Source organism: Cheilinus undulatus, linkage group 2 (genome assembly GCF_018320785.1).
Source record: "Cheilinus undulatus linkage group 2, ASM1832078v1, whole genome shotgun sequence".
In the NCBI taxonomy this organism is placed as follows: domain Eukaryota; kingdom Metazoa; phylum Chordata; class Actinopteri; order Labriformes; family Labridae; genus Cheilinus; species Cheilinus undulatus.
In genome coordinates, this window is record NC_054866.1 from 9,789,745 (window position 1) to 9,933,923 (window position 144,179).

At 39.1% G+C, this 144,179-nt stretch overlaps 1 protein-coding gene and 1 pseudogene across 2 annotated transcripts; one reads left to right on the forward strand and one right to left on the reverse strand.

The window, feature by feature from the left end:
* Positions 1-18,963: 18,963 nt before the first annotated feature.
* slc6a4a (solute carrier family 6 member 4a) lies at positions 18,964-76,217 on the forward strand. Of its 2 annotated transcripts, XM_041811173.1 has the most exons (15): positions 18,964-19,076; positions 19,371-19,448; positions 33,018-33,840; positions 49,229-49,363; positions 53,220-53,442; positions 54,503-54,641; positions 58,459-58,593; positions 58,719-58,822; positions 58,943-59,070; positions 60,242-60,354; positions 65,736-65,867; positions 66,663-66,762; positions 70,650-70,750; positions 70,932-71,099; positions 73,021-76,217. In XM_041811173.1, the coding sequence occupies exons 3-15, from the start codon at positions 33,390-33,392 to the stop codon at positions 73,093-73,095; spliced, it is 2,004 nt and encodes a 667-aa protein (XP_041667107.1). In that variant the 5' UTR covers positions 18,964-19,076; positions 19,371-19,448; positions 33,018-33,389; the 3' UTR covers positions 73,096-76,217. The 2 variants fall into 2 exon arrangements, with proteins under 2 accessions (XP_041667107.1, XP_041667114.1); XM_041811180.1 differs by lacking the exons at positions 18,964-19,076; positions 19,371-19,448 and adding an exon at positions 19,180-19,318.
* A 16,632-nt stretch (positions 76,218-92,849) lies between these two features.
* LOC121522185 lies at positions 92,850-109,241 on the reverse strand (annotated as a pseudogene).
* Between the last annotated feature and the right edge of the window lie 34,938 nt (positions 109,242-144,179).

Consider the following 144,179-nt stretch of genomic DNA (forward strand, 5'->3'; position numbering starts at 1 on the left):
GATTTGCAGGTTTATATAACATTAATTTCCCTGAGAGACGTAAATCTCTGTGTTAGTGTCCACAGACCTGTTCTTGATAAAGAATAAAGTTGCATTCTGCTGTAACCTGGTCTAAAGGATGTGTTATTCTGCTCTTCTCAAGATTCCTGCCAGGTTTATTTCAGTGTCAGTCACTGCCAATCTGTCCAAATGGTTGGAAAACGTGCAAAGCATCCAGGCAAAATGTAACACTGCATGGACTCCCTGTAGAAAAACATCTTTATATCAACATTACGTTTAATCCTGTGACTCAAGCAACAGGTCATCAGGAGGTCAGTGGGTCACAGAGCTACTACAGCACCATCGAGGAAGAAATCTAAACTTCTGAATCTTTTGCAGCAATAAATCATGGAATCATGTAGAAATGAATGACAATGAAACCCCTGAAAGTCCAAACGAGCTGCTGTTTACATGCCATTCCTGTGTGAATTTGTAGTTCTCCCATGCTCTTGAGACTTGTGCTGCTAGCTGCACCGCTGGAGCGCAGAGCAGGTGGAGTATGTGGAAACTGGAAGCAACCCCTTTTTTAGACTGGCTGCATGTTTTGCTACGTGCAGCTGCCGGGCGTATCCACTCTGGCACGTACCATCACGGCTTTCATACCAAGTGTGTGAATTAGTTTTGGCCACATTTCCCTGCTGTCCAAGTCCAGTCTCGCTTCAAAAGTTAATCTCAATAAACCTTCCCACAAGTGACCTGAATCTTTTTATTGATAAGTGCAACCCATCTGGGTGCTTTGCCCAAAGGATACCAGCCCCTCCCCTTTCCGGGTTTCCACAAAAATGAACGTCAGAAAATGGGAAATGGTTCATCAGTGACTCAAAGCTTAAAAGATAAAACGTGTATTGAAAGCCTAAATCCAGTGGCCAGTGAGATAAAATTATAATGTAGGGCAGTTAAGAAAAAAATACTTGCACTGTAACAACAGGAAATAACAAAATTATAGATGTGCATGAGTGTGTGTTCAGACTCTCTTCATCAAACTGGACATACAGTCCCGTCTTGTAACTGGAGATGTCATAAACCAGTAGTTCCCAAAGTGGGCTGTGAGCTCCAAACAGGAAGTCACAAGTGTAGAATATCTGGTTCTTTCAAAATACAACACAATGCATGGACTCCTGATTGTAAATCATCACTACATCAACATTGTGTTTCATCTTGCAGTGAGAGCAAAGGGTCACCAAGATGTCAGTGGGTCACAGAGCTACAACAGCGCTAGGGACGAGGAAAAGTTAACTTTTGAGGACATTTAGCCAAAGAATTTTACATAAAACCCCAGATCCTTTAAGCTAACATTAACCTTTTAACTTCCTAATCTACTCACACAATGGCAGGAGCAATAACATCATGGTCTTATACCAGAAAGGATGATAAATTAACCCCAAAAGGTAAAATTGTCTGCTATTCCTGTGTGAACTCGTAGTTCTCCTGTGAGCTCTGCCTGCTGATCAGGGCTGCGCACCACAGCACAGCACTCTAGGCACGCTTGCAGTGGGCAAGGTCACTCACCTTCGGTCGGAGTAAACCTGCGACGCTTCGGTGCGCAGCACAGTCATTGTACACTGCCTGGCCAAAAAAAAAGGGTCGCCACCAAAAAAAAGCCACACACTCTAATATTTCATTGGACCGCCTTTAGCTTTGATTACAGCACGCATTTGCTGTGGCATTGTTTCGATAAGCTTCTGCAATGTCACAAGATTTATTTCCATCCAGTGTTGCATTAATTTTAACGTTGATGATGGGAGAGTCTGACCACTGTGCAAAGCCTTCTCCAGCACATCCCAAAGATCCTCAATGGGGTTAAGGTCTGGACTCTGTGGTGGCCAATCCATGTGTGAAAATGATGTCTCATGTTCCCTGAACCACTCTTTCACAATTTGAGTCAGATGAATCCTGGCATTGTCATCTTGGAATATGCCCGTGCCATTAGGGAAGAAAAAATCCATTGTTTAAGAAATGAGAAGTTACTCATTGCATCAGCTGGGGTTAAATAACTTGTTCCAGCTGAAAGATAATCGCCCATGAAGTAATTATCCAATAGGAGGCTCGTACCTATTTGCTTAGTTAAATCCAGGTGGCGACTTTTTTTTTTGGGCCAGGCAGTGTATGTGGAAATTGTGGGTTAGTATGATAAGATAGAAGAGATAAGATAGCACTTTATCAATAACACAACAAAGGAAAGAGGTGGTAAAATAAAACACAATAGATTTGACAACATAAATAAAAGCTGAATAAAGAATTAAATAAATGGGACAGTACTGTAAGTATATACAATTTAACATTATGTACACACAATAACAAAGTGACATGTTGGTGTTAAGGTGACATGGTACACTTGTTGACAGCAAATTATATGAAGAAAAGTGGTTTGACATGAACATGAGGTGTTATATGCGCAGTATGGAGAGGCAAGATTATAGACAATACAAAGATGTACAGATAACAGCGTAGTTATTGTAGTATGAATATTAATATCAAAGTTAAGCTGCAGAATATATAATTATATAGCATTATTGCTATGAACACTACGTATACTGTGAATATAGAATAAGAGTACTAGTTTAAATGACAGTAATATGCAGCACTCATGCTGGCAGTATGAAAGCTCTGTCTTGTTAATGTGCAAACCAAATAAAAGCTGTGTCATGGCCAAGACACATCTCATTTACCTAGTTTAAAACAGGCTTAGGACGCGGCAGGCATTGTTTTTTACTTCTTTGGCAAAATGCCATCATATATAAGATTTTATTTTTTTAAATCAGTCTCATAATCAGTAAGCAACATGATCTAGTAACTGGATGGTGCTTTAAGTTCCACAAACACTTTAACTGGAAACCTGCTTTAAGCCTCTCTGCTGTGTTCAACCATAGACTGTAGAAAGAATTGGACAAACCCTGTGTGACCTCAGCCGTCTGCTTGGAATAGGCAGACTCAAACAGCTTTTGAAGCAAATCCACGGCGGCTTCCATATTGAAATCGATGTCTCAGCCAAACTTTTGATCAACCTAACAACCCCCCCAATTCTATCCAGCAGCTATCTGTCAGTCAAATGAGACGCACCAATCAGTGCACAGTGAGGTTTTTCCAAAATTTAATCAAAATGTGAGAGCACATAAGGACATTAGCTAATGAGACATGTTTGGTTCTTGAACAAATCTTTAAACCAGTTTATTTCTAGTGGTTTCTAGTAACAGGTGTTCAGACGGGACTTCCGGTGTTCCTGCAGCCAGCCTCAGGTGGACTCTAGCTGTATTGCATTTTTTTGCACTTCCGCATTGGCTTCATTGTTCAGGATCGGAGATGACTGCTTGGTTACAACTGTGGTGTCAAACTCAAGGCCCAGGGGCCAAAACCGGCCTGCACAAGTTTTTATTATAACTGGCTCACCAGTATGAGGTAAGATGAGCCACAATTCATAATTTTGAGTTTTTATCTCATATTTTGACATTTTAGGTTTATAATTTTGATTTTAAGTTATATTTTGGTCTTGTTTCACACACTATGTTGAATTTTATCTCACATATTGACTTTTCCATCTCCTAACTTTGACTTTAGTCCCATCTTCCAGCCTTTTAGACTCACAATTTAAAATTCTATCTCATAATTTGACCCTTAAAACATGATTGCAACTCTATTTCATATATTTGTCTTTTGAAAACATTACTTTGATATTTGATTTTGTGTTTTGATCTTTTGAACTGCCAGGTTTGACATTTTATCTGAGTTTGAGCCTTTAATCTTTTCATTTGACTTTATTTAAACCCATAGTTATTTGTCATCAGTGCTAAGTTTTCCCTGTTGAAAATACGATTTATGGGTCTCATCTTATACCTAAATTCAGAATCCCAGCCCTGCTGTGATTTAGTTTGGCATTCCTGATTTAAAACTATAACAGACTATTCTGCCTTTGGATGAGACTGTTTTTATTGTGCTGTTGACATTCTTTTTAATATTCTGTTTAAAACATTTTTGTGTTTTACTCTCAGCATCACTGAAAATGAGGGCATGCCCTCAATGATTCCTCGAGATTAAATAAAGATTTAGTGAATGAATAAATGGAGGCTCTCTGATTGTTCCACTGACCCACAATTTAAAGGTCAGTTAGCCCACTTTAAAAGGCATACAAGAGAGTTCATAATACCCTGGAACTTATTGTTGCCAACCTTTCCTTATTTCCATCTCCCTCCTTTTTGTCAGTCTTGTGTTGTTCCTGTGTTGCTCCTGCTCGTTTGAGGGGATTTGTGTGTGTTGCAATGAGGATTAACCTCGTACTTGAGCTGAGACTGATTGGAATGACGCTCGGCGTACGCACAGGCTGGCTTTTAACAAAAAGGTGGGACTACACTCTGAGAAAGGATCGGTGATCAAATGCAGTGTCAGTATGACAGACTGCCCTCTTTCTTATCTCTCCTAAAAACATGAGTACGTAATGAAGGCTTAGACTGATTTGGACCTGCGTACCTGGCACTGTGCCTCTCGGTCCAATAGGTTACAGGTGGCTGTAAATGGGTTAGTTAGTCCAGGACACAGACAGGCTTATACACTAATAATCTGTCCTCTGTGGACTCAAACTCTGAACGATAAATACATTTCACCATGCATGTTTCCGCACCTTTATGACCGGTTTCATGTTATTTTCTGCACGACAGCAGCAGCTATTCTCTTCCCGTTGGACAGAAACATGTAAACATATTGATAACTTGATCTATGCATCCACATTGCTCTCTTATTCCTTACTAGCCCTCTTATAAATATGCATCAGTGAGTCCTGGATTAGGGGCAAGGATCCTTTGCTAAAGCTCAGCATGTGTGTGCATTTGTTTGGGTGAGTGCATGTGTGTGAGTGGCCGCCTGCATGCTTGAGTATGTGTGTTTGTGTCTTAAGCCCGGCAAAGCGAGAATACGGCCTGCTGTAAGCCCAGGCATGTGTGATTTGTGTGATTGGGTTTAGACTGTGTTGACGGGCAGCCTCTTGGACGCTGGATGACCGAGCACTCTGCAAACAATAGAAACCCAGACAATACAAACATTCAAACTACAGATATCAAGGTAAGATCACACTACTTATATTTCTATAATTTATTTCTATCTGGCTTTATAATTAAAATCCCAGCTTATTGCTGTGGAGCATTATCTTGAAATTATATGTGGATTGCATGGTTGTAAGCATGGCTCCAGTGACATAAGACAAGGTTTGCTAGAGAAGTTTTCCCTCCATGCAGGCTGAGTATATATATCTGTGGCCTTTTCAACATTTTCCCCATGTGTGTTGTTTCTTAAACCTACTTACATACATCTGTAAATATGCAGATGGCTTAGAGTTTAATGCTAGGCTCTTTTACAGGGGGGTAGGAAGCTGATAGAAACTACCTGTAGCCAAAGGGGAGAGGCTAGTTTTGTCTGTTTTTGCCATCCAGTAGTTGATGTGTTTAGAGAATTACAGTGGCAAAAGCATGACTGATATCTAAAGTGAAGGAATGAGTGAAGATACTTATACTTTCAGAAATATTCATACAAAAAGACATGTGAACAGTTGATTGAGCTGAGCTGATTTATTTAGCCATTTGAATGTTTAAATGCATGTTCATAACCTGTTTTTGACTAGTCATGCCTTCTAAATTTCACTGAAATGTATAAATAGATTTCAGACTGCCAAGATGATATGACAGTCCATCATATCGACAGATAAGTTATGCTTTATCTAATATCAAAGTGATTTGTGTTACAGGCTGATATTGATATCAGTCATTGTAGCCTGTTAGCTAGTTAGCACCTTGTTTGCTAGCACACTGCCATACAGTTTCTCCAAAATCCATGGCAAAAGTTCAAATTTTTCAATGTACTTGTGGAACATTCCAGACAATAATATTACAGATAATTTGCACAAAAAAAAAAAAAAAAAAAAAAAAAAAACATCTGGTGTGCAAGGACCTTTATTCTTCATAAGCTGAAGAACAACACTGAAGCCGCTGTTCACCTAAAACTATAAAATCCAACCACTGGAGTTTATCTGAAGAAGAGAGATACCCCCTCCTGAAACAGTGGAAAGCTTGGTATTCAGCACGGGGCATGTGAAAGCTTTCCTGAAGGGGCTTAGCAAAGGGTCGGTTGGTCAAGTTTATGCCTCCTCCCAACCTTGCAAAGCAGACTGATTCACCCGTTTCCATGTTTCTCACTGGCAAATCCATCTTGCAAAGCTCCTATCTGAACCATTTGGGCCCGGTTAGAAAGTGACAGGACCAAAGATAAGAGGCAGTACTTTCGGGCACAGCAGAGTCATCACGTAAGCAAGCATCAACAAGAGGCCAGTGTAGTTATGGTGGAAGACATTAGCGAGGATGCACTGAAAATTCTTATAATTTTAGCAAGGATGCTGCTAAAGCGCAAGTTTTATCAGAACTTGACATTTATTCATTAAAAGAACAAAGAACAGCAGTGAGTTGTTTTTTCAGAAACGACTAAAGTCATGTACTGACATGTCTACAGTGGCCATGGTTCGAGTTATGCAGTTCTGTATGGGGTTTACTCCTCAGTAGCGGCTACGTCATGTGTTTTGTTGCTCTGATTGCCCGTAAAGATGTGACAGACAGGACGTTCATCCAGTCACCCTCTGAGTGTTTTTTCAAAGGCTCTGCCCTTTCCTAAATGCTGTCTATGGGAGGTTTCCCAGATGGATATGTGAAACAAACCCATCTGGCGTGTCAGCTTACCTGTTTCCTATTTGTTAGTGAATTAAAAATTTGAGAGCAGAAAAAAAATGTTTTGAGCATACAGAGAATGTTTCTTGTGTAGAGAGGGAATTCCTAGAGCAGCAGTTTCAGATGCAAGTAGGAGAGGGAATGATTTGAGCACGAGCACTGGAAATGTGAGCAAGCAACGTAAGATTTGAGAACAAGCAGACATTTGAGCCCAAAGAGGCAGTTTGAGCACAAAGGCAAATTGAAATAATAATAATAACAATAATAATAGTCATAATAATAATAATAATAGTTACAATAATATTAATAATAATAATAGCTTAGATTTATTAGGTACCTTCTATGGGACCCAAGCTCTCCTTACTGAAGAACAGAAGACAAGACACAACACAAAAGACAAACTCTAAGTTGAGTGTATGTAGAAGTTTAAGGAGAGACTGTGGGGTGTGGTGAACAGGTGGTGCTTAAGGAGTGTTTTTTTTAACATGTCCATGGATGGAGTGTTGTAGATATTTTAGGTAGGGTGTCCCACGGCAAGGGCATGAAGGGAACTGTAACTGTAAGGGCTTTTCTATTTGATTCTGAATTTAACTGGGTGCCATTGGGGGTAGATGAGGGTAGGGGTGATGTGCTGCCAGGGCTTAGTGCAGGTGAGAACCTTTGCATCAGCATTTTGGACATACAGGAGCCTGTCCAGGACTTTGTTAGGTGCCCAAGACAAGACCATGAGCTCTGTTTTATTTTTGAGGGAAAGTTTCTTTTTTTTTTTTTTTAAATTTGAGCAGAAGTCATGCTTTCAAAGCATTACAGTGGGCTTTTGAGTTATGCAACAATTGCTCCAGAGACGTGCATCTTACTTTATGCTTCGCTTGATCTCTCATTAAAGCTGTAGAAAGCGATTTATTTTTAGTGTCGTATGCTCAAAAAAACAACACAACCAGTCAGGGTCTTGTTATTGAAGCAATCTAACAGAATAACACACTCCTGCAACGACTCCTCACTCTGCACTCTCACTTGAGGAAAACCAGCAAGGGACGATGCTCCAGCCAATGAGGAGGCTAGCATTCGCTGCCAATCACGGCTCAGGTCAGAGAAAGCGTTGCTACTGGCCACTGTAGTAGTTGCACTTGCGCCTCTCAGCTCAGTGAGAAGTTGATACAATGGCCGAGTTACCAGCGATGTTTGGTCCTATGTAGAATTTGTTCATGCTGAGATGAAGTGTTTTCTTACCTGTAATCCGGCCATTGATTTCAATGGAGAAGAATCCCTCCACGAGAGCTTCGCCACCATCAGTATTTGATTCAGCGGACATGCACATTCGCGAGGAGGTACATGGGACAGAGCTACGGAGCTCAAACAGGGAGAAGAACAGGAAGGGAGGGGTAGTAGAGTTGATTCTACAGGGTTCTCATAGAATGTTACATACTCAAGCTTTAACCATAGACTGAAGAAAGAACTGGACAAACCCTGTGTGACGTCAGACGTCTGCTTACAATAGGCAGACAAACAGCTCTTGAAGCCAATCTGCGGTGGTGTTCATATTGAAATCGCGGCCTCAACCGAACTTTGGATCAACCTAACGGCCCGCCCACTAGGCATGACTTCCTGTCAGCTAGCTAGCTAGCATTCTGGTTGACAGAAACGTAGCTTCTGCCTATCGAGCTATCTGTCAATCAGTGTGCAGTGAGGTTTTTCCTAAGTATAATCTAAACCATTGTGGTAAAAAAAATTAACCCCCGTACAGTGAGAGCACATGAAGACATTAGCTAATCAGACACATTTGGTACTTTGAACCAGGCTGTAAACCAGTTTATTTCTAATGTAAAAACTAACTGTTTAACAGGTGTCCAGATGGGACTTCCGGTGTTCCTGCAGCCAGCCTCAAGTGGACACTCGCTGTATTGCAACTTTTTGCACTTCTGTGTTGGCTTCATTTTTCAGGACTGGAGGTTGCCACTTGGAATAAACACACCTCACACCACAGAAGAATCTGGAAAGATAATCTTAGGGCGCATTCACACCAGAGCTATTTGGTCTGCTTTAAACGAACTCTGGTCCGTTTTCCCGGGATAGTCCGGTTCATCTGGAGTGGTGTGTAAGCTCACATGAACTCTGGTGCGGACCAAATAAGCAGACTCTGGTCGACCTGAAAACAGGGGGTCTCGGTCCGCTTCCAAACGAACCCTGGTGTGGTGTGTTGGAGGTGTGAAAGCAAAGTGGACCAACTTGTGAACCAAAGACAGGAAGTGGCATAAAGCGTAATGATATAAGGATTTATATGTGAATTAATACACTTAAATACTCGTCGGTACCTCGCTTGGCATCTGTGTAGCCATGACAACACGTCATAGTCCGTGCTTATTTATTCGTCTCGTGTAAAGAATGACATGTTGGATGGCTCACCGTCTCGCTGACTGCTCCTCATGCCCCAGTGCAAGAGCAGAAACCCCAAGACAGCATAAATTCTGAGTTTTTTCATTGTTTATGTGGAAAAAAGACCAGTGGAAGGAGCTGGATTTCCCCGCTTCGTCTTCTTCTACGCCAGCTTTTCTTCTTGGTCGCCGTTTGTGACAACAGCGCCCCTATCGGGCAGATGTTGTAGGTGTTCAGACGGTTTGGTCTGTTTAACAAAGAGCAGTATGAAAACAAACCAAAGGAAAGTGCGACATTGTTGCAATTTCTGTTCCAAAACGGACTGAGTCCCCCGGACTGTCAGGTGTGAAAACGACCTTAGAACCATTTGATAATCTGGCCATTGCTGACTCCAAATGAAAGGGTGAAATGTGATCCAAAATTGGCACGATTATCTTGTAGTGTATATCCCATCTAATTTGCATTTCCTTAACAGTCAACAACTATTTTTATCTCATGGTTGATATTCCACATATTGAGGAAAATAGCTGTTTAAAAGTGGTCCTCCAGGTTTGCAACACAAGATACTTGCAAAGATTCTAGGACTCTAGGATTCATTTTAGGATTGCTCACAAACAAACCAGTCAGAGAAGATCCATTTATACAGGTCCTTGGAAAGTTGATTCTGAAAAATGTGAATCTGAAAGTGTGGTACCAGCTATTATGTAGATGAATGTCTGAAGGAATGCAACAAAACTGTAGCTTTCAAACAATAACAATATTTTATTGCAGTTATCCCCAGAATTTTTGAAGTTAATTGCAATTAATCCCATCCTCCCATCCTTTCTACAGTATTTTAAAGTTTTACTATTTTGCATTGAAAACTGTGTTGATGTCATTTTGGATTTCTGTACTGTCATCAACAAAGGGTAACTGACTTCCTGTTTGGATAACATTCATTGGATAACATTGGATTGTCCAACTTAATAAAAAACATAGTTGTTTCTTATGCAGTATCTAGAAGACCATGACAATGAAAGGAAGAGGACTGTGCTGGAGAGAATCCCTTACTTGGCAGAAACATTCATTTCTCGGTTGCGGTAAAGTGCATGACCGGGTCAACAGGCCTGTTTTCACTACACTAGGAGAAAAAGTGCCATAATTCAATAATACCCACATTAACATTTTCCACATTTCCAAATGTCTTGTGCAACTGCTGCACAGCAGAAGGACTTAAATCTCTCCTTCAGGACAGATACTATGCATGTCTTGACTGTATGCCTTTAAAAAATGTGTTTTTCACGTCTACTTATCAAACTCTCCCTCCATCAGAGAAAGCCAGAGGTATTTTCTCTTGAGAGTAGTTTGCTGTGAAATCAAAGCAAGTTTAACGGACTTGATGGTAGTTTGTTCAGGTGTGGCCACATGGCAGAGGATTTAGTCTGTAATGCTTTGAACAGGTTTCCCTTCTCAAGACTATAAGCATTACCGTAATCAATTAACCAGAGCTTGGCATTATGACAGGACAGCATTAAAATCTCAATCTAGAACTGATGTTGCATTAATAAGGAGGCATAGAAAGCAGTAATTTGTATATTAACATGTTAATAATGTACTTTAGATGTGTAAAAATTGTTTCATCTAGGTTTAGAACCACTTTTACTTTTTGTGCCTAGAAATAGTATTGATGAGAGTAACCAATCCTGGTACCTTGCTAAATCATTCCATAACCCACTCCTTCCTGGGTGAAAATGAATGGTGGTAAATGGGAAAAACAGATTATATAATAGCCTAAAATGAGAAAGTCGTACAGTTTATCAGCTAATAGGAGTCCAGATCCAGTGACCAGTGGGGTTAACATAAATATGAGGACTTTCCTGAACAAAGGTTGGCATTATATCATCATAAAACTAGAACTACCACTATGACAGTACAGTTGTGGGTCAAAAAGAAGGCCCTGGTGGTATTTCAACCTGAGGCCCAGTGAGCTTGACCTTTGACCTCCAAAATGTAGTTAGTTCATCCTAGCTCCAGAGTGGACATTTGTGCAAAGTCTGAAAAATTCCTTCAAAGCTTTGTGATATTGAGTTCACAAACAAGGGATGGGCATGAGGCCTAAGACGTTGACCCTTGACCTCCAAGATGGTAAATGGACTTGAGCTTGTTTTGAGCTTTTCTAGTCGTCTGTCTACTCAAAGTGCTTCGACACTGTAGGTCACACCCACCCATTCACCCCAAATTCACACACAGATGATGAAGGTTCTATGTAGAGGCCATCAGTATTCACTAATCTCAGTCATAAACATCCACACACCACTGACGCAGCAATGAGAGCAAGTTTGGGTTAAATATTTTACCAAAGAACACATCAACGTGATTATAGGAGCTGAGCCCCAAAATATAAATGCCTTCAGCTTTGGCTAATGCTGGTGCAGACATAATAAAGTTAAAGGTACAGTGCATTCAGAATGTATTGAGACCCCTTAGCATAGCTGTTTGCTATGTTATTAGCATTACAACAAATGCCAGTGTAGCTTAGTTAGCTCTAGCAAACAGATAAAACTGACATAGCTACGTAGATAACAAAAGTACATAGCTGCTTTTTGCGCTTAGCTTTTGCTTTAACTATGTTAGCTACATAGCTACGTTATCCTCGTAGCTTATGGAGCTACGTAAGCTAGGCTTGCTGTGTTACAATGTTTTCATGGAGGACAAGCTTTTATCCAACAAGCAGACTTTTTACTGTTTTGTAATCAGGTTTTGCAGGTCAGGTTTTTAACTTTTGGTATCCTTACTTACATTAACCTTTACCCTGACCCTAAGCAGAAGTTTAATCAGATTTTATTTTGAAAATTTTAGTATGTATTTCTGTTCTGACACAGACGGCATCTCAGGTGAACAGTCTGTGAGAGTGGCTGTCAGAGATGTATGCTCTGCACTCAGACACCTCTCCAAATATATGGTACTGATTATTGAAGACTTGATTGGTTCAATTTCTCCCCTAGAAAGCCTTTTGTGTTTAGCACTGTTTTTCAGTGCAACATTATGGCTATGTGGTCCTCTGCCTTGGCATACTGTCATTTCCTGATCAGCAGTTTTTGCTCCATGGGCTTCAAGAGAAACAACAACAAACTAAATTTTGAAAATAGTCATTTCAATTAAAGAAAAAAAAAGCATTAAAAGTAATCATTTGCAACATTAAAAAGACAATCCCCATATTTTGTTTAAATCTGTGGTTTATGTTTAAACTTAAGTAAGGCAAGCTTTATATAGTCTTGACTAATTTATGTGTAAAAGCAGTACAGGCTTCTCAAATGTAATTTGTGTTTTATTTGAAAATGAACATGTGATAAACAACAAATGTAAGCTGCCCAGAATATGAGTTTTATAAAGGAAATACCAATCTTCTATTATTAATCAATCTCCACCACAAGTTGTTAAACATTCACCAAAATCCAGGAAATTATGTTGTTCCTATGCTCAAAATTTACTGGGGGAGGGCCCCCAGACCCTCCCCTTATTATGCATTAGTCACTGTGATAAAGTAAAATTTATACTGTTGAGAAACACAAGTCCAAGTCTTTAAACCTTAGAGTTTCCAAATTGCCTGCTTTAAAAAGTAAAAAGCCCACCTCTATTTTGACAGGCCCTCACAAAAGTGTTACATTGCATTTAAATAATTAGAATCAACTCAGCACACCTGATTTAAATGTTTTGACTAATGTCAGTTTACAGATAGAAAAGACACTTTAAATGTGCCAGAAATGATCAAAATTGGATGTTTATGACTGAAAAACTAATTTGTCCTATATTATTTGACCTTTTATGAACAGAAAATTCAAATCTCACATACCTTTTATTTTTTCTGCATGAAAGTGGTATTTATTTTTCTCAATTCAGATTTTAAATGGTCTCAGAAAGTCTTAAATTTGATATTGAACAATATTTATCAATATTGTGGAGAGAGATCACGGCAAGACTGGGAAGAAAATTTTGCCCCAACATTTTTGGCTCAAATGAGACACTCACAACAGGTAAAATATGATGCAACTGTAGACACCATTAATTGTTCCCCTAATATCTCATAACCTGACCATCATCTTGGAAAAATCCCATAGAAAGCGTTTGGGGAGCAGGACTTCTCATAAAGTTCTCAGAAGGTGATCTGCAAGACTAAAACAATTGTGGCTTTTCGTCTAAATTAACATGACATTTTCATCGACAAAACTAGACTAAAACGAAAAAGAAATATTTTATCAGATCTTGACTTAAATTAAAATGTTTTAGTCAAAATACTTAGGATGAAACTAAATCCAAATTCTTTGTCTAAATTAACACTGCATAAAATTAACAAAACGGAACCTCAACATTTTTCATAATACTAAAATAATAAAAGAGTGCTGCAAACTTATGATTATTATTTTATTTTACTTTTTTTTTTTGACATAATTACATTATGAATGTATTTACTGGTAGTGTCCACGACTATGGCTATAATAGTGCTTTAGTATTATTCAACGCTACTGTGTACTGTTGTAATTTGTATTGTTGTAATTTGTAGTTATTTTATTTGAATTTAGTTTATTATTATTATTATTATTATTATTATTATTATAACTATCATTTGTTCTATGTATTATTGCTTGTTTTATTGAAAACCAAAATAAATATACTATTGAAAAAAAAAAAGGTGATTTGATGAACGTTCCCTATCAGAGCAACATGACAAAATGACGTACGCATGAGCCTCTCTTGAGCTGATAGGCTACCGCTGCCATAGATTGTTAATGGCGCCACCTCTCTGTGAATAGAATTGATGCCAAGGATCTGTCGACGTGCACAAATGCCATCTCTACTGAGACAAGCTTTCAGTGTGACTCTTTTCTCTTGTTTTAAAAAGAAATGTGGTCCAGCTCCGATTAAACTGCCACTTTCCTACAGCTACATCTGAGCTAACAGCTACAGCGGCAGCAGCCATTGGATACGCCAGCAAATCCAACCCATAATAATGGCAAACCCATGCTGAAGCAGGCCGTGAGAAAAGCAAAGACATCTTTTCCATCATGAAGAACTTTTCTTGTTGTTTTTGCTCTTTATTTCATGCAGATAAGTGATCGAGTTCTGGTAAAAGTGACGCTATACTAGAGCTATATCTGAGCTAATCATCGCGCTAGAGGCAGCCATTGCAAACGTCTTTGAGTACAACTAAACCCTGGACTTTAACCTACAGTGGAGCACTTTCACGGTGAGGTAGGACTTATATAATCACCTCTTTATTCTTTGGATCACAGGAGAGCTACAGATTTGATGTGTTTTATTTTCTTAATGGGATCCACATTATTATTGTTTATTAGCCTATATTATAATACTCTAAAGAGCTTACTCACCCACTGTTTTGCTCTTCATGCTCACAATGTACTCCTGCTTCCCTGTCACACACCTGCCTCTCCCGCTCTCTGCATTTCTTCTTCTCTTCATTCACATTTCTGAATGTGAAGTGTGTCTGCTGTAGGGACTGCAGACTGGACAGTCCAATGTTTACAGTTTATTGAAATGATGATTATTTACATATCCCAGTGATCGTTTTCATGCCTTAGTTTCACTTTCTGTGCTGCAGCAGAGTGGGGAAAGGAGGGACATAAACACCTTTATGAGACATGATTGGGCCATAAAACTGCCATTATAAAGAAAACTGCCAATAGGCCACTGCCCCTGCTCTATGGGAGAATAATAAAAACATAGATCTATTATACCGGCCCCAAAGTGTGCCAGCCCTCTGGGATAATGCTCTGTATGCCAGATTACTAGTCCAGGCCTGAGAGTGATGCAGACTGCACGCAGGTGAGCCGCACACTGCAATCGTCATCAGAAAGTTTCTATACATTGAATTTGATCCTGATATTTTACAGAACAGTGACTTTTTTTTTTTCCTACCAAAGTTGAACAGATTTACCTGGCATGGAGGAGACTGATATCACAGATTACTCAGTCCTGCAGACCTCCTAGCATCGTCTAGTCAAATGAAGGTAGACAAGTGGCTTGAGGAGTCTTCACAGAGCTAAGACACTAGCTGAGCCCCTTTAACCAATGAAAAAAAAATCTTCAAGTTGTTCAAAACATACTTTTAACTGTAACACTATCAACTGGACCAACCTTGTGGGGTAACTGACTGAGTAATGATGTACTGTTCACCAACCTGTTCTATGAAACAGCTGTTTGAGTGCCAGTTTCCTTTCCTCTATCCTTTGTCTTTATTTGATACATATTTAAAAAGCCAAACTGTGTGGGAGCAAAACAACCCACTCTACTGAGCTGAACCAAATGATCTAGTCCTCTTAGAAGAGACAGAGACGTGTGACACGACTTGTCCAGGCTTTTCAAATTCACGCCGTTTCACCTGAGTTTAAAAAAAAAAAAAAAAAAAAAAAAAAAGGAAAGTATTTTTGCCTGAATATTTCACTGCTTTCGGGACCCAAAAGTAGCTTTAGAAACAAGAATATTTTATTTTCCCACTCATAAACAACACAAAACATGGCCTTTATGGTAGCATTTCTCCATGCAGAAATCACTACTTGCCCCCCATCAGGAGTTCTCCACTGCTGCGTGAAGTCTCCTGCAAAGAACCTACAAGGTGCATTTGAGCCAATTACCTTGCAGTTATTATTAGCCCACTAAACTGGCATAATAATTTTTCCAGTCTATTCCAGTCAGTTGTCCCACATTTGAACACATGAAATGACTGAACCATCACATTGTGTTATTAAGTTACCCTCACTGTAGGATTCTTGTTGCATTGCTCCTTGGAAGGTTATTGTACTGCTCTGTTGAGTAAAAGTGTGTTGCTGACTGAAAAAGGTTGACTTTGAGCTCCTTTTATTCAGTTCCTCTTTCACTTGTTGGAGTTCCCAGTACACTAGAGAGCAAAGTAGACTGACTGACCACTAAACCAGCTGATATCCTGGCCAGGATGTCCATGTGGGCTCCATATGGGATCCATGCAAATGAGTCCTAAGTGGCTCTACCTGTGATTGCAACCAAAATGAGACTCATATAGGCCCAATCTCAGGTAGGAGCTCACACGGGCAATTACAGTTGGGGCCACCATGGAACCTGCAGACAAACCCACAAGTGACCCCTATTTGTAGTCCACATAACCCATATGGAGCCCATATGGACATGCTGGCTGGGTACCAATGAGAAACTTGATCAGTATTAGGATTGGGCAGTAATACCGTATCCAAGGGTATTTAAAAATAGCAACGGCATTGTTTTAATTAAGGTCATGAAGACCGTGCTGTGTAATGAGCACATGTTTATAGTGAATGCATAAAGAATATGAGTCTGTTTCCACTAGAAGCATCACTGCCTGTGTGAGAAGATGCCTAAGAAGTGATTTTTAAGATGTTAGACTAATCAGGAGTGGATAGTTATTATGGTTGCCAAAATAATCTGTAACATCATATAAGCTTCCTGCAAAGTGATGTCGCTGCTGAAAGGTGCCACATTTTTTAGGAGCATGTGTTTGTGGGATGAGAAGCAGAGCTGAGTATGTGGGTTGCACCCATGATAAATTTCCCAAATCTTCACAAGTGTTAAGTGGGTCGATGTCAGGCCATTCCATCCTCTTCACTCCCAAATTTTGGAAGCAGTCTCTGATAAACCCTGCTCTGTTGTCATCTTGGAGGACAGGGTTTGGTCCCTGACTATGGAGCTATGGGATTGCCAGTGTTTGCAGAATATTATCTCAATAGTTCTTTGCATTTAGATTGCATCCAATAATGACAAGGCTTGTTTTTCTGGTGAGGAAGATGCCGCTCCACACGTCACACTGCCTTTGCCAAAAGTTGTTACTCTATTGGTACAGCCATGAGCATAGCAATCTCTGCGTCCTCTCCACACTTTGAACCTACGATCCAACTGCCATAGGCAGAATCTGGAGAAGCATAACCTCAACATGGTCAGATTCCAGTGCCTGTGTTGCCAACACCAGTGCAAACAGGCCTGACAGTGAAGGGCAGTCATGGCAGGCCTCGTGGCAGTCCTACTCTTCTTTGGATTGTCTCGGCAGAGAGATGTCGGTCATATCATCCTGCAAATCTGTAAAAGACAGCCTACAGATCCAAAGACAGGGTGAGGAAACCATCTTCTTGGGGTGTCACCCTCTTTTATATGGAACTTGACCTTGACCAGTGGATACTGTATACTCACGTGCAATGGCTTGGCACCATGTTGGGTCTTCTCTAAAGTCAAACTTTTGCACATGCACCACTGGTTGAGCAGCGGATTTCAAAGTTTGAGGTTGGCCTCCCCAGGGGGGCACCACAGGACTTCAGGGGCAGAACCATGAACCACTAAAAGGTGATTTGCTTCTCTAACTTCTACTGTGCACAGGGAACACTGGACAGATTTATACTTCATTAAAAGTTAAGGTTAGGATTTTCCTGCATTAGTCCTGATGATGTTCAGTACTCAGTGTTTAATTAGTAAAGATATCCAAGCTGATGACAGCATACGGCTGTGTAAAGCCTGGAGTCATACTGAGACAAAAGTACTAAGTCTATACTGACCAAACCAGGAGAATGTTTGACAAGAAATTTTGGTCCCTGAAGGTGACCGTAAGCACTGTAAACAGCCTGTGCAGGAGCAGGTTTGTGGCACAGGCAATGATCAGGAATACCAGGCAAGGCTTATTATGCAATCCTGCATCAACTGAATAGATGAAAACTAACAGTTTCCACTAAATTAGAGCATAAAAATCAGGTAGTATTGTCAATAAGTTCATTACTAAAACCAAATAACTTGGAAAATATAGTTTTTTGAATCTTATTTTTTATGGGGTGGGGATCCACAGAATATATTATTTTCTCTTGGAAGAGGCTCACTTTCCCACAATTTGAAAACCCCTGTTCTAGAGCGTTCTGTAACTTTTTATAAGCTTCCCTTAAAGTGAACTTGCAGTTTAACAGAGTTCAACATGTTGCACAATGTGAAGAAAATAATTAAGGCCGATCTTTATCAGTTTGAAAGCACACAGTTTATTACTTTACATTCCCAGGGCCTGTCAAATAATAGTTGTGGATTATTATTTTCATATTTTCCATTACTAAGGGGGCAAGAGAAAGCATGCGAGCTTTTGTGCACAGAGAGGCAAAGAAAAAGGGAAAAAAGGAGACGAAAGGATCATCTGATTCTCTCCTGATATAACACAGTTTACTTTTCCGTTAAAAACAATGCTTTAACGATAAATGTCTTCTCCTGTAATCACTGCTGTTTTCTATTTAGACTGGAAGCATTTTGTTAAAAGACTGAAGAAAAAAGATGAGATCTTACAGTACTGAAAAAAAGGATACTGCTTAATCCTGATTAGTATCATATCTGTGATTGGCCAATCTCACTCATAGGTGATCGGTGATCAGCGGCAAGAAACCAGATCAGCACATCCATAGTGACAACAAATTATCAAGTAAGGTTGTGGTGTTCGTTTTAGAAATAGTGGGGTAGAAAGCTTTTATGTGCATATCTGAATTAGGACTATGAATGATGGTCAGCAGGAGAGATTGCACATTAAAATCATCAGAAAAACTAAGAGACAGATAAAATAGAGTGGGAGTTTTGATGATAAATGAGAAAAGAGGGAGTGTGACCCAAGCCAGTGTTTCCTGAGCGTCCATGTGCATGTATTTGTGCAGAGAAGACAGACAGTAGCACCCTGACACAGAGCCTCAGAGCTGCCGAAGGGTAGGACTTCCCCTATCTGCAGGGTCTATGTGCTTTGATGAGAGTTGGTCCATGACCATGCTGTGTCCGGGCCATGCTATGCTTCATCATTACTCTGTGTTCTCATTGTACGTCTCTAACCAAGCTTTGGAGTGTACTTGTTTGTGCTTGCATTATGTTTCTTGGTGATTTTCTGTCTGAGTGCGTGCATTCATGCGCCCATCTCTGCATATGCCTGCACGGCTGCGAGTCTCCCACCTCGGCATGTGTGTAAGTGTGTGCGGTTGTAAGAAGAGCACAGCAAGGGAGGGAAAGAGAGTGAGGGAGAGAGATATGAGGGAGGTTCGAGAGCTCAATGGGCAAACACAGGGTCCTGACGTGCTAGAGCAGGCTGTTTCTGCAGCAAGTTTTTGCAGTGCCACAGGATTTTTGAAGTTTACTGTAGAAGTTGATGCTGCTGCTTTTTTATATCTGCTACAAGTTTTACTTGGTCTCTTTTACAATCTCTGAAGGTAATGTATGCAATGAGAGTTCATAAATTATTGTTGTCTTTTCTACTTTTAGCTTTTGCGTATTCTACTTTATTGAATGACATCCAGTCTGAGCCAAATCGCCTCAATATGAGATGGAGTATCTTTATCGGTAAGGCTTACAACCGCTATTTCACATGCATGTCATCTTTTATTTTATCTTTGCTGAAGTCTTTATGTTCTCAAATTTCCTGTTTCTTCACTGAACCTGTATGCAGAGTGCTTTATGGAAAAAATAATGTTTAATATCACATGGTAGAATGACTTAACAGTTATCAGACTTCACTTGAACTATGCATGTTGCTTCTTACATGTATTCATGCAGCTTTTAAGCTTTGATGCACACATTAAGATCCTTTTTTAATTCAACAGATCATACCAGATTATTTCTGTCCTAACCTTTCACCATGCAGAAGTCTTTTTTCAAGACTATATCACACTTTTCAGTTAAATGTTTCTTTTAATATTAAAGTAAAAAACCCATTTTGCAGTTTCTGTAGCTGCCTTTAACAGCTGACAGTCAGACAATCTTAAACTTTAAGTTTCTAAACTCTCCATAATCTTTCTTTCATAACTAGGAGGAACATGTTGTACATTTAAATTGCATGAAAATGCAGCTGTAAGTGAAATTTAAAAAAATATTTCTTGCATTTGTATATTGAAATTAGATTTTTAATGTATGTTTTTGCTAAACAGCCAGTATTGTATATCCTCCCACAGTCCTGTTACATAACGGGACCATGGCTGCATAGAAATACGACGTTAACTACAGAATGTTGGTTCTTAATTAAGCATTTTATATAAAATCCCCTTTTTCAAGTGTTAATTTCTCCTTAAACACACACTAATAACTTTCCAATTTTCCTCTCCATTGCCGTCTCAGTTCCACTCAGTTCCACTGTCATAGCATTTCTATTAAATTATGCGTAAGCATCAAGTATGTGCAGCGATTTGAATGGCAATATCACCAAGGTTAAAGATTAATTTTTGGAACAGTATTTTTATTAACCATAAAATATTGACAATAGCAGCCTGATACAAAATGTGTTTATGAAGTGGACAAAATTTGTGCTGGAGAAAGAGGTAAGATAATCATTTCTGACGTCCAGAGGGGAAATTTAAGTGTTGTAGCGCCACAAAGACAAGAAAGCAAGTAAACTGAAATAGAATGGACAAAGATTAATCTCCAGAGACCCTTAGTGCATATAACATAAATTCTGCAGTCAGAATATTTTAGATAATGGCCCAAAATATCCATAAAAGTTTAAGTAATTTGCTCGCAAATTAAATGTAATTGTCTGGGAATTTGTTTTTACGTTTGGCAGTGTGCTTTGAAATATTTAACCTAAAAAATATATTTAAAGTTCTTAAGTTATTGTGTGGAATTTGAGGAATGTGTTTGTATTCTTTTAGGATTTTCAATGGCAATTTTGTAGGGAATTCCCTGAGAAATCTTCTGAATTTTCAGACTTTTTAAGGAATTTGTTTGGAATTCAGGGTAATGCGTTGTGAAATTTTATATAATTTTCCCTGAATTTTTTAGGGAATTTATTTGTAATTTTTTTATTATTATTATTATTATTATTTGATGCCTTAATTTTGGGAATTTTCCAGAACATTTTCAGGAATTATATGTTAATATTTAGGCTTTTTCTGAAGAACACACTGAAACATTTGAGGAATATTTGAGGACATAGTTGGGTATTCTTAAAGGAATTGTTTTTTATTTTTATAGAAACTTTGTTTTTTTTTTGTTTTTTTTTTGTAATTTATCAGAAATTTTAGAGATTCATTATTTCAAAGGGGATTTTACAGGATAGTCAGAACTTTTTGAGGAAATTTAGTTTGTACCTGGCCTTAAGAAGTTCTTGTGGTCCTTCATCAGAAAAAGGAGTAAAACGATACTGAATGACTGACTCTGCCTCTTGCTGACTGAAACACACTCAAAATGTAAGAACATAATTAAATAATCTGTATTTTTATGTGTTCTACAGTTAGATCCTGTTGTCCTCAGACATCATATGATGCTGACATATTTTGGTGAATACTACTTCCTGTTCAAAGACAAGGCCAAAGTTTTACATTTATCAGGTTTCACTGATTCCAAAAAAAAGTGGGAAAACTAACAAAAGCTCAGGTCTCAGCAGGTTAATACTTAGGGAATTATTTATATGATAAGTAAAGCAGTTGCTCAAGGATAGACTAAAGCGTAGGGAGACAATTTATGGCATTCTGTGCAGTAACTAGAAACTTAAAATGACAAATGCTGATATAAAGTGACACGGTTGGATTGGGAGCAGTAACTTAAGTAAACAGCAGGGTAAAAGTCCTTGCATGCTCAGTCCGTGTTGTTTGTTTGAATTTTTTCACCTTAAAAAGACTCTGAAACTTTCGTCTGATATTACTTTATATAAAAACGGGTTTAATTTTATGCGAACTTTCCCATCAGTTCCAGTGATTTAAATAAATGGGCGATTGCTGAATCAGATCTGCGGCTGCTGTTTCCTGCTCACTTGCTTACGGAGGCAGCCAGTACGAAGCAATTTGCCATATGCAATTAATTTTCGCAGTGAAGGCAAATAAAAACGTAATGGACTCAGCGTGCAAGGTTTGAGTGAGTGAAAAATCGGAAAAATGAGGACCCAGTGTGTGAAGACCTTAACAGTTGAACATGTTCACATAGTGTAGAATTGAGTAATACACTACGTGATAAGGAATGAGATGTAAAATTGTATAAGGCAGCATTTATCAACCTTTTCACTGCCGATGTGCCCTTTTGAAAAAATCCAAGTCACCCCATAAACAAATATTTCAAAGAAATAAATGTTTCACTTCGCTGTGACTGATGAGGGATTTACGTAGTGACAGAATGACTAAGATACAGTTCTGAAGCAATGGTTCTCAACTGGTCAAGCACCAGGACCCACCTCTGCCCCCTTATGAGAAATCAGGACCTAAAGTTTTTAAAATGTTGAATACATGCATACATTTTATTTTACTCTATTTTTCCAAAATACCAAAGAAAAAGTAACTCCTTATTTTCTCGGCAAAACCAGCTTTGTTTTGTCGGTGAAAGGGGATAAATAAGTTGAAATTTTGAGAAAAAATTTTAAAAAGAATTTACTAGTCATTAGAGAAAAACATTTAAAAATGTATGGCAGCACTGCATGTTCTCTTAGGGCTTCCATACAACATGGACTTTTTCTTTTTGACACTTTTTGGTTCCTGACAAACACTGACGACCCACTGGAAACAACTTTGCAACCCATTTTTGGGTCCTGACCCACCAGTTGAGAGTCACTTTAAAGAAGTCCAGTGAAATGTGTACTGGTGATGCAGACCTTAAAACCCTTCTCTAATGTGTTTCTAACTCCATCATCACCTGCTGAAATGAGATAAAAAATAAAACTTCACGACCCCTACACTCGTGATTTCAGGAGCGTATGAGACCATTTTTATTATTTATGCAGGGACAGCCAATGATCTGATCATTCATTCTTGGTTACATATAAAAATTTTGAAGGCAACCCTGGTTATGCCAGAAGGCACCGCTGTTGAAAAAGGCTTGCATGACACACTAGGACTGAACAACTTGGGAAAAATAACTGATTTGAGATGATACTGACTCACATTGCAAATTTGATTTGTTCATTGTTCATCATTGTTCTTATGTCACATTTTGATGGCAAAATAAATAAATAAATAAATAATTTTTTTTTTCCAAAGTATTCTTTAAAAATGACAGTTGAATGTTTGCATGATGAGTACAGCAAAACATCTCTTCTGCTGCTGCAAAAACCCTAAATTGGTATTTGACATATTTTTCTGTTTAAAGAACTATTGCATAATCCGTGATTTGAAAATTACAATGGGACACATTGAAGTTTAATTTAGATTTCAATGAATTGCCCAGACTTATAAGGGATACTTAAGTGGAAGTCAGAAATATAAAACAAAAACAATAAATTATCCTTTGATACAAAACAATATGATTTTTCTAGATCATATAGTCTAATTAAATTAGGGATGTCAGCATTAATGCATCAATCTTGATATGGTTAAGGTCCTTATTAAATGCATTAACTTTTTTCAAATGCCATTAAATTGTTATTAATTGCATGCTTGATTTTCCCCTCCAGCACACTTTGCTAAAGCCACTGCTGCATCTTTCTGCAGCCGCAGTGATGTCAAATATTGCAAAATAAACTCCTTAATGTTTCAATTCAGTTTTAAAAATTTCAAAGATAGCTTTGTGGACAAGTCAAAAGTCACCCGCATTTTGTGATATCTAACAATTACCTTTTTAATGTTCCATTATTTCCTTTTCAATCCATAACAAGTTCCTTTTCCCATGGTTAAGTTCATAATCTTCCATATACCTGAAGTTCCCTGGTTTCTTTATAAAAAAAAAGGCAGATCTGTATCCAAATAGGAAGTCAAGTACGGTTGAAAAAATCTACATTGAAGCAAAAAGTTTTAATTGTAAAATAGTGAAATTTTAAAATGCAATGCCACAAAAAGTAGGAGATTAATCATGATTAACTGAAATTCACTGCAACATAAAACTCATCAGCCATCTTCACATAATGCACTCACTTGGGCATTCATTCAGCATCACTGAGATTCAGTTAAGAAATAAAGGAGAGAAATATCCTGTATCCTTCTTAGACTATTCAAAGGTCTGTGAAATTATTCAAATGCAAGTGAATTTGTAGCCTTGTTTGATTGAATTAAGCTAGTTTTTCTGTTTATTTTCCATGTTCTTAGTGCATGCTGTACCCCCAAAGAGGCCAAACCGTTGAATGGATTCCTGTCAGTCTGTCCATATTTAACTCAACAAGTCTAATTTGGTCCTCGGTTTGTGTGTGTTTGTGTGTTTCCTGCCTTTCAAAGTGCTGCCATTGCCTGTATATGTCCTCTAAGTTCTCACTATTATACGGCTGTGATCAGATAAGCAAAACATGTTGTGCAACTAAGAAGTGGCATGAAATGAGAAACATGAGGAAAAGCTAAGTAAATTGGCATGTCCCAACACCATCCTGTCAATTCTCTCACAGTGTATTTCATAATGGCACCTCTTTGACAGGCTGAGGCTTTCAAGGCATGTAGACAGACAAAGAGGGTAATTTTATACTCACTGACCTCTTTATTAGGTACAGGTGTTCAGCTGCCCATAAATGACAGTATCTGAGCAACCAATCACATAGCAGCAACCAGTGCATTGAGGTATGTAGACACAGTTCAAAGTTCAAACTGAGCATCAGAATGAATAAAGAAAGGTGGTTAAAGTGAATCTGAACGGTTGTTGGTGCCAGACAGGATGACTTGAGTACGTGCTGGGATTTTCACACACAGCCAGAGAATAGTGAGAAAATATACAGCAAGCAGCAACTCTATGGGCCAAGGCAGATGAGAATGACCACACTGATATGAGCTGTTAGAAAGGCAACAGTAACTCAAGTAACGACTTGTTACAGCATGACATCTGTATCAGCAGGTATTAGCTTATTAAGTTAGGGCTTGGTATTGGCATGCATCTAAAGATGTATGTGGATATTTACAACCAGCTGTAGATATCATTCCTATGTACGGGTATGTTAGTGGAGTTTAGGGCAGTATTGACGGACCCATGTCAACTCCAGTCTTTTCTTAGCTCATCCTTAAGCTTGGCGTCTGCTTTAGGAATTGAAATTTTCAGTCTTGAGTTGCACTTTCAAAAATTTACCATTCTTTATCACAGTTAATCTCGAAATTTCTGTAGTTGATTGTGATTAATTTCATCCTTTTATCACATTTAGAAATTCCACAATTTTGCTTTCCAAACATTTTTTCTGTCATTTTGGATTTTTGTACTGTCTCTTTTTTTAAGGTTTATCTTTGGGTTTTTTATGCCTTTACTGACAGAGAAGGACAGCAGACAGAATCAAAAAACAGGGATGAGAAAGCTGGGTAGAGACATACGGGAAGTGCCACAGGATGATCGCGCCTCAAACCACTAGGCGACCTACTCCCCAGGATTTTTGTACTGTCTGAGGGCCTTTGCACACTGAGGCTGTTTTTTTCATTCAGTTTTTTTTTTTGCATGTTAAAAAAAGAAATTGATCTCATGTTCTATTCATGTTTGCACGTTTTCATCTGCCATTATTTTTTACCCAACAGTTTCGGTTTTATTTGGATCAGTCCGAGTCATTCAGGTTGCTCACCATTCCATATATCATTCGTTCATTTAATATTTGATTGATAATTTAATAAAAAATGATGAAAAAATTTGTTAATTTTCTTGTTTCCATTTCTGAAACAAAATCAAATAGACAAGGAATGATGCGTCTATTTGACTTTTGCTATTAATGTTGGGATCAGAGAATGTGATATGAAAAAACAGACGAAAGCAGTTAGTATAATTTCAGTACTAATTTGCATAACCGGTGCAGGTGTTGTGCTCAGAAAAGCATCCTGAGATTCACATTCCCACCGCTGAGGAGTTCACGCTTCCTGGAATGATGTCCGAAACACAGACATTGGCATCACGTTAAGTCACGTTCCCACACTTGTCCTTCTGTGCCGGAGCCAGGGAAGCATGCCACGTACAAGCACAGAAGAGTGTCCTCATGCTGGTCAAATGTACTGGACTTTTAGGCTAAAACATATGACTAAAATGTACCCAGGCACAGTACAGATTGCCTAGTGCGCCCTAACTTGGTGCTGGCGTGCTGTGATTCTCAGGATGCTTTTCTGAGCACAACACCTGCACCAGGTTACGCAAATCAATATTGCAATCAAATTCACTGCTTAGAGCTGTTTATTCATATTACATTCTTTGATCCCAAAATAAATAGCAAAAATAAAAAAGACGCATCATTTCCTGTTTATTTGATTTCGTTTCAGAAATGAAAACTAGAAAATGAACAGTATTTTCATGATTTGGTGTTCAAACCAGAAAAGTGAACAATGACACATTTTTCATTTGTTATTCAATTATCAATCAAATATTAAATGAACGAATGATACACGGATTCTCACCCCTCTGTTGCACTGAACTCTTACTTTAAACACAGGGGTTTGCCCTTGGATCATGTGGATATCAACCGTGGACATATAACATAAAAATGCATACTTGAACTAAGTTGCTCTCCATCTCTCTAACTTGGCACAGTTGTGACGTAGGAACTGATGCCGTATGAAACTCTGCCAGGATGGATGGATCCAGAGTGATTTAGAGGAGTGACAGCCACAGGCTCATCGTCACTGCTTATTTACATGGCCGTACAAAACAATTTTCCCCAATCTACGAATTTTTGCAGTTTATACAGATAAAACATCTCATACTCAGTGTGGAAAGTTTGAGTGTACGTCTTTTTTGGCTTAGGGATCTGAAAAATTGTATCCCAAAAATGACAGACTCAGTGTGCAAAGACTTTTAAAGTGAGGGCAATAAGACTTCTGTTTTACAGACCCACTTTCACAGGAAGACCAAAGGTTATAAAATGAAGTTGCCTTTGAAAAAGGAGCATGCTATGGATTGTAAAGGAAATAAGGGGATGGTAATCAAATAAATGTTTGATAACATAAGATGTAGATGACTTTTGGCCAGTGACCGAATTGTACATTGTCTTTGTGGGGAGCCCCATTTTCCAATGTGCACCACGGCATTCCAAGTCACATGAACCACATGTACGCTGCCAAACGTATCAATCCACGTACAGCAGAGCAATCCCAACAGCCAGAAAGACATACAAAGTTTAAGAAATTAAAGTAAGTTTTGGGATTAAAAATCTTATTTACAAGCGTCTTGGCCAAGACAGGCAGCAAAAATAACAGACAGGGGAGTGTTAATTTCACCCAAATAGATAAAAAAGAAGTAATAAATAGTAAGTTTAATTTTCATCAAGATTACTAAAACTAGACTAACTATAACTTTGTTTACGTCTGACATTCAAAATCCATGATATTTCTCCACTGTGGGTAGATCTGTCAAAATACAATGCAGTGCAGAGCTCATCGGCTCTTCAGCTGTAGAAAGCAGGGACCCCAGGTTTGGCAGGGTGACTAGAACACACTACTTTGGTTTGGTACCAGATTCAGGCAAGAGAGTAAATGCTTTGACATAAAGTAAAGACTAAAATGTGAGGACTTTGTATGGACTAAAACTGTAAAGCATGGAATGACTAAAATGTGACTAAACCAAAAGGCATTTAATCTAAAGATTAAGACTGAGACTGAAATTAAAATATCTTTTAAAATTAACACTGAGCCACAGATATAAATTAGAAAAGCACTCAGAAAGCGCAGACCTCCACCATTAGCCCTATCTCCCAATAGTACAGAATCCTTAAAAAATTCCTGGATCCAGATGGTGATCCAGATCAGTCCCAAAATCTAATCAGCTCTCAACGAACTAACAAACAAACTAACTAACAAACCCTGCCGTTCACACAACCTCCTTGGCGGAGGTAAAAACATAGCAGTTTCAGTCACAGGGATTTTAAAAGAGCAGAAAGTCATCACTCAAAGCATTTACAACCTGATGCATCTTCCTCTAATGCTTTTAATCTACCTTTGAAAGATAGACTAGCTCCTCAAGACATAAAGTCCCCTGTAGTAGACTCCGGCTGCAGGAGCAGCATACCTGGAGCTCCATTTCAAGATGGACTTTGGGCACAGATGGCAAAAGTAAATTTTGTGTCAGAGTCACAGAGAGAAGACTGTAGCTTCCAGAAATTTTCACATGAATAAAATCACACAAGTACGTTTGGTATAGTCTTATAAATAAGGATATGCCAATGATTTAGCCTATGAGTTCTGAATCATACAGAATCCAGTGATGAGTTAAAGACATTAGATTGGCAATGAACCTCAGTGGTGAACAGTATCCAAAGATTGAAGGCATTGAGAAGATTAATGCATGCACAGAACATCATCACAATCAATCAGAAACATAAAAGTGTCAGAATAAAGTATTTTCTTAGCAGGAAAAGAAAAACAAAGCATATTCCTGAAATAAAAACCCATCCGCAGCTTTAGCTTCTTTGCAAGTTGCTGAATATGGAGCTTAAAAGTCAGAGAATCATCAGTCAAGAATCCAAGATATTTACTTGAAAATACAGATTCAATCACATTACCCTGATTCATCAGGTCCTTTTTCTTTGAGTCACGAGTTTGGTTTGGTTTTCTAGTAAGCAACAGAGTGTGTGGGAGCAGAGCAGTAAATGACAGTGTCATTGGCATATAGATGAAAATTTGCACTGGGAACATTGAGCCTGATACTGTCGATATACAGAGTAAATAACAGAAGTCTCAAGGCTGAGCCCTGAGGCACTCCACTTTTAACTTAAAGATATTTAGAAGTAAGGCCTTCAGCCTGCACACACTGTGATCTGTTTCATAAATAATTTCCAACCAACAGACCAACTGTTCTAACAGACCAAAGCATCCAGTCAACTTTCAAATAAAACACAATGCTCTGACTTCTGGCAGTAAATCCTCACTACATCAAAATAAGGTCTCAACCTGTGGTACAGGTATCAGGTTATCAGGAGGTCAGTGACGAAGAAAAGTTAACCCCTGAGGTGGAAAACCACAGAATTTTAACACCTCATACAAATCGTTATCTTCCAACGGTAATCAGCCATGATAGAAGCAGAAAAACGAGGAACTATGTTGAAATGATCAACAAATCATCACACTTTCAACATCCCAACAATACAACACAAGGGTAATCAGGAGGTCAGAGTGTCACAGAGCTACGATGTGCGATTGATGAGGAAAAGTTAACTTCTCAGGTGGAAAGCCACAGAATTTTATATGAAACCACAGATTCTTTGTAGAAACCATACACTTTTTAACTTTATAATTTACTCATCAATGGTAGAAGCAAAAGAAAATGTAGACTCATGTCCAAATGAACGGCAAATCAACCCAGGAAGGAAAAATAATCCAGTCTTGATATACTATTCCTTTGTGAACTTGTAGTTCTCCCATCATCTTGTTAGCTCTCGTTTCAAGCTGCTCAGGGCTGCCCTGTATAGCCCAGTGCTCCAGACATGCTCCCAGTCTGAGAGGTCACCAGTGCAGTGCAGACTTTGCATGAGAGAAATGCAGCTGCAGCCTGGTCAACATCAGAGTTAACAGTCATTCTGTCACCTCTGCTGCAGGGAGTTAATGCTGTCTGTTATCATACTGACCAAGTCACTGATAAGCTCCGGTACCTACGTGATTCTGGGCCTTTTTTCAGTGCAGCGTTGCCACACATGCATGACCACAGCAGGAATAGATGCAGAATTCTGTCGATTTGTGGGAACAGAAAGTCAAAAATTGGAATTAATCACGGAATGAACAAGTAAACAACATTTAGATATTTATACTATTGGTTTTTATATTTCAGGAACTTAAAAGTTCCTGTAAAGTGATTTAAACAAAGTCTGTATTTAGGTTTGTTATATGACAGGTCACTGTGTTCTATACCACCAGGCCAAATTTTAGTCATGAAAAACATAGAGAGACAGAAGCTGGGGGTTGAACTTACTGTTTTCTGGCACAAATCTCTGTTATAATCCTTTAAAGACTCATAGGCCACCTTGGCTGATAGATTAGGGAAATTAACCTCACAATGAACAAAATTACAACATGTAGATGGATTTACTTTTAATGAAGGCAGTGACATCAGTTAATGACAGACTGTACTGCGCCATGATTTTATATCGTTGTAGTGTTATGGGGGCGGGGTCATTCCCCAAAGACACTGGTGATGTCATGGGCTCAGATCTTTGCCCTGCCCAAATTAAACCAAGTCAGGACAGAGGTGAACAACTTTCTCACAGTCTAAATCCAAAATTCAGTCACAAATAGATCTCAGTGTTTTCACATGTTTACAGCAACCTTATTCCAACATATCTAGGGTGTCAAGACACAAATTTAGAATTTCACTTTACCAGGACTTTAATGTACATAAAATAAAATAACCTTTGTTGACAACTTTATAGATCTCCTCCTAAATGTCTTATTTGAGGCTTTCAGAGGAGCTTCTGCCCCTTTGAGGGGAGCTGAACTTCCCTTAGCTCCCCTTTAATTCGAAGTATGCTTTTGACTTATCCACTGAGCTGCCTGTGAGTTTTTTAAATTAGACATTAGGGAGCAGTGGTGGACTGATTTTACATCACTGTGGTCATAGAAAGATACTGCAAAGGATTAACCTTGACCATTTGATTAATCGCATGATTAAAAAAAAATGTAACTAATTAAGAGCAATTGATGCGATAATCTTTACAGCCCTAGTCTGGAGTATATCAGTATCAATATCCCCATTGGCTTAGATGAATTTGGAGATAAAGGCAATTCAGATGTTAGCAAAAGTCAATATTGTGTGATATACTAATATGCAACACAAAACACGTGGAAGCAGATTAGTTCAGCAGCATAAAATCCCACCAGGTGTCTCTCCTGTCAGCTGAGAACAGGAAACTGAGGCTGTAATTCACACCAGCTCACTAAAACTGGACAACAGAAGATTGGAAAAATGTTCCCTGTACTGTAAGACCAAACAGTTGAATGGTGTTAAAAATGGTGTCAAAAACAGCTATTACAGCTCTATTTTTCTGAGTTGATTGAACTTAATTTTAGTTTTAAGTAACCAGTTCTCAATTATTCCCAAGGTAATAAGTGTTTTTTTTTAATTGTTTCCAAATTGTTTGACAATCATCTCTTAATCTGCAGAGTTTTCCCTGAATGACTTTGGACATTAGACACTTTTGCACCATGAGGAAAGTTACTGACTCAGTTAGGAAAGTCTTGCCTGTGGGGAACAACTAATAACACACAATAGATGGTAAACTGAATATAATGGCAGTGGACTTTGTGCTTCAGTCTACACTTTTCACTCATTCTCACTTGTAGTTGGCCCATCTTGAGTGGCATAAATGTTCAAGATTAAAAAATGAGATAGAAATAAGGGAAAATTGCAGTGGATGTTTAGTTTTACAAAAAACTGCAAAAATAATTTCAAGTGAAGGAGTTCCAACAGTGCGGTTAAAATTTAAAAAGTTAATGTAATCGAACATAAATGTGTGAGTCATTATTACTCAAAAAATAATTTCCACCGCATAAAAACTTTGACGTAATCAGTTTCACTGGAAGGGTCAGAATTTAGATTTTTTTTTCACATTTGTACATTTAACATGCATTTAACTGCTGGCCCATGACTTTTCCTACAAGTGTCTGCATTTTAATCCAGATGTTATTGTAACAAACTGCCCAAAAGGCAAAGAAAATAAGACTGCTTCTTCCTAGAACTACCATAGGCAGTTTTTTGAATGCACAGATGTTTCGGTACTTGAATTGATTCCTTTTTTATTACAGTAGCAGCTGCAGCTTTGTTGTTTGGCAGCATTCATTGTTTATCACAGAGTAATCTGCTTTTTGGACCATTTTAGATGTTTAGCAGTTTAATTAAACCAGGCTAAGAAGGTTTTAGGCTTAGTGGGGATAAATATGGCACTCTGTGGTGCTGATCAAGGGCCAGTTTGAATTTTTTTTTTTTTTTTTTTTTTTTTTTGCTGTGTTGCTTTAGCTTAGCTTGTAAAAATTTTTCCTGGGTGAAGCTTTGTGTTGTGAAACTTAATTTTTGTGAATTAGCATAAACATCCTATTCTAAAAAAAGATGTTGGAAATTACGCCCAAATTTTTTCGGTAATCAGGACAACAGTTGCACCCCAGAAATATATTTTCCATAAAAAAGTTTTTTATGATACTTGGATATTATCATATCACTATGAATGGTGATCAAAATTAAATCTTTCACCATCATATCAGATACAACCAGTGTTTAATTTCTTGTTCTGAGAGTGTAAGATGAGTTATCATTTAGTTTTAATTTAGAATCATTAGAGTTTGTTGTATTTTATGACCAATGATACTAAAATATGTCCACATTAGATCAGTCAGGAGAGACTTAATACTAGTTTATCCCTTGAGAAAATGTGCAAAGTCTTTTGCAAACTACTCTAGACACTTGTGGTTGTGTTGATGAGGGATGCAGGATCAGATGTGGCGTGGACTTCTGAGAAGCTGGACCAGGAACCAATGAAGCGGCTTGGAGGAGGAGACTGAGGTCTGCAGGATAAGATGAGCAGAAGACCTGTGAGGGTCTGAACTAGATGCTGATTAACTGATTGGAAGTGGCTGGGGTGGAGGAAGGTTGCAGCGTTCGTACTAAGATGACTGGTTGGCTGTGAAAGAGAAAATGACAGACAAAATATGGCAGGTGCATGATGATTTGTCAAATGAACCATAATCAGCGGATCACCACAGCAGGACGAGAGGGAGAATGAAAGAAGGGAGAGAAATGACAGAGTGGTGACTAATGAATAAGTAGAAATAGTCTTCCCGCTTGAACTTTCACTGAGCTCATTTTAGTTAGAATTAGTTGAAATGTTCATTTTTGTGTTATGTCACATCCCAACACAATAAATGTCATTCTGTCTGTATTGGGTGTCTATCATGGCAGATAACAGAGTTTGTAATCTAGTGGTCAAGATGACCTCTCACAGCCTTTCTTGTAGGTTTGGACTTCTGGCCTTTCTAGAGTTGAAGAGGTGTACCTAATGAAGTGGTCACTGAGTGTTCATCCAATCTTGACTCAAAAAGATTTGACAAAGTGAGTAACTGTTTTTCTTTCTGTGTGTTTCAGAGGTAAAGGAGTTTGTGGAGAAGAAACAAGATTCTTATAACTTCACTGCTGGCCTCATCCTGTTCAAACACATCTCTCCTCTCGGTTTTTCCAGACTCGTTTTCATTTTAGCCCACTTAAATTTTCACATACCCCTCCTTATTGTAGCCCCCTTCTCCCTTGGGGAGCACTTTCCTGTTCCCAGTCTCCTTTCTCCTATTCAAGAAGAGTAAACACATTTAGTCAAAATCATCTTGCGCCACTCCCTTACCATTTCATCGCTGTTCCACTAATGGCCGCCTTATCAGGCAGCTGTGCCACATTCCCTTCACTGTCACTGAGAACCGGCCTCAGTCCCTAACCGCCTTGCCAACACCAACATCAACACAAGAAATGGAGACAAAAGACACAGTCACGACAAGCATGCTGTCACAGGACAAGGGGGAGAATGGGGAAGAGAGGGCAAAGGAGAGAGAGGAGGTGGAGGGAGGGGAGGACGCGCAGCAGGAAAACGGAAAACTGACTCTTGCCGATGGTCTCGCAGATAGAGGACCCAAAGCCCCCACCTCTGGCTCCGGACAGCAGGTGTCCAATGGCTTCACCACATCTGCCCCACAAAGTCCCAGAGAGGGGCCGGCTTGCTCTGCAGGTACGACCGGAGGAGCCACTGGGTCCTTTGCACCGCTGGGAGGCCTCAGGACTCTGGTGGTCCAACAAACCAGCTTGGAGAGGCCCAGAGAAACTTGGAGCAAGAAGATGGACTTCTTGCTGTCTGTGATCGGCTACGCAGTGGATTTGGGAAATGTCTGGCGTTTTCCGTACATTTGCTACCAAAACGGAGGAGGTAAGACGGAAGTACTTTTGAGACCTTTGAGAAAGTGAAACAGAAATAAAGAATCCTATAGTACAGTGAATAATATTCAAATCAGTGCTTCTCAAGGACTGGTTTTGACCCAGACAATACACTTCCATAGAGTTTAGTTCATTTTCCTTTTACTATCTAAGTTGGACCCCACAGGCTTCTCTTACTGAGTCAGTAACTTCACTCATGGTGCAAAAGGTGGTCTAATGCCCAAGGGAATTCTAGGAAAACTCTGCAGATTAAGGGATGACTCAGTGGAATTTTCTGTGTTGCCCGGGAATTCCTGTAAACTGTCTTCATCAGGTTGTTCTGCTTACTGACAAAAATCTCCCTTTTCAAGCTGTGCCTCTGAGGACTCTAGCGACGTTAATCTGTCTGTATCTCATTATTCGATTCAGTTCCAATTCAGTTCTCATGTTTCGATTCAGAATCAGTTTTCAATTCAAGTTAAATGCTGATTACCCTGCATTCCTTACACAAAGGAGCTGTAGATTATTGTTTGACATTTAAAAGCTTAGTCAAACATGTTCATGATGATGTGTTTTCAGCCTACATTTGTTTTTGTTTTTTTTGTTTTTTTGTCCGCTGATTCCATGAATATAAGTACAATGTGGAAAACCTTAAACAAAGATGACATTAATGTGTGCTTCAACTGCAAAATAATATAGTTAAAATAAATGTATGGTCTGAATTAAGACAGTTTTTTATCAGAAAACCTGTCAGTGAGAAACAATAATTATTATCTAACCCTTTACAGTTGACAATGCTTTAAGAGAGCTGGTGTTACGGTTTAACCAGTGACCATGCTAACAGGTGACCTTCAGCTAAAAGTGTTGGTGATTGTTGCAGTTTTGTTTTTAAAACTGTTCATTTCTTGTTACATCTAAAATGCACTTAGAAGACTTGAATTCAATGAGTAGAAGTTTTTTCTTAGTGTGCAATATATGTTGTTACATGCCAGACATGTAAAGTCGCCAGCTAATACGGTCATTCGTTAAAGATCACATATTATGCAAAATACACTTTTTCAGACTTTTTTAGCAAAAATATGTGCCCCTGACCAGTCCGCTATCGCCCAAGAATCAGACCCCCCCCCCCCTTTAGGAAATGTGTGCTGAAACAAGCTGTTCTTACATTTTTGTGCATGATGTCATGTGGGGAGTTAGCCCCGCCTCCAGGTTCAGTTGGCCCTTCCTGTTTGGAAGAAAGTTCCACCCTTCTCACCTGATCCTGCTCTCAGTTGCCTACTGGTCGTGCGTTGTAAACGATTCAGTGGTACAGTATGAGATGACATTCTGCTACGACTGTACAGTCGGCTTGAAATTGCACAGTGTATACCTGGCTTTAGAATGACCAGATTACACAGAGGCATCTCAGGGAACTTGTTCTGTTTTTAACATTTCACTCAGTTAAAAAGTCGCCTTTAAAATGATACAATGCTATGGACAATGCTCTGCTTTACACTTCATAAAGTGATTCTGCAGTTGTCTCATTTTTACATTTAAAGCTTGCTAAACTTTCCATGAACAAAATGTGCACTACATAGCAGGCACAGCAACAGGAATAAAATTCTGGTCCATAAGCCAAATTACCTTTAAGGTTCATTTATGTTCTATGTTCGTATACAAATAGATATGTGTGTTCCAAACCTTACAACTGTCACTGCCCTTTTACACAGTGGTTTTGTTGGTGAACACTGACAATTCAATCCTCTAAATGTCTCAGTTTCAAAAGAACCTCCTCAACTCCTTGGTTGCTGCTCCATCTGTCCTCTGCCCAGCTGTTCAGTTGTATTTTTCTGTCTTTGTGTCAGGTGAGTTAACATTTGTAGTTTCTAACAACTCACACAAGATACGACAAAATTGCAACAGAAAGCTTGATTAAGTTACAGCATCTTCTTTGTTAGATTTTGCTGCTCCGGCTGAACTTAAGGCTAAATTGCTCCATGCCACCCTCATGATTGGTGGCGGTATTGCACTATTTGATCCGTATCTGCAACTTCAACTTTCAACTTTATTGTCCCCTAAGGGAAATTTGCTTTGCAGGCAGGTAAAAAACATAAAACATAGGAAACACAATCACACAAGTTTAGGTACAACACTAAAATGGGTTAGTACACCCATACCTTAAGGGAAAGCTGAGGACAGAGCTATTAATACATTGATCACTCAATAGAATGCATTATGACAATTCACTTTCAAAATTTAAATTCAGTTGTGTAATGGCTTGACTAATAAATGAATTCTTCATCCTGTTGGCTTTAAGGGAACTCTCTTGGGAGATGAAAGGGGCAGACTGACACGGACAGCAAGGTTTGTAACCTTGCAAAGCAGATGGATACACCCACTTCCGTGTTTCTTACTGGCGAATAGGGCTGAAACGATTCCTCGAATTATCCGGGTAATTTGATTCAAAAAATTCCAAAAAACAAATTATCTGCCTCGAGGCTTCGCTTAAATCAGTCATGTATCCATATACGGCCATGCTGTAGCCTGGACATCGCGCCGTGTGTTGCGCACATTGTAGGTCGCGCGGCGTGCTGTGTTTCGCATGGACGGCTATTTGTGTGGCACAATGCCCTTGTTTTCGCTGTTACTACAACGTAACATACATGATACGAGGCGTGAAAATAACGAGGGAAGCGAAAGAGATGTAGTGGTGTTTACAGGCACTCGTCCTGCGTTTTTACGCATCCACTGGCTGCAGCTTCATGGCAGAAACGGCACTACGCCTACACTTGTGAACCTACGCAGATCTCTGGGTTCATGCGCTGCCTGTATAACTCGTAGCACTCATTTTGTGTCTGCAGACTTCAGGGAATTTCATAAACTTCTCTGATTGATCTGACAGCTTTACAAAACACCATCAGGCTTCACGATTCAAGTCCTGTTTTGGTGCTTCTCCCCCCTCTCTCTCTCCCTCTCTCTCTCTTTTCCATGTGCATGCGTTATACATTGAAATATAAATTATCTAAAATTCAGCGCACTGACGTCTTGGTTGCATCATATTTTTAAAAATGTTAAGCATCCTGAATGATTTGATAAGACTTCTATTGATAATGAATTGACACCAATAAAATAGAAACACGCTATTGCCACAGACAGTGACTGAGACTAAATAGGTTAAAGTTCATCATCATACAGTCAGGATTCAACAGGTCACAGAAGCAGCTTTATCCCTTAAAATGTGTTCTCCATGTCAGTGGATGGTCTTTAAAGGTCATATTTTTATCTTATGGTGAATGAACTCACAAAAAAAAGTGCAAAACTGGAAAGTGAACACCCTTTTGAAAAATAGACCATATTCCTGTAACCTAAAGGTTCACCTCTCAGACATCAGACCGCTGTGTGAATGATGGAGCTTTATTCTTGCTATAATGTGAAATATTACATTCATGCATAAAATAGAGGATTTTAAAATGATTAAGTGTCCCTTTAATTCAATGACAACTTGGAAAATAGAAATAAACTACAATGAAAAAAATAAAGTTTTGGCACCAAAAAATTCCTGGTGAAGGATCCCTAAAACCCTAAATATGGCTTAATATAATGTAATTATTTAACTTCCTTTCCTTGTAACTTTAAGAAATATAAACCATCATAAACCACCACTTCATTGCACTTTGTAAAATATATTTTCTTTACAGAACCTGTTAATACCAATTTTTAATATAGAAATAGTTCATTTAAGGGACCCAGCTTCTTTTCTCATTTGTCTAGTACTACTTCTCTTGAAAAAGCAAAAGTGATTGATTAAAAAAATGCAATATTTCTTATTAGAGTACTCAATTAATTGTCAGAAGAATCGATAGAGTACTCGACTACAAAAAGAATCTATCACTGCAGCCCTACTGGCAAATCCATCTTGCAAAGCTCCTGTCTGAACCGTTTGGGCCCGGCTAGAAAGCGACAGGACCAATCAGCAACTTTTATCAGAACTTGACGACATTTCTTTGTAAAAAGAACAACAAACAGCATTGAGTTGTTTTCTTTTCAAAAACGACAAAAGTCATGTACTGACATGTCTACAGTCACCATGCAGTTATCTATGGAGTTTACTCCGTAGGGGCGCAGCTCAGTAGAAGCTATGTCACATTTTTTGTTGCTCTGATTGGCCTGTAAAGATGTGACAGACAGAACGTTCATCCAGTCACCCTCCGAGTTTTTTCTCAATGGCTCTGCCCTTTCCCAAATGCTGACTATGGAAGGTTTACCGGATGGTTGTATGAAACAAATTCATCTGGCGTGTCAGGTTAGAAAGTTTGAAAGTATGGATGAAATACAAATGAAATGAATGTAAAATACTGACAGAAAGCTCCAAATCTGTTTTGAATGTAGAACAATGTGTTACAAAGGAGGTCTCACATGAATGCAAACAGCTATGACTGAAATCCAGGTAGTGGAAACAATGTTAACATTTGGAGGAAAACTGCAAACCACTGCAACACAACCACAAATTCCTAAAGAAAAAACAAAATCAATGAGTGTGAAATGCAAAAAGCTGACAACAGAAATAACAATGGACCATTTCAATGGAAGTCTGGCAGACAGAAGAACTCATTAAACTCTAAATAAATAGAAATAAATGAACTAAGTGATAGATCAAAAGAGAAATACACTGATAGATGTTTTATTTTACATCTAGTGCTGTTCTCGGTGGTGGTCAAGGAGCATCAGAGTTTGCTGTTAAAGCCAGAAAAAGCTCAGTAGCTTCTGCAGCATGAACACAGCCCTGTAATCTGCCCTAGTTGGTTTGGTCTGACACGCCCATGCAGCATGAGTGTGCTACGCTATGTATGATGTAATCATTTCAATAAAGATGGTTGGCTGTCCATACGGAGATGAAATGGTAAGCATATACAGATTTTTTTCACTCAGGGATCTGGTTACAAAAAGTAGCATTTATGGCCTCCCAAAACGCCATTTCCATGTGGATGAAACGCCCCAAAAAACTTTTGCATATACTCCTGAATTCATCTCCGTATGGACGGGGCCTTATTTTGGTTGTCAGCTTTTTGCATTTCCTGGTCAGTGATTTGTGTATTTGTCTTTACTTGTGGTTGTGTTGCAGTAGTTTTCTTCTCCTTGTTTGCATCAGTGTTTCAGACACGGATTCCATTGATAGCAGTTTGTTGTTGTGTTTTCTATAGATGCAAAGCGTTTTGGACATGTATTTGTGTGAGAGCATAAATGAGCTTTAACTGCACACCATTCTGTGTGGTTTGGTTTATAAAGATAAACCGCAGTAAAATAAATATATATGGATAACAGTCAGAGGTCAAAACATTGGCTGATTTCATAAAAGCTAAGACAAAGACACAGACCCACTACCGAATTTTAATGAGGTACAGTCTTTAGTTCAGTGGTGTGATAGTACCTGTCTCATCATAAATGTCAAGAAAACAGAGGAGATGGTGCCCTTGTCAGTAGGTGATCCTAACCCACTGCTAATCCATGACAAAAAAATCAACCAGGTCAGCTCTTACAGATATGTAGGCATCTACTTAGATAACCAGTTTAGCTGGGAATGCATGTTACTAATTTGTGCCCTCATTTACAGCAAAGGCTGCATTATTAATGTCCACTCAGATGTTTGGTGTCAATCAGAAGATCAGAGTTTTGTTAACAGGCTGTTTTGAAGAGTGTTATTAGGTACGGGAAGTCAGCCTTGTAAGGTGATCTAAACTTGCTCGTCTGGTGCAGACCACCATGGAGGTTGTAGGAGGACTGAAAACTTTTTGCCTGCAGTCCATGTATGAACAGTCTGTTCTGAGGCAAGCACAGCGAGTTTGGTCTGATCCTTCTCACATCCTCTAACCCAAGTATGAACTTTTACCATCTGGTAGACATTTGTTTTCTAAACTTCTTTGTGCCCACCTCAATTAAGACTTTGAATAATGTTTCCTGAAGCTATGGCTGGACTGTACAACAACGTCATGGTTTACCTCATACTTTATCTTGTTGTATTTAATTTATTTTATTAGCATTTTTAAACTATTTCTGAGAATCTTGTGCAATATGGTTATGTGAGGGTTATGTGGTTGGATCTTTTATTTATATCTGCAAGTCTGTACACTAGGCCATTGTCACTATTTTTCTATTAATATTATTAATTAGCAGCTTATATGTGCAGCAATCAGGGTCCAAGACAGATTTCTCTAAGGGGACAATAAAATGTTTCGTATTGTTTCGCATCATTTCGTATCGTATTATATCATATCGCTTCGTTTCATATAGTTTCATATAGTTTCATTTAGTTTCGTATCGTACTATGAGCTGAAAATGGAAACAGATAACAAACTGAGCTGAACAATTGAAATAATTAAAGAAAGCTGTAATTTCCAGTGGTGGACAAAATACTCAACTTAGTTACTTTAGTCAAGTATAGATACTAGAGTCAAATTTTACTCCAATTCAAGTGAAAGTGGCTCAGTGTTTTTATTACGTCTGTTAAAATTGATGACTTTAAAATACTTGAGTATTTAAGTAACCAAAATGCATTTTCATATTTGCTGAAGTGCAGTCAAAGATCACATCACTGTTATATGAAGTTTTATTTCTTTTGGAAAACTTTTACATTTTTTAACCAGCGCTGGTTTATGTGGCAGCATGACCTGATGAGAGTAGTACAAAGTCACCCTCATTAAGTCAACATGTTTTCACTAATTGTTCAGTGGAACAGTACAAAGTCCTCTCAATGAGCAGTGCAACTACAGCTACAGCTTGTTAAAAGGCTGTAAAGAATTACAATGATTCAACATCCTAAATAGTGCAAATAATGCAAAGTAGACAAGTGCCAGAACATGAACTCAGTTAAATCAACTGATGAAATCCTCTAAAACTGTTGAGATAACTCTTTGCTTCCTAGCAATTGTATTAATTTAAATTTCTCTCCGTGACTTACATTTCCTTATCATGAATTTACATTTAAACACATGAAGACAACTTATTTATCTTTAACTGTCCTTTTAAAACCTTTAACACATCATGATGTCGCCTTGTTATCTTGACCAGCTACTTTTGTCCTGCTGGTTTGAATATGCATTTTAACAGTAGATTTTTTTTTTTAGCTAAAGGGACATACCAAAAGATTCAAGGGACCTTAAGCTTTGCTTTTGTGACATTAACAAGTGAGAAATTTGAATGAAGTTTATTATCTCGCTAATCAGACCGTGGAAAAAAGTCATTCGATGACTTCAGAGAAAAAGTATCAATATATCAATCACTCTTTACGGCCCATGGTACAGTTAAACATGGCCCGCAAGGTCATATCATATGTTTATTATAACTGGCCCACTGGTTTCCTCCAGTTTAAAAATGTAAACCCATCCCTGATGATTTAAGATATCCTTGTTCTGTCATAAATATAAGAAAAGTAAAAAAAATAAAATAAATAAAATAATGAGATAAAAAGTCAGGAATGTGGGAAAATAAATTTCTGTTTTCATTTCATATTCTTAATTTTGCATCACAGAGTTATTACGCTAAGTTATGGTTTTGACTTTTTATTTCATATTTTGACCTTTTCAATTCACATTTTTTACTTTTTAACTTTCTTCTTTTCCTTTTTAGATCCTCAATTTTGAATTCTTAAGTTATATAGTTATATTTTGACCTTTAAACTCACGATTTTGATTTATTTTTCTCACGTTTTTGACCTTTTTAGCTCCTTACTTTTACTATTATCTCATAATTTGGCTTTTTGTATCCTCAATTTACATTTTAAGTAGTATTTTGACCTGTAAATCTCAGAATTTAATTTTTTTTCTCAGCTTTTGAAATTTTAACCGATGATTTGGAAGTTTATTTCATGTTTTGACCTTCAAAACTCAAAATTTCACATTTTTATCTCACATTTTGACCATTAAAAAAATATGATTTAAACTTTCTTTCTTGTATATTTGCCTTTTAAAAACATGATTTTAACTTGAAATGCCTTTTGAGCTAATAAGTTTGAATTTTTATCTCAGATTTTGAGTCTTTAAACTTACCGCTTTTACTGTTTTATATCTCAAAATCATTTATCATCAGTGCTAAGCTTTGTTTTTCTCCCATAATTCATTGCTGGCTAAAATGATTTTGACAGTTCATGGTTAAATGTTGACCTTGTTTGGCCCTCGTTTTGGACCCAAATTCAGAATTTTGACCCCTGCTGTGGTTAAGTTTGACATCTCTATGCACAACATTGGCAGCTATGTCATAAATAATGGATTCCATACAAACAGGAAGGTATGCACCAAGGAAACGCTATCTTAAAATTCAGAATGAGGAAACACTGGAGGTTAAAACAAAGTGAAAGTAAATAGATTAAAATTAAATACAGTTATAATAAGAGGATAGTAAATTAAGAATGAAAACAACAAAATATAGCTCAATAAAAATGTAAAAAAAAAAAGTCTTAAACACAAAGAGAACCTGGTAAATTAAGATTAGAGGATAAACTACTTAAAGGCAATTCTGAAATTAAAATAGAGTGAGATAAAACCTAAAACACAGACAAAATTAAGATGATGAACTAAATTTGACTAAAAAGCCAGGCTAAAAAGCCAGGTCCTGCGTTTGCATATGAAGAGGAAGTAGCAAGTAACGACAAGGTTTTAGAAATGTAGTAAAGTAAAAAGTACAAAGTTTCCCCAAAAAACAAAATTCACAAAAAAAGGAGACTAAAAATACTCTGTAAGTAAAAGTTTTTTTTAAATAAAAGTACTGTACTTAAAAATACTTAAGCACAGTACTTGAGTACATTTAATTCATTGATTGCCACGCCACAACTGCTAGCCCTTAGCTCATTGTTGTCTTCGTTTTCTAGAGATTGTGTGAATTTATGCACACTAATATAATTAAACCCACTTTGTTGTTGCAATATATAATAAGATAAATTAGTCAACATAACAGGAAAATGACCTAAATGTATTCATTAGCTCTGGAAATGGAGAAACTATAGATAAATGTCAGCTAAGGGCCTCTGTACATCTGTAGTCGCTTTAGCTCCAGACACACTTTCACAACCCACTTTCAGGTCCCGTCCCACCAGGTGAGAACTAAAACAAACAACGCTTTCTAGGTTTTAGTCAAAGTGTTACACCTGCTTAAAAAGCACACCAGTTCAGTTTTTGTGATCCTAACTTTATTAACTAAATATTAATCTGTTGTATAAATCCCCCTGGTAAAAAAAAAAAAAAAAGTATAAACCCAAACACGTTTAAATTGTTAACATTCTTCATTTTCAGAATGCTGTAGCTCTTGATCCTTCTAAGTCTTGGTTGATTTCAGGTCCAAAAGGGAGCCAGAGTAAGCCAGCTTGTGCTCACAAAGTCTGTGCACTCTGTTACTACCATAACCTAACGTAGCAGCAAACAGGGCCTCCCTTTCCCACTTTTATTGGATTTGCAATAATAAAATCTTTGCAATTTCCTGTGTTCTGTGTGTGTCTCACGGAGCGAGGTAGAGATGGGGAGCGGGAGACACTTGATAGAGGCAACAGTATTAATTGTGGCTTTTATGAGAACGCTTTCAGTTTCTTTCTCCTTGCTTAATAACCTGTCTCTAAGGCAGCTGCTCAATCAACCCTTATCTCTGCTTTCATGTCACAAAGAAATAAGGCTAACACCCACTCGTGCACAAATACACACATGCACATAAAATAAGTGGATAATAGGCCGAGAGACCTGTTATCATTCTCTGCACATCGAGCGGTAAAGACCAAAGATCTGGATGGCGACCTGCTGCTCCCTCTGCCTCTGTGTTTGTTCTTTTTCTCCCTCTTTTAGACTTTCTTTATTCATCAAACCAGCAGCCCGCATGAATGTTTACTACAGGAATGTTTTCCATTTAAAACTGGCCGTCCGACACCACTGCTCCAATTCCCCAGTTTTCCTCTGTGCTCTCCTTACTGGTTTCTTTTCTGGGTCAGTTTGCAACCTTTTAGCCCCTTTCACGTCTCTGTTGATTTTTTCCTCACCCTGAAATGATCACAGTTTTAATGTCAATACGATCTCATGCTGTCTAAGTCATGTCAAGAATTTTAAATTTTAAAATAATACTAGTTAAATTCACATGATAATGATCTCTTAGACAGCTTAATATAGTGACGTTTGAGAGCTTAGTTGTTTTAATCATTTTAAGCTGGCATATAAAAAGAGTTGACAGGCTATTTGTAGCCGTTAAAGGCAAAATTAACAAGATTTTACCAAAAAAGAGCCTAAGGCCCACCTAAAATCAAACATTTCCTCTCAATTATCATTGAAAAACTAGAAATGGTGTTTGCAGTGATTCTGCACCCTGTAACTTCTATATTTTCTCCATATTTAGGTCATTTTATGGGTGTTGGTGTTTGTTTAGGGCTGTGAGGCTGTCATCAGTCCACAGGTTGGGATGTAAAGGTAAATTGTTAGGGACCAGGAGACATTGCTATCTCTGCTCTCTATCTGTTTCTAATAGACACTATTGTTAATGCGTGCATTTTTAAGAGATGCTAAAGAGGCTCAATGAAACGTATTTTCCAACCGGTGAATTAAACAGTTGGCATTAATAGAGGCTGTGACAGAGGGGGGAATAGACAGAAGCTTGCAGCATGATAAAAAAAGGCTCATCTGCAGCCATAGTGTCATCACAGAGCAACTTGATCCTGCATTGCTGCACACTGTCTTTTCACTCACAGCATTTTTCAAATGTATATCTGTCATCAAAAAGTCTGGACTTTTGGTACTATCAACAGAAAAACAGATTTTTTTATGGTTTAAAGCAGTGATTCTCAGATGGTGTGGCGAGGCACACTGGTGTGCCTAGGGAATATGTACAACCATGTGTGATTACTTTGGCTATTAAGATACTTCTACATGTGTTTGCACATGTATTTTTTGATCCTATCACTGATGAAAGTCACCATTGTTACGATTATTTAGTTTTAAAACTCGCAATATCGTACCATATCAAAAAACACTGGAAAACCTCTTAGAAAGTTGACATTCTTCTGTGGTATTTCTTGAAGTTTTTTTTTTTTTTTTTTTAGATCTGCCTTTATTTCATATGTAAATGTTTTGGATGGTTAGGTGTAAAAAATGCCTAATAACAGGTGCAGAAAGTTTGGGATTTGCAGCAGCAGATTGCTTTAATCAACAACTGTGAATAAAGCAGATAAAGCTGAGATGTACGCTGCAAAAAAAATCTATTTTAGAGTGTATATGTAGGAAGCCCGGGAGGTGCCATGAATGTGTTATTTTTTCAATACGTGCGAGATATGTTTTATTCGTATCACCTGCGTGGGATTTCTCAGTATCTCGCATGTGCGTTTGACATATATACATATGTACTATTTTGAACGCACGAGATACAAATAAACGCGTGCGTGAGATACTAAAAATGCAAGCATGAGATACAGAGAAATCGTGCGCATGAGGTACAAAGAAAACACACGCGAGGAAGATACTAAAACGCATGCTTATATTTAAAAAGTAAACACTTTCATGTCACCTCCCGGGCTCCGTACATTTGTGTACTCCAGTTGTTACCAAATGATAAAGGCCAGGAATGTCTAGGTGTGTGACGTGGATATGAACAACCATGCGTTTTTTACTACAACTATACATCAAGTAAAGATAGAAATAAGGATGATAAGGATGATCTCCATGAATATGGAGATAGTGTGCCCTGAAATTTTGGCTCAATCTCAGGTGTGCTTTTGCCAAGAAACATTTGAAAATCACTGGTTTAAAGCAGTGATACTCAACACGTGGCTCCTGAGCCACTTGTGGCTATTTTAAGTCTTAAGGCCTTTACACATTAAAGGCAAAACAAATAAACAGTATGAAAATGTGAATAATTTGGAGGTGAATTTTGTTGCACTGTTCTATGCATATCAGGAGCAACATGTTTTTTGGGGATAAATTATGCAGATTCTAAAATAACACTCGTGCTGTGAAAGTCTACAGTGTGTTTTCTCCTGTCCTCTGAGAAACAATGAGAGATATTTCAGCGGAAGATAAAATGAGGTTTCTGCCTGTTTCCTCCCGTCCATGTGTAACAGCACCTTTACACGCAGCCAGGAGGTCAGGGCTGTTTTGTTTCACTCATCATTCACAGTGCCAGTAAAATCTGCTCACAGGAGGGCTGACTTTTCGTTCGTCCTATATTAAATATTATTGATAATAATATTAAGGGGACAGTAAATGTTCTCGATTGGCTCACCTGTTTGTGTTCCAGACTGGTCAGAGGAGCATTTTCAGGGAGCTGATTGATCCGGAGCATTTATTATAGATGTGTCTGAGGTCAGAGGAGACTGTGTTGTTAAAGATTTCATTGGACCAAAGTCCCATTAGTTTGGTAACAGCTCCAGCTGTGAATAACACATCTGTGTTCACATGGACATGTCGGGCTGCCTGCTGCCCGTCTTCCTCTTACCAGGCTACGTAAGGCAAAAACCACAAGCACTGATACAGACAGATATGAAAGGAGGACAAACACCATGTGGTGTTGGAGAGGAGGACGTTTTTTGCTCCTCAGTCTGCCTAACAACTTGGCAGCGAATGTTTTGACTGTCCAGACATTTGCTTGTTGGTACCAAAATTTTGAAAAAAATCGACCCTGGTACAAAAAAATATCTGCTGAAACTTTGCTCAGCAAAATTACGTAGTTGACAAACATCTGACAAAGCTGGCAATTGGGATTAAATGTTATGATTTTAACTAGTTTTTTAACCCAATAATTATCTCCTTTGGCTAGAGGTGAAATAAAATGATGACACTTTTAGGATGAAACCAAGCTGTATCTGTGCTAATTTTCAAATGTAGTAATCCTCCATTAATCCAAAATTAATGGAGGTCAATGAGAAATTTTGGTATAATTGAGATTGAAAAGCTTAAAATACAAAAACTTTAGGCAATAACAGTTATTCACAGACCAAATCCAATAGTAAGTGGGTAATGCATAAAAATATGATATTTCGTATGGACTGGCACCTTAAAATTATAAAATGAACGATTTCTTTTTTTTTTTAGTGTATTTGAGTATCTGTTCACTGCACGGCAGTGCAGGGGTTAAGACTGTTGCCTAAGCAAGAAGGTTCCTGGTTCGTGTCATAGTCGGAGCCTTTCTTTGCAGAGTTTGCATGTTCTCCCGTGCATTCATGGGTTCTCTCCAGGTACTCCGGCTTCCCTCCACTACCAAAGACATGCTTGTAAGGTTAACTGATCCCTCTAAGTTGACCATAGGTGTGAATGTTAGTATGCCAGGTTGTCTGTCTCTATATGTCAGCCCTGCGATTGGCTAGTGACCAGTCCAAGGTGTACCCCACCTCTTGCCCAATGACAGCTGGGATAGGCTCCAGCCCCCCTGCGACCCCCAACGGGATAAGCGGTATATAAAGTGGATGGTGGGTGGAGTATCTGTTCAGACTTTATCAGTCAAATTGGACAAACCGCCCCATCATGTGACCTTATGTATACATGGATTTTGACCTTGTTAAGTGAGTTAATTCTCAACTTTCAAAACATCATTAAAACGCTGGTGAATGTGTGAAAAATCTGTTTATAGGTAAGCACACTACAGCTTCTGTTGTTACACAGCCATCACAGCCTGAAGTCAGTAGAAACAGTAATGGTCCCACATTTGACTACACTACCTAAGTCCTCTCTAACCTTGCAAAGCAGATAGATACGCCCGTTTCAGTGTTTCTCACTGGCGAATCCATCTTGCAAAGCTCACGTCTGAACCGTTTGGGCCTGGTCAGAAAGTGACGTAAGCAAGCAGCAACAAGAGGCCGGTACAATTATGGTGGAAGACATTAGCGTGGATGCTGCTAAAGCGCCAGTTTTATCAGAACTTGATGACATTTCTCAGTTAAAAGAAGAACAAAGAACAGTATTATGTTTTTTTTTTTTGTTTATAATCGCCAAAAGTCGTGTACTGACATGTCTACAGTCGCCATGGTTTGCGTTATTTAATTCTAGTATAGTCCACGGTAGGGGCGCAGCTCAATAGCGGCTATGTCATGTGTTTTGTTGCTCTGATTGGCCCGTAAAGATGTGACAGCCAGAACGTTCATCCAATCACCGTCTGAGTTTTTATTCAAAGGCTCTGCCCTTTCCCAAATGCTGTCTATGAGAGGTTTACCAGATGGATGTGTGAAACAAATCCATCTGGCGTGTCAGGTTAGGTCTTATCAGGGTTGACCAAAGAAGTTGAGTCCCCATGCTCTGCGTCATATCCAGAAGTAGGCTTTGAAAAACAGATGCATGAGTGCTGCCAGCATTGCTGCAGAGGTTTTGAGGTCAGCATGTCAGTGCTCAGACCATACGCCGCACACTGCATCAAGTTAGTCTGCATAGCCGTCATCTCATGGTAGCGTCATGGTCTGAGGCTGCATGAGTGCTGTGGGTACTGGGGAGCTGCGGTTCAACGATGGAAACATGAATTCCAATTTATACTGTGACATTTTGAAGCAGAGCATGTTCCCTTCCCTGGGCTACATGGCAGTTTTCCAACATGATAACAACCCCAAACACACCACCAAAATAACAACTGCCTTGCTGAGGAAAGTGAAAGTGAAAGGGACAGGGTGGCCAAGTCTCCAGATCTGAACCCAACTGAGCACCTGTGGGGCATCCTCAAAGGGGAAGGCAGAGGACCACAAGGTGTCTAACATCCATCAGCTCCATGATGTCATCGTAGAGGAGTGGAAGAGGATTCCAGTAACGCCCAAGAGGATTGAGGCAGTTGCCAGATGTTTGATGATAATGGCTGTGTGTTGAGTTACTTTCAGAGGGCAGTAAATCTATACTTCTATATAAGCTGTACACTGACTACTCTAAGTTATATCCAAGTATCATTTCTATAATATTGTCCCTTGAGAAGATAAAACAAAATGGTTTCTGAAATGTGAGGACTGTACTAACTTTGTGAGGTACTGTATGTCAAGTTATTCTGTTCCCTCTCCACACATGCATAAATGTATTTGAGCAGGTTTGCAGTGAGCATTTCCTACACAGGTCATAACTGGATGCCTCCTAAAGTCAGACCATTTCAATATTTTCAGTCACATTATTAAACAGTTTTTATCCACATAAGATCACCTTCTGTGATTGTTAAACTAGTTGACAGTATAATTTTTTTTACCTCTCATGTACATGTTGCAACATAAAGCAGTAAAGAAAATCATTCAATATTAAATCAGGGGTTGCATGGAAAAAACTGGAGATTCAATTTTTAGGCCACATTGCCCTGCCTTTTATCAGACTCAGCATGTAAGAATTCTGTGTATGTTTGCTATTATGCATCCCAAAACTGTTTCCAAAAATAGACTCCCTATGCAGAAAGCGTTTTTCTCTCTCTCTTACCCACCAGCTGACTTTCTCTTCTTCTTGTGTTGACCCCAGGTGCCTTTTTGCTGCCCTATCTGCTGATGGCAATATTTGGAGGAGTGCCTCTCTTCTACATGGAGCTAGCTCTTGGCCAGTTCCACCGCAGTGGCTGCATCTCCATCTGGAAACACATCTGCCCCATCTTCAAAGGTAAAGAAAAACCACCAACACATCAGGAAATAGCGTTACGACTTGGGTTGAAAATTGTCAGAACAGAACATGAGAGAGCAGCACTTCTATGAGAGAGAATTGGCAGAAAGGGAAGAAGACCAACAGCATCGGGCTGAGTCAAAGAAACTGCTCTTTGTTGCCCTCTGTAGTGTTCACTTAAAGAGCATCCCTAGTTCTTTGTAAATGTAGAAAGATGCGATAACTCTCTGTTATGGAAATCGTCACATTTCCATGCCAAATGCCAGATGCCTAGAAACATGATAGTATGTAAATTATTGTTGTTTGGAAATGTCAGCAGCTCCACCAAATGCAATTTGAAACATCACTGATGTTTCTGAAACATCTAGGGCCAGGCTGTCCAAACTATGGCCTGGGGCCCATCTGTGGCCTGTGGTCAATTGCAGTTGTCCAGCAGGAAATTCTAAAAACTAAAGTGAAATATGGCCGTATTACAACACGCAGCTTGAGCTCAGTGCAGGTACTTTACTGTGCTACTGTGTTCATTCTTCAAACACTTTAACAAGAAGATTCTATTAAAGTGCCTTTTTCTTCTTCTTTTTTTTTTTTAGAATATTTTATTTTCAGTTTTCCAACATAACAAGACATACATAAGAATACAAAAGCAAACCCCTTCCCCATCCCCATCTACAAACTAAAAAGATAACATAAAGCAAAAAAAGAAAGGCAAGACAAACAATACTAAGTACTAATGACCAAAGGCTTGTTGATTCTAATTATCTTTCTCCATACTGTCCACTATAGAAGTTGGCAAGGAATCTATATAAGCCAAATAAGGCTGCCACAACTCTATAAAAGTATTGTAGTCATTTCTGAGTGTATATGTGATCTTTTCAAGTGGTATACAACTGTTCATTTCTGAAACCCATTTTGCTATAGGGAGTTGGGAGTCGGACTTCCATGTAATGGCTATGCACTTTCTGGCAATGCACAAGGCCAATGCCAGAAATTTCTTTTGGGTTTTTCTCAGTTGTGCATCAATTTTTGTAAAGTCTCCTAGCAAACAGATTTGAGGGCATAAGGGGAGATCTAGTCCTAGAACTTTTGTCATGATGTCTAAGAATTCATGCCAGAATGTGTTAAGTTTTGTGCATGGCCAAGTACAATGCAGAAATGAGCCCTCTTCTATACCACATCTAAAGCACAAGCTGGATATCTCAGGTTTATAGTGATGCAATTTCTGTGGTGTAATGTAGGTTTGATGGAGGAAATTATAATGGGACAGTCTGTATCTAGAGTTAATAGTGGCAGTAAAACTTTTTTGACATAGTTCAGACTAAAGCTCTGTACCAATAGTCACACCCAAGTCCGACTCCCATTTTCTCCCTTGATTTATGTAAGCCTGGTTTTGGAGCATCATCCATCAAAAGAGAATACACTTTTGAAATAAGACGAGGTGTGTTACCCTCATGAAGCAGTCTCTCCAGATCACAAAGCACTGGTAAAGTCATATTAGATCCCAGAGTAGCCTTAAGAAAGGATCTCAACTGTAAATAACAAAAAAAGTTTTTACTGGACAGATCATATTTCCTCCTCAGGTCCTCAAAAGACATCAGCGATCCGTTCTCATAACAGTCCTCCAGATAATGAACTCCTTTCTGGTGCCACATTTCCAGAGTCTTATTATCCAGCGACATAGGTATGAGTTCATTCTGTTTCAAAGGTGTTTTGGGTGAAAGAAATTCTTCTAGTCCAGTACTTTTACGAACTTCATACCATATTTTGATGATATGTATCAAGACAGGGTTGTCAGTTCTATTGGAGATGGTTGTAGGCGTCCATTTATAAACAAAGTCTGCAGAAACATTTTCTTTAAGTGCATACATCCCAATTGAAACCCATGGTGGGATATTTTCCCTTTCAAAAAGAAAAGAAACAAGTTGTATTTGGGCAGCCAAATAATGCTTTTTTAAATTAGGTAGTCGAAGGCCCCCGAGTTTGTAATCCCACGTAAGTTTTTCTGTTGAAACCCTTGGAGTCCTACCATTCCATATAAATTGTCTAGTATGTTTATTAAGATTTTTTAAAAAACTGGGTGGTATTGGAATTGGTAAGGACTGAAATAGGTACTGTAGCCTTGGTAATATGTTCATTTTAACACAATTTATTCGGCCAATCAAAGTAATAGGTAAATTTATCCATTTCTGTAAATCCTCTATTATTTGACTAAGTAATGTCAAGTAATTGAGTTTGTATAGGTTTTTAAGATTTTTATCCACCATGATTCCAAGATATCTTATCCCATTTGGGGACCATTTGAATGGGCTACTTTGTTGATATTCCACATAATCAAAGTTTGAGAGTGGAAGAATTTCACTTTTTTCGTAATTTACTTTGTATCTGAGACGGACCCAAAAGTATGTAAAACTGCTTGTAATTTAGCAAGGGAATTGAATGGATTTGTTAAGTACAAAATTATGTCATCTGCCAGAAGATTAATTTTACGAGTTGTCTGACCCACTTTTACCCCCTTTATCTCGGAATCTCGTCTGATTATCTCTGCCAAAGGCTTGATGGCTATAACAAAGAGCCCAGGGATAAGGGACAACCTTGTCTGCTAGATCTGCTCAGGGGGAAGGCAGTGGACATTTGTCCATTAGTAATAATTTTAGAAGTGCCTTTTTCATGACTAACTGAGATGACAACATCAATAGTGAATACATTAAGAACCAAAATAATACTATCTCAATTCATAAGGCTCTGCTGAATAAAGACAAATGGATTACAGCAGCAAATAGCAGCTCCATCTTAAGGTCCATTTGAAAAACCTTATCATGCTTATTCAAGCACCAACACGTGTCTAAAATGTGTCAGCTTCATGTAGTTTGCTCTTGTTTTGTATCTGAATATGGAGGTGACCTGCATTTAAATTGGATTGGTTTTAGTAAATAGTGTCACAGGCATTCATTTATCAGTTTTTCTGCAGTTTTTTTGGTGTTATAAACATTCTTCCTTTTAAAGAGATGGAGAATAAAAATGCCTGGTGCCACATTTCCACGTAGTGTTCAGTGATAGCTGCCGCAGCTCTCAGCTGTTTTGCCCTCCAGACCTTCATGAAGTCATATGACTGAGACAGGTGTGTACGTGGTATGCCCATATGTACTTGCATACTTATGGGTATGTCACTATTATGTTGTCTGTGTTATACTTTAAACACACTTGCAACATCATGGTGTTTTACTCTGTGTTTTTAAATAACTATTCAAAATTTTCCTGTACAGCACTTTGGTACAAACTCTGTTTGTTTTGAAAGTGCTCTATAAATAAAGTTGACCTTGACCTTGACCTTGACCTACACTCTAAGGGTCCTTCTATTCTTAACCCACAAACATAAGGGACAACACAGTTTCACACCCCAAATACTAATCACTCTGCCAGGACACACAATTCTGTCTGGCATTTCAGCAGGCATCCCAGATAATTGCGGTCAGCCATATAGTAGGTTTTAACCTAGTCTTGTTTTTATTCACTGCAACATAGGACCTAAACATTCTGTAGATGTAACAACCATCGCCTTAAACAGAGTTTTAAAAATCTAACTCTGAAAATGAACATTTCCATGTCTTTTAAGATTTATACTTCCAGTCCTGCAACAATTCCAGGGACTACCGTGGTCTTGTTTGAGATCTTTTTGGGTCTTGAGTGCAGTTGTGAGACTGCCACTCTGTTCGTTTTCAATGTCCAGTTTTGACTTGTTGATTTGACAGACAAATTTTTGAGCACCCCCATGAAGCTGGAATGGAATGAGCCTCGTTTGCAGAAAGCACATTTTGCAGGAGGGGATACCGCTAACAGTATTTTTCTCCCTGTCATTTAGGTATCGGTTTTGCCATCTGCATCATAGCCCTCTACATCGCCTTCTACTACAACACCATAATGGCCTGGGCCTTGTACTACCTTCTATCCTCGTTTCGGTCCACCCTGCCCTGGTCCACTTGCACAAACAGCTGGAATACTGAACACTGTAACCGCTACATGTCCACCGACCACAATGTATCCTGGTCCAACTCCTCCACATCGCCTGCAGAGGAGTTCTATACGTGAGTACATGAAAGATGGCTGAATTACTTTAAGCTACCTCTTTATGGCGGATATCATGTTTTCATCATTAATGCAGTTTCTTGGTATTTGAAATCCATTTGCAGGCTGCATAGAGAGAGGAGTAGGACCAGTTACCCACCACTGTCTTAGATTATGAACAAATCAGGGATAAGAAAGCTCTTCTTAAAGACTGTATGACTGGCTTTCAGAACAGATTCTTTCTTAAGAGCGTTTGGGGAGTGCGGACTAACGTCGGTATTTCAGTTTCTCACGGCATCCCGTCTGTCTTTCCACTGAGACAGATTCATGGATTATCCCTGGTTGACTTTTCCTAATTCAGGTTTTAAAGAAACAAACTCCTTGAATCAGCCTGGCGCCAGAATTTCCTGTTTTCAACATAAATCACATCTCTGTTTTCTCATGCGAGCTCTGTGTACTTAACCTGTGACCAGATGTTATCCTCACTGTTCATTTTAGCCTCTTTTTTCCGTCTTTGCCCTGTAGTGCTTTCTCACTACGGCTTGAGTAAACAGTGGCCACTGACATAGATTTACTTTAAAGTAGTAAAGCCTTCTTTAATGGATTTTAATTGGTCAGTTCCCATTCATTAATGCTTATTTTGATCTGCATGTGTCACGTGTTTATCACATTCTCAGAGTCCACAGTGGGTTGGGACTCCTATATGTTTCCCTTATGTCCTGTTATTTTAGTTTCTTGTAGTCCATTTCTATATCAGATGTCCATACTTCCATGTACTTTCCTTTTCCGCTGCTTTCCAAGTTTCAAAAACATCCCTTCAGCCACCCTATCTCTGTATTCTTACTTATCGTCTATTATTTCCTGTGTTCCTTCACATTCTTCTCCTTCCGTTCAACCTCCCTCAGCTTCCTCCTCTTATTTCCTCTCACTTCCTCTTGATTTCCATGACTCTCCTCTGTCTCCTCCAAACTAAATGCAATTTGCCTCTTTCTCCCGTTATCACTGTCTATTTTTGCTCTCTCCCTTTGTCTTCATCAATCAATCTCAACATATCTATCCATCCTCATGTTCTCCCTTCAGTCGCCAGGTGTTGCAAGTCCATCGCTCCCCAGGTCTGCACCAGTTGGGTGCTGTCAGCTGGCAGCTGGCCCTCTGCCTGCTCCTCATCTTCACCATCGTCTACTTTAGCATCTGGAAAGGAGTCAAGACGTCTGGAAAGGTAACTGAAAGGGCGCCTGCGTGGTTAATGGGGTAGTCTGTTAGGGTGAATGGATGAATGAACGTTTGAACCAGAGAGGCAGAGAAAATGATGAAAATGTTGTTATCCTGGGTTGTATTTTCTCAGTATCCTTCATCATCACGAGTAGAACAGTTGTGTTATAACTTTTCGACAGAGCCTGTTATGATGATGCATTAATGATCTGCTCTGAGAATTCAAATACCAAGGGACTTCACTTTAGTACAGGTGACCATACTATGCATTAACAATACATCTTCACTGACGATCAGATTACAGAACTCACTTACCTGCAAAAAAACAGTCCATACCAGAGTTTCAACCAGACTTTTTTGTCTTCGACTAAAATGACTGACAGTTCTCAAGAATTCTGACCATTTAGAGCAGCTACAGGACATCTGCTTTAAACAGCAATATGTGACCAATAACCTGCATTTAACAGCAATCAGACTGGGACAAACATCATGAAAATTGCAACTGATCCTTCACACATGCAGTCAGTTGCACAATATACACCTATGTTTAACACATAAACAACAACAACCCTTAACTTCTTATTTGCATCATTAGCTTTAAGTTAGCCTGTTAGCATATTACCTGCTACCATAATTTAGCAGCTTACAACAGTCAAATACAATCCTCCACTAAAAACACCAACAAATCATCTAAACAAATAACCAACCATTGCTCTGTAAGCTAGACACCACAATAAAACTCAGCATTTCAAATAAAAATTCTGTCATACCGTAAATTGTTAACCTTGCAAAGCAGATGGATCCACCTGTTTCCATGTTTCTCACTGGCGAATCCATCTTGCAAAGCTCCCGTCTGAACCGTATGGGCCTGGTTAGAAAGTGACAGGACCAATCAGTGGGACAGTACTTTCAAGGGCAGCTGAGTCATGACGTAAGCAAGCAGCAACAAGAGGCCAGTGGAATTATGGCAGAAGACATGCTGCTAAAGCGCCAGTTTTATCAGAACTTGATGAAATTTCTTTGTTAAAAGAAGAACAAAGAACAGCATTGAGTTGTTTTTTTTTTTTTTTTGTTTTTTTTTTTCAAAACGACAAAAGTCCTGTACTGACATGTCTACAGTTGCCATGGTTCCTGTTATGCAGATCCCTATGGAGTTTAGTCCTCGGTAGGGGCGCAGCTCGGTACTGGTGTTTTGTTGCTCTGATTGGCCCGTAAAGATGTGACAGCCAGAACGTTCATCCAATCACCCTCCAAGTTTTTTTTTCAAAGGCTCTGCTCTTTCCCAAATGCTGTGTATGAGAAGTTTTCCATATGGATGTGTGAAACAAATCCATCTGGCGTGTCAGGTTAGTAAATTGTCTTATCAACGAATGATATCAACCTGACGCTGACGCTAAAACATAAATCCAACCATCATGGTTTATTTGGAGCAGTCCTCCTGATATCAATCATGGCTCTTCCTATATTGCTGCTGCTGATTGGCCGGGACGCCCCGAGCATGAAAACCCAGCTAGAGAGAAGTGAGATGGTGCTTTTCCCATCAGCCCTTACGCTCCATGCTGTTCTGCACAACGTGATTCTGTGTTGAAAAGAGTTCAACTGCCTTTAAAAATTGGCCATAGGCAGATTTACCCCCTATGAAGTCCACAACAACCTTCTGCTCTGCCCCAGGCCGGTCCTCGTCTGAGCTGTTGCATTGCTGTTGCCGCTCAGTTATCTGCAGTTTCCTTTGTTACAGCTTCTTTATTACCTGCAGTGATGACTAAAGGCCAGTTCGGGCTACACAAATTCAGATTTTGGCCTGACTGCAACGTAGCAGCTCATCGTTAAAACTGAGGCCTGATTTTGAGCGTTGGGAACGACTAATAGTCTTGTAGTGTAACATAATTAACGACGCATCCAAAACACCCCATGACCGCAACTCTGGAAGACTAGCATGTCAGAAATTTTCTAACATCATTGTCTAGTTTGACACACTGACGTGACATCAATCATGTGATTCCTGATGCCTACCAATAGGAGAGCATTTGCTCCTTATCTTTACTTTTCTCCCTCTGGGTAATTAATTAGTATATTTTACTTTATCTTCTTTGAATTATCATATGCATACCTTAAGTTCTATCTAAAGCAGAGCCAGTCCATATTGTCCTCCTCTTGATAAAGCCACAGTTGTTATCCATAGTCTAATCCATAATTGTTTCATGTTTGTTGATTTCTCCTTTAATGAGCAAAAGACAGCTACAATCACATAGAGCACTTCTGTTGTAGAGTGATTGACAATCTTTGAAGTTGTGGCACTGATCGCCTCCATGCCAGATAAATCAGTTAAACTGTGGTAAAATTTCTGTTTTGTAAAGTGTAGGGATCGGACTCAATGCAAGTAGAAACCGTCTGATGGTAACTGCAGTGTACAGGTCCATTTAGAGCTGTATACTGATGACTGTCCTCTGTTCACATTCACTCCTAATGGCTGTTTCCATATCCTGACCCCCAAACAGACATTCATGATCATGTGATTGCAAACAACCAGAACTGAGTTTTCCTTTCTTTTTTTATCCATTAATGATCAACACATAATCTTTTACAATACTTTTATGACACTTTGCCAATACTTTTTTACTGCAAACATGCCATTATCAAATCAAATGAAACATTTATTAGAAATAGTGGTGGGACTCGATTAGAAAAATTAATCTAATTAATTAGAGGCTTTGTAATTAATTAATCTCAATTAATCGCATATCACTATTTGACACAAGAAGCAACATTTTTCTATTGAAATGGATTTTGGTATATGACTGAATCAATGAATAGACACATAAATGAGCTTAAACAACAAAATCGTGTTGATTTTCATCACTGCTAACATAAAGTGCAATATGAATAAGGAATATTATGATTGCATTGTTTGAAAGTTTCTTCCTGCATGGCAGTTCATAATTTGGGTCAGACAACACTATCTGTAGCACCGCTTCTAGCCCCCTATCTTCTACCACTGAGAGTGGTCGACAGTCCACTTCAATCCATTGTGCCCGTGAGTTTGTTAATTTGTCAGTCGTGGACTTACTCATTTTGGCTCTGAGCCCAGTCATCTTGTCGAGTGTGGATTGGCGACACTGCCTGCTTGAACTAGGAATGTTGTCTGTGCTAGCTGCACCATGTTTGGCATTGAGGTGGCAGCGGAGGCTAGAAGAGCTCCAGTGATAGGCAAATTCTTTCTTGCACAATTTGTACACAACTGTGCTTTTATCCAGGTATCCATCCGGTAGTTTTTAAAACTAAATTTTCCACCCACCAAACCCAGCAATGACTTCTCATCCGTTTCCATGGTGTTTGTCATGTTGTGTCCTGTGCATCAGTGTTATGAGTATACCGGGAACTCGTGCAATGAGAAACGTTCCGCGCTGTTTGGAGTGCAATAATAATTTGCAATTAAATGCGTTTTTTTAAATCGCGTTATTTTTTCTGTGATTAAATAATCGTAATTAACGCGATAAGTCCCAGCCCTAATTAGAAACAGAAATGTGGAGATGAAAGAAATAAAGCACTGCCCTGTCCTGACATTTTCTGTTACATACAGTATATATGGGTTATCAGTAAATGATAGGGTTGTGAAAATTAAGAGGGTTTCAAGGAGGAAAAAACTAAATTGGAGGCAGGAAGGAGATGGCTTAAACATATGGGAAAAACATGAGGAAAACACGAGAGTTTGAAGGTGAGGTTGTCCTCCAAAACTGTGATTATTGAGTATTTGGTTTCTTTAAATGACTTACCAAAGTGTAAAAGTTGATCCAAAGAAAACTGCCCTTCTTTTCCCTGATCAGGTGGTCTGGGTGACTGCTACCTTTCCCTACCTGGTCCTACTGGTGTTGCTCATCCGTGGGACGACTCTGCCAGGGGCTTGGAGGGGCGTTGTTTTCTATCTCAAACCTGATTGGGAGAAACTGCTTAGCACAACAGTAAGTCAGCTGACGCAGTCAAGCATGGCCTCTGATTGAATATTTTGGCTGCTGCTATACAAACTCCTTGTCATGTTGCTTGTTGATGCACCATCTCCTCTAATCAATCTGCCACGCTTTCTTAGGTGTGGATTGATGCGGCTGCTCAGATCTTCTTCTCTCTGGGTCCGGGGTTCGGAGTGCTTCTTGCTTTTGCCAGTTACAACCCATTTCACAACAACTGTTACAAGTAAGACTTCTTTAAACACACAAATACTCCCAAAAGACTGTGATCCCTAATAAACAGTGATGTTTTTTTCGGGATATTCTGCAAAACTCTGTTTTCCATTCCTCTGATTTCCCCTCTCAGAGATGCTTTGGTCACCAGCTCAGTGAACTGTCTAACCAGCTTCCTGTCCGGCTTTGTCATTTTTACTGTGCTGGGCTACATGGCCGAGATGAGGAAGCAGGATGTGGATGCTGTAGCCAAGGATGCTGGTATGACAAAACAAAAAACAGTCTCAATAACACCTTTAAGCCTTTAAACCTTTTTAAACCTTTAAACCTTTCAGAACTTTAAAGTCCAGTAAAAACCTGTTGAAAGTTAGCAGTCCGCTACTGGGCCATCAGTGTGTTTCCTCCTTATTATCATGAATATTTACATGACTGATGTGTTAAACATCAGTCCACACATCACTAGGAAGTTGTGAGTCCTGTGATATTTTTAGGATCCAACCAAGACAGCAGCCATGATCCATCCATTAGATTACCAACAAACAAACATAAAAATAATGATGTATACTCATTTACCTCCCCATTTAAAGCTCTTCTTGAGCTCTCAATCATAACAATCCAACAAAAACAATCATGCTACATAGGTAAAGGTCTAATCCAGAGACATTGCATCTAAAAAGATCCAATGACTGCTCTAATTTACCAAAAAAAAAAAAAAAAGAAAACAACTTCGGGAAAATTTAAACAAAAAAATAAACAAACAACGCACTTGTCCTTAAAAAAGAAATCAAATGAAATAAAAAGCCTTTTAAAAAAGGTTTGTCAAATGGAATATTCTTAATCACAGTTATCCTTAGATTTCCTTTTGTCAATCTCAACTGATCTCAGATTTCCTGTAGTCAATGACAATTAATCTCAGATTTCCTGTAGTCAATCACAGTTATCCTTAGATTTCCTTTTGTCAATCTCAACTGATCTCAGATTTCCTGTAGTCAATGACAATTAATCTCAGATTTCCTGTAGTCAATCACAATTAATCTTAGATTTCCTGTTATCAGTCACAATTAATCTCAGATTTCCTGTAGATAATCATGATTAATTGAGATTTCCTGTGGTCAATCACAATTAATCTCAGATTTCCTGTAGTCAATCACAATTAATCTTAGATTTCCTGTAGACAATCACAATTTATTGAGATTTTCTGCAGTCAATCACAATTAATCTCAGATTTCCTCAAGGTTGGGAATCAGTGATATTCTGATTTTTTATTTGTAGCTATGTTGTTACTCCAAAAATACAAGAATTAAATCCCATGTACTACATGGAAATGTCCATAATGCATATTGTTTCATTTAAAAAATAAATAAATAAATAAATAAATCTCAAATCTCAAATTGTCAGACTCCTCTTATCCTACACCTGTTTCCCTCCCCAGGTCCGAGCCTGCTGTTCATCATTTATGCAGAAGCCATAGCAAACATGCCAGCTGCTACCTTCTTCTCCATTATCTTCTTCCTGATGATCATAATGTTGGGTCTGGACAGCACGGTTAGTTTGCTGATTACTCTTTCTGTGTTAAAGGTTAACACATTAAAGACAATGTTCTGTTGACTGAATGTTCTGTATCCCGTCTCCTGCTCAGAGCTTCGCTCTTGTGTTCAAACCTGAAAGCACAACTTTGATTTTTGCCTCGCTATACAAGCAAACACCTATGCTGCCACATAAAGGATATTATTTTTCCTGTCTATTTTATTTTGGAAACAGTCGAGGGAAACAATATGACAGGGCTTTTATATTACTATTGTGTGGTGATCTTGTCTCCCTAAGCCTCTGTTTATCTGCTCTGTGGAAGCCAGCTGGAGAGTCTCATAAGGCTCTTATCAGCCACTGATAATCAGTGGAGAATCAGTGCCAGGGTTGCAATGTTACTTCATTTTAGCGCTGAGAATAACACTGAAAAACGTGTCATTGTGCTCTGATTCATGTGGGATCGGCTTAACATTTAGTCCCTCCAGTTTTATGTGATTTGCAAGCGCTGAAATACCCAACCCTCTTTATTCAGGATTGTACTGTGTGTTATTTAATGTGTCATGTTTCTTCTGCAGCCAGGGTTGAGAGAGGCCTGTTACTCTGGAAAGGATGTGAAAAAATGATTCCACTAGAGGGCGCTGTTTCATACTGTCCCTCACAACTTTTTTGTTGCCTCTCCATCTGTCCTCTGTTTAGCTGTTCCATTAGCATCATCATACAATAGTTAGTTCTTAACATTTAAACAGTATTTGCTATATTATCTCACAAAGATCCAATAAGTTATAACCGTAATTTTTTTTTCAAATTATTCTTCTTCGTTGTGTTTTGCTTCTCTAGCCTGAACTGTTGGCTACATTACTCAACACTGCCCCCAGCAACATCAGTGGTATTACACTCTTCTGTCCTTGTATACTTTCAGAGAAACATGCAGTAATATGAATGGAATGAATGCCACGTAGGCCTAAAGGTCATATCACAGTATTTTTCTTGCCTTTTACAGTTACTATATTATATTACTGTATTTACAAAATTAAAAAGAGATAACGTATTTAAATCCATCTTAAGGTGTTGCACCCTCCCAGGCCTTTGATTGCACCCTCAACTCATGTCTGAGAATAAGATCATGGAAAAAAATATTTTTTTAAAAAGTCTTTTAAAAGACTTTTAAAAGTCTTGTTCTGTTAAATTTCTTTGTGTTTTGCGAAATTTTGTTCCGTGAAATTTATTTTTGGTCTGTGAAATGGATTTGTGTTTTGTGAAATTTATTTGTGTTTTGTGAAATATATTTGTGTTTTGTGAAATATATTTTGCACCTTTGAAATATTTATTCCTATTGGCCTTCAGGGCCACCCATAGACTATAGAAAGAATTGGACAAACCCCGTGTGACGTCAGTCGTCTGCTTACAATAGGCAGACTCAAACGGCTTTTGAAGCCCATTCATAGAGGCTTCCATATTGAAATCGCGGTCTCACCCGAACTTTGGATCAACCTAATGGCCCGCCCACTAAGCGCGACTTCCTGTCAGCCTGCTAGCTAGTATTTCAGTTGACAGGAACGTAGCCTATGCCTGCCGAGCTATCTGTCAATCAAATGAAACGTGCCAATCACCGTGAAGTGAGGTTTATCCTGATATAATCCAAATGATCATGGTACAAAAAAAATTCACCCCCCGTACAGTGGGAGCACAATAAGACACTAGCTAATGAGACACATTTTTTGTTTTGAACCAGGCTGTAAACCAGTTTATTTTGTGTGTCAAAACCGGCTGTTTAACATGTGTGCAGACGGAACTTCTGGTGTTCCTGCAGCCAGCCTCAAGTGGACAGTCACAGTATAGCAATTTTTTGCACTTCCGCACTGGTTTCTTTTTTTAGGACCAGAGGTTGCCGTTTGGGGCCACCGTAGAAAACACCGAGATCTACATGTAACTGAATTTGAGATTTACAATGTCAGAAAGTTTTTCACCACTTTCCTGGCTTTTTTTAATTTGGGTGGGCAAAATATGTGGGCTGGTGATGTCACCAGCCCTCAGTGGGGAATGGCCCCGCCCCCTCATGCTACAATGATATAAAATCACAAAGCAGTTCATCTTAGTACAGTGTGTCATTAGCTGATGTCACTGCCTTTATTGAAATTTAACAGTCAGTTAAATGCTGTTTTTTGTTCTTGTGAGGTAAATTTGCCAAATCTATCAGTCATAGTGGCCTATGGATCATTTAAAGCATCATAACAGAAATTTGAGCCAGAAAACAGACTTTGTCTCTTGTCTGGCATGGAGCCAGGCAGGATCTGATCATAAGATCATTGCAAGATCAAGGGGCAGGGTAAAGGTGAGTTCTTTCCTCAATTCAGATTGTAGCATTTTTTCTTTTTTTATTTTAGAGGATCTTATTTCTCCTGAGTGGGCTTGGCTTCATCTCATGCAATCGACATGTCCACACCATCCTAGAGCAGATTTTACTGTCTCATTTTTCATGATTTTGAGGTTAAATTTTGATAAACTTAGAGATGTTTTATTTGACTGAATTTGACCTGGGGGTTCATAACACAGTTACGTGTCATACAGCAACCCTAAATGCAGATTTATTATTACTTTACAGGGTCTTTAATAGAAGTAGCATGTTTGTCATTGATTTAGTTTAGCTTAACTTTGTCTGCCGTACCGGCAAGTTTAGGCGGCTACAGTTTACAGCTGCTTCTCTGACTTCATTTAAAGCCAGAGCTTGGATCTTTGCCCCCCACTAATGCAGAGCATGGTAAAAAACTTCATTGCGGGCACTGATTTCAGCTCAGTGGGTAGCGCAGGCACCAATCTACAGATGCTTTAGTCTTCACTGCTCTGGTTGTGGGATTGATTCTCAGTCTTGGCACTTCTTAGTGCATGTCTTTCCCCCACTCTCTCTCCCCATGTTTCCTGTCTCTCTTCAGTTGTCCTATCTAAATTAAGGCAAAGAAGCCTCAGACATCTTAAAAGCTCCATCCTTATCCATATGTGATTCAAATAAAGAGCATAAATGAATCTTTAGAGGTGGGTTAAAGCTTCAGTGTTTATAATGCCAATACAGCGTTTAATACCATAGTACATTAAGAAATACGCAGGAGTGCATGTACAAAATGACTCACCAAAGTCCATTGATCCTTGGTTAATCACATGTTTAGCTGCTTCCTCTGTGTGAGTGACCTATTTATTTTTAGGTCAATGATTACGCTGAGAGATTTCCTCAACAAGCGGCTCTTTGTAATGCTTTTAGATTGTAATTTGTACTGTCTTAACGTAAGAGAACTTCCTGTTTGGACCAAAAGCAACTTTAGTTTGAAAGAAAATAAGGATACCTATGCTTGATCATGGAACAAAACACACTCTACTGGTCATAAAGCAGATGAAATTATCTCAAGTAAACACTGAAAGGTGAAATATTTGCTCAATTACTTTTGACTTTTTCACTATTCTGATTTTTTGAAGCAAAATGAGACATTTAAAGGAGCAGTGGTGCATTTATTTTCCATCACTGTGGGGGCAGGGAGAAGCTACAGTGAGTAGCAGCTGTGGCCCACAATGGTACAGTGTAATAGAACACAATACATTCAGTTTTAAAATTCTGATTGTGCTAATTTCTGACCTAAATTTCACCAGAATTAACACAGTTATGCTGACAGCCCCAGTAAAATTGTGACTGAAGTCACATTCAAAAACAATGTAATGTCAAGGCCAGGTATATTCACAGGTATGGTATCAGTTCTGGCTCAGTAATGATTTTTCAAGGGTTTTAACTCAAAGAGAGGGAGGGGTCATTCACTAAGAATTTATTTGAACAATTTAAAGTGGATTTTTTAGGCTATTTTTGTTCACTTTGGGAATGCTTCTTACTTTGTAAATACTCATCCTGATTACTGAAATAAATTTTGATTTAATGGCTACAATGACGTATGCTAAACACAGAAGTCAAGTTGCCTATGGTGAACTCATAACCACATGACTAAAGGACTTCATTTTATGTAAGCTTTAGTATAAGATAGAGGGCAGGATCTAGACCAGTGCTTCTCAATTTTTGGGCCGGGGCCCACTGGTGGGCCGCAAGAGGCCATTTACAATTAAAAAAAGAACATAATAATAGGGTTTAAAGTTGAATTTGTGTTTTAAATGGTTAAGAAATACTTGATAACATGTCAATGTTTTCAATAAGGGCCCATGACTAACAAAACAGAAATAGAAGATTTAACTTACATGACACTTTTTTTTAATCTTTTATTCTGTCTGACCTACAGAACTGGTGTCACAGTTCAGCTGTTGTTGAATGAACTGGTGACACTTTGTTAAGCATTCTACTACTCTGCTTGCTTTCTGTTTATGGGAATTTACTCTGTATGTTCATTTGCAGACATTACTGTTCAAAGCAATGTTTATGAAACATGTTTAAAGAGAGGAAAATAAGAAAATAAATGTGAGTTTGCAGATGTTCGTCATAATAAAGAATAGCGGCTCATTAATTGTACTTTGCGATGCTGCAACTTTCCTAGTAACATTAATGCCTCTGCATTCACATTGAAATTCTTTGTTTATTAAATAAAGATATGGAGCTAAATAATGTGACTCTCATGTTATGGTTGTACGAAGGTTTTGGTGGATTTTCAGGTTTCAAATTGGGCCTTGGCATACAGAAGTTAGGGAAAGGCTGATGTAAGAACATGTCGTTTCCTCCCCCTTCTCCATGCTAATACTCTGTTTAGGCCAAAGCCATCCTTAAATAAAAAATTAAATATTTAGCATGAACAATGACGTTTGAAATATGAAAATGACATGGGACATAAAAGCTACCAGTCAGGATGCTCCAGTTCATCTGTGACCAACAGTGTATGTTATGGCAGAAGAGCCAACTATATTATGCTTAGCTTGCATATTTTCTGAGGCTATTTTAAGGGGACATTGACTGACCATATGAAGACGTGCCTATACCCATCTATTTCGAGCAGCCGTCTATGAAGCTCTGAACTGTTGGTTAATGTATGCATTATTATACACAAAGAAAATCCCACTATCACTGACAGTGGTCAGTAGATGCTGAGGTTTACACTGCTTTGTCCTCTTCTTCTACTTAATTGTTTGTGTTTTTCCTTCAATCTGCTCTCCTAAGAAGTTTTTTTTTTTTTTTTTTTTTTAGATTTATTTTTGGGCTTTTTCATGCCTTTATTTGACAGAGGAAGGACAGTGGATAGTCCCGGAAACAGGGAAGAGAGTAGGGAGAGACATGCGGCGAAGGGCCACAGGCCGGACCCGAACCCGGGCCGCCCGCGCACATGGGTAGCGCCCCAAACCACTCGACCATCTGCGCTCCCCTCCTAAGAAGTTCTTGACTTATTTCTTTCTCTCTGACTTCTCTGGTGTCCTCTCATCTTCAGTTTGCAGGGTTGGAAGGAGTGATCACAGCTATGCTGGACGAGTTCCCCCACATCCTGGTGAAGAGACGAGAGTGGTTCGTCTTTGGCCTGGTGTGTGTCTGCTACCTTGGGGCTCTCTCCACACTCACATATGTAAGTTACACAAGTACACATCTTTGCCATTAGGAAATAGCTGAATCCTGGTAATCTGACACTGAATGAATTATTTAAAGTAAACGTGCGTATGAACTTTAATAGATTTACATTAATGTTTTATATATTTATGTTGACAGAGAAAACACTGGATTTCTATGTTTTTGTAAATTTTAGAAATTCACAAGTAGGTTGCCTTTATTGTGCAATGCACTGTGGGTAGTGATGTCATGGTTGCACTGTTCTTCTTCCCACATCTTCAGGACTGTATCCACCTTTATCTACATCACAGCTACTACTTCCATACTGTTCCCTTCACTAAATGTGCTAAAATAAAAACACATACCGGATGATACTTAAAGAAAAAAAATGCAACTGTTTGACATGACATCAGAGTGCATTAAAAAAGAGGAAATCTAGCATGCTCCTTCGTACAAAAACACACAAAAACCCTTTATAATTGGTTTCAGGTCAGATCTATAGTGTCTTTTGATGTCATGGGAGTAAACAAAGCAGTACCTTCATATGATCCATAAGTATCTTAAATGCTTCTACGGTAACTGCTAATATGACTCTACATGGTTAAGAATGATCTAAAAATAGATAGAAGTCTCTCTGTTGTAATCCAGTAATGTTCAGCCCACTAATGTCCAGCATGCATCTCTGCTCAGTTGCACAATCAAAGCACATTACATACGTTTTGTCTTACATTTCATAGATCTTCCATACAAATAATCATTATAAAGCTTCACATGAATGTCTCTTCTGTCTCCTTTTGCCCATCCTCTGTGTCAGGGAGGTGCCTTTGTTGTGAAGCTGTTTGAAGAATATGCCACAGGTCCCGCCGTCATCACTGTGGTCTTGTTAGAAGTCATTGCTGTATCCTGGTTCTACGGTATGTTTGACACAGACTGTGATGCTGAAATTCTGAAAAGGTGTATTTAATAACTGTAAAGGTCATTTTAAGATAATAGTAAATGGGCTTGAGCTTTACTGATATTCAGATAAATATGTTGGACTCTTTAATAAACTTAATTCCAATGAAAGAATAAAGACAAACACACAGTGGCACACATGAGGATAACTCTACGTTTTACAAACTTGTTGAAATGGTTTAAAATTTTCCTAATGTATGATGCTAGAGATGTTGGCTAATGTTCCTGTTCTCCAATGAGACATTAGCAATGCTAGTCAGCAAACGTTACAGTATAGCAACATCAACATTACATTATACTTACATTGCTAGCAATATAATGTTAGTAAGTTTGTTATTGAGTAACGTTAGAGCTATTTAGCATCAGTTGAACATCCCATATTGTCAGTAATAAAATGTTTTCTCTTGCCTTGTAGCATATCTAAGTATTCTTTGTTATTGTTGATGGGTTAAATTGCTGGTGTGGTCATCACAGAGAGAAATCAACAGAAAAGTTTTTTCATAATTAAAAAAAGGTTAGGAAACAGGATGGAAAATAATTAAAAGGACATTTCTGTGCTTTGGAAGTTGGGTTGTATAAGGCAGTGGTTTTTAACCGAGGACCCCCTTAGAGGTCACAAGACACTGACAGGGGGTCAGCAGATGCTTTCCAACTTTTTCTTTTTTCTTTTTTATGATTTTAAACGATATATTGTTCCCATTTTTATAAAAACACGCTGAAAATTAGTTAAACATAGAATAAGAATATGGTCATTTGATGAGATTTACACTCTAACCAAAGTAATGTTTAAAAATCCTTAAAATGGATATCCCTGAATATGCATGGCTGTGTTCAACTATGCTTCAACTACCTTCAGGTACAGTGGGGGTCCCTGGTCTCTGGCACCTTTATATTGGGGGTAGTGGGCTGAAAATGTGGAGAACCCCTGGTATAAGGAACTTGGCAATAATAGTAGCATTAGCCTCCAGACATTTTAGTGAGTGTTGCCCCTAAAGGATGTGTTGCTGGTCAATCTGGCATGGAAGCATAGCAGATGGGTACAGTTTCTCACCATAAATTTGCGAGTTCTGGGGTAAAATGGACCAAAAACAATGCTGGCTCAAGCGTTCTGTCTATGGACATTTTTGAAGTGTTTCATTTTTCACACAGAAGCCTCTGTGTTGGGCACTATTTTGCAATGCAGGCTTCAGCTACCGGCTACGTGCTCTTCTGCCTCAGTGTATGCTGTCTTGGATCAGCTGTTTGGGCATGCTGGTTTCAACAGAGACAACAGCAACAAACTAATCTAAAACTACTGTAGTTATTTCAGCTCAGTTTTCCACTTTAACAGATGACAAATTTCCATGTAACTCTTCTGGTCAGGGGTGTTTTAGCTGTTCATCTCTTGAAAGTTGAAGTTAACTCGGTCGATGTTCAGTAAGGCAGGGAACTCTGAATGGGGAGTGATGCAGACTGCAGGCGTTTCTGAGCTGGTATCCTCTGTTCCTGAAGATTTTTTGTGAAGCCCCATTGATGACAGCAATAGCCCTGTGTTTATTGTATGCGTGGACTTACACTTTCCACATCTACACCACCAGGTAATTTGGGTTCTCTCATGTTTATCCCTCTAAACTGAAGTTTCCCCAACTCTCTCTGCTGAGTCTCCATGTATGGAAGTTCCTCTGTGTACTCCAAGTCTTAAAAATCCACAGTAAATGGCTCATTGTCATCACTGTCTTAATTGCACATTGTACTTTTGTTTAAGCTTAGTTTGTTGTTGTCCCTGACCACGCACAGACAATAACATTAAACTAACAAATAAAATGCTTCAAAATTATGTTATGCTAAATTATGCAGAGAAAGTGTACCTGTCTGTTATCCTATATAACCTAGCTTTCCTGTTGGAACAACCAGCGATTACTCTGAAAGGGGCATACTAAAACCTCTGAAGGTTAATATCACCACTTTCGTCAAGTGCCTTTTACAACCCAACTTCAAAAATACCAAAATATCCCTTTATGGAGTACAATGTGGATATCTTGAGTTGTTTCTGTTTTGGATGCACTCCATGGTGAATATAACATGATAGTGTCCTCCAGGGTGCCCTCCCAGTAGCCAAAACACTTTCAGTTGTCCCCTAGGTTGCCCTTCCTAGGAAGGATAAAATTTATTAAATGCCCACACGGGCACTGGTTCCCAACCTTTTTCCTTAGGGCCCCCCCCCCCCACTCAAATCTAAGAAAAGACCCACTCAGAAAAATAACCCATCGATTTCAATTGTTTTCAGTGACAAAATTCTAACTAACTAGGCCTTCATACAGTTGTTCTTGACAAAAGATCTATGTATAAACTATCCATTATTACAACAGTGTATTGGGGCTGCTCTTGAAAAACGTAATAGGACTCATTAATTTTCAAGAAAAACCTTGAAATTCTGTCGTTTAATAAGCTGTCAAGTTACAAGGCTAACACATATAATTTTTACTTTTAAAAGCTGTAAATGAACATGATTTAGAACTTTTGAGATTATAAAGTTGAAAAGTCAAAAATCCTCCTACTACTTTCAGTTTGCTCTCTTAAATTTTTGTATCAACACTGTTATTTTAGAAATGTATAACTTTTGAGTTTCAATTATCAACATTTAAGACTTTTTAAACTCAGAAATAGCAGGTTTTTCTCGTAAATTTCTGACTTTTTAAACTGATACTCTTGAGTTTGTTTTCTTGTAAATACCTTTATAGTTTCAAAATTTGTGACTTTTTTACCCCCTAAAAATGTTTACTTTTTTGCTAAAAAATTAACAGATTCTCTTCGTGTTTTTTAAGTGGGCCCTTATACATTATGTCTATAATCATAATTTAAAACAATATATTCAGTGCTTAACAAATTTATTAGACCACCTGTCATATTTGTCTCAGAGACCATCCAGCATCATGAAGTGCTTTAATGCGGACTCTTTCATTTTCAGTCAAGTCTCCACGTTTTACCATTTTGAACAGGAATGAGGAATTTCAAACTGAATTCCCCCAAATTTGAGCCGGCTCACTGGGCTTCTCTGAGAAGTCAGAAATGAATCAAGCATAACATTCAACCACTAAAACTCATTTTTCTGTTCAGGAATGCAAGTAAATAGCTATAATTTGACATATTAATCAAGAAATATTAATGTGCTTTACTATTTTTTCAAGGTTTTTTTTGTAAATCAGTGAATTTGAAAATTCATGGAGAACAATGATAATTATATTTTAGCATTAAAAATATCATTTGGGTTAAAGAGCTTCTACATATTGGTGTATTAACCATTGCAGAAACATAAAAAAATGATTTTGGTAATTACCAATGCTGTTAATTTAGGGCAGCTGTGGCATAAACCTTAGTTTGGTTAGGGTTAGGGTGGTCTAATACATTTGTTAAGCACTGTATGTACATCTTATTTTGACTCCGTCAGAGCAGACAGGGTTCCGCGTAGAAGCAGGAAGAGGGTTGTTGTGGCATCTCAAAAATAGGAAACACCTATAGTAGCAGGATGGACTCGATTGTCTGCACAAAACATCAACTACTGTCACTCAGCTGACAACAGGAGTGGTTGACATGGTTGCTTCTTCTTCTTCCATTCTCTGGCAAATTTTCAAACTAACTACATGTGTACCACCATCTACTGTATCTGCTGTGTACGTTAGTGTGCTCAGACATGGAGGAAAATAGCCCTGGCAGAAGTTTGTCAGGCTGTGTGATTAGATGGTCAGTGGATCAATCAGAGAGCCAACAAAGGGTCAATTCAGTAATTCACTCAACTCTCACAGGAAATTCAATAAAGTCAGAACATTTTGAACGTGGTTGTGATTGTGAGTGTGTGTGTGTTTTCCAGGTACCAACCGTTTCTGTAACGACGTCCAGGTCATGATCGGTTTTTCCCCGGGTTGTTTCTGGAGGATCTGCTGGGTGGCCATCTGCCCCTGCTTCCTCCTGGTGAGACTCGTATGATACAGTTCTTACACTTACACTTACAGAAAGGAGCTAAGTTTTAAAATGTTGGAAAGATTGACTGGAGAGGAAAAACAAGACAATAAAGTAGCTAAAGAAGCTATCATTTGTTGTATTTATCCTTGTATCTGATCATTGTTGTGTCTGAACTCTGCTTCTGTTCTAGTTCATCATCATCAGCTTCCTGGCCTTTCCCCCAGAGGTTAGGTTGTTCCACTACCACTACCCACCATGGACCACCGTCCTAGGCTACTGCATTGGCGTCTCCTCATTCATCTGTGTGCCTGCCTATATGGTTTACCACCTGCTCAATGCCAAGGGCACATTCAAACAGGTACAGCATGACTTTACCTTTCCTTTTCTCACTTTCATGTATATTTCAAAGCCTGTGTTCCTCTTCTCTGTATCCTTGCCTGCCCTTTATTCATTTCTGACACCTCTCCAAGAACAAGGGATTACCTCTTTCCCACCCCCCTCCATCCGCTGTCAGGGTGCGCCCTCTCCAGTGAACACATGACTCAAGATCAGATCAGATCAAAGGAGCAAGGGAGAAAAAAATAAGCCAGAGATTAGCAAGAAAAAAGCAATGAAAACGTCCAAATGGCCATAAATCTTTTACACATGCGTGCAAAAAGGGCATCACAGACATGCATGACACTCATAAAGCTTTAATAAAACCAAAGTAAATGAGACCAAGTTTTAGTAATCAGTGATTTAAAATTTCACCATGCCTCCAAAACAGCTTCATTACATACACACCTCAAGTAAAATGTCACGATTTCTCTGTATACCTAGAGTATTTTGATCTGAGCAGGTCTAAATCTTCCTCATGTTGGACCAATTTTTGCATTGAATTATGAGCACCTTTATTTTCAGTGTTAAATGACACAAGAGTGCATTAATTTAGGGTGCTTTCCCACACAGCCTCTGAGCTGGGTAATTCATTCCACCATCTCGGGACAACAGAAGAGAAGAATCCAGCCAGTGACTAAGGAGCCTGATGGGATGAAAGTACCAGGCGCCTTTCGCTGGCTGAGCATAGAGTGAGAGGGAGTGTAGACCTAGATGAGAGATTCCAGGTAAACAGGAGCGGTTTTTGTTTACTGCTTTGTAAGCAGTGATTACAGTTTTGAACCTGATGCGAGCTGCAACTGGAAGCCAGTGTAGAGAGATGAACAGAGGAGTGACAAGAGCTGTCATGGGTTGGTTGAAGACCAGACGTGCTGTTGCATCCTGGATCATCTGAAGAGGTTGAATTGTGCACGCAAGGAGGCCGGCACAATAATGAGTTGCAGTAGTCAATGCTTGTACCAGGAGCTGTGTTGCATGCTCTTCTATTATGTTCATTGAGTAAACATATCGTGCCGACTGTAGCTTGGCTAATTATCAGCCATTAGATTACTCAGTTTGGCCAGATAACCAGCTCTTAGAAGAGCCCTGGGTGTGCCAAACGTATTCCATTCAAGGATTATGGAGGCCACCATGCTCTACAGAACCATCAGTTCAACAAAAAATATATTGTAGCCTTCCCCAGATCTGTGCATTGCACCAATCCTGTCTCAGAGGTCTGCAGGCAGTTTCTTTGACCCCATGGCTTGGTTTTTGCTCTTCAGCTGTGAGGCCTTCTATAGGGAAGTGTGTGCCTTTCCAAATCATGTCCAATCCATTTAATTTACCACAGGCGGACTCCAGTTAGGGTGTAGAAACATCTCAGCAAAGATCAAAAGAAATGGGAGGAACCTGAGCTGAACATCAAGTGTTTTTACAAAGGATCTGAATACTTATATCAATGTAATATTTCAGTTTTTTATTATTAAGAAATGTTCAAAAAATTCTAAAATTCTGTTTTCAAATTGTCATTAAGGTGTACTGAATGTAGATTAATATGAAAGAAATGAATGAAAACTGAATTGAAACAATTATAGCATCAGGCTGCAAAATAACAAAGTGGAAAAAAGTAAAGGGGGTCTGAATACTTTCTGAATACACTGTAAGTTCTTATAGTGGATATTCCTTTTGGTCAAATGAGTTCAAAAAATCATAGAAATTGCATAATGTTTAGTTTTATACATTTGGGTTCTTTTAGTTTTGGTTTGGATATTCCTCAAACAATTTGCAAGTGTATATTTTGACCTGCTTCATAGTTTTACCCTTTTCAGTATTTAATGTAAGATGTTGGCTAAAATTAGATCAATTAACTCACTTCCACTTTCTGTCCCTAAAGTTCTCCTTGTGTTTTTTTCCTTTCTTCACAGCGTCTGTTAAAAAGCATCACTCCAGAGCCCAGCACTGACCAACACAGGAACTGCATCGTCACAAATGCAATCTGACCCAAAGGAGGTGCCGTTCTAGCTGCACAGAGAGCCCTCTTCTGGATAAACTGCAAAACTACCTTACAAGGGGGCTACCTTTCACCGTCTTTGCCTCATCTTCTACTCTTGTTTTTATCTGTCTCTCACAAAGATGTAGACAAAGAGGGGAGCTAACTGGAGCCAGGCTGCAGTATTAATGTTATGCTTGGTTTAGTTTGTTTTAAGGCTCCTTCACTTTAAGAGAGTCTTCAAATCCAGATCCTAATCTCAGAGTCTTCGGCATCATCATTCTCTTTTTAGTGTTGTAACCGATCACAATTCTTTCTTAAATAATAACTAACCTTTCTTCAGGTTAAAAACTTCCAACACATACAGTATTTTATAGAATATAAACATGTATGCTCATTTAGACATAAACTGGAAACCATGAAATCAGCTGGAAGGCCGTAAAGTTACACTCAGATCCTCTCAATGGCTTTATTTTTATATTATGCCAGTAAAATGTGCATTCTTTTATGTAGCAAAATTCAGGTATCTTTTTACATCTCTTACTAAAGCCAAATATGATATCTGTTCTTTTTATATTTCTGAGGATGTTTCAATTTTACAGTTGTTGTTGAGTTGTGTTGACTGTCAGCAGAGCTGGGCACAGAAAAAAGTAACACTGATAAAGATGTCGATGTCAATATAACAGTTACCTATAATTAGTTAATGTCAACGTTAAAACATGTTGAACGTCTGATAGTCTGCCCTTGGGCTGCAAGTGTATTTTCACTTATCATGGTTATTTACACAACTGCTGTGAGTAAGGAGCACGCCATACATCACTAAGGCACAATTCTTGTGATTACAACCATTTCAATATCCAACCAAGAGAGCTGCCACAACCTATGTGCCCATCACAACAATCTCTCCAATCAGTAAAGCCTGCTTTTACTGGCAAACTTTGCCAGTTCAAGTGAAACTTATTCAATTTAGTGAATTTATTTTTCAACAAAAGAAGGTCTAAATGGGGTAACAGACATATATGATCATGTAGAAGACACAAGTTTGAATATTACCCGCTTCATTTCAAGAAAAACATGATCTTTTCGTGATCTGGGTCAGGAGCACTACATTACCCACAGTCCTAAGGTGTCAAAGCGACTTCTCTGATTGGTTGAGCTGCCTTAAGCTATGAAACTTGCATGTTTTGCTGCTACAAGTGAATTTAATGGCTGTTATTTTAACAAAAGACTGATTGAGTGGGTGAAACAATGACGTATCGTCATGTAGAAGACACATGCTAGTGTTACATCAGCCTGGTTTTAAGAAAAACCTGGTTTATAAGCAAACTAGGGCAATGGCACTACATTACCCACAATCCTAGAGTAACAAAGCAACACTTCTGATCGGTTTAGCCTGCTGTGACCCATTATACTTCTGGATAATGCATCTACAAATAAAGACAACATGGTTTATCTCCAATACTGGGTAAAAGCACTACACTACCCAAAATCCTACAGTAACAGCGTTTCTGATTGGCTGAACCTGCCATGACCTGTGAATTTCAGCTATCAGCTGCTAGCAGTGTAGTGAACAGTCATGGAAAAAGCACATACACATCACGCTTGCCAATAGAAAAAGCTGATTGTGGTAGCAGGTTTTAACCTGTAGAGGGAAGTGTCCATGCATACTGTTATCTGAAAATGAAGAATGTAAATACTTTGTGCTCAACTGTCAAATATTAAACCAATAAACAGTATAGTTAAATATCCATTTCAACATTTTCATTTAAAAAAAAGTGGTCTGAGGGTTAAGTAGCTCTTATAACTTAGAAAGCACTGCTTTTCTCTCCTGATCTTGATTTTTTTCAGAAATATTTTCAGAAGTCCGGAATCAGGAAGCGACTCTACAATCTTTTTCCAGGAAATGATTAAATCCAAACACATCTACATTTGGCTGAAGCTTTGGGTCACGTTAAATCACTGTAGCAGAGCTCTGGAAGTATGCAGCATTACGTAGATGAAGCAGCATTCACAATTAAAGATCCCCCTGCATTTTGACTGGTTAGTCAATAAGATCTCTACAGTACAGGAGATCTTCTGCTTTTGTTCAGAGAAGAACATTAATTCAAACTAAATTTGACTGAATCCTATTGTTTTTACAATTCTTTATTCAAACATTCATACAAAAAAAACTACTAAAAACAATTTACGTTTGCAGTAATTTACTGATTTATTGACATGTGCCCAGCTCTGACTATCAGCTTCTCTTTATCTGGTGGCATCTTGAACGAGCGACAGATTTGCAAACACTGTGAAGTTCTGTCTGAAAATGTCATGAATGTGTGTGCCTGTATGTGTGCATGACCTGAGACTATAATGTCTAGAGTAAAAATGGATCATAGGCAGAATCAACCAAGTTAATTCAATCCGTGACTGTAGAATGAGGTGTATTTATTTTCACATGCATCATCACCCTCCTCATCAGTCTGAAAAACTGTCATGAGTTCAAAACAATCTAAATAAAATCATGTGTTATGCAGCGTAATAGAAACCAAGCAAGGATCAGAGCTAATAAAACGATAAAGGAACTGCTGGAAATCAGCATCACTGCTCTTTACTTTCTACCAAACGTCGGTGTGTTTGTGTTTGAGTGGAAATGTTGAGAACGTGCGTGTCCGTGTGTTTGTAGGAGCAGGATTTAAACATAGCCAGTAGCGTCCATCTGCCTGTGTATTTACTAGTCGGTCTGTTCTTGGTGTAATATATCCTGTGAATACCTGTCTCCTCTCTCAATCGATGTGTGAATGTGTTGGGTTCTGTTCTTCTTTTGGCTCGCACGTGGATACGTGCACTCATGGGTGAGTGGTTGTGCTAAAAAAGGAATTGACTTGTTTAGTCCATTTAATGTGTGACTGCTGCAGTGTGTATACTGTACCTCAAATGTGTGTGTGTGTGAGTGTGGGGGGGGGGGTATTGTGATTTCCTGTTGTCTTGTCACTGCCAAAATATCTTCTGAAGGATCTTGCTTTTCCTCTCTCTTGTACCTCTCAGCTTATGTAAGATCTATGTACCTCTATTAAAGACTTTATTGGAAATAATCCTGTATAGAGTAAAGATATATAAATATATTACAAATAACAGATAATAAAGATATACGGGAAACAACCTTTTATCTGTCGAGTCATTATTTCACTCGTTTGTCACCTTTGAGACCTCAACACATTTAACATTTGGATCAGTTCACATCCACCACCAAGCAATAGACAGTTTACATGTAAAAAGTCTCGTTTGTAAAGGTTCATCATCTATCTAGGAAATTTAAGGCTTGATCCAAAAGGCATAGGTTTGGTTTTAACTCCAGAAGATGCTTCGCGTCTCCCATGAAAGGCCTCTATAGATCTAAAACAAATGGATGACAGAACTACAACCCCAATTACAAAAAAGTTTGGGCAACAGAATGTAATGATTGTCCAATCTCATTAACCCTTATTTTATCAATATAAAACAAGTAACATCAGATGTTGAGACTGAGACTTTTTACTATTTCATAAACTGCACCTAGGGTCTGTTTGAATAGTCCTTTTTGCTTAGGAAGGTTCCTAACTAAGCCTGGCCATACACTGGATGATTATTAAATCTGAAACGATTTTAAAGATGTGGGCGACCACAGACATGGACAATTTCAAACAATTTTTCATCTTTACTCCCCTGAACGCACACACTAGACAACTCAGCCAGACTGTCAGATCACCAGAGACCACACACCTGCTGACCTGATAACGACCTTGCGAGATCATGTGACTTTAAAAAACAAACAAACAAGGATGTCTGTTGATGCCTCTTGCCCTCCCTCCACAGCAGGCTGTCCTGGCATGCATTACAGGTGCAGCAAAAAACCTAAAACAAGGGAAAGACTCAGGATGAAAATTCTGTCTGGAATGAAGCTACAGTTGTGTTTATGGTTGTGAAAATTATAAGTATCATCAATGATGATAAAGTTGGCATATTAGCATATGTTTTCTAAAATACACTGCCGGGAAAAAGGTTTTCTGTCAGGCCTTTCTGATGTTCTTGAATATATATCACACTTAAATGTTTGAGATCATCAAACCAATTTATATATAATCATAAAAACAGCCCAAGTAAATAAAAAATGCTGTGTCTGAATGATTATTAATTTTTTTTTTTTTTTGGGGGGGGGGGATACAAACCTATCTGGCCCTCTGTGAAAAAGTAATTGCCCAGGACAACAGCAGGACAACGATACAAAATATACCAGAATTTCTACCTCTGAATGGCACGAAAAAAAAACAAACAAAATTAAGGTTTTGGAGTGGCCCAGCCAGGGTCTGTGGTGTGACCTTAAACAGGAAGTTCATGCTGGAAAACCCTCCAGTATTGCTGAATTAAAGCAATTCTGTTGGACATTCCTCCACAGTGATGAGAAACACTCATCACCAGTTATCACAAACGCTTGATTTCTGTTATTGCTGCCAAGAGTGGCACAACCAGTTATCAGGTTCAGGGGCACAATTACTTTTTCCACACACAGGGCCAGGTAGGTTTGGACCCCCCCCCCAAAAAAAAAAAAAATAACTGCATTTTGTATTTACTTGGGTTGTCTGTGAAATATAAAAATTGGTTTGATGGTCCGAAACATTTAAGTGTGATAAATACACAACAAAACTCAGGAATCAGAAAGGGGGCAAATACTTTGTCAGGGTACTGTAATTATGAAAGTAGGACAAAGAAAATATGTAACCACTGAAGGTTTCTTATTTGTGGTTTATAGAGCTTCTCACATAAGTAGCTGAAAAAAGACAGAACTAGAGTAGACTAAACAGAAACGAGAGGGTTAAAGCAAAATGATTTAATAAATAATGTTGCAAAGTAAGGACTTGAATATATTTCGTAGGAGAATGTGCTGAGTGATACATGCATGATTTGTTGTCCATCAATGTTGAATTTTAGTTGTTGCACAGTAAACCTACATCACATCCTTCACAACCGTCTAGGGAAAGTGCAGTCAGATTCCCAAATCCCTGTGGTTCTCCTTTCCTAGAGAAGAAAAGTGGATAGGAGACAACTTAGGGATTATTATTTTTTTTATTTTTCTGATGGACCTCTGGACTCTTCTAGTGTGAAGCCATGCTGTTGTTCAAGGTTCAAGGTTCACTTTATTATTCCAAATATTGTTAATTTGATCTGCAGCCAGCAGTCAAACATACATCCAGACCAACCACAAGTACAGCATAAAAAAAAAACAATAAATAGAAGCACAAGAGACAGTGTGCAATACAACAATAAACATAAATGGTAAGAGATGACTCAGGCACACAACTTATCATTTAGAAGCCAATGGCTGCAGGGACAAATGTTATTTTTAAGCCTTTTTGTCCTGCATGCTGGCAGGCTGAATCTGTGACTGTACAGTAGCAGCTTGAACTCCAACTATAAAGGAACCCTAACCCTAAACCCTGACCCTAACCCAGCCCAAAGCCCAGGACGCACGGTCTGGTAGTGGGGAAAGGATGAAAGGACCCCCACAGAGTGTCAACTTTCCCTAAACCTGACCCCAGGGGTCCCCACCAGCCCCTTAGTTACCTGTGGGTCCATACTCCCCACACCTGACTTCCCCAGCCCCCACCTACCTTGCTAGAGTCCCATCCCTATACAGGTACTTTCCTCCGGTCCACCAGGGGTCCCCACCAGCCCCTTAGTTACCTGTGGGTCCATACTCCCCACACCTGACTTCCCCAGCCCCCAGCTACCCTGCTAGAGTCCCATCCCTATACAGGTACTTACCTCCGGTCCACCAGGGGTCCCCACCAGCCCCTTACTTACCTGTAGCCCCCTCCTCCCCACCCTCAGCTCCCTCTCCCTACTTAACCCTTACCTGTCCCCATCCAGCTATCCCTACCCCAACCCTTTACCTTGCCCTAACCCTAATCCCTCCTCCTCCGGCCATCCTAAGCCCCCAGTTTACCCAACCCTAACCCTCCAAGCCCACCGGACTTATCTGGGAATCCCACACCAGGGTCTGGACCTTGCATGGATCTCTCCTGGCATTAGGAAGCATCCTGAATCTCTCCGTCCTCTTTCATCCCACCAGGGCACAGGTAGAACTGCTGGACATTTTTTGGGGGGGAGCACCTAGGTGCCCCAGTTAGCCAATCAGGAGAGTGTCCCTCTAAACACGCCTACCACAGACTCCTTTACTAGCAAAACACGTTAGCTTGGCACTAACTCCTCTGACGAAGCCAGCTAGGCAAAACTTTAGGATGCTGTGCCTTTTCCTCTCTACTGTAATACAGAAAGAAAAACAGCCCTAGACTTGAGACCTGTGCCATTCTAGTCACTCCTCATAGAGGCTTGATCATTTTCCCCTAACCTAACCCAATGAGTGCCTGGACAGTCATAAATTCTTTCATGTGAATTGGTATTGTGTTAAAATATGTGTTAATTTTCTGCTAATTGTGATACGTGTACTAGTGAGGATTTAAAATGTGGAACTGTGAGCAGTGTTACTTGTTTGAGGGGGGACGTTTTTTAAGGGTAGCACTTAGGTACCACAGTTAGCCAATTGGGAGAGTGTTCTGCTAAACCGGCCCACTATGGACTCCTTTACTAGCAACACACTTTAGCTTGGCGCTAACTCCTCTGATGAAGCCAACTAGGCAAAGCATTAGGATGCTGCGCCTTTTCCTCCCTCTGTATTATACAGAAAGAAAAAACAGCCCTAGACTTGAGCCCTGTGCCACTCTAGTCCTCCTCATAGAGGTTTATTTTCCCCTAACCTAACCCCTCCTCCTCCAGCCATCCTAGCTCCCCAGTTGACCCTAACCCTAACCCTCCAGGCCCACCAGACTTACCTGGGAATCCTGCACCAGGGTCTGGACCTTGCATGAATCTCTCCTGGCATTACGGAGTGAGCGTCCTGATTCTCTCCTTCCTCTTTTATCCCTCCAGGGCACAGGCAGAACTGCAGGACAGGGGTCTCATATCATTCCCCCACCAAAGGTTCTCAACACGACACTGCTGCGAAACAACTTACACCTCTATCATGGAAGAAGCAAATTAATTATTTATTATTATTATTTATTATTTAATTTTATTATTTTCAATTTAAAGACAGAATCCACATCCCATTCACTGCCCCCTCAACTAGGTAGCCAGATTGGGTAAGCCTCCATCACACAACTCTGACATCTAAAAAGACAGAAGAACACTCTCTCAGCGGGTAGAAATGCTGGACCTTGCAGATAATCTCACCACAGCAAAAAGACAATCCATTCAGCAACTCCAATCTAATAAAAATACTGTTATCAAACCAGCAGATAAAGGATCAAAAATAGTTATAATGGACAAACAGCAGTACAAATTTGAAGCACACAGACAGCTTCACAACAGACAATATTACATCCCAATAAACAATGGCTTACAAGCACAGGTTCAAACACAAGTCAGAGCTATTTTACAATCTTTTTCCTCAAACACCACATCACTGCTAAGCAGAGGGATTATCTGTACGGTCCACCCGACCCCAGACCAAGATGATTTTACATGCTTCCCAAGATCCATAAAGACCCAGAGACATTGACTGTACCGCACCAGATTCCATCAGGCAGACCAATAGTTTCAGACTGCAGCAGCTGCACATACAACATAGCAGAGTTCATTGACTTTAACCTGGGACCCCTCTCCAGCAGACACCCTAGCTATCTGAAGGATACCTATGATTTTCTAGACAAAATCATCCCCCTTGAGTTTCACCGCCCGCAGGCCTGACTTCACAATTTATATCGACAGCCTCTACACAAACATAGTCACAGAGGCGGGCCTGCGGGCGGTGAAAAATGTCATGCACAGGAATCTGGATAAGTCCAGACCGGACAGGGAGATTCTGCGCTTGCTGGAGATCTGTCTGTAAAACAATGGTTTCACCTTTGATGACAAAATGTATCTGCGGGTTTGGGGGACTGCCATGGGGCACCAATACACGCCTTCCTTTGTAAACATCTACATGAGCGAGTGGGAACAAGGGTACTAACTACGAGAGCACCGAAATCTGTGACCATCGGAATCTGTGACCGCAGAGGGCAATGGTGGGCATTGTCTGCATGTGCGTGGTTGACAAAACTAGAGAAGAAGAGTAGTTGCGTTAACAGCTTATGCAAAGATTCATCACGTAAAACATTTGCAAATTCTTTCGAAATCGTCTGTAATTTCTCCAAAGCGTTTGATTGCGTTTGATCTGTGATCCACGAGTAAGCGCCGTTTGTTATGGCTTCCAACTGATAGACATTTTGGGGCAGCCCAAAATGTCTTTCCCAATGCAGACACCTACATCCCTCTGATCAACTACGCAGATGAATTACCAGGGCAACAGAAAAATAATATAATAAGCTTAAACGACCTGATCAGAGACTACGGCAAACGCTGTCATGATCCAGGTTCTGAATTTTTCTAGTTTATGAGTTTTTCTAGTGTATTTCCTGTGTTTAGTTTTGATCCCTCGTATTTTCCTTGTTCCGTGATTTCCATGTTTTTAGTTTTACATTGTACTTAGGTTTTCTAGTTTGTATATTCTGGTGTTTAGTTCTTAGGTGTTTCTTGTAGTCCTTGTGTTTCTGTGTATTTTGAGCCTTATGTTAGTTCATGTTCATGTTTAGTTACTCCTTGTATTTCATGTCTAGTTTATTCCTTGTTTCATGTCTAGTTTTACTCCTCCTGTTTCATGTTTAGTAATTCCCTGCTTCATGTTAGTTTTACATTCCCTGTGTTTCATGTTTAGTTAATTCCTGTGTCTCATGTTTAGTTTTACTCCCTGTGTTTCTTGTGTAGTTTATTCCCTGTGCTTCTTGTTTAGTTATTCCATGTTTAGAATTACTCCCTGCGTTTCATGTTCAGTTTTCCTCCCTGTGTTTTAGTTTCCCTCCTTGTGTTTGGTTCTTTGTATCCTCCTGTGTTTCCTTTGTTAAGCTTCTAGTGTTTAGTTTTGTCATTCAGTCCTCGTGTGCTTCTTGTGTTAGGTTCCATGTTTCCTGTTTTACTTTGTAGTTTGCCTTCCCTTGTGTGTGATTCTAGTTTTGCTTCCTGCCTGAGTTTCCCTCCACTGTGATTACCTTCACCAGTTCCATCTGTGTCTGATTGTCCACACCTGTCCTCCGTTGTTAATCACTCCCTGTGCAATTAAGCTCTGTGTCTCCCTGTGTCTGTGTGGGTTCATTGTTGATGTCTTCCCCGTTGTTACTCCTGTTACTCCTCGTGCCTCCCGTGCCTTTTGCTTTGTTTCATGGACTTTTGGTTTTGTGGATTAGTTTTAGTAAGTTCTTTTGTTTGTTTCATTAAATCAGTTTCTTTGAGTTATCTGTAATTTGGGTCCTCCGTTTTGAGTTTTGCCTGAACCTGACAAACACATCCCCCGTCTATACCGGGAACTGTTCCAGATGGAGAACGACGAAATCCACTGGTGCCGGGACGCCGCCTGAATATCTGAGATGCCTAGTGGTCTTTTCTGGTCTTGGAGTAACCCTGTCAAATTCAGAATCCAACCGACAGGGCACCTCAGTAGTCAACCTTTCCAAACACTTTCAACTAACACCAACTCAACAGGGCCTCATACAGAAAGGCCTCAGCTTCATCCCCACCCCCTCTCCCATGGCAACCCGCCCACAACAATTTTGAGCAGATATGGATCAGTACCACAGACGGTTGAAGTTACATGCCTATTTTGGAGGGACACCCGTGGGCCCAAATCTCCACTTCCAGAAACCATCGGGCTGGGAACCCACCAATGATGAATTACCACAGGAACTAATTAATTTTATTCAGGAAGATAAAAAATCAGCTACCCTACCTCGTACAGAGGAAACCCCTAATCTCACAGAGGAAGAGCAATTAACCTTACCCCCCTTAAGAAACATTAATTGTAATTAAACTAGCAGACAAAAGGAACGCAATAGTCATCATGGACTGTACAGACTACATCCAGGAGGCCCTACACCAACTGGATGACCAGGTTTGTTATTTACCGTTGAATGAACCAATCTATCTAGAGACAATGACCCTGATCGAAAATATCTTGGTACACCTCCAACAAAACCATTTCATCACTAAAACACAATTCCAGTATCTTAAGGGTGGTCCTCCTCCATGGTCCATATGTTTCTACTTACTACCAAAAATCCACAAACCTAAGAATAAATGGTCAGTCCCCAAATTCCACCAGGTCGGCCGATCATGTCAGATTGCAGCAGTGAGAGTTATGGAATCGCGGAATACATCACACATTGGCTACACCCACTCTCCATTCAGCACCCAAGCTACATCAAAGACACCTATGACTTTGTAAACCGAGTTAGACAACTCCAACTAAAGGAACCATGCCTGTTATTCACCATGGATGTAGGGAGCTTATATACAAATATAGACATCCCACTAGGCATGGCCATGATTCGCAGGGCCTAGGAACAGTTTCCTGTAGACAGTACACTGGATAAAGAACTCTTGAAGCTACTCTACCTTAGCCTTTCCCGGAATGATTTCAAGTTTAACAGTAAATGCTACCTACAGATTAAAGGCACAGCCATGGGCAAAGATTTGCACTGGCATATGCCAATATTTACATGGCAGATTGGAAAAGAACAGTCTTCGAAAAATGCCCACTACTCCCCCTCCATTATTTCCAATACGTAGATGACATTTGGGGTATCTGGACACACTCTGAAATGGATTTCAAGGAGTTTGTCCAGATCCTCAATGGCCACCACCTGCTAATTAAACTGGAACCAACAACCCATTCCCAAGAAATCAACTTTCTAGACATAGTGATATAAGGGAACAGATTTCAACTCAACGGGGAAACTTCTGACCAGAGTTTATTTCAAACCAACAGACACCCATTCTTTATTACACTGGAAAAGCTTCCATCCAAAACACACTTTTAAGGGGAAAACCTTTAAGGAAACAGGGCTATCCTAGGGCCTTCCTACGTAGGCTTAAGAAAGAAACGTACTATGGTCCCCAAAAGTTGACCGAGGACCCTTATCAACCTCTACCCTTAATAACAACATTTTCTTCCTATGCTGAAAGAGGGGCTCAGCACATTAAAAACAACTTTGAAAAGTTCCTTTAAGACATTCCATCTGTGGCCAGTCTGCGCCTCATATCAGCATATAAACGCAAAAAAATCTTAAGGATCTCCCAGTTCATACCTAACTAACCCGGTGGTCTAAGAAGGGCCCACGGTTGTCCCCTACCATATGGGCGAAAAAAATCTTAAGTCGGGGGGGGTCATACACTGCCACAAGAGCACCCATTAACCGCAAAAGTGTCTACCTTGCAGAAAATGCGGGATACAGTACACACATGGACAAAATTGTTGGTACCCCTCTGTTAATGAAAGAAAAACCCAATGGTCACAGAAAAAACTTGAATCTGACAGAAGTAATAATAAATAAAAATTCAATGAAAATTAACCAATCAAAATCAGACATTGTTTTTGAACTGTGGTTCAACAGAATTATTTTAAAAAACCAACTAATGAAACAGACCTGGACAAAAATGATGGTACCCCTAGAAAAGATTGAAAATAATATGACCATAGGGACATGTTCAACCAAGGTGTGTCCTCTAATTAGCATCACAGGTGTCTGGGGGGCTGCTTCACTGCATCTGGCACAGGGTGTCTTGAATCTATGCAGGGTAGAATGAAATCTCAAGACTATCAAGGTATTCTAGAGAGAAATGTGCAGCCCAGTGTCAGAAAGCTTGGTCTAAGTCACAGGTCATGGGCCTTGCAACAGGATAATGACCCAAAACACACAGCTAAAAACACCCAAGAATGGCTAAGAGCAAAACATTAGACTATTCTGAAGTGGCCTTCTATGAGCCCTGATCTAAATCCTATTGAACATCTGTGGAAGGAGCTGAAACATGCCATCTGGAGAAGGCACCCTTCAAACCTGAGACAACTGGAGCAGTTTGCTCATGCCAAAATACCTGCTGAGAGGTGCAGAAGTCTCACTGAAAGTTACAGAAATCGTTTGATTGCAGTGATTGCCTCAAAAGGTTGTGCAACAAAATGTTAAGGGTACCATCATTTTTGTCTAGGCCTGTTTCATGAGTTTGTTTTTTTTAAATAATTCTGTTGAACCACAATTCAAAAGCAATGTCTGATTTTCATCAGTTAATTTTCATTGAGTTTTTATTTACTATCACTTTTGTCAGATTCAGGTTATTTCTGTGACCATTGTGGGTTTTTCTTTCATTAACAGAGGGGTACCAACAATTTTGTCCATGTGTGTACGTGGGCGAAACCCACATACTGTTTCAATACACTGAAAACCGACTGGCCCACCACTGGTATAACGTAACCACAGCCCAGACATGCAACATGCACCTGACCCATCACTTCCAAGCTCATGGAGTAGCTGCGCTGGTACAGGGACTAGAATACGACCCAGACTGGTTAACATCGCAACGATTCCATGAGCGACAATTGATACAACGCCTAGACACAATCTTTCCAATTGGCCTTAACGATGTCTGAAAGGTTTGGATTTATTAATGCAAATACCTTTGTGAAATTTTCAAAAATGTGTTCTAAGTTCAAAAAATGTATTCTGGATTCAAATGTAATAAAAAAAATATCATGTTTAAGCAACGCAGGGAAAATGAAGCTCAACTGATTCCCCAACTTTTGCCCTCTTCGCCTTCCTATACCTAAACCTAACCTCACCGGAATCCTAATAAATTAACCCTAAAGACCTGTCCCTGACCCTTACCAACTTAGCCTAACCTTAACCCTAGCGTTCACCCCTTTCGCTCTCCTATACCTAACCCTAACCTCACCAAAACCCTAACAATCTAAACCTAACTTAAGCCTGTCCTTGACCCTGGCAGGGATTTAGGCCTTTCAGGCACCATCCTTAAAATAAATTTGGTCTGTTATTTACATGTGGGCTGTGATACTGCCATATTTCTATACCAAAACTCCTGGGTTAAGGTTTTCCTTAAGAGGCCTAGCCATGAGCCATATCAACAATTTTATTTGGTATCATTCCTGATCATCTTGCCCATATCTGAGCTGAAGCACTTTTCCTATCAGGGCAGTTTTAGAAAATATAAAGGACAGGCAATAAGTCTAGATCTGGCTCAAAGCTGGGACATCTAATGACTGTCTATTCAGACCAGATGCAAAAAATATTTGTGCTGCCTCATGGTGCGACTTCAGTGGGAAGAATTTCTGCCCCTCACACCCGGAAACAACAAGAGGGAAGGAGCAATTTATTCTGCCTACATAAGTATTGCCTGTTGATCAGCCTTTTTTTGTTCAGACTCTTATTCATGAACAATGGTAGGTGTTACCATGATCGCTGCATAGCATCCTCCAGACACACACATAGTTTAGGGAATTCCACTGCCTTCTTCAGGAGCTGCGATTGGATAATGACCACTTTCAGTGCTACCTGAGACTGACCAGGGGCCCAGTTTGATGACCTGTTGGCCGGGATTGGTGCAAGGATCACCAACATGGACACCAACTATATGCATTCCATCTCATTGGTGGGATGCCTGTCCATCTACCTTCGGTAAGTGGCATATTCAACTTGTATATTCAGATGTATATTCAACTTGTGACATGCAAGTAATCATGAGCAATTTTAAGTAGATGGTGAAATTCACCATATAATTGTAACGTTTACAAACTGTAGAACACCAATGTGTCTGATTGTTTCTTACTCTGAGAACAGGAATTATTGTTAGTTCATGTTTATAAATGTGTTTTTGATCTTTAGACCAAGCTGGCTGCTGGACACATGTTTGACAGAGATGTTGAAATGCTGTGGATGTACAGACGCACACTCGAGGTCTGCCCAAAAGTCACAGAGAAGTGTTTCAAGGCTGCCTGGGTCCTCCACAACTTCATGCAGAAGATCCAGACAGCTGCGATGAGGGGGAACATCACAGTCAGTGAGGATGAACCACTGCCAGGTCTGGGACGAGTGGAGTCCAACATCAAAGCCAGAGAGCTCCTGAGGGTGAGGGAGACCTTCACGGTGCATTTCTCAGCAGCAGGAATTGTCCCATCGTAGGACATCAAGTAAAGCAGCCCACAGCCCTGTAACGCAAATCCACCTTAATTGGTCCCTTGTTTATATTTTTTTATATTCAAGTCAACAGTATAAGTCAGCTCCTCCTCTCCAGAAAGAGAGAGCAACAGAACTGTGCAGTTGTTTATTATTATGACAGCATTTCTCAGTCTACCAGTGAGTAATGCAAACATCACTGTAGACTTCAGAGTTTTAACAGACTGATGCCACCTTAAAAATCGCACTCCAAGAGCTGTGAAATGTTTTTTACATAGTTATATAATTTGATAGTGATATCTGTTTGATTTAACAGGGACTGAAGAAGACACCGAGAATTTAATACAGGCAAGGGTGAGGCTGGACCACCTGGTCAACGGAAAAAGACACACCAGCAAAAAGACCTGGGGGTGAGTTTACCACATCCAGCTATAGCAGTCTACATTTCAACACAAATATTATTCAATTACAAGAAAATGTGACATGTGGTTCATGAGAGCCCTCTCTCTCTGTCTAAAGCCAAAGATATGTCCAGATCTGTTAATGTTTCCTGAGCATTAGAAATGCCTCCTTTTGTATACAAACCAACCAACATCTTATGTAGCTTCATTTGGAGAGACAAATGTAATTGTTTAAGGAGAGAAATTCTATGTAATCCTAAAAGCAAAGAAGGCATGGAGAGTGCTGAGTTGAGAACCTCTACATTAAAAATTAGTTGGTAATCTAAAATATTAAATGACAATGACAACACCTGGAATACCTTTCCGGAGTGTGTATTTAACTACATAGGTGGATCAGAGTCCTGCAAAATTATAAAATAGAAAAGCTACCTATCAAAATGTCAAACTTCCAAGCTCTTGTGGCCTGGAAAATTATTTTTTATAAAAATGATTATGTAAAAAAAATATAACCTGTTACTGATACAGTCATGGACGAAAGTATTGGCACCCCTGGAATTTTTTTCAGAAAATACACCATTTCTCCCAGAAATTGATGCAATTACAAATGTTTTTGGTATACACATTTATTTCCTTTATGTGCATTGGAACAACACAAAAAAAGCCAAGGAAAAAAGCCAAAATTGACTTAATTTTACACAAAACAAAAAAAATGGGCCAGACAGAATTATTGGCACCCTTTTAAAACTGTGTGTAAATCATTTTATTTCAAGCATGTGATGCTCATTTAAGCTCACCTGTAGCAGTAACAGGTGCTGGCAATATAGAAATCACACCTGAAGCCAGTTAGAAAGTAAGAAGGTTGACTCAACCTTTGTGTTGTGTGCCTGTGTGTGTCACACCAAGCATGGAGAAGAGAAAGAAGAGCCCAGAACTGTCTGAGGACTTAAGAAGTAAATTTGTAGAAAAATATGAACAATCTCAAAGTTTCAAGACCATCTCCAGAGATCCTGAAATTCCTTTGTCCACTTTGCGTGATATAATCAAGAAGCTGGGCTGGTAAAAAGTGTGTCTGTGTTTGCTTTTGCTTTTATCCCCCTACTATATATCCAAAATGATATTAGGATGTACAACATAACATAAATTCTTACAGAAGGTAGCCAGTCTTTTAATTTTTAAAACTAATCAATATAGAAATACTCCATGATCAAATAAAACAAATATAAAGTAAATTAACTGAAAGCTTGTGCTGCTTAACATTCATGGATTGTCAAAGCTTTGGTTTAATTTAAAAATCATATCTGATCCAACACCACCAGTACACGCTGCACATCGAGTACACACTGAATTGAAAACGTGCGTACGCAAGATCAGACCTGGTGTGGAGTTTGAACGTAGTGTACCCTTATCCCTAGATTGATAAACACCAAACTGTGTGTAAAAATGACCCAACACCCAAACTTCAGCTGTATACACTTTTGATAAATGAGGGTCACTGTGTATGTTTTTGAGAAATCAAAGTGCCTGTTTGTCAACTTCAGGAGCTCAAAGTTTTTTATGCTGTGAACTAGCATCAAGTTCCCATGTTAGGATCACTTATCTTGTTGCATGGTTCCTGTTGGGGGGGTTTGTTAGCTACAAGTAGGTTTGGGAACTAGAGGTTTAGGCCACTGACTGTTTGGTCCAGAGAATGAGATTCAAGCTTTGTAGCAATCTCTTGTGTTGGATTCCTAGTTTTCTTCCTGCCCATGTGTTTTCCCTCTTCTTTGATTGCCCTCACTAGTTTCACCTGTGTCTAATCACTCCTCGTCTCTTTAGTGTCTGTGACTGATTCTGTCGTATGGCTTTTGCCTTATGTGCCTCCTGTTGCGGTTTATAAAATGTTAGTCAAAATAAAATGGTTCCTTTGAAAAAGTTGTGATCATTTTAAAAAAAAATCTAATCATTGATACAGAAGTCAAACATTAAGGTACGAGCCTGATCTGACCCATTATTCCCTTCTGAATGTAGTTTGGTAAAAATGAATTTCTGAGATAATGAGGTTCTGGGAATGGTATGGAATTTGGTGTTATTTACATGTGGGCCCTATAAGTGGTATATTTCTATACCAAAACAACCTGGTAAAGGTTTCCTCATGAGGCCCAGCTATGAGCCATAACAACTGTTTTATCCAGTGTAGTCTTGGTAGAGGTCTGACTTTGTGATAGTTCAGACACTGCTATCACACACTTGGGCAAGAGTTCACTTCCCAAATGTGGACCATATCTTCGCTGTTCATCTGACCAGTTACTGAGCCAAAGCACTTTTGCTATCAGGGTAGTTTCATAAAAATCCAGCAAAGACTTTCAGCCCAGATCTGGCACAACTACTACTGTGCATTCAGACCAAATTCAAAATAAATATTTTTTTTCACCTGATGGTGCAATTTGCAGCACAAACATCATCACCCTCTCAGCTTTAGTGGGGTGAAATTTCCCCTCACACCTGAGGGTGATTGAGACCTTAGCTGCCCACTGCTCAGCAACGGGAATTGTCCCATGGCAGGGCATCTAGTTTGAAGCACACTTCAAACAGCATTTTTTAACATACTACTGAGTGAAATTCCTACAACATCACTATTTTAAATAAAAATCACACAGTGACCTTTAAAATTACAGCATACACTTTGATTGCATGCAAATGTTAAATATTTAAATACAATAATTAATGTAATTGTCCTCCAAAAAAGCTATCCCAGTCACACCATAGGCTTAAAATGCCTTCATTTACATGGCGAAATATATTTACAACATTTAGAAATAATTCTCATCTTGGACAGGAACTATATTTCTTTCTTCTAATTTCAAAGTCACCAGATATTCCCTCAGATTATGATCCAGTGTAAAGTTATTTTGTGTGCTTGTTTGTGATTACCTCTTAAACACACACATAATATTATACAGTTAAATAGTCTCATGTTAAATCCTTAACTCATTCACAGCAGTTTAAAAATATTTCTATTTAAGAGACTTGCATTTAATTTTGCTTCCTTTCATCTTCTTTCTGAATAAGTACTTTTTTTTTTGCTTATATACCCATACTATATTGTCAAAGTAATATTAGGATGTACAACAACATAAATTATTAGTGAAGGCAGCCAGTCTTTGATTTTTAAAATTAATCAACATAGACTGAATCTATCAAATCTAACAAATATAGAGGAAATTAACTGAAAGCTTGTGCTGCTTAACATTTAAACTGCAAAGTAGCTCACAGGGATTGTCAAAGCTTCAGTTTAATGTTTAATACATTTAAAATTATATCTGATCCAACACCATGAGATTCAAAGCTGCACATCGAGTCCACACTGAGTTGAAAACATACAGTACATACGCAAGATCAGACCTGATGTCTGTACGACAAAGCTGGATTAACACGCCCGGGATATCTCTCCACTACCTGGATTGATCTATCAAGAGATCAGCTGTGCGACGAAGCACTCACACAAAAGGGGTGGTGTTTTGAGCGTCTGACCAATCACAAACATGGAGAAAGCCTGCAGAGCAGCGTATTTTTCAATGGAGGAACAGACAATGATTCTTCAGAAATACAAGGAATTTAAATCAATTATCCAGGCCAGAAGCAACACTGTCGCCGCAGCAAAAGACAGGAATGAATGCTGGCAGAAAATTGCTGACTCTTTTAATGCATAAATTTGAAGATTATACAATATTAATTCATCGGAAAATATAAATGGACAGCACTCTGATCACTAAGTTTCACTTTATTACAGCACAGATGTTTGGGGCAGAGCTTCCTCAGCAAATTTTGTGTTGTAATATTAATTCCTCACCGTGATGGCACGAGTAGTTGTGTGTTCCATTAATCCATGTTTCTGCAGTTATGCCATTTGTGACCATTATTATTAACCCCATTATTTCAGAGTCAACCCTCGTGGAGCAAAACGGACTTGGGAACAAGTAAAGATACAAAAACATACTTCAAAGTGGTGAGTGACAAGGCTTTATTTCTCCACACTGTCTCTGTTGTATGGATGAAATCACTGGAATTTGTTTGATATTGTTTGCAGCCCACAGGAAAAAATGTTAATTATAAAAAACAGTGGGAGGGCCTCCTTTTCAGGAGTATACTGAGGGTTGGCCTTTGATAAAGGGTGGGGGAGGTGACATCGGACCCGGTGGAGGTAGCAGCAGTCACAGCACCTCATTTGTTTAGGGTATGTTTCAGTGAGTCCATGTTAAATCACAGGGTTGCTTATAAAACACAATTATCAAGTATACCATTTACTGTGGGAGTAAGTAGGCCAGGCTAATATGCATTTTCTCCTCAGTTGATAGACTTAAACTCTCACACTGCTGCCCCCACCCACACGAACTCTGTCCTGTATAGAGGTAAACCATAAAATAAAAGTAAAATCAGGCTGTTTTGTATTTCGGCTGTGGTTGGTGACAATACACATTAAAACCCTTTTTTTCAGGTCTTGTGTAGCCTAGTCAGGTGGAGGCCGTAAATGAAGCGACACTTTCTGTGTGCTCAGAAAGACCATCACTGGTACAACTTAGTCCTTATTTCCCTAGTTTTATACACTTAACAATTTGCCTGTCTTGACACAGACGAAGTCTGGACAATGCGGTGGATGCTGGTGCATCTTTACTGTCTCACTAATGGTGATGGTCTGCACGTTGTACTATTAAGTGTGCTCAAGTGCTCTCTATCCTATAAATAATCAATTGCTATGCTTATTTTACAGGAAGAGGGAAACTCTCCTGAGCCTGAGCCCATGGCCTCGACCTCAAGGCAGTCAAGAGATGTAATGAACTCTAATCTAATGAGGGTAGTCAGTGTGACACTGGCATTAGTTAAAAGCAAGCAATGAAAATTGGCTATATATAAATCCTGAAGCAACTGTATGTATTCACTTTGTTTCAGGTCGGAGCAGACTCTGTGAAAGCGTTATATAAAAGATGGAGCTCAACACTGAATAAAAACAACTGAAAATTAAAATAGCAAGACAAGAGTGGGAGAAACTTGAACATGAGAAGAAGGTAATTCGGTGACGTAGTTGTATTTATTTTCAGGCAAGGTGAAACAATTAGGTTCGTACACATTTTACAAGGTCAAATTCAAGCACTTACAGACCTTAAACACAAGGTTAGAAGTAAAGCATTTTCAAGGATTTCAAGCACCTGAATGAAACTAAAATTTGTGCTCTTTTTCAGGAGCGAGAGAAAAGAAAATGAAAATGAGAGACAGCCAAATAAAAAACTTTTTTGTTCAACTGAAAAACTGCTGCGTTATGGGTCTCTTACAACCATCCCAAGCACCCAGATGGTGTCCACAACATCAGGGGGAGGGGGGTCAACAGGAGGGCTCCTTTCCTTCCTGATGGCAGCAATGTTGTGTAGCACAATACATGCTGAAATGATTTTGCATGCCCTGTCAGGGGCCATCGTAAGCCCTCTGACGTAGTTGAATCTGGCTTTCAGTGTGCCAAATGTCATTTCTATCCTGACCCTGGTTTTTGCATGGGCCACATTAAACCTTGTTTGTGGCCCTGTACCAGGGTCAGGGTAGGGGGTCATTAAAAAGGGCTGGCAGGCATAGCCTCTGTCGCCTACTAACACCCCACTAAATAGCCTTAAGATAAAAAGGAATGGCCTTGATTAGTACCACAAAATACAGTTTATGAACATGATTAAAATATTAAATGTACAGTTGTCATACCCTGCTCAAGTTTCTGCGACAGTGCAGACTCCCTGAAGATCCAGGAGTCATAAAAGGACCCTGGCCACTTAGCCACAAGGCTGGTGACCATCATTTGATGGTCACATGTCATCTGCAGAAGCATTTGGGGTTCACATTAGTCAATGTGCACTTGAAAAGACTTGAATAAAGTTCAATTGTGACAACAGTGTTGTGTGGGCCTCTTTGTATATGTGGACTGTTGGCATTTTTTTGTTTTTTTTTTTAGTTGAAATATCAGGGTCAGTACATATTATTAAACACTTGCTTGAAAATATGTAGGATTGTAGCCAGTGGCTAATTTATGATTATGGAAATTGAGACAAGACATACTGATAATGAATTAACTGAATGTGAAATGTTTGTGCATTGCAAATTTGTATGTATTATGTGAACTACCTGAATGTTGAGACTGTGAAAGTTCTATTCATGTAGTCCGCCTCATTTTCCCCCAGACTTCCACAGATGGGGATGTGGGTGCAATCTATGGCACCGATTACTCTAGGGAACCCTGGGTAAAGAACATGCTGCATTCAGTATACAGCTCAGTAAGCCTACATCATAAGGTGTACTTTATTTGTATTTTACATAGCCTAGATTATCTTACCTGCTATCACATAAAACCCCTCTTTGATTGAATGTATGGGCAGGTGGCTGGGGAAAACCACAAACACATTAAGCAGCTCAGTCAGAGCTGAGAAATGACAGTGCCTGTTTTTCAACTTAAAGAGCTCAAAGTTTTTTATGCTGTGATTGGACCTGCATCAAGGTCTCATGTTAGGATCACTTAACTTGTTGCATGGTTCCTGATGGGGGTACTTTTTGTTAGATACAAGTAGGTTTGGAATTTAGAGGTTTAGGCTACTGACTGTTTGGTCCAGAGAATGAGATTTAAGCTTTGTAGCAATCTCTTGTGTTGGATTCCTAGTTTTCTTCCTGCCTATGTGTTTTCCCTCCTCTTTGATTGCCCTCACTAGTTTCACCTGTGTCCTGTTGGTCACACCTGTGTCTAATCACTCTTTGTCTCTTTATTACCTCCGCCAAGGAGGTTATGTAATCAGCAGGGTTTATTTGTTAGGTAGTTTGTTACAGCAACATAACTCAAAAAGAGATGGATGGATTTTGATGAAATTTTAAGGAAATGTCATAAATGGCATAAGGAAGAACTGAGTAGATTTTGGGAGTGATCTGGATCACCATCTGGATCCAGGAATTTTTAAAAAAAATGATTCTATACTATTTGGAGATAGGGCTAATGGCTAGCCCTAGTGCTTTTTTAATTAGATTCTGTGACTAACCCTAAAATACACCAGATATGTGTTTGGTCTGTCACCGCTTCAGCATGGCAATGGAGCAGAGAGGTATTACAGCAGATACGCTGGACTTCTATTTCTGCCGGAGCCCTGCACATAAATTCAGCACAGAGCAGATAGAATGGGGCAGAAAGTGTTGCCGAAAAACCAAATTAAACTATCCAGTTAAATTTCACAATAAAATAGGCTACTCGGTGTTGTTGCCAGACTTTAGCCAGTCTGTTTTTCTTTTCACTACATCAATGAAAAGTCGTAATGGGGCATAGCAGAGCCCATAGTCAACAGGTCAGAGGCGCAAAAAGTAGCGCATTTATTTATAAAGTGTTAGCAACCAATAGTAGAAGCAGAAAAATCAACAGAAAAGGACAAAACAGAGACAAATCGAAGCAAGTTCATCCTACTCCTGCAGTTCAGATCAATAGCTTCACATGCATATATTATGTTTAATGGCACTTTAGCAGTTTCTACTTGCACAGCCAGGTGTGATTCTGTGAGTACCGCGAAACTCCTCGGTCTCGCAAGTGTGGCAGTCCAGCCATGCTGCTCTGTGCTGCACTGCAAATGTAGCCAGTGGGAGTTAGTGGACGGCGGGGCATGCAGTCAAACTGTGGAGTGGAGACGTAGCTGCTGTATTTTAGGAGTTAGTCTGTTGTATGGCTTTTGCCTTATGGGTTCTCGGATTAGGCCGGCCACACAAAAGACAATTTTCAAATCACAATTTAAAAAATGTGGGAGGCCACAGACTTAAGGACAATGTCAAACAATTTTTCATTATTAATCATCTGAATGCAAACACTAGATAAGTCGGACAGACTGTCAGATCACTAGAGTCCCCACGATCTGACCGTGATCACATGACTTAAGAAAAGAAAAAAAAACCCACAAATGTCTATTGTTACATCCTCTTGCGTTCCCTCCACAACAGGCTGCCCTGGCATGCATTACAGGTGCAACAACAATCCTAAAACAAGGGAAAGACTCAGGATGAAAATTCTGTCTGGAATGAAGCTACAGTTGTGTTTATGGTTATGAGTGGTGAAATTATGCTCCAGCTGGTGACGCTGCCCCATCTGCTCACTGTCATTGGTTGTGGGTACTCTTAACAGAAAGCACTACAACCTAGAATTTGAAATATCAAACGTGCTTGATATTTATGATTCTGGGTCTGGGAGGCTACAGCGCGATTTGGAGCAGTGAAATAATCATGTTCACAGCACACAGATGCAGATTATTTCATAAAATGATTGTGTGGCTGGCCTTAGTTTGGAGATTAAATTTGTGATTGTATTTTTTTTTTATTAGCCTCTGAATATATATATAATTTTTTTTTCTTTTTAAAGCTGGCACAGCTATTAGAGACATAGCAAAGACATGCAACAGATTTGGGATTAACATTAACATAGTTTCTATTAATCTGGACCCAATGTAGTCCAAAACTTTTACAAGTTGGTCATGTGAGTCCACAACGGATCAGGCCCACTGTGAAAAAGACACATTCCCTAATTTTGGCCAAAAATGTAAGTACATGGGGCCAATGTCTGGTCCAGTCACATTTCGCTACCTTGGTATTGTGTATCACTATTGGAAAGAGTTGGGACGGAAAGAGGAAGGGTTCATACGGGGAGGCAAGCCCAAATTAGCCACTACTCTTTAGAAACAAGCAAAATACATGTTCAAATAAATAATTAAAAATGTAAACCATGACTGACGTTTTTAACTAATCATACCAATAACCCATCCCAGAGTGTCTTATGAAAAAACAGACATGGCAGCTTTGAGTTAATTTTCTTCCCTAAGCAACTTTCACATGAGGGTTGTGGTTTGTTATATTGTTATTGATGTTTAAGTAATGAAGCAGATGTATGTTAGAACACTATTAACAGTCTTTTTACTCATTTTCTCCTTGTCACCTGCCATGAAAATTCAAGAGATCAATAACTGAGTGTATCCTGGCAACATTTATATGACCTACGCTGTCAGAGGAAGCGAGCAGAAAAAGAAAGGAGAGGGAGAAAAGCACCTCGTCCACAGAGATAAGAATGTATTCTCCCTTCGTGCAAAATGAGTTCATTAGGGGAGTGAGAGACAGCCATAGCTGGGAATCAAGGTTTCTGTCTGATAACAGGCAGAAGCGACATATTGGATGGAAAAAAAGAGTTTCATTTCCTCTCCTTCAGAGGCAGCGGCAGTATCAAGGGATCAGCAGAAAGGCTATGGAGAGGAAAAAAAAAAAAAAAAAAAAACAAAGATTGAGAGGACAGACAGAGCAAGTAAGGGAGGTAAATGCCAGGATTTTCTGTCAAAGAAATAGAGTGACCATTTGGATTGCTTTCAAAACGCAGTCAAATGCAGAGTCAAGGGAAGATGGACAGACAGAGGAAAGTTCAAAGATATGTCAAACTCAGCTGCTTTCTGGAAAGTGAGTCGAAGTGAGCTGCTGCACCAAGGTCCACAAAGATCCAAGTTTAAAAAAGGATTCTGTCCAAAATGCACAGGCACATTTAAGAAGGACAGATGCATACACATGAAAACCCAGAGCTCAGGATGCCTAAATTAATATGATGCTGAAGAAATAAGCAGATATGAAAGCTAGAAAAAAGGATGAAACGAGATGGTCTTGATAGACACCCAATAGTGAGAGTGGCTGGCTGGCAGCCAGATGCTTAGATGACAGGTGCAGCAAAGGTGGAAGGATACGCTGGCTGTGCTACACTGTTTTAATATAGATCTGCTGTGATAAGGCAAGACGGAGAACGCGGGATGTGTCCATCAGTCAGGGGAAGGGAGCTCAGAGGAAATTGCTTCAATAAAGCACACATATTTACACATATATGAGACAGCCCCCCTACACAACTAAATGTGTGGATGCACACATCATTATGTGAGCTTCCAGAGAGGCAAAAATTTGTAAAAAGACAACCGCCTGTAATAGATCTGCCCGTCCACTGGAGCGGGGGTTCTCAACATCGGGGTCGGCACTCCATTGGGTGTTGCGAGACACCTAAGGGGGTCTCCAGACGCCTTAAAAAATTAAGAATATTTTTCAAACTTAAAATCCTTTTTTTTTTTTTTTTTTGGTCAATTTTAAACCCTTTCCACCACTTTTTTCCTGCCTGTTTTTGACACTTCTAAACAAAATCTTGCCACTCTCTGCCTATTGTTGGCTCTGTTGACTCATTATTGCCAATATTAACCCCTCTGGTTCTTGCCAGTTTATAGTAATTTTTCATCCCATATCATCAAATTTCCACTAATTTGTGGCACTTTAAATGCCAGTTCAGCTACTTTTTAATCCCCTTTTCCCACTTTATATGCCCATTTTTTTAAAATTTTTTTGACACCTTTATCTAATATTTGGCCCCTCTAACCCATTTCTAACCACTGTAGCCAATGGTTCAACTGTTTGAATTAATGAATTAATGAATTAATCTCGTACTATTCAATGTGTGGTTTGAGAAAATGCTGCAAACAACAATCTAAATTTTTGGAAAAGGCAGTCAAATTATTGGTGAAAAACAAGTAAACAATAATAAAGGGGAACAGATTTAGCTCTCAAAGTAAATTTCATTAAATTGCACATGCATCAGAGTCAGATACAGAACTTGTTTCTTTCCTGGTTTTTGTTACTAACGGTACTAGCTGTGGCTTTGGCTCAATGAAAAATAGTCTTTAGTCGGAAAGTGAGCAGTGCAGATTAGACATGAATCTAACATCCTCTTTTTGTATTAGTTTTCTTCTAACTTTGAGATAGTATGCTGACTCACCTTTGTATTTTTGTGGAAAGTTATTCCACTAAGCTGCAGCAGTTTACTTCTGCCAATCTCTCCAGTTTGATACAGACGTGAGAACTCTGAATAATCATTTATGTGCTGATGCCATGAGTGTGTATGTGCGTGTTTGCATCTGATTGGTCACCAAAGTCACGTGACACGGAAAGCAGTGCAGCAGCGGATTTTTGCCACAACAGACAGAGGAGAATGACTGCAAACAAACGGATGAGGTGCATGGTTAGACGTTTTATCAGAGTACTCATTTAAAATCAATACTTTAAAAAGTACTCGATACCAAATGAGTAATTTGTTAATATCAATATTTTGATACTCTAGTATTGATACACCCATAGATATATATAGAAGAGTAGATACGACACGCCCCTTTGAGCTGCGTGCCTACGGCGAGGCTAAGCTAGTGGGGGCAAAGTGTCGGGGCATTCCATGGTTGTAGATGGCACGAAAACTAAAACAACAAGGATGCCTGCATACGGTTGCACACTACACAGTACGGTTGAAACAAGGAAACTGGAAATAACTTTTTATAGGTAAAAACAGTTTTTCATTATTAAATCTTGTTGAGAGTTTCAGTAACTACCTGGCTACTAGCAAAACACTAATGCGAGCTTGCAGCTTGACAGCCAAATACCAGATGATTAATAGTAGCTTTAGTATAGCTAGTAGTATAAATAGTCTTTAGAGTCGTAGAAGTATTATCAGCATTTGTAATAGTATTACCAGTTGTAGTAGCAGTGCCAGTATCAGCAGTAGTAGTTGGTGTACTACCACTACTACTAGTAGTTATTTAAGTTATATACGTTATAGTTATATGTATAGTTATATACGTTATTTAAGTCGAAGGTGAAGTTAAGTGTCATTATTTACTCAGTGACACTCACAACAATTTCAATGTACCTGTTTCTAACTTGTACAAATGGCAATAAACTCTATTCTATTCTATCTCCACAGTGTGTTTGATTCTATAAACATATATATAGAGAGAGAGAGAGTGAGAGAGAGATAAGGAAGGGAAGAGAGACAACTAAATTAATATAAATGATTATTTGATTACTTTACAATTAAATCTTTAGATCTAAAAACATATTTTCTATATATGTATATCTGTATCTTTCTATTTTTATACATAAAACTATATGTCTATGTACATACATTTATAAATATATATTGGCTGAACATAAACCATTCCCAGACCTCTGGACTTAAAGAGTAAAATAACTAAAATTGTAGGCTACATTGGTAGAAAACCCTTTCTGTTTTTTTTTTTTTTTAAATCAAATGTCCTGTATTAATAGCACGTTTTGATGTTTACAATAAAGCAAACCACATGAAAATCGATTGAGAAATGAGCAAGTTAGGATTTATTTTCAATGTACATGCATTGCCTTTAATGAGAACGTCGCTCCCGCCAAGATGGCCACCACATAGGCACGTCGCTTAGCGGGCTGGTACAGCACGCTGGCGTATCTAGTGTTCTATAGATATCTATAGATACGCCCACCACTAGCAACAAGAGGCTGGTGCAATAATGGCAGAAGACATTAGCGTGGATGCTGCTAAAGCGCCAGTTTTATCAGAACTTAAAGACATTTCTTTGGTAAAACAAGAACAAAGAACAGCAGTAAGTTGTCTTCTTTTAAAAAACGACAAAAGTCACATACTGACATGTCTACAGTTGCCATGATTCATGAAATCATGAACTCATTTGAAGGAAAAAAAAACATACAGCTGTCAATAATTACAAAATAGTGGGGATGCTTTTGTTTACAGGTGAAGCAAAGGAATTTCTTCTTCTACAGCTAATTGTCGGTAGATTTGACTGGCGGGATGCTACGATAACCTGACTCGCTAGTTTCACACATCCATCTGGAAAACCTTCACTACTAAGTGTTGGGGCAAGGGCAGAGGTCTTGAAAAAAACTTGTTTGATCGAACGTTCTGTCATATCTTTACAGGCTTTACGCTAGGCTCTTCCGCCATAATTGCACTGGCCTCTTGTTTCTGCTTGCTTGCGTCACGACTCTGCTGCACCTCAAAGTACTGCCTTTCGTCGCTGATTGGTCCTTTCAATTTCTAACTGGGCCAAAACTGTTCAGATGGGAGCTTTGCAAGATGGATTCACCAGTGAGAAGCAAGGAAACTGGCGTATCCATCTGCTTTGCAAGGTAAACGCTATGGTGCATGTCAGATTGTTATTCAGATCAGATTTAGATGCATGCGCATCTAAATCAATTTGTATCTTCCAGCGTCCATGTGTACAGAGACATTTTAATCTCTGATCTGAATGAATTCAATTTGACTGTTAGAAAATAAAAATGCTTATGTAACTACAGCTAATGACATCTTAAATTTAGCTGAGCAACGCTGTCCGGAAGTGCTATTAACCCGTTTTTGTAACATTGGCTGTGGCTTAGCAGGTACCGTTGGGCGGAAGTTGTTAAGCGGCCTAATATTCCACCATCAAACCCTGCCAAGCATAGATCCCATCATAGTCATGTCAGGTTTCCTGGATTTAGACGACATAGGTCTCACAAAATTAGAAATGCTGCCATCTCTAGCATAAACGTGTCCTTGTAGACATTCCTCTGCTCTTGAAATAATTTTTTTAGTCTTCGATGTTTTTGCCTTTTGTTGTGTTTGTGTTGTCATTTTCCTTTAAATACCTCATCTCTTTTTACTAATCTGAGAGGGTTAGTGTTAATAAACCAGCCCACAATCAGATGATCATTAAATAACCTACACACTGAATAATTAATCAATTTTATTAAAAAAAAAAAAAAAAGCATTGTGCTGGGAGAAATAGTTTGTATATTTGACTGCAGGTTGCTCCTCATGTTCAAGTCTTTAGAAATCACAGGTACTGAGACAAAACACCGTTTTTGTGGATAGATTTTATAAGAATAAATATGTACATTCAAATATTCTATCAATGTAGACTGACAGCTGATTGACGATTGGCTGATGCCATCACAAGTCTCTGTGGCTACAATCCTTACTCTGAACCCAGAACTAACAACTTTGATTGCAACGCCACACTGATGGCAGTTACAAAAAGTTGCAGAAGCTGAGCGTTAAAGTGCATCTGCTGCAGCCACCAAATCAAATCTGGACCACATCCAAGTCGTTTATGCAAACAGCAAACTACAACCCAATGTTATATTTGAAAGTCAAGCAACATCTAGCCATCATTAAAGTAACACTAATCTGCAGGAACTTCGTCATCAAATAAAGCCCTGAAGCGTGATTTCCGGAATAAAATAAGATTTCCTTTTTTTCCATGGCTTATGAAATTATTTGCCACAGAGCCACCCGAGTCTGTCACAGTGGCATTTAAAAAAAGCAATTGTGTATGTTTACAATGTAGTTTGAAGCAAAACATAGTAGCCTATCGTAAAGCAATGTCGGGGAAGAAAACTACACTACCCACAAACTAAAGTATCACTACGACGACCATGATTGGTGGAGCCTTTGGAGGTGGTCTTAAAGGCACTGAGCTGATTATCTTTAAAAAAAATATCTTGTCCTCTTGGTGTAAAATGAACTCCATCTTTTAAAAACAGCCCAGGACTGTTGTGTCTAATGTGAGAGTGCTCAATCATAGCGCCATTTAAGCTTCCCACACATGTAGCCATAGCACTTGAATTCGTTTATCTTCCTGGATTGTTACTGGGCTTCCAGCAACATCTCTGGGTGAGGGCAGACAACATGAGAAGATGTAGAAGATGTAGATCCTCCATCAAGTTGGCAAGTACAACACCGCTTCCCCCATGTCGTTGTCCCCACAGCGGATAACGACAAAATCCAGGGCTGTCTTCCCTCTCAGAAACTGATCCAGTCCCTCCCAGCCAAACCAACACACTAGGACACCATGGAGATCCAGGTTGCTTCCCACAGTCTAAGCAACTTGACGGACATAGCTGACTCCAACTATCCAGATCATGTCTATGGGAGAAAATAAGAAACAAATTAATTAATGCCACAGGTAAGGTAAAATGTCCATGCAGCTACATATGATGGCTCATAGTTTTTTTCATGCTGCAACAGTATTATCCACATCTGTGGGGAACACATAGCATAGAGCAAGGGAGCTTTTACATTTCCTATTCCCCCCTCATACTTAGAGTAAATGCCATGCTCGGATGGAATTCCCTCCTTTCGAGGTCACAGGGTTCTACAGAGGGACAACAAACTGCCTTTAAATATTTATTGATTTTGCACATATCTAAATGCAAATTTATCAAAGAAAAAAAACAGCATAAGAAGCATAAGTCTCTTATACGATTTAGACGGATTTCTTATACTAACAGTTATGCACAAATAATGCCACACAATTTGGTAATTTGAACTGACAGTTAAGGGCTGCATGGGGGCGCAGGGTTAGCACTGTTGCCTAACAGCAAGAAGGTCCCTGGTTCGCATTCCAGTTGGGGCCTTTCTGTCTGGAGTTTGCATGTTCTCCCCGTACATGCATGAGTTCTCTCTGCGTACTCCGGCTTCCTCCCAGCGGAGAACCCAGTGGGGTGACTCTAAATCGGCTGTAGGTGTGAATGTGAGTGTGCCTGGTTGTTTGTCTCCATATGTCAGCTCTGTGATTGGCTGGCGACCAGTCCAGGTTGTACCCCGCCTCTCGCCCAATGACAGCCCCAGCCCCCCGCGACCCCCGAGTTAAGCGGTATAGAAAATGGATGGATGGATGGAATTGACAGTTTAGCTTTAAATTGTTTACAAAATGTTGTAGAAACATTTCAATTATGCCAATATTTAGTAATCTTTGTGAGCCAGATAACTGATCACAGAACTGTGCATTTCAAAAAGAAAACAGAGTTTTAAGGCTTAAATCGTGAAATATCTTTAAATCAGAAATATCTTTAAAAGTTTAAGATTAACTTACTTAACTTGAAGATTAAGATAAGTCAACGGTGGTAGGCAGCAGTTAGCGGGTGAAGACAATGAGCTGACTGCTGGAAGCAATGTGAATAGCTATGTTTACATGGACCATTTGTGATCAGAATGAACATACACTTCATTCGGAATAAAACCCCCAATCTGGCTCATTCGGGAAGAAATCTCATTCCGATCGAGAGGGGTGGTTTATGCTGATAGTCATTTGGTTCAGCTTCCATGAAAACACCAGGTCTGATCATCTCTCCCTGTTTGGGATAATTATGTCTTACTGCGCATGTCTGTTGGGAACGAACAATCATGGCAGGAGCAAAACAAACGAGACGAGTTTATCTGTGTGACGAGCTAAACTTTCTTTTACTTTAAACTAAAAGAGCTCTGAATTGTTAATTGGATAATATAAGGCAAGACAGGAAATGGAACAATTCAATATTTCACATGAGTAGGAGCTGAGAAAAACAAGCAAGTGCAGCTGCTTTTTTTTGCAACAAAGGCAAAGATTTTCTTCTTCTAAGGCAAATTTTTGGTAGATTTGACCAGTGGGATGCTGCTGTGCATGTCAGAGCAGTTTTATTCAGATTAAATATGTGCATAAGCACGCACGTCTGAATCGGGTCGCTTGTTTTAATGTCTATGTGAAAAGAGAGGTTTAAATCTCATGTAACTGATTTCACAGGCCTCCTCTCTGGAACATCTGGGTGAAAGTAGATTGTCCAGATAAAACAACACTCTCTTCTCTGTTCTCTATAGGTTCTTGAGAGCTGTCTCCACACACTTGGAGAAGATGCATGGAGCTGGAGAGTAACCAAACAGAAGACAGTTGTGTTGATATTGAATCCTTCAGAATTACGAGTACAGGAACCGCCTGTTTTTCTGGATGTGAAAGGATGCATCTTTCTGGTCTATGGAGGTGCAGCAGTCGCCCTGAAGAACATGCTCCATCACCTGATTTAATGTCAGCATTTGAAACAGCCCGTCTTTAGTGATTTGTTGAACAGACACAGGTCTAGTATGGGTCTCATCCAGCCCGTCTTTTTCAACAATAACAGGAGTAAAATCCAAGTTTTGCTTCCCCTGAAGGTCTCTGGAGATGGGTTCCTTCATCAGAAGCTCTTGTAGCTCTGTCTGAAGAGCAGCACACTTTCCTGCAAAGGAAAGCACCGTCTATCACTCTGTTGAGTTCTGGAGGGTCGGACAGAAACTGCAGAGAATGACCCTTCCTGATAAGTTTGACCATCCAGCTTTCTACAGAACATGTGTTTGGTGGCATGCTCACTAATGTGTGGGAGACGTGCGTGACAGAGCTAGCAGGTTGAGTTTCAGGACGGCTCTTTAAAAGATGAAAGTGGTTTATTTCAAAACCCTGAATTCAGCGTTGATGCACACACCCCTCACTGCTAGTCACTGTGCCCAGCTCTGCTTAGCTGGTGGCTTGGTGTGGGGAGCGGCCAAGAACAGGCTGCACTGCATCTCTTATAGCTTCTTTGTGGGGCTGTCTTTCAGCTCTGCTGAAGCTGCTGCTAGGCAGGAGGCTTGAAGACAGAGCACGGAGCCAAGGAAAAGGTAGCCAGAGCATGCCTTTGCTGTCTCACGTCTCTCCTTCTACTATGGACAGGCAAGCTGCAGCCGGGGTCGATCCCACGTGTCGTCAGATCACTTGGGCATCTTCCAGTGCTGATCTTATGGTGTTAACCCTCTTGACGATGTGACGATCTCAAGGGCTTTGCTGCAGCCAGATGTGCCGGTGAATCTGGTTCTGCCACGTCATGATCATCTGCTTTGTGACGCCAGTGGCAGCACAGAGAGACAGTCCAGTGCTTGCCCCTTTCTCAGCGCTACTGAGAACTTCATAGCTGCAAGGATGCATCATTGCCCAGTTGTATGTGGCTATTATGCTGTCAGTAGAGAAGGGGAGCAGAGGCTCATGTGGTACATCAGGCTCATGAGTGAGCAGCCGGGGTATCCCAGTAAATCAGCCCTGAAATTGACTGAGCAGCCATTTGCGGTCATCTGGGGGCTCTCTTCTTCCTCTGCGACACTGCAACAGTCTCCAAATAAATTCATGATGTGCCACAGTTATTGTGGAGCACAAAACATGCAGACACTATGCAGCTAACAAAGGCATCACATCCTTTTAGAGGAAAACACTAATGTCCAGTGAGTAGCCCAAATGCATGCTCAACTCTCATCAGGTCATCTTCATGAGCTGAGATGGCAGATGATTGGCCAAATCCTCAAAAGAAAAATAGGCACATCAACCCCCTTTAAAAATTTCAGTCAAGATTGGTAAAAGAGTGCCAGTGCTCAAGATTATACAAAGATGAGTGAGAAACCACAGGCATCATGTGTCTTACCTGCTTTTCCAACATTTATGTCCCAAAATCTCATCCTGTGATCCAAACTCTGCAAAATGATTGATTAGTCTCCTTTTCTATTGACTTCATGGCTTTGTCAGCTAAGATTTATCATCCTCTCACTCACCAACACTCACACCTATGGCTTCGCTTCAAGAAAGAATTAAGGGTTCAGTACTAGCATAAAAGGGCACTTTAGCACGGGGACTGACAGAGCTGTGGACTGACCTGCTGATGTCCATTTAGTCGATGACCCACTCAGGCATGAGCCACATGCTGTAGATGAAGAAATTATCTTACTGTTGCTTTAACAACTTCTTTTTTAATTCCCCTCTCTAAGTCTTCAAGTCCTCTTTCTATGGAGCTCTGATCCCCCCAGTGGTCAACAATGTCACTACTCTCTACTCAAGATGTAAGGACAAGATCCATCAGAGAACCAGCAGGTGGAGCTAGACACAAGGAAAGACCAGCCTGGATAGGGGACAAGTGATCTTGATTGAAACTTTTATGACAGATTGATGGTTTAAATAAGAGATAGAGAAATCAGCCAACAACATTGGATAGTAAAATATTATCATTCAGTTTTTGTTCTTTTATGTGTTGATCCCTACATTTACCTGGCTTTGTGTCAGTCAGTTAATTTCATAACAGGGTAAAGTCTTTAACTTCTATAGAAAAGGTGGGAGAGAAAAAAGGCAAAAGAATTAGAGGTTAATATTGAGACAGATAAGTACCCTTCTCTGGAAGAAGAGGATGTAAGCGGTCTCTTTACGATGCTTACACACACTCTCTCCAGTAGTGATGGTGACCTCAGAGTCGTTGTAATTGAGCCAGTTGTCACCCATGGCATCAACATCTTCACCAGGTAGCAGACCATCACTTATGTATTGTCCTAACAGCAGAGAAACCAGATTATTAGTTTATCTTTGGGACTTTTAGGGCTGCTCTACCTGATAAATTTGTCATTAAGTGCTTCATTGAAGCACCTAATGGCAAAAGACCAGAGGGCGGGCTCACATTTCACCAGTTTTAGAATCACTGCATTGGCTCCCCGTGTGTTTTAGGATCTATTTAAAGTTCTTTTACTGGTTTTTAAATGTCTTAATGGTCTTGGGCCTTATTATCTTTCAGAACTGCTTTTACCTTATGAACCCTCGCGGACCCTGCGCTCCTCTGGCAGCGGGCTCCTAGTCATTGCCACAGTCAGGACACACACTCATGGCGAGGCGTCTTTCCAGTACTACGGCCCTCGTCTATGGAACAGCCTGCCAGAGGACCTCAGGGCCGCAGAGAACGTTCATGTTTTTAAGAGCAGGCTCAAGACACACCTTTTTAGCTTAGTTTTTGATTAATATTTATCTATTTTATTTATGATATTTATTTATTTTAGGCCTTCATTCTGTATTTATTTATGAATTTTATTCTTTTCCTACCTTAATTTTTTATACTATTTTATATTTTAGTTTTTAGCTTTTATTTGTATTTTAGTCTTTACTTATTTTTATCCTCTTATCATTTTAAGATCTCCACTGTTTCCCCCTCTGCACCAGGAGCGGTGGTCAGCTATGGCTGCAGGGGTCTGTCTCGTGGGTTCCTGGTGGAGGTTTGGTGTCTTTGCCTCATCCCTCCTCTGGGTCCTGCGTCAGCGTCCTGTGGTTGTGGGTGACTCTGCTCCTGGTGCAGACGTCTCCTCTGATGGCGCTTTCTCAACTGGTTCATCTGTACTCAGCCTCCTGTACTCAGCCTAATGTCCACTATTTTAGTGTGTGTGTGTGTGTGTGTGTGTGTGTGTGTGTGCATGTGTGTGAAACAGTGCGTGTGAGTGGGTGCACAGTTAACTGATGTCTGTGGGGTGGTTGATAATGGGATAGGGTGGTTGTGGGTGTGTGGGTGTAAGGGAATGACTTTAATTGTCTATGTTAAGCAAAAGGTGGGGATGGGTGGATGGGTGGGTTTGAGGGAATGTTTTTATTTTGTCTATGTAAAGCACTTTCAGTTACATGTTATATATGAAAAGCGCTTTATAAATAAAGTTTGATTGATTGATTGATTAAGTGCTTCATTTAGAGCACTTATTCTGTAAAGAATAAACAACATGGATGAAACAGCAGAGTATCTGATATGACTGTAAATATTTCCTCCTCTGATTGACCGTTCTCTTTGTATTTGAGGACCGAGTAAAGGACTACAGAGATGAAAATGTTCATGCTTTATTGTGTGACTATCCTACCACTGTCTCCTCCACTGCCTAAATGGCTGATGACGCTGATGAGGCTATACCGGCCTTCAACCTTAGAGCAAACACACAAAACAAGAATTAGCACAACACACACACTTAAATCTACAGAAGCCCACAGCAGACATGCATACAGTTGCTAAATGGAGATCTCATTTTATAAAAACAAAGTTGGATACAAGTGAAAATGAGCTTTGGGTGAAATTTAAAACACAGTGGTTTCATAGTTTAGCTTTTGCAACTCTGACATACAGTCGCTAGAAAAAGTATGTGAACCCTTTGAAATTTCTTGGATTTCTGCATAAATTGGTCATCAAATGTGTTCCAATCTTCATCTAATTCACAACAATAGACAAACACAGTCTGCTTAAACTAATACTGCATGAAAAATGATATGTTTTTATGTTTTTATTGAAAAAAAAAACATGTAAACATTCACAGTGCAGGGTGGAAAAAGTATGTGAACCCCTAGGCTAATGACTTCTCCAAGAGCTAATTGAAGCCAGGAGTCAGCCAACCTGGAATCCAATCAGTGTGATGAGATTGGATGTGTTGGTTAAAGCTGCCCTGCCCTATAAAAAACACACACCAGTTTTGAATTTGCTGTTCTCAAGAAGCATTGCCTGATGTGAACCATGCCTGGCACAAAAGAGCTCTCAGAAGACCTACGATCAAGAATTGCTGACTTGCATGAAGCTGGAAAGGGTTACAAAAGTATCGCTAAAAGCCTTGATGTTCATGTGTCCACGGTAAGACAGACTGTCTACAAATGGAGAAGGTTCAGCACTGTTGCTACTCTCCCTAGGCGTGGTCGTCCTGTCAAGATGACTGCAAGAGCACAGCGCAGAATGCTCAATGAGGTGAAGAAGAATCCTAGAGTGTCAGCTAAAGACTTACAGAAATCTCTGGCACATGCCAACATTTGTGTTGACAAATCTACAATAAGTAAAACATAAAACAAGAATGGAGTTCATGGGAGGACACCACGAAGGAAGCCACTGCTGTCCAAAAAAACCATTGCTGCACGTTTGAAGTTTACAAAAGAGCACCTGGATGTTCCACAGCACTACTGGCAAAATATTCTGTCCATAGATGAAACCAAAATTGAGTTGTTTGGAAGGAACACACAACACTATGTGTGAAGAAAAAAGGCACAGCACACCAACATCAAAACCTCATCCCAACTGTGAAATATGGTGGAGGGGCCATCATGGTTTGGGGCTGCTTTGCTGCCTCAGAGCCTGGACGGATTGCAAGCACGAGATAATAAACATGCTTAAACAACAATACTCACTTTCTGGTGAGAGTCCACAAACTTTGGAGCCTGGATGGACAGGACCCTCTTAAACATGCTGAGGGCCTGGAGTTAGTGGCTGGGGTCCTCCAGGTCTCGGAGCCTCACGATGTTCATGAAATGACTGCAGAGAGGATCAAAAAGGTGTCATTACACTTTACTCCAGTGGGGAGTTGTTAGCTGCTTTTAAACACTGAAATAAACACTAATACCTCCTGGCAAAGGGGAAAAAGGGGAGAGCTTTCTGGAGCCCAGCCAGAGCCCTGGGGGCCCATGGAGGTCTGCAAAATTATGGTCTATTGTGATGTGATGATGATATTTTCAACCTGAATAATAACCTCTTATCAAAGCAGTTATGGATTTTATTTTATTTTATTTTTTTTTGTAAACCCTCTAAAACAAACAAACCAACCAAAAAAAAAAAAACCAACAATGACCCTTTTATTGGTAATGTTAACAATGTGGATGAGCACACTGAACTAAACGATCAGGAAAGTCATGTCGGACTTTATAGCTTGGCCATGATGTGCACAATTTTCAGGATGTTTGCAAAATAAAGCAGAAAAAAACTGAATAGTCATAAAAAGGGGGAATAAATGAGTGAAAAGAGGCTAAATTAAATGTTGAATGTTAAATGTTGAAAATGTGAGAAAAAGTAACATGAAGTGTTGACCTCATGGTAAAAAAAAAAAAGGTCAAAAGAGTGGCAAACATGGTTTATGTATGACAAAAATGGGTTTAAAATGGCAAAAAAATTGGTAAATTCTGACAAAAACAAGTGGCCAGAATGGGTTCAAGCAACAAGAGGGTTAAAATTGGCAAAATGGGTTAAATGTGGCAAAGAGAAGTGGCAAAAATAACCTAAAGATGGCAAAAATGGGTTAAAAGTGGCACACTGGTTTGAATGTGGAAAAATGAGTTAAAAAGGGACAGAAAGGGTTGACCTTTTGGTAAAATAGGTCAGAAAAACAGTGGTAAAAATTGTTAAAATATGGCAACACCGAGTGAAAATTGGCAAAAAAAGAAGTAGAAAAATATAGGTAAATTCTAACAAAAACAACTGGCCAAAACAGGTTCAAAGCAACAAAAATGTTAAAATTGGCAAAATAGGTCAAAAGGTGGCAAATATGGATTAAAAGTGGCAAAAAATGTATTTTAAAGTGGTTTAGAAATGAATTTAATGTGGCAAAAAGTGGAAATAATGGATGGAAAAAGTGGTTGAACGGCAAAAAGTAGCACAAATATATAATTCCAACATCAGAAGCCACTAATAGCTTGACACATTTTTCAGCTCTAAATTAGGTAACTGTTAGCCAGGATGCTAGCACCAATGCTACTGATCTAACACACATGCATTGATATCATCAATTATTCACACCAGGAGAGGGCCCATTCTCTGGGTTTTCAGGGGCCCAGCTAGTTCTGTGGGTGGGTCGAGAACCAATTAATTTGTAAGAAAACCTTGTAGAGTAACCACGAAATAATTTATTTTTTTGATGTACATTTTTGATCCTGTTTAAGATCCTCTTCCAACATTTTATTTTGAGTTTTGTGTATAATTGATTGAATCAAACAGCAGCTATAGTGGGGTTCTATGAGGGCTTAAATGTAAGCAGGTAGTAGTAAAGCAGTGAAAATGTCCAAACAGACTCTAAACTAAATATCTTTTCTATCATGATGGGTTTTTACAAGGCTAAAGTTCATGATTGTCACAGTAAATAGCTCAGATTCAGTGTAGAACAACTCCTTCTAGTCCATGGGGCAAGAAGCTCCCAAAATAAAAAATCTTAAGAAAAAAGGTCAAAATTATAAGAAAAAAAAAGGATTATGAGTTTGTCACATTTTTATTTTATGAGAAAAAAAAAAAAAAAGAATTCTGAGATTAAAAGTCCCAATTTTTCAATAAACAACAACAACCCCAGCACTACCTGTGGTACTTCCTATCTCAACTTAGCAAAAAAAAAAAAAAAGGAAATTTGTGTTTGGTAGATTATTTATTTGTTGTGATAGTGCTTCTTGGCAATAAATCTTATACCATTAAAAAGTCTGTTTATACCCCTCTTAATGATGCCACGTTTGTAAGGAACATGCATTTGTGAGATGAGTAGCAGAGCTTAGTATGTGGGTTGCACCCATGAAAAACTTTCTTTGCAAAAATGTTGTTTGGCAAATTTTTTAAATCAACCTCTAAAAGCAGCTCTGTATCCAAACAGGAAGTAAATTACTCTCAGTTTAAGACTGTAGAAATATCCAAAATAAGACCAAAACGGTTTAAAATGCAAAATAGTGTAATTCTGAGATACTATAAAGAGTATAAAGAGTGTAATCTTTTGACTGCCCTATCCAAAGTTCAACTCCAACTTAGCTGTGGCTCAAAAAGCATAGAAGCCTAATGTTAACCTTAGAGTAACATCACTACTTCTGCTATCCACTAGAGGGAGTGCTGGCATAGTTGTGATGTGTGTGGAAAAGGTCCATAAAAAGTGTTTGGGAAGGGCGGGACTTTCAAAAAACAGACTTGGGTTGTATCTAAAATTACTCTCAGGTAGAGATCTGTGGTATGTTTTTAGCAGTTTAGGGAGTGCAGTTAGTGTGAGGGTAAGAGATGACACAAAGTGAGACAGAAAAATGTGTTCTTGTCATTTATTTCTGCTGCTTGTTGCTCCTCTAAGTCTAGTTTTCATCAGATTCACACAGTGATGGGCCATTGGAAAGATACATGACTGTCAAATGCTGAAGTTAAAAACTGGAGGAAATACAGAGATGAGTTTGATTGTGAGGATGCAAACAGAGGATGTTCATTCAGCTTCTTAGAACAGCATGTACATCAGGTAAATGTTGTCCAGGCTGTTGACCTTGTAGTCAAGATCTGAAGAGAAAAACAAAAACAGAAGTCAGTTCATGCAAAACAAAACACAATTTATTTCTATGTGTAAAACATCTCCACGGTCCAGCATGGACAGACACATGGCAGCGACAATTGTCTGAGTCCAGGGCATGCTCTCACAGGATGATGAGGTGATTTACACATGTAGTCCTCCTCACAGCTCATGCATGCTCCGGACACTGTGGATTATGAAGCTCTGACGTCCATCACTAGTCTTCACTGATCACTGTTCTTTGTTTTATTTAGAAATCAATTTGAGGACTGTAGTACTTCCCCCTACCTTCTGTCCTCCTCATTGTAAGGATCTTCTCTTAAAGGTCAGAACTGAACTGAGGATCATAATGGTCTTACACATGATGAGGGAAACACCAGTAACATTTTTTAAGAAGAATAATTTTTACAAAAAGCCTGCTTCTAAACTACATGTTGAAACTCATAAAATTATGGGATTTATCATTTTGTAATCCTTTTCAAACAATTACCCCATTTTAAAATAGGGAATCACCAGTGACATGACTCTGAAGGACAGTTACTTTAGAAATATAATGTATGAATTATATTTACATATTCATTTGGGATTTTGTTGTTTTATGTTTTAACATTGGATATCTAAAGGTCATATATATATAAAATTGTAATATGTCAAATTATAGTTATTTACTTGCATTTCTGAACAGAAAAATTAGTTTTAGTGGTTGAATGTTATGCTTGATTAATTTCTGACTTCACAGAGAAGCCCAGTGAGCCGGCTCAAATTTGGGGGAATTCAGTTTGAAATTCCTCATTCCTGTTCAAAATGGTAAAACATGGAGAGCTCACTGAAAATGAAAGAGTCCGCATTAAAGCACTTCATGTTGCTGGATGTTCTTTGAGACAAATATGACAGGTGGTCTAATACATTTGTTAAGCACTGTATATGAAATAAGGAATTCATTACTCAAGGAAAAAAAAGTTCACATAATTTGATGTTACGTAAAAATACAAAACCAAGTTTGTATAAAGACTTTTTACAAGTGAGAAAGAATCACCCTACATCAAAAATCTTTAAAGCCATTACTTTTCACCATGAAAGCCTCTGTGTTTGAGACTGTTTTTCTTCTTGCTCGTCTGCCTCAGTGTATAGCTATGAATATCCTATCTTTGGGCTGTATTCAATTATATGGAGCCCCCTCACTTGACTAGCTGCAGCAAAGACCAAAAAGCCAGCCTTCTTCATGTTAACAGATTGGGCTTTAAATTAATTTAGCTAAGATTAGCTTCAGATTCTGAGATTAATGGTGCTAGATTCACAGTATTTTGTTTTTGACATATAATATCATTACTGATTTTGCCATTTTAGTCAAATAACATCATAAACTCACCAATAGGTTTCACAGATCCGTTTGTAGGACTGTACAAAATGGGGATCCAGAAGTTGTTGGCTTCTGATTTTGTCCCAGTAACAGAGACCAGGTAGGCGCCACAGTTGGCATCATCCTTGACCTGGAACCTGCAAACCAAAGCAGTGTGAGGAAAGCTGCAGAAATGTTCCTGTCAGGCATGGAAGTCTCAGAGTTTGCTGTAAATGTTTCCTGCATCAACTGCATCACCACTATTGCTGACTGATCAGTTGGTTTAGAAATGGATTATATGCATCAGAACTTACTTAAAGTCAGGGGTGGTTTGCTGATAAGCTTGCATGGCCTGAAGGAGAGTCTGACCACTCTTGGCCCCCACTTTGAACTCTTTCACAGGCTGACCGCTCAAATTGTTCTTCACATTCAGGGAGAAAGCAACTGGAACTGATGGAGACCATAAATGATAAATCACAAAGGATAATGTCATTGAGTTTTAGAAAACAGTGACGTAATTCATTGCTAAAGAGTTTGAGCAGTAGAATCATCCTCACCTGCCATCGTTGTCTTCTTGTTGTCTTCTTGCTGTGCAGAGCGACAGAGATCGGAGGATGAATACATCGCTGCTTTCACGCATCGCCTTTTATAACCAACCTGAGCTGTACTTCTACATTGATGATGCAACACAAGGAAGCTGATGGAGATAAAGATGCCATTCTGTCAGGGATGATGAATATTTAGGATGCTCTCGTTTTCAGCCAAAAAGGAGATTTTGATGAAGACATCCTGGTTAGGGGAAAACCCAAAATGTAAAGAGAAGCTCTAAAGGGTTTTTCATATCCTTGTTCCTTGTTTATCTTGTTTAAAAGCCTCATCATTGGGGAGCAGGTGGCCTAGTGGTTAAAGGTGCTCCCCATGTATGCGGGCAGCCCGGGTTCGATTCTGGCCTGAGGCCCTTTGCCGCATGTCTCTCCCTTACCCTTGACCCTGTTTCAGACTCTATCCACTGTCCTCCTCTATCTAATAAAGGCACAAAAATAAATCTTAAAAAAAAAAAAAAAAAGCTGCATCATTTCATTTAGGCCTTGTCCACATGGAGACGAAAATGTTGTATTTCCATTTCATTTTGAAAAAGTTTTCTGTAAATATGAGGTTGTTTCAGGAAATGTCTGCATAAGCACAGAACCACTGAAAACGACTGAAGCACACCTTTTGCGTTTCTGGTTGTTCTCCGCGTTGGCTTTAAGAACATCTGTGTATGCTGTTTGCCGTGGTGATAAAGGAGCATCAGATTTTGCTTTTACAGCCATAATAACCTCGGTAGCTTCTGCAGCTCGAACACAACCCTGTAATCCACTATTGTTGTTTTGGTTTGATATGCGCATGCGGCGAAAGTGTACTACGCTATGTGTGACATAATCGTTTCAAGAAAGATGTGACTGGCTGTCCACGCAGAGAAGAAATGGTAAGCATTTACAGATTTGTTCACTCTGGGACCCGGTTTTAAAAAGTAGCTTTTACAGCCTCCCAAAACGCTGTTTCCGTGTGGATGAAACACTGATATGACACAAAAAGTTTTACGTACACTCCTGAATTCATCTCCGTGTGGACGGGGCCTTAGTTTTCATGAAAATGTGAATATAGTGGAAAAGGGTACAGGAAGTGAGAGGAAATATTTCTCTATATGAATATATAAAGCTGCTAGCTCACTGGTAGACCTCAGTACTCCAGCTCGTCTGTGTAAATGAACAGCACTGGTAATTACCAAAATCATTTTTTATGTTTCTGCAATGGTTAATACACCAATATGTAGAAGCTCTTTAACCAAAATGATATTTTTAATGATGGTTGAATGTTATGCTTGATTCATTTCTGACTTCTCAGAGAAGCCCAGTGAGCCAGCTCAAATTTGGGTATAAAAAGGTGAATTCAGTTTGAAATTCCTCATTCCTGTTCAAAATGGTAAAACGTGGAGAGCTGACAGACAATGAAAGAGTCCGCATTAAAGTACTTCATGATGCTGGATGGTCTGTGAGACAAATATGACAGGTGGTCTGATAAATTTGTGAAGCACTGTACCTAAAAATGTTGACCTTGCTTTGTACCGGGGATCATCAGCTGCGGACACTGCTTCAGGCAAAGAGTTAGCTGACTTTGAAAACTTTTATATTATTTCACTTTAATTAAGTGACTTGACTGGTAGCACAGAACCTTATAGAGTCTCTGTTTGGGGTTAAGCTCATCTCTGAAACTCCTTTGAAGCCAGACATCGTACAATCTCTGCTATTAATCCAACAGCACCACTCAGACTGACATCTGTGTCACACCTGTACCACAACATTACAGCTTGCATGAACTGTGCCAAAACACAAAAGGGGGAAACCCTAAAGTCAACAAAACAAGGATCTGTTCCTCTTCATTAAACACTGTGACAGACTCCCATCAGGGAAATTACTTTCATCTTTTCTCTATCTGTGAATTAGGGCGTGGTTTGCTTCAGTTACAGCAGCACCCTTCAAAGAATGAGAACCATTCTTTTTCTGGTTTCCTCGTGTTTAATCAACAATGCTGTAGTGTCAGTTTTTGGTTGTTATGAAAACTGATGCACAGAGGAAGATATGGATCCAACCTTTGTCACTCTGCCTCTGTTTTACTGAAAAAGAACAACCAGGTCTGTATTTGTTTAAACCGCATCTGCATAATTGAGTAGCTTCTGTATTAATAATCATGTATCTTCAGCGCTGTTATGCCAACAAAAGCCTTTATCAAATAAGGCCAAATGACACCAATCAGCATCTCCTAGCAGCATGCCTTAAAGCGATATTTTGGTATTTTAAAGTTAGGCCTTCTGAGGCATTTAGCAATAGTAGGGCATTTTTGGCCTACTAATATGTATGAAAAGTTGTTTTAGCATTTGTTTGCTATCAGGGAAATCAATCAATGTACTAGCGCATGACTAGGCATTAGTTGAAATGTAAAAAATGTTACTAGTAGTACTAGTAAGGCCAAAAATGGCTACTAGTACTACTAGTAGACAGTGTCTACTAGTACTAGTAGTAGGCTGTGTTTAGCCTTACTAGGACTGATTGGGGGCTGCATGGCGGCGCAGGGGTGAGCGCTGTTGCCTCACATCAAGAAGGTGCCTTGTTCACTTTCCTATCAGGGAATCAGGGATCTCCCCATGCATGTGAGGGTTCTCCCACCACCAGTAACATTCTCGTTAGGTTAACTGGTGGATCTAAATCTGCCATAAGTGTGAATGTGAGCGTGCCTGGTTGTCTGTATCTGTCTCTATTGACTGGCGACCAGTCCAGGGTGTACCCCGCCTCTCTCTTGTCCATTGACAGCTGGGATAGGCCCCAGCCCCCCTGCAACACTAAGTGGTTTAGAAAATGGATGGAGAACTGCTTGGCATTTTAGCCCTACTTGTACTATTAGAAGCTTGGAAAAACTGCCTACTGGTACTTGTGGACATCAAATAAATCCTCTGATGTGGGGGCCATTGACTACATTTGTACATGGGCCAGCTTTTCCTTTGACTTATGCTTTGGGGGCCGGATTTTCAAATGAAATAAAATTGTAGTTATTTTTGTTTAAATATTTGTGTTTTTTTTTTTAGATTTTATCCTTTACCAGTAAGATCCATCCTAACCGCCATTACTACAACCAGCAACCAGGTGGCAATTCCAATAGTATTGCTCTAGTATGTTCTCCATCACTGGATTTGATGCTGATATGCTAGGGCATGAATGGGCGAAGAAAATATTCAGGAAACAGGTGTTTTGTTCTGATTCTCATCAGCTTTAATCAAGAATAGACTAATGAGTATGTGCCTATCAGGTATTAGATTTGCTTATTATTGTCTGACAGGTGGATTCTGTGAAATAGATCACATTTGAATTCATTGCTAATTTAATTCAATCTCCATTGTTGGTAGGGCTGTTTTCAATAACAGTACGGATTGACAGAAAAAATACATTCCCTAAATACCACACGATCTTTTTTCCTCCTCTAAATTAAGTCACATTTTGAGGGCCAGATGAGAGGATGCCTGATGTGGCCCCCAGGCCGCCAGTTGATGATCGCTACTCTGATGGCCACTTAAAGCAGAAATAGGCTATAATACACTCTTTATAGGAGACAGCAATGTAAGATAATGAGACATGAAGTAGAAATAGAAGCAGTTAGGTGAGCTGTATCTGAATATGTGCATGTTGATTTTTTTGTGAGTGAATTAAAATAACAAATTAATTATAGTAATAATGATAACAAATGTTATGAAAAAGTTGTGGTAACAGAAATGCACAGAAATTCCAGGTTTACACAGCAAAGCTTGTTTCCAGGGTAGAGGGCTGACGTGGATCCCACACGACCCAACGCACATCTTGCAGGAGCGGGGGAGTCCCATAACATCAGTTTATGATGGAATTAAGCAGATGAGGTAGAATGGAGTATTTTTCCCATCTTTTTACAATGGAACAACAGTAATGCCTGTCAGTGAGTCATTTTTTCTTTTATAACGAGGAGTGAAAGTGACAGAGTTGAAAATAACTGGAATTTTTCAAAACACATTCACTAGGAAACATATTTGGTACACCAGAATGATGATAAACCGACTATCAAACTTTTCTTTATCAATAGCCTGAATGGTCAGTCAGGACTCTCTATAACAAAATCCTGTAGTGGAGGCCAGCTCTGATATCATGTGTGGAAATCAGCGTGGGTCCAGTAAACCAGTCAAACTGGTGCATAATGATGAATGGTGGATTTTTTGGGGCACTTTAGGAGGAGTGCATGAAGCAGCAACATGTTTTTTATTTATTTATTTAATATTCAGTTTTTGGGACCATTCCTATAAACACTGTGGTGTAACCACCCTTTCTTTCACAATCACCTCAGTTTCTGTGACATAAAGTTTATTTTTTTACTGTCTTCCAGTTGCTGTTGTGATTCCCCACCATTGAACTGCTGACTAATTTCTGTGCATTTTTTTTTAAAATATAATATTCATTGATAAAAAGCTTTGCATTGACCATATAAGGCTGAATGTAGGCATGTAAAGAGCAGGATAGAAGGCCGATCTACGTGTGTACATTTCTGGGTGCATGGGGATTTATACAAAGAGGGGTCTGATTGAAAAAAGAGGTTAATTAACATGAAAATACTAGTTTCAGAAAAACCTTAGGTCAAATACACATACCTCCCTTTTACACTACAGTATATTCAGGCTCACACGTCACAGCTACATGGCTGTGGCACTGAGCTACAAACATCAAATTGCGTGTTTTATTTGGCACAGAAAAGTTGGTACGTCATTCAGAATGCAGTGAGTGAGTGAGGGAAAGAGATGACCCCAAATGAGACAGAGAAATGTGCTCTCATCCTTTATTTCTGATTCTTATAAGTCTAGCTTTCATCAGATTCACACAGGGATGGAAGAGACAGATCAGGAGTTATGACTGTCAAATGCCGCAGTTAAAAACAGGAAGTTTGTTTATGAGGATGTTTGTTCAGCTCCTTAGAACAACATGTACATCAGGTAAATGTTGTCCAGGCTGTTGACCTTGTAGTCAAGACCTGAAAGAAGAAAAACACATTTACAGTCAATTTACTGTTAGATTATGTCACAGTGGAAAAAACAAGGCTGAAAATCTAATTGAACAGTTTGATCGTCATTGGGCCCCTTTCTTTAAGTAGTTGTTGAAGAGTTGTTTAAAGTGCAGCACTAACTGATGAGATTGGAGCAAAAAAACAGGAGCATGTAATGTTTATTAAAGCAGAGTAGCTTTTACTGAAGTGTTTAAAATCCAGTTTGTGTTTTTCTACACTCTTCCAATAACCTTATCAGTACTTTCATAAATGTAAGCATTTATTTGCCTACTTTTTGCCACTTCTTGTTTTTTACACCTTTATCCTTTCTTTGCATTTTTTGTGTCCATTATGCCATCTGAGTTTTTTGCCACTGTTTTTTTAGGCCCATTTTGCTGCTTTTCACCAAGTTTTGCTACTTTAACCCCTTTTCACGGCTGTCTGCCCATTAATAATACTTATTTTTGCCATGTCATGCAATTTTTTTTTTTAAATAAAAGCAAAAAAATGAAATGGCCAAAAAATGTAAAAAAATGTTGCCATTTCAATCAAAAGTTTTGCCACTAATTAGCCACTTCTGGTTATTTTCTTGATGTATTTTTGGGGCAAAACTAACACATTTTTTCAACCGTTTTTGCTACTCTTTGGTTATTTTTTCTCATTTTTACTTCTTTTTGCCAGTTTTAACTAATTCTTTTGCTGTTTACTGCCCTTTTCTACCAGACATTTTTGCTACATTTTTTGTCACTTTGATCACATTTTTGCCCCTTAGACCTTTTTTCCACTTTTATCCAATTTTTTCCACTTTTATCCCATTTTTATCACTTTTAACCAATTTTTGCCATTTTCCATACAATTCTATAATTTTTTTTTACTCATTATTGCTGCTTTCGTCCCATTTTTGCTATTTTTCTTTCATTTTTGCCACTTTTTGGGGCACTTTAAAACTATTTTGCTGATTTACCCACTTTTGCCATTATTTGACCTCTTTAGGCTCCTCTCTGCCATTTTTTTGGCAGTGTAAGCTCATTTTTGCTGCTTTTCACAAATTGTTGTCCCTTTTAACCCTTTTTTTTTTACCATGTTTTTGACCCACTGTTGCTACTTGTTACAATGTTACAATGTTATTTAGCAGATGCTTTTATCTGAAGTGACATACATCTGACAGGTAGACAGGTGTTCCAGGAGTTAGGGCCTTGCCCAAGGGCCCAAACTGGATATTGATTATGCACTGACTGGGATTCGAACCATCAAACTGCTATACCAAAGTCAGCAGTGTAACCCACTACTTCTTACTTCTTTTGCCACTTTAATCAAATTTTTGCCACTATATTACCACCTCTGATTATTTTCTGGCTGTGTTTTTGGGGCACATTTATCTTATTTTTTGCTTATTTTTTAACACTATTTTGCCACTTTTTGCTCATTTTTATTCCTTCTTTTTGGCATTTTTTTCCCATTTTGGAAGTTTTTCGTCACTTGCCACCTTCCTTTTAACACATTTTCCTCATTTTTGCCTCTTTTTGCCTATGCAACTTCTTTTGACACTTTCAACCTAGTTTTTTTTTCACAAACATGTCATTATTTTCCATTTAAGTTGTGGGAGATTTTCTCAGCTTTTCAGCTTAATTTCCTAATTTATCACTAAACATCAAGACTGTTCTCAGAAAAGGGGTTTTATTTTCTTAAAAGGCTACACTGTACTACAGCATAAATAAATAAAATTCATCTTTTGTTGCTTTAATAAGAGAGGTTATTATTCAGGTTAGAAATAAAATATCATTGTTACCCCTTAACTTTATATTGGATCATGACTTTGCAGACCTCCATGTTATCTCTGATAACAAGTTAGTCAGTCAAAACAGAGAGATTTCACACCATTGGATCTGTCTGTACCACTAACCTCTGAGCTATGAGGCAGTTTGGCAAAAAAAAAAAAAAAAAGTTGCTCTACCTATTAAGGGGGTCAAAGGAACAATATATAGACTGAGGTCATTTTTGAGCTGTTGTGAGTGGCTGGGACAGGGCAAAAAGCAGAAAAGGCTGTAAAAGCCTATCTTCAACAGACGGGACATCAAATCAGTCTGATTTACATTACCGTTGAGATAAATGGTGCTTAAAGGGTTTTGAGGTGACAGCCCTACTTACTGTCATTCTTGTTTTTTTCACCTATTCTGATTTATATGTGAGAGCTCTGGATTTACAGTATTTTGTTTTTGATGTATCATGCCCTGAATGATTTTTGCCCTCCATGTAAACATTTTATTTTACTAATCAATCATGAACTCACCAATAGGTTTCACAGTTCCGTTTGCAGCACTGTAAAGAACGGCGATCCAGAACTTGTTGGCTTCTGATTTTGTCCCAGTAACAGAGACCAGGTAGGCGCCACAGTTGGCATCATCCTTGACCTGGAACCTGCAAACCAAAGCAGTGTGAGGAAAGCTGCAGAAATGTTCCTCTCAGGCATAGTAGTCTCAGAGTTTGCTGTAAATGTTTCCTGCATCAACTGCATCACCACTATTGCTGATTGATCAGTTGGTTTAGAAATGGATTATATGCATCAGAACTTACTTAAAGTCAGGGGTGGTTTGCTGATAAGCTTGCATGGCCTGAAGAAGAGTCTGACCACTCTTGGCCCCCACTTTGAACTCTTTCACAGGCTGACCGCTCAAATTGTTCTTCACATTCAGGGAGAAAGCAACTGGAACTGATGGAGAACATAAATGATAAATCACAAAGGATAAAGTCATTGAGTTTTAGAAAACAGTGACGTAATTCATTGCTAAAGAGTTTGAGCAGTAGAATCATCCTCACCTGCCATCGTTGTCTTCTTGTTGTCTTCTTGCTGTGCAGAGCGACAGAGATCGGAGGATGAATACATCGCTGCTTTCACGCATCGCCTTTTATAACCAACCTGAGCCGTACTTCTACATTGATGATGCAACACAAGGAAGCTGATGGAGATAAAGATGCCATTCTGTCAGGGATGATGAATATTTAGGATGCTTTCGTTTTCAGCCAAAAAAGAGATTTTGATGAAGACATCCTGGTTAGGGGAAAACCCAAAATGTAAAGAGAAGCTCTAAAGGGTTTTTCATATCCTTGTTCCTTGTTTATCTTGTTTAAAAGCCTCATCATTGGGGAGCAGGTGGCCTAGTGGTTAAAGGTGCTCCCCATGCATGCGGGCAGCCCGGGTTCGATTCTGGCCTGAGGCCCTTTGCCGCATGTCTCTCCCTTACCCTTGACCCTGTTTCAGACTCTATCCACTGTCCTCCTCTATCTAATAAAGGCACAAAAATAAATCTTAAAAAAAAAAAAAAAAGCTGCATCATTTCATTTAGGCCTTGTCCACATGGAGACGAAAATGTTGTATTTCCATTTCATTTTGAAAAAGTTTTCTGTAAATATGAGGTTGTTTCAGGAAATGTCTGCATAAGCACAGAACCACTGAAAACGACTGAAGCACACCTTTTGCGTTTCTGGTTGTTCTCCGCGTTGGCTTTAAGAACATCTGTGTATGCTGTTTGCCGTGGTGATAAAGGAGCATCAGATTTTGCTTTTACAGCCATAATAAGCTCGGTAGCTTCTGCAGCTCGAACACAACCCTGTAATCCACTATTGTTGTTTTGGTTTGATATGCGCATGCGGCGAAAGTGTACTACGCTATGTGTGACATAATCGTTTCAAGAAAGATGTGACTGGCTGTCCACGCAGAGAAGAAATGGTAAGCATTTACAGATTTGTTCACTCTGGGACCCGGTTTTAAAAAGTAGCTTTTACAGCCTCCCAAAACGCTGTTTCCGTGTGGATGAAACACTGATATGACACAAATAGTTTTATGTATACTCCTGAATTCATCTCCGTGTGGACGGGGCCTAGTTTTCATGAAAATGTGAATATAGTGGAAAAGGGTACAGGAAGTGAAAGGAAATATTTCTCTATATGAATATATAAAGCTGCTAGCTCACTGGTAGACCTCAGTACTCCAGCTCGTCTGTGAACGCTGAGCCATTGATTCTAATAACAAAGTACCAGTCCATGCACTGCTTTAAACTAGGGCTGTTGAAACTAATTGCATTATCATGATTAGTTAAGGTTAAAGTCATCTGTACCTTGTGTTATCAAACATTTACCTGTTTACTTTCCTTTATTTCCTTTAAGATCCATAAGAAGTTCCTTTTTCCATGGTTGAGTTTGTGTTAAAATCTTTCATCAACCCACAAAAGCAGTTCTGTATCCAGACAACATGTTGAGAGATATTTCTTGTTGAGGAGAAGTTTTTTTTTAGAGAATAAACAGTTTTGGATGTTGTTGAAGTCAGTGTGTAAGGTTGTCTGAGTCTGATCAATGCCAACCCTTGTGGTCTATATAACGGTGTCATCTGCATAGAGTTAAATCTGAAAATTAGCATATGTACATGAGAGATCATTAATAAAAATACAGAAAAGAAGAGGACCTAGAGAGGAGCCTTAAGGTTCACCTGTTGCAATAAGCACGAAATCTGATTGAACACCCAGGTGATTGATACACTGATGTCTGTGATGAACCAGAGAAGAGCACTGCATGAGAGGCCAGTGGCATGAAGTTAGTCCTGCAAGAAACAGTGTTCAAAAGCCTTGATGAGATCTATGAATATAGCAGCTGTGAGATTATTACCTCCACCAAGAAGGTTATGTGATCGGCAGGGTTTGTTAGTTTAGTTTGTTTTTGTAACTCAAAAAGTTGCAGACGGATTTTGATGAAATTTTCAGGAAATGCCAGTAATGGCATAAGGAAGAACTGATTAGATTTTGGGAGTGATCCAGATCACCGTCTGGATCCTGGAATTTTTTAAAGGATTCTTCACTATTGAGAGATAGGGTTAATGGCAGAGGTCAGCGATCTCCAAGTGCTTTTCTAGTTTTTTTATGAGGCAGGTGTGATTTCATTAGTGGGTTTTAAAAGCTCTGTGGTTGTGAAAAGTTTGGTCTGAAGTTGGACTGGTACAGCAGAAAAATCCACACAATAATTACTCAGAATAATTGAAAAAAATAAAAGATTAATTGCAGTTGAAAATTGTATTCCTTTCTTCTTTCTATACATATGTATTCTTTAAATAAATAGAACATTTATGTATGAATACCCATTTATAGGTAAACTATAAATGGGGATTCAATATTAAAGGGATATTTTGGTATTTTTGAAGTTGGGTCGTATGAGGTGCTTGGCTATAGTAGTGGCATTAGCCTCCAGTGATTGCTGTAGTTGCTCCTGCAGTTACTAAGAGCTCAGAGGGATCCACGGCATAATGGCTGTAGATGGGAACATTTATTTGCATTGTTTCACAAGTTATAAGTAAAACTGTGCCAAGAAAATATGTAGACTTCTCTGTACGCTGTGTCCAAAACATACAAAGTGATTCATTTCTCCCACAAAACCCCTCTGTGTCAGGCACTAGTTAACGATGCAGCTTTCAGCATTTTCTCTCCTTCTGTCGTGCACTGATGTTTTCTGATCGGTTGTGTTGGTGTGCTGGCTTCTGCGGGGATAATAACACCACACCAAGCCAAAATAAAGATAATAATAGTGATTTTTACTCAAGTGATGATAATGTGAAGAAGAACTTTTACAGATGGAGAGTCAGCTGGTTTAGAGAGAGAGCAGAGAAACTTCATTTGAAAGTTTTGAGCAGGAGAGATCCCGAGCATAGGTTCACATTTTCCACACCTACACCACCAGGTAAGTCGGGATCTCTCCTCACGTGTCCCATGTGTTTGTAAGCAGCTACTGGATGCCTCGGGAAAGTAGATCCATCCATCCATCAGCTTTAGTCTCAGCAATTGTGTAGCTGAGTGGGGGAAATCTGGTCTTAACGTGAAGCGGTTGGTAGTGACCCGACTGGGTCTCAGGCTAGGTTGGCTATTTCCGGCTACAGGGGGCTAGCTAGCTAGAGCAGAGAATAAAGGATTGGATTCAGTGGCGTGGAGCAATGTTTTACAAAGCGTTACCCTGTCCTCCAGAGCTACAAATACATAATATACATGTACCGTTGCCAGTGAAGGAGGACGGGGGGAAACCTGAACATAAGGCACACAGAGCTGGAGGCAGACACAGAAGCCAAGGCTGACCTAGGCTAAGCTGTGGTAGAAGAGGACAGGGAGGCTAAGAGGGAAGCAGCTAAACGAGGGTGCTTGTTGTTGATAAGAGTAATCACATCACCACACATTTATTAATATGTTGACTGTTATAAAGAAATGCTGCCTTAATAATATCATTAACAAACTTGCTCAGGTGTGTCGATCATTTTCAGCCAGGGTCTGAGCTCTGACATCTCCTGTCAGCATGTGGTGCTTCTAGCATTTAAATACACTGCTGATGCCTCAGGGCCAGCTCTGAGTAACCCCATATACAGTGCTTAACAAATTTATTAGACCAACACCCAAAGTAAGATTTATGGCACAGCTGCCCTAAATTAACAGCACTGGTAATTACCAAAATCATTTTTTATGTTTCTGCAATGGTTAATACACCAATATGTAGAAGCTCTTTAACCAAAATGATATTTTTAATGATGGTTGAATGTTATGCTTGATTCATTTCTGACTTCTCAGAGAAGCCCCGTGAGCCAGCTCAAATTTGGGTATAAAAAGGTGAATTCAGTTTGAAATTCCTCATTCTGTTCAAAATGGCAAAATGTGGAGAGCTGACTGACGATGAAAGAGTCTGCATTAAAGTACTTCATGATGCTGGATGGTCTCTGAGACAAATATGACAGGTGGTCTAATTTGATGTGAACTGCCTCCCACCCTCATAGATCTTTAGCTTGAGGATGCTCCAAAGGTTCTCAGTAGGGTTGAGGTCAGGGGAGGATGGGGGCCACACCATGAGTTTCTCTCCTTTTATGCCCATAGCAGCCAATGACAGAGGTATTCTTTGCAGCATGAGATGGTGCATTGCCATGCTTGAAGATAATTTTGCCATACATTACCAGCAGACCCTCGCTCTAATTATAAACTTAGAGGTGATCGGGCTTTCTCAATGATGGCCCCTTGACTGTGGAACAGCCTTCCTTTCACAATCAGGGCTGCCCCGTCAGTTGACACATTTAAATCACGTCTCAAGACTTACTTTTATATGCTCACATTTTAATTTTCTAATCCTCTATAGTTGGGGCCTTGTTATGGGCCTGTAGATCTGTGATTGCAGTATGTACTCTTATATAGGTGTATCCATATGTGGTTGTTCCGTGTGTTTACATTAGTGTATATTTGTTCATTTACATCTTGGTATTTTTCTTTCTATCTCTTTTTGTACCATGGAAGAAAGTGGTCAGTCAGACTCTGTATATACTTTGCCGAGGTCGTTTTCACACCTGCAGGGACCCTAAAGGGGCCTACCAGCTCTCTCCTCATGAATCAGGCCCAGAACATGACTCCGCCCCCTCCTTGCTGACGTCACAGCCTTGTTGGGACATGGTGGCCATCCACCAACCATCCACTACTCTTCCATCTGGACCATCCAGGGTTGCATGGCACTCATCAGTCAACAAGACTGTTTGAAAATGAGTCTTCATGTATTTCTGGGCCCACTGCAACCGTTTCTGCTTGTGAGCATTGGTTAGGGGTGGCTGAATAGTAGGTTTATGCACGACTGCAAGCCTCCGGAGGATCTTACACCTTGAGGTTCATTGGACTCAAGAGGCACCAGCTTCAAACACCTGTTTGCTGCTTTGTAATGGTATTTTAGCAGCTGTTCTCTTAATCTGATGAATTTGTCTAGCAGAAACCTTCCTCATTATGCCTTTATTTGCACGGACCCACCTGTGCTCTGAATCAGCCACAAATTTCTTCACAGTATGATCACGCTTAATTTTTCATGAAATATCTAATTTTTTCATACCTTGCCAAAGGCATTGCACTATTTGAGGCTATTCAGCAGCTTTTTCTTTCACATATTGTTGAAACCTGTGGCCTGCTTAATAATGTGGAACGTCCCTCTTGAGTAGTTTTCCTTTAATTGGACTAACCTGGCAAACTAATTATCACAGGAGTCTGAGATTGATTTCAGTGATCAAAAGAGCCCTGAGACACAATACCATCCATGAGATTAATTGAAAACCAAAAAATTAAATGTGTATGACACTAAAATCTAATTTGCATAATAATGTGGAGCGTGGTGCAGGTGACACTGAAAGCTTTTCATGACCTTACCTGCCTCAGCATGGGTTTGTGAATTGTTACGTGTGGGTTTATTTGCACTGTAAGCCATTGTATACAATGGCTGCTCCCGCCAGAGCAATTAGATCTCATGTAGCTTCAGAGCAGCGACCTATTTTATTAGAATTGTGCCACTTTTCTTTATTAAAACGAGAGAAGAGAGCACTTCACTCTTCTCAGCAAAAGTTCTACCCACATCGTAGTCCACTGTTCATGTACTGTGGCTGTGTTTTCCTATTTGTCTATGTCATTATGTGTTGTCACCCTGATTGGCCTTTAATGAATGTGACGGAGCATTTGCCAAATCACCGTCTGAGAGGAATTTAAAAATGCCTTCCCAAATGCGTTCAGATGAATGTAAAATTTATCCATACTTTGTATATATGAAACAGTCTCTGTTGTGTCAGGTTAGGGAGTTGGGGCACAAGATCATATTCTGTCTCAGTCGGCGCAAAACCGTGGTGTGGAGCGCAGCGCAGCCCGCTCTATGTGGAATTCGCAGATTAGAGAATCAATGTTTACAGTGCATTCATTAAGTATTCAGATCCCATTCACTGTTTTCCTGATGCAGAATTTATTTTGATGTTTTTTTTTTCTTATTAACCTGAACTCAGTACCTGCACTCAATGAAAACAGAAGTTTAGAAATGTTTTAAAATTTATAGAAAACAAAAAACCTGAAATATGACTTGACACTGACACAAGTATTCGGACCCTTTGCAAAAACACTTGAAATTTAGCTCAGGTTCCTCCCATTTCTCTGGATCTTTGCTGAGATGACTCTACACCTTCATCAGACTCCAGCTATGGTAAATTAAATGGGTTGGACATAATTTGGAGAGGATCACACCTCTCGGCTGATGATGCATATCAGAGCAAAAACCAAAGGAACTGCCTGCAGAGCTCAGAGACAGGATTCTTAGAAGGCACTGATCTAGGGAAGGTTACATAAAAATCACTTGCACTAAAAGTGCAGTACAGTGGCCTCCATAATTCTCAAAAAAATTAGTTTAGTACACCCAGGACTCTTTCAAGAGCGGTCGACTGGCCAGACTGAGCAATCAGGGGAGAAGGGCCTCGGTAGAGAGGTGGCCAGGAACCCGATGGTCATTCTGACTGAGCATACACATACATATTCTCTTACACAGTTTGTCACTATTTTCATTTTATTCACATTTTCCTAAAAACTAAATGAAATGATGCCACTCTTCATCAAGAAAAACAAGAAACAAGGAAATGAAAAATACTAAAACATGTTCCTATCTCTTCCCTTGACATTTTGGGTTTTCCCCTAACCAGGATGTCTTCATCAAAATCTCATTTTTGGCTGAAAACGAAAGCATCCTAAATATTCATCGTCCCTGACAGAATGGCATCTTTGTCCCCATCAGCTTCCTTGTGTTGCATCATCAATGTAGAAGTACAGCTCAGGTTGGTTATAAAAGGCGATGCGTGAAAGCAGCGATGTATTCATCCTCCGATCTCTGTCGCTCTGCACAGCAAGAAGACAACAAGAAGACAACGATGGCAGGTGAGGATGATTCTACTGCTCAGACTCTTAAGCAATGAATTACCACGTATATGTCACTGCTTTCCAAATATCCTTTCTGATTTATCATTTATGTTCTCCATCAGTTCCAGTTGCCTTCGCACTGAATGTGAAGAACAATGTGAGCAGTCAGCCTGTGAAAGAGTTCAAGGTTGGGGCCAAGAGTGGTCAGACTCTCCTTCAGGCCATGCAAGCTTATCAGCAAACCACCCCTGACTTTAAGTGAGTTCTGATGCATATAATCCATATCTTTTAGATTTCTAAATCAACTGATCACTCAGCAATTGTAGGGATGCAGTTGATGCAGATTCAGGATCTTTGTTGAACGTCCCAGTATTTTTAGAGACATCCATGTTGTCACTGTAGCTTTATTCTGTTTGATTACATTTTAAATGACGTATCTAAGTAGCAGAGTTTATATTAATCAACATAATTTACTCATTAATTTAAAGACTAACTTTTTGAAATGCAGGAAACATTTCCTGCTAACTCTGAGACTTCCATGCCTGAGAGGAACATTTCTGCAGCTTTCCTCACACTGCTTTGGTTTGCAGGTTTCAGGTCAAGGATGATGCCAACTGTGGCGCCTACCTGGTCTCTGTTACTGGGACAAAATCAGAAGCCAACAAGTTCTGGATCCCCGTTCTGTACTGTCCTGCAAACGGAACTGTGAAACCTACTGGTGAGTTAATATCATTGATTGATTAGAAATAAAATGTTGCCATGGAGGGCAAAAATCAATCATGTTATTATACATCAAAGACAAAACACTGTAAATCCAGAGCTCCCAGAAAGTTGCGCCCTCAGACATGAATGAAATAGAAACCTGTATTCCGAAGAGTTGTAAATTGTGAATAAAACCAGAGCACAGTGGTTTCCAAGTAGACCTCAAATTAATCTCTAAATGAGGCATCCAACAAACAGTGATTGTGAGGGATTTTAAATGAATGATGAACCTCAAAGCATGTACAGTGCCTAAAGAATGTTTTCACCTCCTTTTATCAATTTTATGAATAAATCATGGTCAATGTAATTTGGCTGTTTTTTTAAATCCTCTTTGATATCACAGTGAAAATAGATTTCTACAAAGTATTGTCAAATAAAAATGTTTAATGTAAAGTTAGTGATTACATGAGTATTCACCCCCTTCAAGTCAGTATTTAGTAGAAGCACCTTCTGCTGCAATGCACGGTCATTCACTTTGTGAGGACAGCCTGATCTAGGCACTTTTACACATGTCCCATATTTCTTCCTTTTTATGATGATGAATCTAGCTGAACTCCGGGGTTAGTCAGTGCCTTGGAATTTTTTTTGCATCTATCCCCTGACTCATACTTTTAAAAACATTTTCTCTGAGTTGCTTGGAGTGTTTTTTGTCTTCATGGTTCAATGGTAGCCAGGAATACTGATTAACCAGTGACTGGACCTTCAGGACACAGGTGTCTTTATACTACAGTCACTTGAGACACATTCACTGCTCTCAGGTGATCCCTATTTTCACTATTTATGAGACCACTAGCACATGGACCTGTGTAGAATTAGGACAGTCACTTTATGGGGGTGAATATTTATGCAGTCATTTAATTGAAATCACTTTGTAGAAATCTGTTTTCACTTTGACGTTAAAGAGTTTTTACTACTTTGTTTTATCATAAAATCCAAAAATGTATTGATAATGATTGAATATTTAAAAAAAAAAAAGGGTAAAACATCCGAGGTCATGAATACTTGTTGATAGACGCTGTGTGTTTGTGAGGAGGAATACATGTTTACATCATCTCTCTGGACTCAGACGGTGCTCGCTGCCATGTTTCTGTCCATGCTGAACCATGGAGATGTTTTTTACATACAAATAAGATGTGACTTTTGTTTTTGTTTTCTCTCTTCAGGTCTTGACTACAAGGTCAACAGCCTGGACAACATTTACCTGATGTACATGCTGTTCTAAGGAGCTGAACGAACATCCTCTGTTTGCATCCTCATAAAGAAACTTCCTGTTTTTATTTGCAGCATTTGACAGTCATAAATCCTGATCTGTCTCTTCCACCCCTGTGTGAATCTGATGAAAACTAGACTTACAGGAGCAACAAGCAGCAGAAATAAAGGATGAGAGCACATTTCTCTGTCTTATTTGGTGTCATCTCTTTCCCTCACTTGCTCACTGCACTCTGAATGATGTACCAACTTTTTCTGTGCCAAGTAAAACACAAATAAACCTCTTTCTCCAAACAGACCCCTAAACTAATACTAAAATACCAGACTCCCATTAGAGAATAATTTCAAATACCCTCAAAGTTTTTTAAGTTCTGAGTTCTCATTTATAAAACAGTGCATAGAATCCAGACTACAGAATTTATGTGCGCTGAAACCTCAGAAATGGCATGCGCCACAAATAATTCTCAGCAGCTTAACACATCAGATAGACAACAACCTGTTAAATTAGGAAACCACTTTTCTGAATTTTTAAGTGTAACCAAAAGTGTTCCACAAGGTTCCTGTTGTATTTACTATTTACTGTATATTATTCATATTATTAATTCTCTTTTTAACTGTCATGCACATCTGTATGCAGATGATACAGTTCTGTCTGCTTTTAATATGCTGCAACAGTCATTTAACATATAACAAGACAATCAATGATCTAAAACTGGTCCTAAATGCAGAAAAAACAAACTTAATGCTCTTCTCCAGATCTAAAGCAGTTGACCAAAATGACGTGACAATCATAGTGAGAAATGGAGAAAAAATTGAAAGAGTAAATTATGACAAATATTTAGGTGTTTGCATAAATAAAATGCCTGTAATTGGTTTAGGATCTGTTTATCAGAGAGGCAGCTGTGTGTTAAATTAGGAAACCACTTTAACTTTAGGTGTTCCACAAGGTTCCATCTTAGGTCCAGTTTATTCACTATCTATGTTTAAAATGTTGTTGATTCTCTTTCAAATTACCATACACATCTCCATGCAAATGATAGAGTATTGTTTTTGTAACCCAGTTTTTTTGCAGTTTAAAACAAAATAATTACAGATTTACAGATGTTCCCAAAATGTAACTCAGATTTACATGCAGTCCTTGAAAGCGCCACCTGCAGAAATGACTAGTCAGGAAAAAAAACACAAGTAGAATGAAACTTTACTGCAGGATGATTACAGAGCCTGAATTGAAGATAAAAGTGTGATGAAAACTGCAGTCAGACTTGAAAAGCATTTCTGATAACTTCATGCTTGATTTAAAGATTCTAGAGACACTTATGTGGAGCTAGCAGTGATGCTAGTTACCCTGTGGGAGACTATCACCAGCACAAATTTGTGGGTGTTTCTCACATTCCTCTGGATTTCCTGGTGAGTGAGCTGCTTAAGCTAGCTTATTTGTATTTATATTTCAAATCCAAACATGTTATACTGTGTTTCTTTCATTTTAAAGGGTAAAAATGTAAAAAACCAGCTGGAAAACTATGCATAAATTCGAGTGTTTAATATGTTGTCCATGTTTTAAAGAGTTTGGCTACTATTGTGTTTCTTTGAGGAACTCCAGCCTAGCAGCTATGTGCTAAGCTAATCACAAATCTATTATCTTTCCCGGTAGCTGTGATGAAAGCTGATGGGGTGTACTAAATTTATCAATTTAGAATTAAGAACAAACAATGTTAATGATGAATCTGTTTAAGTTTATTGAACATACCAGGGCTTTGTGACATGGTCCTTAGTCCCCTCGTAAAAAAAACACTGCTTCAAACACTGGCAGATCTCATCAGACTTTTTTTTTTTTTTTTAATTCGTAATCTGAAAAAAGTCACACACTCAGACCTTGCACACTGAGTCCTAAGTGTTTTTATTCACTGCAAAAATTTGTAGAATGTGGCAAATTGTTTTGTATTGCGAGCCTGTGGCTCTGTCACTTCTTTAAAATCCTGCTTGATCCATCCTGACAGAGACCTTCATACAGCACACGCTCATGTGTCATAGCACTGAGTCAAGTTGGAGAGATGGAGAGCAGTGGCAGCTGGTCAATAGGGGTGCTAGGGCGCCGCCCCCGTCACTCTCTCCACAAAGTGAGGACAGATGTTAAATTCATTGAATAATTTTTTAAACATTTGCTTTAAATATCAATAAATATATACTAATATAGATAAACTCTATCATGCACTGTACAAATATAATTTATTAAGAGCTTTAAATGTTTAATGTGCAATAAATCAGTGGATCACTAATGTTCTAAGCGTTTGCTTAACTTCCTGTTCACTCATTTCCTCCCTGGGGCGCTGGGCTCCTGAGCCCACAGCCTCCCATTTACTGCCGTTTTAAGCTGCTTGTGCGCATTCGCTCCTCTTCAATACAAGAGGCAACATAACTGCGCCCTCAAAGAGATTACAACTAACCACTCACCAGACGCCAGCAGAGAAATACGCTTCTTTTTTGAGACACACAGAGGAAGTCATGCACTGTCGCAGTAAATCTCTGGCTCTCTGCCAGAAATTTCGCCTACGCTGGTTGTTTAGCTCATTGAGAGATGCTAGGAAGAGGAAAAATGCAAAACGAAAACTCAGTCGAGTGTTTAAGGACAAAGCTTTTTGAGAGGAGGACATTGGAGGAGAAACTAAAAATTAAAGAGCTTGGACCTGACCAGCTGGATATTTACCTGACACGCCAGATGGATTTGTTTCTCACATCCATCTGGGAAAGCTTCAATAGGAAACGTTTTGGAAAATGCAGAGGCCTTGAAAAAAACTCGGAGTGTGATTGGATGAACGTTCTGTCTGTCACGTCTCTATGGGCTAATCAGAGCAACAAAACATGTGACGTAGCCGCTATCGAGCTGCACTTGCGCAGCTTCCAAGGAATAACGTGAAACATGGCGACAATAGGCATGTCAGTACACGACTTTGTCGTTTTTGAAAAGAAAACAACTCACTGCTGTTCTTTGTTCTTCTTTTAACAAAGAAATGTTGTCAAGTTCTGATAAAACTGCCTCTTGTTGCTGCTTGCTTGCGTCACCCCTCCACCGCATCCGAAAGTACTGCCCCTCAACGCTGTTTGGTCTTGTCAATTTCTAACCGGGCTCAAACTTTTCAGATGGGAGCTGTACAAGATGGATTCACCAGTGAAAAACAAGGAAATGAGCGTATCCATCTGCTGTGCAAGGTTACTGGATATTAGGACAAAGCAACAAAGCTGCAACAGAGGGAGAAAGTACTCTCGCTCTTTTATGACATCCTGGTACAGCAAGAAGGATTGGCTAGCTGGATGCAATCACGTGAATGCTTTATTTTGTTTTCCCTGCTTGCTTTTTCAAACATCTGGATCAGACCCAGCCTGGATTCAGTCAGGTTTTACTGATTTAAAGCACTTTTTTGAGAAAGTTAAGAAGCATGAACAAACCAGGGTCCACACTGACAGTGCTCTGCGACTGGTCATGTTTGGTAAAACAAACATAGCTGCTCAGCTTGTTGAAGGCTACAGGATAGCAATCCACAAGCATAATGAAGAGGTTCACAAAATCGCCACATTCTGTATAAGATAACAGACTGCATCAAGTTTTGTGGTGTCTGAGCTAGCTCTGCGTGGTCATGATGAGGGTGAACGCTCTGAAAATCCTGGTGTTTTTTAAGGCTTGGTGGATTTTGTAGCATCACTGGAAGATCATCTGCAGACTGCTACTGTTTTTAAAGGAACATCCGAGACTGAATGAATGAACTGCTTGATTGCATGCTGTCAGTTTTGAGAAACATCATTGAAGAGGTAAGGAGTGCAGAGCTATGAATGTGTCTAAGGCAGCGATAGAAAGGCACAGTGTAGGGCTTTCAGAGGAAAAAACAAGAAAGTGCCAATGAATTTCAGTTCAAAAGTTATCTGACTTTGAGAATACCATTCTTGTCGTATATGACAATGTTATACTTAGAGTTTAAAAAGGATGCAATATAAAGTTAAAGACCCTGAATAATGAAATCCAAAGTTTTTGTCTTAATACATTAGATGTGTTGGAATAAGGCTGCTACAGATGAAAACACTGAGATCTAAATGTGACTGAATTTGGGTGGGGCCAATATGTGGGATGATCCCACAGTGGGGGATAACCCCGCCTCTCTAACAATACAATATAAACTCACAGAGCAGTTCATCTCAGTCCAGTCTGTTGTTAGCTGATGTCACTGCCTTTATTGAAAGTTAACAGTCAGTTAAATGCTGTTTTATGTTCATTGTGAGGTAAATTTGCCAAATCTATCAGCCACAGTGGTCTATGGATCACTTAAAGCATCATAGCAGAGATTTGAGCAAGTAAACGGCCTTTGTCTCTTCTCCTAAGGTCGACAAAAGAGCTAATGGCATAAGTGCTTTCCTCTGTTAAGATTGTAGCATTTTTTTAATTATAATTTGAGAGGATCGTATTTCTCCTGAGTGGGTATTGCTTCAGCTCATTCAACAGACACACCCACACCATCCTGGAGCAGATTTTACTGCCCAATTTTTCATGATTTTGAAGCTTAATTTTCTAAACTTAGAGATGTTTTATTTGACTGATATTTGACATGGGGGTTCATAACACTGTGGACTGTCATAGAACACACCTAAAATGTGTAAAGTGGTTCTTTGAAACTGAAAACATTGAAATATTTAAATGGCCAGCCCAGAGTCCTAATCTAAACGCAAGAGAAAACCTCTGGAAAATCCTTGGTGACAACGTTATGGCCAATAAACCCACTACAGTCACTGAACTGTGGAAGAGACTGGAAGAAGAGTGGACCAAAATCACACCAAAAAAGTGTGAGAGACTGGTGACGTTCTGTGGCTTTAGATGTGCTCAAGTCATTCAAAGCAAAGGCCTGTACACTTCCTACTAATTTTTGACTGCCGTAACCTTCAGAAAATTTTGCTATAATCTTTCTTTGTGCTACATGCATTGCTGTTCTTTAATTCTGATAACTGTGTTTTCCACAAAATAATTATTTTTTTTGTTGAAGTTCCTTTTTCTGTTTTAAAACAATATTCCAGTAGCATGGTATTGCCACAACAAAAAAATCCTTTAAATGTTGAGCAATGAAGATTACATTATTTCAGGATAAATCAAGTGTTCATAAATTGTTCTCTAATTTTGATCTCCAGTGTATATCCACACACCTGCAGGATGCCCATATAAGGAGTTGTGTGTTTCTCCCATGGCAATTTACCAAGGGTGGGTATGAGGCCCGGGTCCATGCTATGTGAGCTCTAAGGGTTACATTATTTTGCAAAAAATCATTCATAATTTTGTCTAATACAATCCAGATTATAATGTAATTGTTGAAGAATGAAAAACCCTATTAACTGCCAATTACATAGACTATTTAAGAAAATATGGACAAAAACATTGTTTGCATAATAATTTGGAATACAGTGTAATTTAAAACAAATGATAATATTTCTAAATTGTTTTTTATTTGCATAGATTAGGATTATTGATGCAGACATACAACATAAACTGATGTGAACTCTTTATTTATGGGTTTCACCACAAGAGGGCAGAGAAGGGCATTGGTGCATGGACTCGACTCTGAAACCACAGTCATGGGCTGGATTGCAATGGGGTTTTTTTATGCTGACACATGAAACATGTTTGAGCTTGTTATACTGTGACTAAATAAACTATGCGAATTAAACCTTTTTAATGCAATATGATCAAACTCATTTTTTTAATCAAAAGTCAGACTTACTTATTACACTGTACCCCTATTAGCAGGACTGATCATATCAGAAGAACAGCTACATGTGCGGTCAAATCAGACATTTGTATGCTTTACAAGCAACCCCAGTATTTCTGTAGCCCCTTTAAAGATATATTCAGGATTATCTACAGATACATTCACTTAGGTAGGTATGATATTCCTCTCTAATAAGAGAATAAAGAAAGTATGAAGCAATAAGTACAAATTCTAGTACCTTTTAATCATCTTTCAGTTGTACTTTAATCCTTCTGTGAGTCATAAATTGACCTTTTCTTGTGAAGGCCCTCAAAGGCAGGCATGCAAGTTATCTTTTGTTTCTAAGACTTATGAATTGATCTTGTTTGCCTTTCAGGATCATTTACAATCACTTTTTAGGAGCAGTGGTTGTTATCACTTCTCACAGCATGTTCTTACATTTGTGACGACCTAACCTTTAACTGAGCACTTTATCAGGCTTAAGAACAATAAATAGCTACAGAGGCCCATAAAATGAGATAATGCTCCTTATCAATACACAGAATGACAGCTCACTTCATGTTGAGCAGAAAGATTGCCCAAGTGTGTCAATATTGCCTGAGTATGTGGGTGTTGGGGTCAGTATTTGTAGAGGTTGGATAATTTGATGATTGAACTGACTTTCTGCCTTCTTGTTGCTTCTCATTCAGGTCATCTGAGTTTAGGGTGGCTTTTCTGTTGCGCTTGCTTGCTTTTCATAGAGGGCAATGGATCCTACGGTGACTGGGGTCTTTGCTGCGTAAAGCTGAAGGGACCTTAACAGATGTGACATTAAAAAACAGCGTCATAGCGTTGTATTGCACTATGTTGTGTGTGTGTGTGTTGAATATAACAGAGAGAGAGCTCTGCACTGTTGCTCACAGCTGAGATAACCTCCCCTGCTGGTTTGAGAGCAGTGCTCCATCATGGACGCAGCTGCAACAATGACACGACCTTTGAACCTCAGCCATGGCCTGATCAAATGGAGGATTCTCTGATTAAATATTTATCAGCTCTAGGCAATTACCCCAGATCCGTCTGACTGTGTCATGGTCTGAAAACCTAGTTTTTGATCCCCAACAAAGAAAAGCCGTTTTTAATAGAGACACAATAAAAAAAATTAAAAAATGTTAGCCAGGGAACAAATTTCTACAAGTAATGTTAATCAAACAAAAACATGTAAGGTAAGCTAAATGACTGCATTAATATTTACCACTTTAAAAGTGGCTGACCTAATCAGTACTCCTGGCTACCGTTACACCATGAAGACAAAAGAACAGTTCAAGCAACTCAGAGAAAATGTCATCGATTTGTATAGTTTTCATCTCCGTGTGGACAAGGCCTTATTTGCCAATAATTCAACAACCCAAAACATAGTGAGAGCAATTCAGAAATGGTTTAAAGACAACAAGATGAATGTTCAGGAGTGGCCGAGTCAAAGCCCAGACCTCAATCTAATAAAGAATTTGTGGCTGGACTTAAAATATCCCTGTGCAACCTGGCAGAGCTAGAACAGTTTTGCATAGAAGAATGGAATAAAATTGCAGTGTCGAGGTGTGCAAGCCTGATTGAGACCTATCCACACAGACTCAGTGCTGTGACTGCAGTAAAAGGTGCATCTACCAAATACTGACTTGAAGGGAGAGAATATCTATGCACTTATCTTACATTACATATTTTGGTCTAATTTACATTATCTGTTTTTAATTTGTCATCAAAGAGTTTTTTGTATTTTTTGTCAAAAAAGCCAAATTGACATAATTGATTCATATGACCATAATTGATAAAATCAATAAAAGGGTAAAACATCCGAGGGGCGTGCTTTATATAGGCACTGTATGTCTTGCTATGTGTGATATTAGGTTCAGTAATTACAACATACACATCATCATTGAAAACCTCAATTCAAAAAGCAAACAAGGTTGAATATGTTAATAGGGCTGTACTGTTATGCCTGGAGGCGGGAGGGATCACCATCCATCACCATTCTGTGATCGGGTGGGTTTGTTAGCAACATAACTGAAAAAGTCATGAACAGATTTTCCTGAAATTTTCAGGAAATGTCAGAAATGGCGTAAGGAAGAACTGATTTTGATTTTGGGAGAGATCCAGATCACCGTCTGGATCCAGGAATTTTTTAAGGATTCTGTACTATTGGGAGATAGGGCTAATGGCGGAGCTCTGTGCTGTTACCACTTTACACCAGGAGATGGCGGACATGAGTAACGTCAATCCCAGCAGCATTTTTGGCTGTGTTTCCATTCAAAGTTTTAAAGTTTATAGAGTTTGAAAGACGCACGCCCAGTCGAGGAGACGAGTCGAAGCGTAGCAGAGAGAAAGACAGTGAATTGTAGCGAGAATACTCACAATACTGGGAGGAATAGAGGAATATTTACCCTCTGCCATGACTTCCAGTCCACTTGGCTTTCACATGGAGGTTCACATGAAAGCCCACAAGAGGATGTGGGCTTTCATGTGTTTTGCACTGAAGAGATGCTTCCTCCATAATCCCAGATCAGTGGAGAGCTGAAATGATGGTTGTCCTTCTGGAACCTTGGCCCATCTCCACACAGGATCTCTGGAGCTCAGTCAGTCAGGTTCTTGGCCCCCTCTCTTACTAAAACCCCTCTCCCCCGATTGCTCAATTTGGCCAGGCGACAAGCTCTTGGAAGAGTCCTGGTTGTGCCAAACTTCTTTCATTTGAGGATTATGGAGGCCACTGTGCTCTTGGGAATTTTCAATACAGCAGGAATTTCTTTGTAGCCTTCCCCACATCTGTACCTTGCAACAATCCTGTCTCTGAGCTCTGTAGGCAGTTCCTTTGACCTCATGGCTTGATTTCTGCTCTGATTTACATTGTCAGCAGAGGCCTTGTATAGAGAGGTGTGTGCTTTTCTAAATCATGTCCGGTTTAATTTACCTCAGGTTGACTCCAATAGAGGTGTAGAAACATCTCAGCAAAGATCGAGAGAAATGGGAGGAACCAGGGCTAAATTTTAAGTGTTTTTGCAAACGGTCTGAATGCATACCAATGTGATATTTGAGTTATTTATTTTTATGCATTTGCAAAAATTTGTAAAACTCTGTTCTCACTTTCTCATGATGGGGTTTTGAGTGTGGATTAATGAGAATTAAAAATACTTTTTTCTACTGTAGTATTAGGCTGCAACATAACAAAAATTAAAAAGTAAAATGGGTCTTAATATTTTCTGAATGCACTTTCATTGGTATAACTGCTCCTAATGTTATTTTCCATACTATTTTTAACATACACCCTTCAAGTTATAGTTAACATCCCTGACGGTACTGTATTCTGAGGAATGTTTTTAGATTGTAAATACAGAAACAAACATAAAAAGAAAATCAATAAAAGGGAAAAATAAAAAGGTCAGAGTCTCAGAGGGAAGATTTTAATATTTCAATAGTAAAAAAAATGCACATTGCTTTTTTAGAGTTTTTATGACATAACCTTAAATCAGTTTATCAAAAATGTAATATCTAATGTATCAAATATGATACTAAACAATCACACCATGTGATTGATGTTGTAAATACTGACAGTTCACGTTCCATTGCAGTGTTACGAAACATGCAACCTCAGTAACTTCCTTGCCACCTTGGAGTCCTTAGTTCACTTTGATAACAGTTATGATGGCAGTAATCTAGACATATCTCCTTGTGAATGCTGAATCTACGTGTACAATGTAAGCAGTCTCAAAGGTTGCTGTCCCAGATAAGCGTCATTATTCTGACAAGGCCTGTTTCACTCCTGGGTCAGATATCAGCTGATATGTGAAAACTTTAAACCCTCCAGACAACTGTACAATGATTGCATAGGCTGCTGAGAGGGGCTTTTACTGTAATCTGCTCTGTCCTTTACTGTTCTTAGTATGTACTGGAAGCCTGCAACTTGACATTTAATACATTAATATCAATTATAATGAGTTATATCAACAGTAATGTTGCTATTTGATATCTTAAGTTTATCTTGGAACTGTATGTAGATTTGTGTTATAAATAAGAATTCTTCTCTGGTACAAATCACTGGTAAATAAGCAATTATGCAATGTCTAATTCTCAAAGAGCGTTCTAACCACTCATCCATCAGGATCTACACCCTGTCATAGCACAATTTCAGCAGCTCTTTTGCAATAACATAGATGACAATATAAATCTAATCAATAAATGTCAAAAATGTGCAGCCCCCCATAGTGGACCACTGTGTTTTATTGAGTAGAGGTTATCTTCACCTGGTCTTGATGAGACTGCTTGTAATTGAGTTAATAATTGTTTTGCCAACAGGAATTAATCAATCATTGTTGATGATGTCAAGTCACGCTTTACGTTATCAATGGTCTGTTTGTAACTATAAAATAATTTAAATTGTTGTTGTGTAATAAAAGTGCTCTATAAATAAACAGGCCTTGCCTTTATGGTAGTAAACACAAAAGAAAAAACAAAAGTACCCGAGGAATCTATCCCAGGGCCACTACTGTTTTCATTGATCAACCTCAATTCCATTAAAAAAATGGAGCACTGTAAAATGTTAATAAAACATGGTGCGCTGATTTACAAACCTCAGATGCTGAAACTGAGAAATTTTACTATTTCATGAAAAATATTGGCTCATGTTAAATTTGATGGCTGCAACACATCTCAAAAAATTGGGACAAGGCAAAAAAAAAAAGCTGGAAAAGTAAGTGGTACAAAAGAAAAACAGCTTGAGAAGCATTTTGCAACTAATTTGGTTAATTAGCAACAGGTCAGTAACATGTAAGAGTATAAAAGGAGCATTTTAGAGAAGCAGAATCTTTCAGAAGTTAGCATTGGCAGAAATTCACCAATCTGCCCAAAACTGAGTTTAAAAATCATGCTGAACAAGATCGAGCCCAGACTTTACTCTTTGTTTATTTATGGACAACCAGCATTAATTTCCTATGTACAAAACACCTAATTTAATTAAAATCACATATTTCTTCGATTTTTCTGGTTGAAGTTGTTGTGAGGGGATATTGTAGACACATTTAGGTGATAATGTTAAGCACTTCATAGAATGCCATAACCAGTTATTCCTCATTAGGGTAATAGAAACGCAGCTTCTAACACTGGGGACATTGTTACTGCACATTGTGATTGCAATGCTGGGTATGCACCCTTCACAGTACAATCTTATTGTTTTCCAGCCTCTGCTTCAAAAACTTAAACACCTCTCAGCCTGAATCTCAGACACTCATTTGCTTCATTTTGCTGATTGGAGTCAGGCAAAAGGCCACAGCTGATGAGCCTAGAAAGCTTTGATGTAGCTTACTAGGAGACACCTTTGACACCCTTCTGTCTTCACAGCGTCATCAGGCTCTGTGGTCAACGTGTCTGTCAGCAGGGGGTGAGAATAAAGAAAGACGCCACAGTGTCAAATAATGAATAACAGTGGAACGTGGAAGTAGTGAGAGGCAAAGAAGAGTCAGTGTGACTGGACTTTCAGACAAGGAATCACTGCTGAAGCAATCAGAATGAAGCGTGTGTGTTTATGCGTTAAACTCCTGAAAGCTAGAACTCAGGCTGCAGATGTGATAAAAAAGCACAGATTCCTTTTCAGTACTGAGACTGCAGCTGTAAGTAAAGCACAACAAGGCCTGTATGAGACCACACATAGACCATTTGATCCACAATGTGGCCGATTCCCAGAAAGTTTGACAAACAAATTCAGATGATAATGTGAAGTGACTCAGAAATACAGCAGTAATGGTTCACAGAGGTCATGGTTCGGTACTGGTACGATTCATTGGTAAAAGAGAAACATTAAGTCCAGAATTTATAGGCCTAATTCTTGGTTTCCCTTATTCATTACTTTTAAACTTTGCATAAATGTAGTTTACAGTTTGATCTGTCAGGTATGAGAACTACCTGTGATAGTTGGTAAAGGCTGTAGCGTATTAAACGTAATAAAAGAGGGAAGAAGTAAAAAAAAAAATGCTTAATTTAAAGCTACACAAATAAACACAAAGTGATGATGAAAATAAAACGTGTTTATTTTAAAGCCTATGTGAGGTATCATATTCAGGATTTGTGTGGTGTGCCATGACACCCTCACATAACTGTTGATAAACAGCATATTAAACATCAATATAGTGTGTATTACTGATGCAAAATCATGACTCTTGTTTGTCAGTGAAGGACGGCAGAAAAGCCACAGGATGGGAAATTTTAACGAAGTCCAAGCAGAGCGCCTAAGTACACACTTGCAACCGCTGTGCTCTACCTCTGCACATCTCCGTACAGCCTTTAAAATGTATTTGCATCACTAAAGTGCTCAACTCTCGTTGCTTTTGAATCTAGTTTTAAAAAAACGTTTAGAAGATGGCAAAAGGAAAAGGCCGGCAGATCTCGCCACTCTTCTGTTGATTTTATTTTGTTAGCTGCACTGTTAACATTAGCAGCACTAGCTCTCAGTATTGGTACTGTTTACAATGCTGTGTCTAAAGGATGTGTTGTAAATTGGGAACTGGTTTAAAATGAAAATAAACTCTGAATGAAATGGCCCCCAGAATAGGAATCTACTGAAAGATTCACATCTCTATTCAACATGAACAACTAAAAGGGAAACAAAAAGAGATCTCAAGTAAAAAAAATGTAAATAAATAGCCTAATGTCATATTTGAAATGCAAAAATGAATAAATGAAATATGTGCATTTAAGGGCAACATGTCCTTTGAGCCATGACACTGTCACAGATCTTTTAGTAAATAGCCAGCACAGTGGTTACTCTTGCAAAATCATCACTCATGTATGTTGGTAGGGGACCAAGGACTAGCTTAACTTAACACAGGATGGGATGTTGTAATGGAGCCTGGGCAGAGCACTTAAATACATGCTTGTTGCCAGTGTCCTTTTTCCTAATTATCCATACATAGTCTTTAAAATGTATTATCCTTTTTAGTAATATCTTCAACCGTCTCTGTTTTTAGGTCTATAGGCTTTAAAAAACAACGCTGATCATTTTAAGGAGAGAGGAAGGAATCCTGGCTAACAGTTACTTCATTTTGGAGTTGAAAAGTGTGTAAGCTATTAATGAGTTCTGATAAAGGAATTAGTTAGTTATACTGTTTATTTTAATCAATCGCACCATTTTAATCCATTTTTTGCCACTTTTTTAATTTGTGGCCCAGTTTTTGCCTGTTTATTATAACTTTTAGCCAATATTTGCCAACTTTTGAGATGTTTTTCCTGCAGTTAAACCCACTTTTGTACCCAGTTTGCCACTTTTTGCCTGTCACTGAACGTTTTGTCACTTTTTTAACCCACGATACTTTTTGGAATTTGTGGCCCATTTTTGCTCTTTCCTTTTACCAATTTTTACCCATTTTTGCTGTTTTTTGACCAATTTTCTTTTTACCACTTTGAACTTGTTGGTACCAATTTTGGGGGTACTTTTATTTGCTGCATTTGAATCCGTTATTTTCCATTTTTTGCCAATTTCCGCACCTTTTTTGCCACCTTTAATCCATCTATGCTACTTTTTGTCCTGTTTTGCTGCTTTTAACAATTTCGAGTTTTACCCATTTTTACCACTTGTTGCCCTTTTCCCACTTGATCCTTTATTTTGCCAAATTATTCCACTTCTTGCCCAATTTTGGGACTTCTTTTCGCCACTGTTAATTCAGGTCTGCTGCTTTTGCCACTTTTTTTTCCATATTAACATTTTTCCCCCTTTTTGCCCTTTTTTGGGACTTCTTTCTGCCACTTCT

Coding starts and splice junctions, on each gene's coding strand:
- slc6a4a (XM_041811173.1), top strand. CDS start 33,390: ATGGAGACAAAAGACACAGTCACGACAAGCATGCTGTCACAGGACAAG. Junction 65,868..66,662: donor CTCTCTCCACACTCACATAT/GTAAGTTACACA, acceptor CCTCTGTGTCAG/GGAGGTGCCTTTGTTGTGAA. Junction 70,751..70,931: donor TCTGCCCCTGCTTCCTCCTG/GTGAGACTCGTA, acceptor CTTCTGTTCTAG/TTCATCATCATCAGCTTCCT.